This window comes from Oncorhynchus kisutch, linkage group LG6, assembly GCF_002021735.2.
Source record: "Oncorhynchus kisutch isolate 150728-3 linkage group LG6, Okis_V2, whole genome shotgun sequence".
In the NCBI taxonomy this organism is placed as follows: Eukaryota; Metazoa; Chordata; class Actinopteri; order Salmoniformes; family Salmonidae; genus Oncorhynchus; species Oncorhynchus kisutch.
This window is the reverse complement of record NC_034179.2, coordinates 56,531,209-56,675,387: the sequence shown is the minus strand read 5'-3', so window position 1 is coordinate 56,675,387 and position 144,179 is coordinate 56,531,209. Positions and strand designations below refer to the sequence as shown.

At 41.8% G+C, this 144,179-nt stretch overlaps 1 protein-coding gene and 1 pseudogene across 3 annotated transcripts; one reads left to right on the top strand and one right to left on the bottom strand.

Moving 5' to 3' along the window:
- The first annotated feature begins 43,607 nt into the window (after positions 1 to 43,607).
- On the top strand, positions 43,608 to 122,099 carry LOC109893020 (glutamate receptor 1). 3 transcript variants are annotated; one of them, XM_020486007.2, is made up of 16 exons: positions 43,608 to 44,050; positions 44,257 to 44,391; positions 67,252 to 67,491; positions 80,566 to 80,753; positions 88,828 to 88,881; positions 91,186 to 91,344; positions 91,453 to 91,620; positions 92,164 to 92,268; positions 93,104 to 93,214; positions 96,696 to 96,902; positions 100,293 to 100,783; positions 112,220 to 112,418; positions 113,268 to 113,515; positions 116,724 to 116,838; positions 118,252 to 118,386; positions 120,020 to 122,099. In XM_020486007.2, the coding sequence occupies exons 1-16, from the start codon at positions 43,966 to 43,968 to the stop codon at positions 120,182 to 120,184; spliced, it is 2,805 nt and encodes a 934-aa protein (XP_020341596.1). In that variant the 5' UTR covers positions 43,608 to 43,965; the 3' UTR covers positions 120,185 to 122,099. The 3 variants fall into 3 exon arrangements, 2 of the variants coding, with proteins under 2 accessions (XP_020341596.1, XP_020341595.1); XM_020486006.2 differs by lacking the exon at positions 116,724 to 116,838 and adding an exon at positions 116,080 to 116,194; XR_004210338.1 differs by having other exon boundaries at positions 116,080 to 118,386.
- A 16,730-nt stretch (positions 122,100 to 138,829) lies between these two features.
- The window catches only part of LOC109891853 (magnesium transporter NIPA2-like), a 7,660-nt pseudogene continuing 2,310 nt past the window's right edge, over positions 138,830 to 144,179 (bottom strand).

The following is a 144,179-nucleotide window of genomic DNA, read 5'->3' as shown; positions in this document are numbered from 1 at the left end:
CAGCAAACTCTCTCCAGAAGTTCAGTGAGGATCTCTGAATGATCCAATGTTGACCTAAATGACTAATGATGATAAATACAATCCACCTGTGTGTAATCAAGTCTCCGTATAAATGCACCTGCACTGTGATAGTCTCAGAGGTCCGTTAAAAGCGCAGAGAGCATCATGAAGAACAAGGAACACACCAGGCAGGTCCGAGATACTGTTGTGAAGAAGTTTAAAGCCGGATTTGGATACAAAAATATTTCCCAAGCTTTAAACATCCCAAGGAGCACTGTGCAAGCGATAATATTGAAATGGACCACTGCAAATCTACCAAGACCTGGCCGTCCCTCTAAACTTTCAGCTCATACAAGGAGAAGACTGATCAGAGATGCAGCCAAGAGGCCCATGATCACTCTGGATGAACTGCAGAGATCTACAGCTGAGGTGGGAGACTCTGTCCATAGGACAACAATCAGTCGTATATTGCACAAATCTGGCCTTTATGGAAGAGTGGCAAGAAGAAAGCCATTTCTTAAAGATATCCATAAAAAGTGTCGTTTAAAGTTTGCCACAAGCCACCTGGGAGACACACCAAACATATGGAAGAAGGTGCTCTGGTCAGATGAAACCAAAATTGAACTTTTTGGCAACAATGCAAAACATTATGTTTGGCGTAAAAGCAACACAGCTCATCACCCTGAACACACCATCCCCACTGTCAAACATGGTGGTGGCAGCATCATGGTTTGGGCCTGCTTTTCTTCAGCACGGACAGGGAACATGGTTAAAATTGATGGGAAGATGGATGGAGCCAAATACAGGACCATTCTGGAAGAAAACCTGATGGAGTCTGCAAAAGACCTGAGACTGGGATGGAGATTTGTCTTCCAACAAGACAATGATCCAAAACATAAAGAAAAATCTACAATGGAATGGTTAAAAAATAAACATATCCAGGTGTTAGAATGGCCAAGTCAAAGTCCAGACCTGAATCCAATCGAGAATCTGTGGAAAGAACTGAAAACTGCTGTTCACAAATGCTCTCCATCCAACCTCACTGAGCTCGAGCTGTTTTGCAAGGAGGAATGGGAAAAAATGTCAGTCTCTCGATGTGCAAAACTGATAGAGATATACCCCAAGCGACTTACAGCTGTAATCACAGCAAAAGGTGGCGCTACAAAGTATTCACTTAAGGGGGCTGAATAATTTTGCACGCCCAATTTTTCAGTTTTTGATTTGATAAAAAAGTTTGAAATATTCAATAAATGTTGTTCCACTTCATGATTGTGTCCCACTTGTTGTTGATTCTTCACAAAAAAATACAGTTTTATATCTTTATGTTTGAAGCCTGAAATGTGGCAAAAGGTCACAAAGTTCAAGGGGGCCGAATACTTTCGCAAGGCACTGTATATATATGTACACACACTGCTCAAAGAAATAGAGGGAACACTAAAATAACACACCCTAGATCTGAATTAATGAAATATTCTTATTAAATACTTTTTTCTTTACATAGTTGAATGTGCTGACAACAAAATCAAGTCAAAATGAGGCTCAGTAGTGTGTGTGGCCTCCACGGAACCCAGGGCCAACCGCACCAGCATATGGTCTCACAAGGGGTCTGAGGATCTCATCTTGGTACCTAATGGCAGTCAGGCTACCTCTGGCGAGCACATGGAGGGCTGTGCGGCCCCCCAAAGAAATGCCACCCCACACCATGACTGACCCACCGCCAAACCGGTCATGCTGGAGGATGTTGCAGGCAGCAGAACGTTCTCCACGGCGTCTCCAGACTGTCACGTCTGTCACATGTGCTCAGTGTGAACCTGCTTTCATCTGTGAAGAGCACAGGGCGCCAGTGGTGAATTTGCCAATCTTGGTGTTCTCTGGCAAATGCCAAACGTCCTGCACGGTGTTGGGCTGTAAGCACAACCCCCACCTGTGGACGTCGGGCCCTCATACCACCTTCATGGAGTCTGTTTATGCCCGTTTGAGCCGACACATGCACATTTTGGCCTGCTGGAGGTCATTTTGCAGGGCTCTGGCAGTGCTCCTCCTGCTCCTCCTTGCACAAAGGCAGAGGTAGCGGTGCTTCTGCTGGGTTGTTGCCCTCCTACGGCCTCCTCCACGTCTCCTGATGTACTGGCCTGTCTCCTGGTAGCGCCTCCATGCTCTGGACACTACGCTGACAGACACAGCAAACCTTCTTGCCACAGCTCACATTGATGTGCCATCCTGGATGAGCTGCACTACCTGAGCCACTTGTGTGGGTTGTATAGACTCCGTCTCATGCTACCACTAGAGTGAAAGCACCGCCAGCATTCAAAAGTGACCAAAACATCAGCCAGGAAGCATAGGAACTGAGAAGTGGTCTGTGGTTATCACCTGCAGAACCACTCCTTTATTGGGGGTGTCTTGCTAATTGCCTATAATTTCCACCTGTTGTCTATTCCATTTGCACAACAGCATGTGAAATGTATTGTCAATCAGTGTTGCTTCCTAAGTGGACAGTTTGATTTCACAGAAGTGTGATTGACTTGGAGTTACATTGTGTTGTTTAAGTGTTCCATTTATTTTTTGAGCAGTGTATATATATATATATATATATATATATATATATATATATATATATATATATATATATATATGGGAGTCAGGCAAATACCTTTCACTGAGCTTTGTAAAGACAGAGGTGAGCTACTTAATTGTTATTTATCTTACTGTTCTTTTGTTGTTTGTAGGTGCGCTATCCTCCTGACCCTATGCTCTATCCTTCTGTAGAGTCCCCCCATCCACTTAACAAGACTTAGCAAAATATTGGTATATAAAGTGAATATGTGTTGTCGTAACATGATTTTGTGACATACCATAACAATATCATGTGACTGTATCAAGTGTCCACCACATAAATACATGGTGCATGCATCTTAAGGACATTTAGGCAGTTCCATTTACTTTTATAAATCCATGGTGCATGCATCTTAAGGACATTTAGGCAGTTCCATTTACTTTTTTACTTTTTTTTTAACTAATACTTTTAGACTTTCACTCAAGTAGCATTTTACTGGGTGACTTTTACTCTTACTTCAGTCATTTTCTAACCTCTTAGAGCTACCCCCCTACTTTTTTCAATTTCCACCTGAAGACATACCCAAATCTTTTTATTTTTATTGTTGTATCGTCATCTTTAAAATGAACAAGACAAAACAAACATTCAGATAGGATGATGGGGACAATTTCAGTGAAATACACAAGAGGGCAAAAGTACTTCCAAAATGAGTGTGCTACATGACATTTATCATGAAGTCACCCAGGTGTCCCACACAAGTAGCCGAAATGTACCCAAGTGGCCAAATTGGTGAAGTTATACATTTTGAATGGAATAACTATATACAAAATACCAAAATGGTTTTCTAACACACCCCGCCCCCCAAAAATTGAGAAAATACGTGAAACAAAAATATATACATTTACAAAATAACACTTTCTGATGCCAGGTGCCATAGCAGTCTCTTTCTGCTGTAAAGCAGAGGGTCACCAAGCATGTGGTGCAGGTGATGGGGGACTTCATTTTGCAAAGAACACAGTGACGCCTCCATATGCTGTGCCATTTTGGCCCTGAGGCACATCCATGCCTGCAGAAATACATTTGGACAGATGAACACCACTTGTGGCAGGAGCAGAAGCAACAGAGGTAGAGGGGCCAGAACGTGGTGCAGTGGTGCTGTAGCCAGCAAGCTCCTTGATGAGCAGCTCTCTGAAGGCTAGCTGTGAGATGGGGGGCTTTCTACAGCTCTTAGCCATGTCCTTGTGTAGAATGAATGCATTCACCACAGCAATGTCGATGAAATGATAGAAGAAAGTCTTGTACCATTTCATCATCTTATGGAGAACATTGTAATAGTCTATCAGCGCATCAGAGAGGCCCACACCTCCCATGATCTTGTTGTAGTCCTTTATTGCAGTTGGAATGGGGACATTTTTTGCAGTCCATGCCCCAGTAGCGCTGAGACAACAGGTGTCTGGCTGGATGAACCAGCTTCAGTGGGGGATGGACACCTTGGCACTGGGGGATCCCATTCAGAGTCAGTGTCACTGTGAAAGAAAATGTTCAGTTAGAATAGTTTCACATATGAGCCCTGTATCAACAGGTATAATAAACAGATATATATAGAGTACAGGGAACATAAGGTTGAATATATTATTATAGACCTGCTAGATCTACTGTCTCATTTATATTATGACAGACCAGCTAGATCTACTGTCTATTTTATATTATGATATTTCAGTTAGATCTACTGTCTCTATTATATTATGACAGACCAGCTAGATCTACTGTCTCTATTATATTATGACAGACCAGCTAGATCTACTGTCTTTATTATATTACAACAGACCAGCTGTATCTATTGTCGGCAGACACACGCATCTCGGCCATGCTCCCTCTAATCCACAATATGTATATATACACACACAAACATAGGCTATGGGTCATACACATACAGTACATACAAACATACCCCACCCACAATGTATAGCCAACGTGTACTTTACACATTTCATTACATATTTATATATTGCTACTAAAATTTAAAAAAATCTCAAATAATATTTTATATTATTAATTTCAAACAACGGCATTAGCATGAGAAGAACTTACCAGTCCAAAACGATGTCCTCTCCGTTAAAAAAATATTCCTCCATTTGTGAATCGCTAAATGAGTCGTCCTCCAACAATCTCTGTCTCACTTTCCAGATCAATTTCTTCTAAAATTGTGTGTACATCTGTATAGCTAGACTTAGATTTAGCTTTCCCTGACTTAGTCGCCATACTGATTGATATATAAACAGCTGAAGATGCGCTTTACCAAAATAATGCTGTGCATAGCATGCGTGGCTCCTTCCGGTATGAATCTTCAATGGCGAATGACCCTCTTAACGCCGGAGTTTACTACATGGGTTGGTCTTCCAACACATAAACATTACATATTGCCGTTTACCTCAGCTCATTGGCTATCTACCCAGCTAGATTTCAAGTCGATCCGTGGTCATTGGGTTAAAATACAGTCAATCAACGAAACAGCGGTCATATCATTGGTGCACAATGATGTCATTACTTGTTGTCTTCAAATCGGTTTCTTTCAGTCAATACGTCCCGCGAAATGACCCATCATGTTTGGTTGTGTTACAAACAAACAAGTTGATTGCAATGAAACCAAACATGACTGGAAAAGTCACTTTTTGTGTGTGTATTTACCTCGAATGTGGCGTCGAAAATGGAATGATGGAAAATGGAATGTGGCTATAAAAATGGATTTGATCAAACAAAAGACCATTCATTGTGTAACAATGAGCATTGGGATTGCAAACAGAGGAAGATTGTCAAAGGTAAACTATTTATTTTATTGCAATTTGTGATTTTGTTACGCCTGTGCTGGTTGAAATAGTTTTTTTATGGGGCTTTATTCTCAGATAATCGCATCGTATTCTTTCGCAGTAAATCCTTTTTTAAATCTGACAATGCAGTTGGATTAGCAAGATTCTAGGCTTTCGACCCATGTGAGACACTTGTATTTTCATGAATGTTTAATATGACTATATATGTAGCGATCACTGTATGTTGTCGAATTTAATCCCGCTAACGGGTTCGGTGCGCAGAGAGGTTAAGGTATCTTTACTTTTACTCAAGTATGACAATTTAATACATTTTCCATCACTCGATGTGGCTGGGGGTTATAGCATTTTTTTCACATGACCCATCAATTTAGACAAATAATTCTAAAATATTTTTATCTGGACACTTTGTTGACCTGGAATTCTACCTTATTGTAGGCTACTACTTTTAACACTTGTAGTCTTAATCTGTACTACACTACTCACTGTTAATTGGAAGAACCGATTCTGGAGATGATAAGCAGGTACAGAGAGTGAACATTTAATTTACACAGACATGGAACAGGAGAGAAACAGCATCAGAACCAGGTAGTACAGAGACATACGACAATCGATGCTGAAGCAGGGAACAGAGCTGGGGAACAGACAAATATAGGGGAGGAAATAACACAGGTGAGTGAGTCCAGGTGAGTGCAAATTAATCGCTGATGCGCGTGAGCAGGTGTGACAGTATCCCCCCTCTAGGGGCGCCAACCGGTGTCCCACCTGGACGAGCCTGACGGTCCGGCCGAGACATGGGCGCAGGCTGGGGCGTAGAAGCCCAACAAAACGGCAGAGGCGTAGGAGCCTGGCAAACTGGCTGAGGCGTGCGAGACTGATGATACCCCTGAGACGTGGGAGCCTGGTGAGCTGGCTGAGGCTTAAAACCCTGCCGATCCAGCTGAGGCCTGATGTGGGATGGGCGAGCCAACCGGGGCAAGAAAACCCCTTGAGCCAACTAGGATGTGAAAGCCCGACGGGCAAGCTTAGGCACCCCTGGTTCCATCGGCAGCGGTCTCCGGACCCGACATCAACACAAACCGAAACGCCAGCACTCCCCGATGCTTCGTTTGATGGCTTCAGCATTATGCAAGAACCAACGCTGGAGATGAGAAGCAGGTACGGAGATTGAACATTTCATTTACCCAGACATGGAACAGGAGAGGAACAGCGTCAGAACCGGATAATACAGAGTCAGATGTAGGGGAGGAAATAGCACAGGTGATTGAGTTTGAGTTTATTTTTTATTTTTACAGGGACAGTGCACATTAATCAACGTTTCAGTAAAAGTGCCGGTTTTAGCCAGCCGGCTAATTTTCAACCGCAGTCCCTGGGCAGGTTATTAAAAACAATTACAATATAGACAATAGCAACATAGAACAAGCAAGACATAGCAACATAGGACAAGCAAGACAAAGCATACAGACAGAGCAACATAGGACAAGCAAGACGTAGCATACAGACAGAGCAGCATAGAACAAAAAGCAGCAAGTCAAAATTCATAAAAGCAACAAAGTGTTTCCACACCTCACAAGCTACAGACAACAGACAACATGGAGAGCGGCAACACACAGCTAGGGACCATGTTCACAAATCTGATTGACCTTTAGCCATGTCTTCAAGCATTTTGTGAAAGTGTGATATGTGGTGCAGTTATGTGTGTCTGATGGCAGTGTATTCCAGACATGGGAAGCTCTCACAGAAAATGCAGATTTACTAAAGGTGCTTTTCCTTAGGGGAACTATACAGTCACCTCTCATGGCAGACCTTGTGGATCTGCTGCCATATGTCTGGGTTTTCTGTTTAACAAAAATATTGAGTGGAGGGAGTGCAAATGAATCGCTGATGCGCGTGACGAGAAAAGCAGGTGTGCGTAATGATGTTGGCAGGAGTGCGTAATGCAGGGCAGCCCGGTGCCCTTGAGTGCCAGGGGGGGAGAGCGGGAGCAGGCGTGACAGTTAATATTCCTTGAACATTGATCTGATGTCCAAAAGATTTTTAGGGCAACATTTCAATCCAAAAGTTTTTGGACATCAGCTCAAATTTGAAGGAATTTTATTTGAGTCAAAAACAGATACTCATATGATAGGTAAGTGTCACGACTTCTGCCGAAGTTGGTCCCTCTCCTTCTTCGGGCGGTGTTCAGCGGTCGACGTCACCGGCTTTCTAGACATCACCGATCTATGTTTCATTTTCGTTTTGTTTTGTCTTGATCATACGCACCTGGTTTCTATTCCATTAATTATGTTCCTTATTTAACCCTCTGATTTCCCTCTCTGTTTTGTGCGTTATTGTTTGTCATGTGGGTTCTCGTTGTTCGTGATTGGGATTATTGTATTTGTTCCTTGTTGGAATCTTACTTATTTTAGAGTAAATTTTGGATGATTACTCAGAACTGTGTCCTGCGCCTGACTGCATTTTTTCATGTTACCAACGTCCTCACAGTAAGACATACAAAACCCTTACAGAGAGTCCATCCAACTGACAATCTCTTAGAAAAAAATATAAACTATTGGACTATTGGAACCAAGACTTAAAAATAACTGATATTGGCGGGAATGTTGGAACATAATGGAAAAAATTACAGTTAACAAAAATGTACGCTTAATCCAGTATAAACTAATGTGTAGAATATATTATACAAGAGACACAATTCACAAATTCTACTACAGAGTCATGTCCTATGTGTAAAACTAACAATGATTAAATAATGAATGATTTCCGGGAATGCAATAAAGTCCAAAAGTTATGGGCAGAGTTAGAAAGCTGGCTGTCAGAAGTTTTACAATGTAAGTTTACTTTTAATCCATCTACCTGCATATTTCAAGACATATGAAGGGCCGGTGAGATACCTAATGGGTTGGATAATTTTATTTTTGTTACTAATATTTAAGAACTTATTAAATAAATACTGGAAGCCAAATCATACCCCAACATTAAGACAATCAAAGAATCAAATACCTTATTATTTAAGTATTGAAAAAAATCTGTCTAGGGAAAGAAACATCAAAACACAATTTGAAGTCATGTGGGGCAGGACTTCAGCTGAATCTGGTAATTAATGATGTGGCTGTTGAGCAAGTTGAGGAGACTAAACCTCTTGCTGTCACCTTAGACTGTAACTTGTCATGGTAAAGACATATTGATTCAAAAGTTGTAAAGATGGGGAGAGGTCTGTCTGTGATATAAAGATGCTCAGCAGTTTTATAAAATCTTGACTATTGCCTGCAAATAAGGACCAAGAAAAGCTGCAGCTGACCCAGAACAAACAGCACGTCTTGCTCTTCAATGTACACCAGTGGAGGCTCCTCAGAGGAGGAAGGGGAGGACCGTCCTCTGTGAATTGAATCAAAAAAAGTTTTTATAACATTTAAAAAGCATAATTTTTAGATACAACTATACTAAATATAATCACTTCACCAAATAATTGATAAAAAAACACTATTTTGCAAAAAAGGTCTACAGTAGCCTCAACAGCACTCTGTAGGGTAGCACATGGTGTAGCCAGAGGACAACTAGCTCCTGTCCTCCTCTGGGTACACTGACTTCAATACAAAACCTAGGAGGCTCTTGGTTCTCACCCCCTTCCATAGACTTACACAGTAATTTTGACAACTTCCGGAGGACATCCAACCTATCAGAGCTCTTGCAGCATGAACTGACATGTTGTCCACCCAATCAAAGGATCAGATAATTATTCTAGTACTGAAAGCATAAGCTACAGCTAGCTAGGACTTCAGTGAGTAGTTGACTCAAAGCGAGAGAAAGAAAATAGTTTTGAACAACTTAATTTCTTCCTAATTAAAGAAGAGAGAAAGAAAGAGAGAGAGAGAGAGAGATTTTTATCATTTGTTTCAGTTTCAGTTTCACTTACTTAGCCGCAAATGCAGCTAGCTAGTTTAGCCTACTGAACCACCCTGCTCAAACAGAGGGATGTTATGTTAGCCTGCTGGCTATGACTATCCAACACAGCACTTGGAACTCTTCCAAGTCAAGGTAAGCTTTTGGTTTTACTATTGCCACCGGGGCCCGCCGGTGAACCTGCTTACTGCTTTCACTGTAACGTTACTGCATGATTCTAGCGGGTTTGCTAACACGTTCGTTCTATTAGCTATGCTGACTATGACGTTACTTTAGCTACGGTGACAACGATGTAGGTTACGTGTAGCGGTTTGGCTTGGAAAGGTTTTTTCGCCTGGTCACATGCAACTGATGTGTTGTGCATTGGAGTCCACACACGAAAGGAAGAGGTGAAAGGAGGAGAGCGCATAATGTAGACACGAGAAGGAATACAATGTGACTGCTATGAAACTGAACTGTGTCATGTAGAGTATTAGAGTATCATGTAGTAGCCTAAACCTATCGCTGTTATATTAACTGGGTGAATGGGATATAAATGGCCGTCATTGTAAAGAATAATAATGTTATTAATTAATTGACTTGCCTAGTTAAATAAAGGTAAAAGAATACAAATAAAATCCAATATGCTATAATAGAAATAAGGCCATGCTCATGAAAAAGAAATCCTCTTCCCTCATCTGAAACGGCACTGATCTACTGCACACAGAGGGCTAATGTCAACAGTATGCATGCCAGCCTCTCTCTCTCAAAGTAGAGGAGGGATTGACCTCATAAATTACATTTTTTTGTGAGAAATATTGTGTTAAATTCCAAATTGTCTGTATAATCATAACATTCTGGAGTATATGCAAATTGCCAGCATACAAACGGAGGCAGCAGATTTTGTGAAAATGTATATTTGTGTCATTCTCAAAACTTTTGGCCACGACTTTATATAGAAACACTGTCAGCTTTACAAAAACAATAACCCAAGGCATCTCGCGTTCAACAGTGTTCAACAACAAACATACGTCGCACTCAGATGACATCCCTAGTTTGAATTTCTGAGTTTAGATGAGAAGGTATCTGCGACAAGCGGACCCCTGCTCCCGCTATCGGCTCGGGTAGAGGGTATGGCTGTCCTCTAGACTGCCCCTCCAGGTGGAGTCCCGTGAACTTTCCCCCAGTTTCATCGGCCCTTTCCCCATCTCTAAAATCCTTAGCCCTTCTGCTGTTCGTCTTCTGTTGCATCACGTGTCCAAGATAACCTGTGTCTCACTGTCCTTTGTCATCGATGGCGAGATTGAGATTGATTTTGAGTGTGGATTTGGTGCCTTTTCTGCAGAAAGAAATGAACAGAGATGAGATGCAACACATCTAAATCACTTTTATATCCATACCATAATTTGCAAGACAACTTTTACATATCTTCTGCCCTCTTACACAACACCCTTTGACTTGTAGAATGACATAAAAACATTTTTTTGTCAAATAGAAAATGATGGAGAAATGAGCCAACAAGATGTGGGTGTTCAGGAGGGTGGGGTAGCCCCTCAAGTTTTTGCACTGAATCTAATTAATCTCATCCAGTGATAAATGACCAGAACTGGCAGCAGTGTGTCCCATGTCCAGTCCATCTACATGCACCACAACACAACATAGAACGTAGCTAGAGCGCAGTAGCCAGCACATTCACACAAGGCCCAGACTGGCTACACCAACAATCAATAAAGTTCCATTAAGGAACATAGTAGCTTAATTACTTGTGATTGTGTTAGGGCTCTATTCAATCCGTCTCGCAGAAGTTCAAGTTACAGCGTGATTTAAATTTGAAGGCAGTGTTCACTTGTTAGTGGAGTCTGCATTCACGGTAAACGCTGCATACATCGGCTCAATCGGAAATTACCTTTACATTTCTATTGCACAATATGTAAAGCTTCAGCAATACAGATTAAATAGAGCCCTTAATCTGTCAGGGGAGAAATGGCATGAAATTAAGTCAGATATACATTACCAGTCAAAAGTTTGGACACACCTACTCATTCAAGGGGTTTTCTTTATTTTTACTATTTTCTACATTTGAGAGTATTAGCGAAGACATCAAAACTATAAAATAACACATATGGAATCATATATTAAACAAATAAACAAATAAAAATATATATTTTTATTTGAAATTCTTCAAATTAGCCACCCTTTGCCTTGACGACAGCTTTGCACACTTTTGGCATTCTCTCAACCAGCTACACCTGGAATGCTTTCCCAACAGTCTTGAAGGAGTTCCCACATATGTTGAGCACTTGTTGGCTGATTTTCCTTCACTCTGCAGTCCAACTCATCTCAAAAAATCACAATTAGGTTGAGGTCGGCTGACTGTGGAGGCCAGGTCATCTGATGCAGCACTCCATCATTCTCCTTCTTGGTCAAATAGCCCTTACACAGCCTGGAAGTGTGTTTTTGGGTCGTTGTACTGTTAAAAAACAAATTATAGTCCCAGCCAAGGGAAAACTGAATAAGGTGGCGTATTTCTGTAGAATTCTGTGGAAGTCATGCTGGTTAAGTGTGCCTTGAATTCTAAATAAATCACCGACAGTGTCACCAGAAAAGCACCCCACACCATCACACCTCCTCCTCCGGGCTTCACGGTGGGAACCACACATGCCGATATCATCCATTCACCTACTCTGCATCTCACAAAGACACAGGGGTTGGAATCCAAAATCTCAAATTTGGACTCATCAAATCAAATCAATTTGTATTTCTCACATGTGACATGCTTACTTACAAGCCCTTAACCAACAATGCAGTTTTAAGAAAAATAAGTGTTAAGTAAAAAATAGTAAAATAAAAAGTAACATATAATTAAAGAGCACCTCTGCTGTTTTCAATCAAGATCTCAGCGATCACTACCTCCTTGCCTGCATCCGTAATGGGCCTGTGATCAAACGACCACCCCTCATCACTGTCAAATGCTCCCTAAAACACTTCTGCGAGCAGGCCTTTCTAATCGACCTGGCCGGGGTATCCTGGACTGACATTGACCTCATCCCGTCAGTAGGGGATGCCTGGTTATTCTATAAAAGTGCCTTCCTCACCATCTTCAATAAGCACGCTCAAAAAATGTTGAACTAGGAATAGATATAGTCCTTGGTTCACTCCAGACCTGTCTGCCCTTGACCAGCACAAATATACACAGGCAGTTAGGAAAGCTAAGGCTAGCTTTTTCAAACAGAGATTTGCATCCTGTAGCACAAACTCCAAAAGTTCTGGGACACTGTAAAGTCCATGGAGAATAAGAGCACCCCCTCCCAGCTGCCCACTGCTCTAAGGCTAGGAAACACTGTTACCACCGATAAATCCACTGTAATTGAGAATTTCAAGAAGCATTTCTCTATGGCTGGCCATGCTTTCCACCTGGCTACCCCGGTCAACTACACGGCAGCCTCCACAGCAACCCGCCCAAGCCCCCACCATTTCTCCTTCACCCAAATCTAGATAGCTGATGTTCTGAAAGAGCTGCAAAATCTGAACCCCTACAAATCAGCCGGGCTAGACAATCTGGACCCTCTCTTTCTAAAATTATCTGCCGAAAATGTTGCAACCCCTATTACTAGCCTGTTCAACCTCTCTTTCATATCGTCTGAGATTCCCAAAGATTGGAAAGCTACCGCGGTCATCCCCCTTTTCAAAAGGGGTGACACTCTAGACCCAAACTGTTACAGACCTATATCTATCCTACCCTATCTTTCTAAGGTCTTCAAAAGCCAAGTTAGCAAACAGATTACCTACCATTTCGAATCCCACCGTACCTTCTCCGCTACGCAATCTGGTTTCAGAGCTGTTCATGGGTGCACCTCAGCCACTCTCAAGGTCCCAAACGATATCATAACCGCCACCGGACATTACTGTGCAGCCGTATTCATCAACCTGGCTAAGGCTTTTGACTCTGTCAATCACTACATTCTTATTGGCAGACTCGACAGCCTTGGTTTCTCAAATGATTGCCTCACCTGGTTTACCAACTACTTCTCTTTCAGTTCAGTGTGTCGAAACGGAGGGCCTGTTGTCCGGACCTCTGGCAGTCTCTATGGGGGTGCCACAGGGTTCAATTCTCGGGCCGACTCTTTTCTCTGTATACATCAATGATGTCGCTCTTGCTGCTGGTGATTCTCTGATCCACCTCTACGCAGACGACACCATTCTGTATACTTCTGGCCCCTCTTTGGACACTGTGTTAACTAACCTCCAGACGAGCTTCAATGCCATACAACTCTCCTTCCGTTGCCTCCAACTGCTCTTAAATGCAAGTAAAACTAAACGCATGCTATTCAATCGATCACTGCCCGCACCTGCCTGCCCGTCCAGCATCACTACTCTGGACGGCTTTGACTTAAAGTACGTGGACAACTACAAATACCTCGGTGTCTGGTTAGACTGTAAACTCTCCTTCCAGACTCACATTAAGCATCTCCAATCCAAAATGAAATCTAGAATCGGCTTCCTGTATGGCAACAAAACATCCTTAACTCATGCTGCCAAACATACCCTCGAAAACTGACCATCCTACCGATCCTCGACTTTGGCGATGTCATCTATAAAATAGCCTCCAACACTCTACTCAACAAATTGGATGTAGTCTATCACAGTGCCATCTATTTTGTCACCAAAGCCCCATATACTACCCACCACTGCGACTTGCACGCTCTCGTTGGCTGGCCCTCGCTTCATACTCATCGCCAAACCCACTGGCTCCAGGTAATCTACAAGTCTCTGCTAGGTAAAGCCCCGCCTTATCTCAGCTCACTGGTCACCATAGCAGCACCCAGCCGTAGCACTCACTCCAGCAGGTATATCTCACTGGTCACCCCCAAAGCCAATTGTTCCTTTGGTCGCCTCTCCTTCCAGTTCTTTGCTGCCAATGACTGGAACGAACTTCAAAAATCACTGAAGCTGGAGACTCATATCTCCCTCACTAACTTTAAGCACCAGCTGTCAGAGCAACTCACAGATTACTGCACCTGTACATAGCCCATCTGTAAACAGCCCATCTACAGTGGGGCAAAAAAGTATTTAGTCAGCCACCAATTGTGCAAGTTCTCCCACTTAAAAAGATGAGAGAGGCCTGTAATTTTCATCATAGGTACACTTCAACTATGACAGACAAAATGAGAAAAAAATCCAGAAAATCACATTGTAGGATTTTTAATGAATGTATTTGCAAATTATGGTGGAAAATAAGTATTTGGTAAATACAAAAGTTTATCTCAATACATTGTTATATACCCTTTGTTGGCAATGACAGAGGTCAAACAATTTCTGTAAGTCTTCACAAGGTTTTCACACACTGTTGCTGGTATTTTGGCCCATTCCTCCATACAGATCTCCTCTAGAGCAGTGATGTTTTGGGGCTGTTGCTAGTTGAGGTGTACCTATGATGAAAATTACAGGCCTCTCTCATCTTTTTAAGTGGGAGAACTTGCACAATTGGTGGCTGACAAAATACTTTTTTTGCCCCACTGTATCTACCTCAACCCCATACTGTATTTATTTATTTATCTTGCTCCTTTGCACCCCAGTATCTCTACTTGCACATTCATCTTCGCACCTTCTTTTTTCTACTGTATTATTGACTGTATGTTTTGTTTATTCAATGTGTAACTCTGTGTTGTTGTATGTGTCGAATTGCTATGCTTTATCTTGGCCAGGTCGCAGTTGCAAATGAAAACTTGTTCTCAACTAGCCTACCTGGTTAAATAAAGGTGAAATATATATATTTTTAAATAACAGTATATACAAGGGGTACCGTTATAGTGTCAATGTGTGGGGGCACCGGTCAGTCGAGGTTATTGAGGTAATATGTACTGTACGTGTAGATAGAGTTATAGTGACTATGCATAGATAATAAACAGAGAGTAGAAGCAGCATAAAAGAGGGAGGGGGGGGCAATGCAAATAGTATGTGTAGTCATTTGATTAGCTGTTAAGGATTCTTATGGCTTGGGGGTAGAAGCTGTTATGAAGCCTTTTGGACATAGACTTGGCGCTCTGGTACTGCTTGCCATGCGGTAGCAGAGAGAATAGTCTGACTATGGTGGCTGGAGTCTTTGACAAATTGTAGGGTTCTTACTCTGACGCCGCCTGGTAAAGAGGTCCTGGATGGTAGGAAGCTTTTTGAGGAACTGAGGACCCATGCCAAATCTTTTCAGTCTCCTGAGGGGGAATAGTCTTGGTGTGTTTGGACCATGATAGTTTGTTGGTGATGTGAACACCAAGGAACTTGAAGCTCTCAACCTGCTCCACTACAGCCCCTTCAATGAGATTAGGGGTGTGCTCGGTCCTCCTTTTCCTGTAGTCCACAATCATCTCATTTGTCTTGATCACGTTGAAGGAGAGGTTGTTATCCTGGCATCACACGTTCAGGTCTCTGACCTCCTCCCTGTAGGCTGTCTCGTCGTTGTCGGTGATCAGGCCTACTACTGTTGTGTCATCGGCAAACTTAATAATAGTGTTAGAGTCGTGCCTGGCCGTGCATGAGTGAACAGGGTGTACAGGAGGGGGCTGAGCACGCACACCTGAGGGGATCCGTGTTGAGGATCAGCATGGCGGATGTGTTGTTACCTATGCTTACCACCTGACGGCGGATCATCAGGAAGTCCAGGATCCAGTTGCAGAGGGAGGTGTTTAGTCCCAGAGTCCTTAGCTTAGTGATGAGCTGTGAGGGCACTATGGTGTTGAACGCTGAGCTGTAGTCAATGAATAGCGTTCTCACATAGGTGTTCCTTTCGTCCAGGTGGGAAAGAGCAGCGTGGAGTGCAAAAGAGAGTGCATCATCTGTAGATCTGTTGGGGCAGTATGCAAATTAGAGTGGGTCTAGTGTTTCTGGGATAATGGTGTTGATGTGAGCCATTATCAGCCTTTCAAAGCCCTTCATGGCTACAGACGTCAGTGCTATGCGTCGTTAGTCATTTAGGCAGGTTACCTTAGTGTTCTTGGGCACAGGTACTATGGTGGTCTGCTTGAAACATGTTGGTATTACAGACTCAGTCAGGGACAGGTTGAAGATGTCAGTGAAGACACTTGCCAGTTGGTTAGTACATGCTCGGAGTACATGTCCTTGTAATCCGCCTGTTTAAAGGTCTTACTCACATCGGCTACGGAGAGCGTGATCACACAGTCGGATGGAACAGCTGATGCTCTCATGCATGTTTCAGTGTTGCTTGTCTTGAAGCGAGCATAGTAATTTAGCTCATCTGGTAGTCTAGTGTCACTGGGCAGCTCGCAGCTGTGCCTCCCTTTGCAGTCTATAATAGTTTGCAAGCCCTGCCACATTCGGAGAGTGTTGGAGCCGGTGTAGTACGATTCGATCTTAGTCCTTTATTGACGCTTTGCCTGTTTGATGGTTTGTCGGAGGGCATAGCGGGATTTATTATAAGCTTTGGTATCCCACTGCTTGAAAACGGCAGCTCTACCCTTTAGTTCAGTTGCCTGTAATCTATGGCTTCTGGTTGGGGTATTATTGATGAAGCCAGTGACTGATGTGGTGTACTCCTCAATGCTATCGGAAGAATCCCGGAACATATTCCAGTCTGTGCTACAGTAGAAATACAGTCCTGTAGCTTAGCATCTGCTTCATCTGACCACTTTTTAATTGACAGAGTCACTGGTGCTTCCTGCTTTAGTTTTTGCTTGTAAGTAGGAATCAGGAGGATAGAATTATGGTCCGATTTGCCAAATGGAGGGCAAAGGAGAGCTTTTACGCCTGACTGTGTGGAGTAAAGGTGGTCTAGAGTTTTTTCGCTCTGGTTGCACATTTAACATGCTGTAATAAATGAGGTTAAACGGATTTAAGTTTCCCTGCATTAAAGTCCCCGCCACTATTAGCGCCGCCTCTGGATGAGTGTTTTCCTGTTTACTTCTGCCTGTATACAGCTCATTGAGTATGGTCTTAGTGCCAGTATCAGTTTGTGGTGGTAAATAGATAGCTACAAAGAATATAGATGAAAACTCCCTTTGTAAATAGTGTGTTATACAGCTTACTCATATACAGCATTTCATGCACCAGCTGTTGTTTACAACTATACATAGACCGACACCCCTTGTCTTACCAGAGGCGGCTGTTCTATCCTGCCGATACAGTGTAAAAACCCACCAGCTGTATGTTATTCATGTCGTCGTTCAGCCACGACTCAGTGATACATAAGATATTGCAGTTTTTAATGTCTCATTTGTAGGACATACATGATCGCAGTTTGTCTATTTTATTATCCAATGATTGTATGTTGGCTAATAGGACCAATGGTAAAGGCAGATTACCCACTCGTCGTCGGATCCTTACAAGGCACCCCGACCTACGTCCCCGATTTCTCCATCTCTTTCTCCTGCGAATGACGGGGATGATGGCCTTGTTGGGTGTCTGAAGTAAAAAATCTTCTTCCAGTATGAGGTGAGTAATCGCTGTCCTGACGGTGGCAGAAACATTATGTACAAAATAAGTTGCAAATAATGCGAAAAACACACACAATAGCACAATTGAATTTAAATGTGACTACATCATGAAGTTGGTTGAGAGAATGACAAGAGTGTGCAAAGCTGTCATCAAGGCAAAGCGTGGCTACACTGAAGAATCTCAAATATGAAATATATTTTCAATTGTTTAACACTTTTTTGTTACTACATGATTCCATATGTGTTATTTCATAGTTTTGATGTATTCACTATTATTCTACAACGTAGAAAATAGTTTAAAAAAAAATTAAATAAAAAATGAGTAGGTGTCCAAACTTTTGACCGGTGCTGTACATGGGAGCACACTGACCATGTGTCTACATACATGTAAGTGAAAGTAACCTGAACAATAACAAGGTTCTTATACTTTGAATGTTTTGTTTAGAAACTATAAAGAACGCAGTAGTAATTAACATGGTAACGGGGGAACAGATCTTTGCATTAAAATACAGTGCCCAAGCACTGTAGGTACACGGAAACTATGGTGAATCTATTAATGGGTTCTACCATGTTCTAACCTTGTCGTTGCCGTCTCATGCCCTGTTGCTTCCTGTTACTTTCGAGTCATGACCCTGTTATTTCAGCACTGTAAACTAAAGTGCTAACCATAAATCTACCCTCTTAATATTGACATTTTCTTTGAAGTGCATAAAATGTGCATATTAAACACGCCACTATGATATGGGAACTCACATCGTTAGTCAAAAGAGCATTTGACAAGTCTATTTTTGGTGCATTTGACACAAAATCGTTTTTTTATTAGTCCATTACTTAATAGACCTGAAACATGGCATCTAAATGTTGGCTTTTTCTGTTCTTTATGGCGCGTATGCTGAAGCACTGCTGACCCCTCCAGGAGAGGCCCAGGGGTGAGCAGAAGCGCCTCCCAGCTGTGAGCCCTCAGGCTGGGCAGCTGAGGGAATGACAAGCCCCCTGCTCATGGAGCTGACTCCCTTTCCCATTCCTTTGCTCAGCTTTCACTCCAAAAAACATGAGTAAAGGTAGTATCTGTGAGAGGTGAGCTAACTATACATGTGATTGTCTGTGTGTTTGTCTTTGTGGGTGTGCATTAGATGGAGGCAGCATTAGCAATGAAGCAAGCATGAATATAGATTGATTGAATGCAGCAGGTTGACTTGGATGTTTGTCTTTCACCCACTATAGGGGGTGTAAGACTGAGTACACACAGAACTCATGATTAGGAGAGAGGAAATGTTCTGTTTTCTATTACATTAGCCCTATTTCACTTGAGGAAATACAGTGCATTCGGAATGTTTTCAGCCTCCGTGACTTTTTCCACATTTTGTTTCATTACAGCCTTTTTCTAAAATTTATTGAATCATTTTTCCCTCATCAATCTACACACAATACCCCATAATGACAAAGCAAAAACAGTTTAAAAAAAATTTGTTTGCAAATTCATTCAACCAAAAAAATGCAAATACCACATTTACAGACCCTTTTTTACTCAGAACTTTGTTGCACATTTAACAGCAATTACACGCCTTGAGTCTTCTTGGGTATGACGCTACAAGCTTGGCACATCTGTATTTGGGGAGTTTCTCCCATTCTTCTCTGCAGATGCTTTCAAGCTCTGTCAGGTTGGATGGGGAGCATCGCTGCATAGTTACTTTCAGGTCTCTACAGGGATGTTCGATCGGGCTCAAGTCCGGGCTCTGGCTGGGCCACTCAAGGATATTCAGAGGTCTGTCCCAAAACCACTCCTGCGTTGTCTTGGCTGTGTGCTTAGGGTCATTGTCCTGTTGGAAGGAGAACATTCCCTCCAGTCTGAAATCCGGAGCGCTCTGGAGCAACATGATGCTGCCACCACCATGCTTCACTGTAGGGATGGTACCAGGTTTCCTCCAAAAGTGAGGCTTGGCATTCAGGCCTAAGAGTTCAATATTGGTTTCATCAGACCAGAGAGTCTTGTTTCGAATGTTCTGAGTCCTCTAGGTGCCTTTTGTCAAACTCCAAGCGAGCTGTCATGTGCCTTTTACTAAGGAGGGTCTTCCGTCTGGCCACTCTACCATAAAGGCATGATTGGTTGGGTGCTGCAGAAATGGTTGTCCTTCTGGAATGTTCTCCCATCTCCACAGAGGAACTCTGGAGCTCTTTCAGAGTGATCGTCAGGTTCTTGATTACCTCCCTGACCAAGTCCCTTCTCCCCTGATTGCTCAGTTTAGGAAGAGTCTTTGTGGTTCCAAACTTGGAGCCCTTCAATGCTGCAGAAATTTGTTGGTACCTTTCCCCAGATCTGTGACTCGACACAATCCTGTCTCGTGGCTCTACAGACAATTCCTTCGACCTCGTTACTTTTTGTTCTGACATGCACTGTCAACTGTGGGACCTTATATAGACAGGTGTGTGTCTATTTGGCTAAGGTGTATGTGAACTTCTGACTTCAACTGTATAATCCAACTGAAATGGTTTCTTACCAATGTGGAGGCACACTCTTAGCCACTCCACTCTCACTCATCAAAGTCAACTTATCTCACAAGAAGCAAACGGAAGACTCCAAGTTCAGTCTTTCTTTTTTAGATTGCCCAACAATGTTTGACATTATGTATTTTTATGCACAGACAAAACAGATGACTAGAAAGTACCCAGGCAATTTATTTCCATTATTCGCTCATCCAATCTGTAATTAGCTGATAAGGGGGATTTTGGCACAAACATGGAAAGTTCCATTGAATTTCCCATGTTGGAATCTAAATGAAACATGCCTTGCTATGAACAGAACATTGGAAATGTATGAGTTTGTTGCCTTAATTTTAATCATCTTCAATGGCAGATTATGTTAATGTCTGTTTTTACTGGAGGGCATTGTGACTAATACTTGTGCAGGGGAATTGAGAAATGATAGGACACCAACTGATGCACAAATTGAGAGGGCATGCCCAGATTTCCATTAAAACCACACCATAGCTCTGTCAGTTGGCACTTTTAGTTCATGGGTGAGAGGGCCACATTTCACATATTTGTCCACTTTGGGGTGGCAAAGTCTAATGATGATTTTCATGTCTGTGGTGTATATTTTGGTATGATAACCACATATTGGAGGTCGCTAAATGTGGTTATCACTGTCATTAAGGTTATGACCCCTATGCGGTTAGTTGGGCCAACAGGTTTGAGGATATGAAATGTAATGTTGTATTAGGGCTTCTTCTTTGTGGAGAAGAAGGACAAAACCCTGCACGTGTGTATCGACTACCAGGGCCTGAATGAAATCACGGATAAAAACCGTTACCCGCTTAACTCATCGCCTCTGCTTTCGAACAGCTCCAGGGGGCTACCATCGGAAAACTGCATTTAATACAGCTAGCGGGCACTATGAATACCTGGTGATAACATTTGGACTGACCAACTGTGTTGCTGAGTTCCAGGCCCTGGTCAACAATGTTCTTTGTGACATGTTGAACCGGTTCATGTTCATCTACCTTGATGACATCCTCATTGTTTTCCTCACTGCGCAAGAACATCCTCCAGCGTCTTCTAGAGAACCAGCTGTTCGTCAAAGCAGAGAAATGTGAAATCCATCGCTCCACCATCTCCTTCCTTGGATACATCATAGCTGCAAGCAACATACAGATGGATCCTGGAAAGGTGAGAGCGGTGGTGGATTGGCCACAACCCACCTCCAGAGTGCAGCTGCAGCGCTTCCTGGGATTTGCCCATTTCTACCGCAGGTTCATCCGGGGTTACAGCATCCTGCCTTCTCCCCTTTCACCTCTCCCAAGGTCCCATTCACGTGGTCTCCAGCTGCAGACCAGGCGTTCTTGGACCTCAATACCAATTCACTACCGCCGCCATCCTAATCCATCTGGCTCAATTCGTGGTGTAGGTTGACGCCTCAGAAGTTGGAGTCGGGTCTGTCCTGTCCCATCGTTCGGCCCAAGACCAAAAGCTATATCCCTGCGCTTTCTTCTCCCATCGTCTTAACACCACGGAAAGGAATTATGATGTGGGTAACCGAGAAGTATTTGCGGTGAAGATGGCGTTGGAGTGGAGGCATTGGTTAGAGGGGGCAGAACACCCATTCATAGTATGGACAGATCACAAGAACCTGGAATATCTCTGCACTGCCTAGGGCCTCAACTACAGGCAAGCTCAATGGGCCCTGCTATTCACTCGATTCAACTTCAACATCTCCTACCTCCCATGGTCCAAGAATGTGAAGCTGGATGCACTGTCATGCCTCTATAGCCCCGCTGCTACACCATAGGACCCAGAGACCATCCTCCATACCTCTTGTCTCACGGATGCACTCATCTGAGGTATAGAGAACCAGGTCTGTGAGGCCTGGTTCTCTATACAGCTGCAACACTTCCTGGGTCAGTACCTGGTTGACTGTGAGGGGTATGGTCCAGAGCAGAGGTGCTGAGTTCCCTGTGATTGTCTCCACCCCCCTCCAGGTGTCACCCCTTTTCCCCATTATTATGAAATACAGAGATATCTCATTTAGATAGGTATTATCACCCCTGATTCAATACATGTTACAATCACCTTTGGCATTGACTGCAGCTGTGAGTCTTTCTGGGTAAGTCTGCAGAGATTTTAACCATTTGGAGTTTATGAAGGGAGCTTGTGTTTACGCCATAAAGTAGTGAGTTTCAGTAATCTAGTTGGGAAGAGATACATTCATTAATGAGGGTTTTAGAGCCAGGACGGGAGAGGGAGGACCTGACTCTGGAGAGGTGGAAGAATGAAGGTTTGACAGTCTGTCGGATGTGGTGGTTGAAAGAGAGGGTGGAATCCAGGATGACGCCAAGTTGCATGCGTGGTGGGAGGGAGAGACAATGGTATCTTTGATGTTAAGGGTGAGTTTGAGTGTGGATTTGTTGACTTGTCTGCAGAAAGAAATGAACAGAGATGAGAAGCAATACATACAATGTACATGTAAAAACACAGGTATTAAAACAAAGATTTCTGAAAATCAACCTGCAATAGAGCATGCTGGGAAATATGATGATATATGTGGTTTTGAGCAAACATGAATTTGTAATTTTACTCAACAAGCTTGTTCAAATTCAGCTCACTTCGATCAGAGTTTGCTGAGTAAACAAACTTGAACACATTAGCTCAAATTCTTGTCCCTTTGAAGTCCATTCATAATAACGTTGATTAAGCAATTGTGTGTGTGTGTGTATATATATATATATATATGTATGTGTGTATATGTTTGTGTGTGTCTGTGTGAGTAAGATGGAGAATGACAGCAAGTGATGGTGAGAGCATTAATACATGGGACTCAACACACACACACAAACACAGTCCCACAATCTTTGAGCGCAGTCTGCATAATAAATGGCACTTCCATTGAGAAAATAAGCCTTTACATGGGGATATGATTAGCCAATATGAATACAGATGGGCCAAATGAAGACGATTTAATGATGATGTTGAAGATGGAGGACAGAAGATATTCTATCCTGCTGCATTAATATCATATTGATATAAGCATGACATTTTCCAGTCTTTGATTGCTCTTTTACTGACGGCAGGGATTCACATGATGTCCCTAATGCCTGATCCCCTGTATCTGCCACATGTGCTGATGTACTATATATGGTATTAGCCTGTACATCAGAAGGCATCATGTATACACCAGCTCCAACTCATGGAGTCGCTCTCTGCAGTTGATTCCAGCCATTTCAAGCAGAAGCCTTATTTATATATATAGAGTTATATAGAGCCTGTCGAATCACACAAAATTCTTCCGGTGCTCTGTCGTTCGCTACATACTTTAGTCTGAGACTGCCAACATTGAAGTTGTTTGTGGTGAAGAAGGGCATGAGAGGTTTTCTACAAAACAAAGTCACCAATGATTGGATCTTCTCTAACCAATCAGAGTGTCAAAGCCAATGACAGATTTTCAAAATGCCGCTTTACCCACGTGTGTTCTGCCTCTGGCCCAACCCATTGCTTTCTGGACCAGTCAGACGGCCCGAATTCCCCGCATTCGGTAAAGGTTTGGGGAGGTACTTAGATCCAGACTCAATGCAGATCAGAAACTAACGTCCGTGGGTGTGGCGTAGTGTTTGGCCTTAGCAGGGAATCTGGGTATCCAGGGAAATTTAAATGAGCCGTGCAACAATACACTTTCCAGCTGCAATATCAAGAGTGGCATATTGTGGATCTTCTAAAATAGCTTCCCAGAAGACAGGAAAAGCATTTGCACAGAGAAATAAGGCCTATACACCTACGCCGCTGCTTTTGCTTTGAAAATTCCACTGCTAAGAGTGATCAATATTTCAGTTAACTAGAAAAAATCCAGAGAGGGGAAACTTTTGCACACAAGAATCAGCAACAAAGAGGTCCATCCTATAAAAATCATTACAAAAAGGTGTTATACAGTGCATTCAGAAAGAATTCCGACCTCTTGACTTTTTCCCCATTTTATTACTTTATAGCCTTATTCTAAAATGGATGAAATATTTTTAAAATCCATCATCAATCTACACACAAGCGAAAAAACAGAAATACCTTATTTACAGTGGCTTGTGAATGTATTCACCCCCTTGGAATTTTTCCTATTTTGTTGCCTTATAACCTTGAATTAAAATAGATTTTTTTGTGGGTTTGCATCATTTGATTTACACAACATGCCTACCACTTTGAAGATGCAAAATATTTTTTACTGTGAAACAAACAAGAAAGAAGACAAAAAAACTGAAAACTTGAGCGTGCATAACTATTCACCCTGGGCTTTGACTAGGCCATTGCAAGACATTTAAATGTTAAATGTTAAACCACTCAAGTGTTGTTGTGTATGATCATTGTCCTGCTGGAAGGTGAACCTCTGCCCCAGTCTCAAATCTCTGGAAGACTAAAATTTCCCTGTATTTAGCGCCATCCATCATTCCTTCATTCCTTCCCTGCCGATGAAAAACATCCCCACAGCATGATGCTGCAATCACCATGCATCACTGTGGGGATGGTGTTCTCAAGATGATGAGAGGTGTTGGATTTGCGCCAGACATAGCGTTTTCCTTGATGGCCAAAAAGCTAAATCTGACCAGAGTACCTTCTTCCATATGTTTGGGGAGTCTTCCACATGCTTTTTGGCGAACACATCAAGCAATGGCTTTTTTTCTGGCCAATCTTCTGTAAAGTGTATAGCTTAAGTGGTCCTATGGACAAATACTCCAATCTCCGCTGTGGAGCTTTGCAGCTCCTTCAAGGTTAACTTTGGTCTCTTTGTTGCCTCTCTGATGAATGCCCTCCTTGCCTGGTCTGTGAGTTTTGGTTGGCGGCCCTCTCTTGGCAGGTTTGCAGTGGTGCCATATTCTTTCCATGTTAAAATAATGGATTTAATGGTGCTCCATGGGATGTTAAAAGTTTCTGATATTTTTATATAACCCAACACTACTTCTCCACAACTTTGTCCCTGACTTGTTTGGAGAGCTCCTTGGTCTTCATCGTGCCGCTTGCTTGCTGGTGCCCCTTGCTTAGTGGTGATGCAGACTCTGGGGCCTTTCAGAATAGGTGTATATATACTGAGATCATGTGACATATCATGTGACACTTAGATTGCACACAGGTGGACTTTATTTAACTAATTTTGTGAACTCCGAAGGTAATTGTTTGCACCAGATCTTATTTAGGGGCTTCATAACAAAGGGGGTGAATACACATGCACACACCACTTTCCTGTTTTAATTTTTTTAAATAAGTAATTTTTTTCATTTCACTTCACCAATTTGGACTAGTTTGTGTATGTCCATTACATGAAATCCAAATAAATATCATTTTAAATTTCAGGTTGTAATGCAGCAAAATGTGAAAAACGCCAAAGGGGATGAATCATTTTGCAAGGCACTATAATAGGCCCTCAAAGAAAGGCCTTATGATATATGTAACATATTGTCATAAAGAATTTAATTTGAATGATAACATTCACTTAGACACTCACTTGGTGAAGACTACAGGACTGAATACAACAACCATGAATCTGTCGCTAACAAATACAGTTATGGGTGGTAACTACAATTTACTTGAAAGGCAAGGCACCGGGAAATATACAAATAAGGTAAAAATCTATTCTCAAGTTGAAATGTATGGTCACTCAAACTAAAATTCAATGCTGAGTGAACTTACAATTCCGCTTCAGAATGTATGTTAGTTCAGCTACACTATATGCCTAAATGTTGAGCAAACTCACAAACCAATTGCAGCTCGTTGCTTTACAATTGTATGTTGAATTATTATCATTTTTTACTGTGCACAAGCACACACACGCACACACACACACACACACACACACACACACACACACACACACACACACACACACACACACACACACACACACACACACACAAAATTGAAATGTACTTTTACCTGGACCCCCCCCCCCCCCCCAAAGATCTTGGTTCAAAGGAATGAGGGGATGAGTTCAGTGGGTCATTGTCACAGAACAGGGCCGAAATGAGTCACACAATCATGCTACTGAGAGAACGTGGTGCTATCTCTCCTGCACAGCATCTCATTCTCAACGGCAAGGATAGACACATCGGGATAAACAACCAACAAGGAGACTGACAGACAGAAACACATGACATGAGGTTCAGACAGAAAAAAATGATTTTGGTCAAAGTTTCCAAAAGCCACGAATGGCAAGAGAAGGACCAATGAATAATGGCTTTAGTTACCTAATGTTAATCACATTCTATTTCACCTTGAGTTAAAAACAGTGGGAGCAGATCAATCAAAAATATCTTTAAGTGAGGACTTCTCATTGTCAGCTTTCGGTATATGTCTGTAACAGAAGTGCAGATGCTACTTACAGTATTCAGACACAAACACAGATGAGACACACTCACAAATACACAAGCAGAACACCTCTGTTGTTGAAAGATCAAAAGCGTGTGTAGTTCACTTGTGGAATTTTGAGGATGAATTGAGGACGAATATTTTAGTCTGTCAGCGGATTAGGGCCATACCTTTCCACTCTGCCTGTTAAATCATAAAGAGTCACAGGCATCCTGCATGGCTGCAACAAGATTATGGCTTTGGGAGGGAGAAATCATGCTTGTATGAAATTACCCGAAGACAAAATATCCCAGGATGCCCCAATATCTAACAGGTACTGTACACATATACACTGAACAAAAATATCAACGCAACATGTTAAATGTTGGTCCCATGTTTCATGAGCTGAAGTAAAAGATCCCAGATATTTTCCATATGCCCAAAAAGCTTATTCCTCACAAATTTGTTGACATTCCTTATGTTAGTGAGCATTTCTCATTTGGAAAGATAATACAACCATCTTACAGGTGGGGCATATCAATAATCTGATTAAACAGCATGAACCTTACACAGGTGCAGCATATGCTGGGGACAATAAAAAAAGACCACTCTAAAATGTGTAGTTTTGTCACACAATACAATGCCACAGATGTTTCAAGTTTTGAGGGAGCGTGCAATTGGCATGCTGACTGCAGGAATGTGCACCAGAGCTGTTGCCAGGAACTGTAATGTTAATTTCTCCACCATAAGCCGCCTCCAACATCATTTTAGAGAATTTGGCAGTGTAACCCAGCCAGCCCAAGACCTCCATATCTGGATTGTTTAACCTGCGGGATCATCTGAGACCAGCCACTTGGACAGCTGATGAAACTGTGGGTTTTGCACAGCTGAATAATTTCTGCACAAACAGTCAAAAACCGTCTCAGGGAAGCTCATCTGCGTGCTCATCGTCCTCACAAATGGTATTGACCTTACTGCAGTTCGGTGTTGTATCTGGCTTCAGTGGGCAAATGCTCACCTTTGATGGCCACTGGCACGCTGGAGAAGTGTGGTCTTCAGGGATGAATCCCGGTTTCATCTGTTCCCGGGCAGGTGGCAGACAGTGTGTATGGTGTCATGTGAGCGAGCGGTTTGCTGATGTCAAGGTTGTGAACAGAATGCGGTGGGGTTATGATATGGGCAAGTATAAGCTATGGACAAAGAACACAATTGCATTTTTTTTATGGCAATTTGAATGTACAAAGATATCTTGACAAAATCCTGAGGTCTGTGCATTATCATGTTTCAGATAATGCACAGCCCCATGTCGCAAGGATCTGTACCTAATTCCTGAAAGCTGAAAATGTTAGTTCTTTCTTGGCCTGCATACTCACCATTCATGTCACCTATTGAGCATGTTTGGAATGCTCTGGATTGACATATACGACAGCGTGTTTCAGTTCCCGCCAATATCCAACAATTTTACATAGCCATTGAAAGGAGGGGGACAACATTCCACAGGCCAAAATTAACAGCCTGATCAACTTTATGCGAAGGAGATGTGTTGCACTGCATGAGGCAAATGGTGGTCACACCAGATACTGACTAGGTTTCTGAACCACGCCCCTATCTTTTTTTTTAAAGGTATCTGTGACCAACAGATGCGTATCTGTATTCCCAGTCATGTGAAATCCATAGATTTGGGCCTAATTCATTCATTTAAATTAACTGATTTCCTTATATGAACTGTAAAATCTTTGAAATTGTTTCATGTTGCATTTATATTTTTGTTCAGTGGATATACACATCAGGACATAGTGAATTCCTATACATTGTCACGCCCTGGTCTTAGTATTTTGTGTTTTCTTTCTTTCTTTGGTCAGGCCAGGGTGTGACATGGGTTTATTTTGTGTTGTGTTTATGTATGGGGGTTTTTCGTAGGTTTTGGGATTGTGGCTTAGTGGGGTTTTCTAGCATAGTCTATGGTTGCCTGAGGCGGTTCTCAATCAGAGGCAGGTGATTCTCGTTGTCTCTGATTGGGAACCATATTTAGGCAGCCATATTCTTTGAGTATTTCGTGGGTGATTGTTCCTGTCTCTGTGTTGGTTTGCACCAGTTTAGGCTGTTTCGGGTTTTCATGTTACGTTTAAAGATGTATCGAATTAACCACGCTGCATTTTGGTCCTAGTTTGGTGCTTTAGGTACGATATTCGTCCGACGGAGCGTGTCGGGGATTTGATGGCACCTGGGTCAGCGCTCCATACTCGTCCTGAGGTGCGTGTTAGTCGGCTGGTGAAGATTGTGCCAGCCTCACGCACTAGGCCTCCTGTGTACCTACCTAGCCTTGCACGTCCTGTGCCAGCCCTGCTCTCAGGCTTTCCAGTACACCTTCACGGTCCGGTCCATCCTGTGCCACCTTCACACACCAGTCCTCCGGTGGCAGCTCCCCGCACCAGGCTTCCTGTGCGTGTCCTCGGCCTAGGACCACCAGTGCCAGCACCACGCACCAGGCCTTCAGTGCGCCTCGCCTGTTCAGTGCTGCCAGAGCCTTTCTCCTCTCCAGCGCTGTCGGAGTCTCCCGCCTGTTTAGCGCTGTCGGAGTCTCCCGCCTGTTTAGCGCTGCCAGAGCCTTCCTCCTCTCCAGCGCTGCCGGAGTCTCCCGCCTGTTTAGCGCTGCCAGAGCCTTCCTCGTCTCCAGCGCTGCCGGAGTCTCCTGCCTGTTCAGCGCAGCCAGAGCTGCCAGTCTGCATGGAGCAGCCAGAGCTGCCAGTCTGCATGGAGCAGCCAGAGCTGCCAGTCTGCATGGAGCTGCCAGTCTGCATGGAGCAGCCAGAGCTGCCAGTCTGCATGGAGCTGCCAGTCTGCATGGAGCAGCCAGTCTGCATGGAGCAGCCAGAGCTGCCAGTCTGCATGGAGCAGCCAGAGGAGCTAGAGCCGGCAGTCAGCCAGGATCCGCCAGTCAGCCAGGATCTTCCAGAACCACCAGCTAGCCAGGATCTGCCAGAGCCAACTACCTGCCTGAGCTTCTACCTCAGTCCCGAGCTTCTACCTCAGTCCCGAGCTTCTACCTCAGTCCCGAACTTCTACCTCAGTCCCGAGCTTCTACCTCAGTCCCGAGCTGCCCCTCAGTCCAGTGGGGTCCTTGGTGAGGGTTTGTGACGGATACAAGTATCCTGTGTGTATCCTGTGTGTGTTTCTTTTCTCTCCTTCTCTCCTCACAGGTGAAAATCCTCAGTCCCCAATCAGTCAACAATCCAATCATCAATCAGAAGACACACCTCCTCCTGTTTCCTACCCTATCACAGTTCATTTCCCTTGGTCTAAAAACCCTGTCAGTTGTTTGCTCTAGAGCTCAATCTCTCTGTAAATGCCATGTCTGTAGGTCTCTGTGTTTCTCTCTCTTTATGTATTGACCTCTCTTTTGTTTGAGCACCTCCATAGCACTTTGTCATCACCTGTGAGTATTGTTTTTGGTTATGGTGTTTGTTTGATTGCTGTTGGGAAAAGGGGAAACCAAGACAAGTCGCCCATGGGCATACACTACCTGTAGGTAGACTTTGTTAAATACACTAGTTAGAACTGGGCGGACCACCCACTGTATTTTTGGTTAGTTAGTGAGCTGTTAAAGTAGGCTAGTCTAGCTTAGGGGTGTTTTTGAATACGTATTGTTTCTTTCCTTGGGTCCAGCTCAGCCCCTTTTCCTGCTCCCCCCATTACCGTGTGTTTACAAATAAACCTTGAGTTTGACGGTAGATTTCAGTTGTCCTGGTTATTTCGTTCACACTTTTACTTTGTCACTATTATAATTTGCATGAGTTGTTACGGGTCTCATTACCATCCCCCCTAGACTGTCGGGCCAAAAGGGATTCGTAACAGGGTTATTAGGCCAAGGTCGGCGGCGAGGGTCGCCAATCAAAGGACGCGTTACAGGGGGACTAAGACTTGGTTGGAGTGGGGTCCACGTCCCGAGCCGGAGCCGCCACCGTGGACAGACGCCCACCCGGACCCTCCCCTATGGGTTAAGGTGTGCGGCCGGGAGTCCGCACCTTGGGGGGGGGGGTTGTGTCACGCCCTGGTCTTAGTATTTTGTGTTTTCTTTATTTATTTGGTCAGGCCAGGGTGTGACATGGGTTTATTTTGTGTTGTGTTTATGTATGGGGTTTTTTCGTAGGTTTTGGGATTGTGGCTTAGTGGGGTTTTCTAGCATAGTCTATGGTTGCCTGAGGCGGTTCTCAGAGGCAGGTGATTCTCGTTGTCTCTAATTGGGAACCATATTTAGGCAGCCATATTCTTTGAGTGTTTCGTGGGTGATTGTTCCTGTCTCTGTGTTAGTTTGCACCAGTTTAGGCTGTTTCGGTTTTCATGTTACGTTTTTTGTTTATGTATTGTTCGTGTTTCATCTTTATTAAAGATGTATCGAATTAACCACGCTGCATTTTGGTCCGACTCTCTTTCGACGGAAGAAAACCATAACACACATTGTAAATATGAAAATAGAATACAGAATGTGACCCACCGCTTGCAGGTCAGTATCAGACTGGAAAGAATTTACATTTGCGATCTCCCGTATCTGCAAGCATGACCAATGGCATAAAACATTATTGAAATCTGACTTGAACCAACCAATTAGAATATATAAACGTCAAATACATATTTATGCAGTGTCAAGTGGAAACATAACCAACCCTGTTACACTGGCAGGGAGAGATTTTAATGTCAAATATTTATATTTCAAAATATTTCGATTTTTTGGGGGGGGGGGAACTAAGCCAAAAGCAACCCTGAAAGTACGTTGTAGAACTTGTGTAACCACATGAATGTGATGAAACAGGTCACAGACAGGCAGGAGAGTTAGGGAAGCTGCTGATGCTTCGTGAGCACACTGATTGATCTTGGTCTCTTCTAATGGGCTGGAGCACCACTGTGAGCAGCCAGGGTTCCATGTTTATTTACGTCACCTACTGGAGTAATCAATGTTTTCCTGTTAGAGAATATAAGAAAATGTGTATCCTGAAAGCTCTGCAGTGATGACCTACACAGTGTTTTAATGAGCAGCATACCATAATCCCTGCAGTAGTGAAACTCATTAACTGGTGTAGTAAAACAGATCAACCTTTGTATAGTCTTTAGTGCATGATGTACATTATTATACATTATGTATTTATCTGGATCTAGATTCAAAGAATAGTAATGACCTGTTCAGGTTTCAGGGGGAGCAACCCTATTTGGATTGTAATAAGATCTTAATAAGTAACCACATACATCACTTCCAGTATTCCAAAAAATGTTTGGTCAGATACTGTATTTGAGTGGTGAGCAAGAAGAAAATCAGAACCACCCCCGGGTTAGGACTGGGGGTCATTTCTTTAGGTTGGGATATGATCCAAATTGATATGAGCCCTAGGTTAGAGCTGGGGTGATCATGGGTGTGCAGGAATCCTAATACTGATGACAACCATGGCAGGGTGATTGAAGGAGAAGGAACTCAGGGAGAACAGGAGAACAGGTCCAACTCCAGTGCCTTTGTCATATTGGATGTCCTCTCCCCTTCTCTCTGAGGTATTCCTTGGCTGACCGCCCCTCTACACAGACTGCACAGCAGAACGGAACTTTGTCTGCCATATGTAGAGGCAAGCAAAGTTAGCTCAACAGACTGATTGTTGGCAGCGAAAGGAAGTTTGCGTTCCAGATTTGTGTAAACATTGCAATTAGTTACCTTCTGAGTTCCACTCCACTGAACAAGTGACTACAGGCAAATTTTCTAAGCAGATGAAAGTGTCAGATATGCATTTCCACCCTCTTATTTGGAGCATGTTTTATGATGTGTTTTGATTGAGGAGTCCAGGAGCAGATGTGCGGGAGGCTATTTTATTTAGGCTATATGTGTTTTCAATCACTTTTCACTCTGTTCATTATCCATATGAGTTGACACAATGACACAATGTAAAAATTCTTACAGTAATAAGCTAAATCTGACAATACGTATTCCAATCATGCTCATAAAAGACAGTATTTTGTGACAACATGAAAAGTGAATGCCCATTGAATGATCAATATTCAATAAAGAGCACAAATAATGTTTATAACAGCAGAGCCTCCACCTTTATTAAATAATTCCTTCCCCAAATATTAATGCTGTGCCATGAACAATTAGATTGGATGGCTGGCACAGAGCATCGTTTAAATATTAATTGAAGGATGTATTTTAATGTTTGATGGTGCTTAAGTGAGACAAAGTGTGCAGGACACCCTTGCTGACAGTACGCACTGCACTGACTACACTTCCTGCTCTGCTCTCTCCACAAGAACCTCCAATATACAGGTAATAGTAAGTAAAAGTAAAGTGAGTAAGTAAAGTAAGCTTTACTTAGTAAAGTTAGTAATTCCAAGCCAGAACGGCCCAATATATAGATTTAGCCAAACATTATAGTTAGTTAACCATCATATTTAAAAGTTAACATGATGATGATGGTAATGATGATACATTTAACGTTTTTAAATGATGGTGTATTGGGCATGCTCCCTGTTTAAGGACAAATGTAACAATATATTATGTTATGAAAATGTATTATGTTATGTGGTTTCATGCATAACACTGTAAACACTTGGGTTTATGGAACCTGAAAAAGTATGTTTTGTTTTTATGTTGAAATATACATGTGAATATGGTGTAATCCAACTCTTTACAGTACAGTTTTCTCTTGTAAGAGAAACTCTAAGAAATTATATTCACCAGTTTGCAGTTCTAAAATGTCTAAATACAGTAGTTTCGAGCTATAAACGTCCATGTTTCAGTTTCTTCAGCACTTTGTAACAATTTGCCTGCAAGTTGATATGAGTCACATTTCTATTTCCCCATAACTTTCTTGTTGATTTTTATTTTCTGCTGCAAGCTCAGCTTTCTAGCTTCCCGAATATAACAACATTTAAAAAAAACATGGATAAAGCATTGACTTCATCTCCAACTTTCAGCAGGAAACCTCCAACACATTAATTGTCATATTATAAATTATTAATCACATTATCTGATGAGTTATTCATCAGCTTGCAACCACAGCAGAAGCCTGGAATGGAACACTGTGAGTGATGTAAGGTTGACTTTAGGTGGGTTTGTTTCCCTGCTTTCCCTCCGCCTCCTACAACAGGTATCTGACAGATGGGTGGGAAACGGCAGGCGAATAAGCAAAACAAAGTTGTTATCCTCAAATGACTGTATCTAGTCATGGCAACTTTGTAAACTATTTTGCTCTATCTTTTGTTTTGCTTTTGCACACTCCGTTTTTATACACTGTTTGTTTTTTTATTGAGTATGCAGTTTTGTAACTGATATTAATCAGTTAAATATATCTGGAAGATTGTTATTTTATCTGGCTTCTATAAGGAACAACACTGTTACTGTTCTGTGCTTGCACTTGAATGAATCATCCGCAAAAAGATAAGGCCCTTTAGATAGATGAGTGATTTACTGATGGAGCAGAAGAAAACAAGAAAATGAGTGTTGCGGAGGAATGTCTGAGAAAATCCAATTGTTCTGAACCACTCCTCTCTCTACTTTCAGGTTCCCCCTCTTTCCATGCCACAACTTAGCTGGAACCCCTACTAACCATTCCCTAAGCTACATATTTTAGCCTCACTTTATTCTCAGCAAAATGGCTGATGGGGGAGGAACATCAGTACTACAGCTATGGGTTATAATAGACAAAGGAAGCACTTAAAAAGCTACCATTACAGAGGCTGTACTAAATATTCCTGTTGGGTGTCTGGTAACACACAAACACACCACACACATATACACTCAAAAAGTTTTCCATCTCAAATCAATTCAAATCAAATATATATATTTGTCACATACACGTGTTTAGCAGATGTTATTTGTGGGTGTAGCGAAATGCTTACAGTGGGGCAAAAAAGTATTTAGTCAGCCACCAATTGTGCAAGTTCTCCCACTTAAAAAGATGAGAGAGGCCTGTAATTTTCATCATAGGTACACTTTAACTATGACAGACAAAATGAGAAAAAAAATCCAGAAAATGTTGAAGCATGTGAGGACAGTAGATTGGGATAGGAAGAAATTGAACATGTCTGTAAACACTCCAGCCAGCGCATGCTCTGAGGACGCGGATAGGGATGCCATCTGCTCCTGTTCTTCTGTGATCCATCACTTAAAACAGCATCTATAGAATTACAGTAATTAATTTTTTTGACAGCCAATATCTTAATTCCAGCATAAAACTACTGACTCCATTACCGTATTAATTAGGCTTCCATGATGTGTGATGAGCTCTGGGGTGCATCAGTTCTGGCTGCCAGATTCACTTAGTGCCGTATGTTTCCTGTTGTCAATAGAAAGCTGAAAGAACACTCTCAAAAAAGTTTTACTATGTGCTGCCTGTTGTGTTTGCAAAGCTGCACGTTCTCGTTTCATTGTATGGGCTTCATTAGCAAGTCCTCACAGCAGGTGTCTGTCATGTCTTTATCTCATTTTTATCCTTCTCCGCCTCCTCTATCTCTACGCGCGTCAGTTTTTCTGTTTCACAAAGCCCAGGGTGCACGATGTTTATGCTCCAACGCTGCACAGTCTATTTGTGGTGCTATAAAGTTGAAAGTCATTACAACCCCCCCCCCAGAAGCAATAAAATGGCTTCAAAGAGTTCCACAGTTGTCATGACAACCAAAATAAAATCAGTTATATATGATTTAAGGAGATAAGGCTGATGAGACAGAATTTCAAAGTAGCCCATGGAGTCACCCACATCTTGGTTTAGAACTCCTCCCCCAACAATGTTTTACCTGCAAATCAGCATGCTTTTACTTAATCAGGTTCCCTTGAACCATGAATCATAGTCTTCCTTCTCATGGACATAGAATCAAAATATGGATTAACAAAGAGGCCAATAGTGGTTTTCCTGGCATGTCGGTTTGAGCTTAAAGTTTGTCTGTGCATGGCACTTTATTTAACTAGGCAAGTTAGTTAAAAACAAATTCTAATTTACAATGATGGCCTTCCCTAGACAAACCCTAATGACACTGGGCCAATTGCGCACTGCCCTATGGGACTCCTAATCACAGGCGGTTGTGATACAGCCTGCAATCGAACGAGGGTCTGTGGCGACGCCTCTAGTACTGAGATGCAGTGCCATAGACCGCAGCGCCACTCTGGAGCCCCGGAAAACATGACATCTATTGAGTAACTTTAATTACTTAGTGTTCTCATTACTGCAATATAATTACTGACTCATATTGCCATCACAATCACTTTCATTGTATGAGGCCTTAACTTTTAATAGCAGCTTGAACGTTTGCAGTTCTTACAGGAATATTCAAGAAGAAAATTCAGAACGTGTTTCACCTGAGAACCTGAGGTCTCCACTCATAGACGGACTCAGTCAAAATTCTCTCATTGTCACTTAGGCAGTCTGCTTTCCCACTATGGGTTGTGGGTAGTTGTTTTCCGTTTCAGTGTTTGCACCATACCGGACTGTTTCGGTTTTCATTTATTCTCTTGTTATTTTGTATTTAGTGTTCAGTTAATTAAAGGAAATATGAACATGTACCACGCTGCGCTTTGGTCTACTCCTTCTTCCTCAGACGAACATCGTTACACTCATGAGGTGACTTGCTGTGCTCATCCACTTCTTCCCTGCCATGACGGTGACAAAGCCATCCCAGTCTTCTTCAATCAGCGGAGTAATTTGACATCTCTACACTTTCATGCTAAGGACACTATCTTCCCCTCTGGCTCTCCAGTAATAACATTTGAGACACAGAGGATAGAGGTCAGAATGTTCTGAGAAGTGTTAGTAGTTCAAGGGAAATGAGAGAAATGAGCTCTCGACAGATCCTCTCTCACGTTGGGCCCCTAAAGGTCTCCGATGAGGGGTAGCATTTGCAGTGTCTTTGATGGTGTTTCTCTGACCTTTAGTGTTAACCTGCTTTAAAGTCTGACTGATCTGATACAATGTGGATAAGCAATGCCCAAAGAGGAGGCATACTGTTATCAAGCACTCTGTGAATGCTGGTTACTATTGCCACTCAGAACTATGTACGTTCTGAGAGTATAGAGCAGTGGTTCCCAACCAGGGGTACTAGGGCCCCTGGGGAGTATTTGGCCTATCCACAGGGGGTGCTTGAGAAGACTCATGAGGCCATACGCCTGCTGATAAAGTGCCCTTGCAACAGGGAATAGAGCTATAACCATGTGTAGCTTATGTCTCTTTATACCAGGCCTTTAGAGGACATTAACAGACATACCTGTCAATCCACTGCTTGTGCAACATATGAGTAAGTATTAGGGAATTCCAGACATGATGCAGTGAAATTTACAGGACAAATTTAAAAGGGCAACACGCTCCATGATCTCTGTTTCCTGCAGTTATGTCAAATGTCTCTATTTTCAGAGGTAGCATTGGAAATGAATTCACCGTACTTCCATTGTTGGGTAACACTTACAGTATGTTGAGTAACACATGTCAGGTAACACTTGTTTACAGATATCCAGGTCTTCAGAGTATGCAGAGTTTCCTGGGTTAAGGTATATCAACACTCTTCATGCACTGGGAGAGTGCTGACTTGATAGTTGAGTTTCTTTTGATTCACACAGTGTTTTTTCTGATTGATTTAATCAAAACTCTCATTCTAGCAGCACACTCAGTAAAAAGCCACAGTTAGATCTATCATCTGTTATTCAATATAGTGTGTATAGAAATGGCTTATAAAGGCTTCGACTTAAAAATCAAAGATGCACAATCAAAGGCTCGCTCTCTTCTTCCCACATCAAAGACTTTGAACAGGAAAAGCTGATGTAGCCAGTCCTTCACAGACAGATTTGACAGTATGATTCTTACCCCTCATCATCCCATCTTGTGAAAAAACTCCTGTGCGCCTCATTTTGAGACAAACACTTGCTTCTCCTCTCTCGCCTCCAGCAATAACAAGATATGACAGTTGAGATGCCAAAGCAAACTTAATATGAAAGGCAGGAGGCTTTTTTTGCACCACAGACTACTTTGTGTAATAATGACGGTATTAGCCCTTCTCCTTCCTCTACGTGGATGAACGCACTGAGACCACCTGTCTCACTGTCTGCTTTTCAAAGGTGAAAGGCTTTAAAAGCTGCAAATGTTACCTCTGAGCACCAGTGAATTAGCCATGCTCTATCAACTTTCTCGCAAGCCCGGGAAAAGAGTCAGGACCTGGAGAGAAGCTAAAATAGCCAGTGTTTTGATTGCGCTGTGAACAAAAATGCACAATCAATGCGACACATAGTTGAAGAATAATGGAAGTCAGCTGGTCGAATGGTTTCGTTCCATTATTCATCTGTTTAATATTTCATCCATTGGCCTCTTTACATAAATGGGTGCCATGTTGAAACGTGTCGTGCCTCAGGACTTGACCAATTACTACACACAATGTACAAAATGGGCCTGCCTGTCTGGGGCTATTTGTCCTGGCGTTCGACGTCTCAGATTCAACCAGTCTTTGAGATTTTAGTGGTCAACTGGTGTAATCAATGCACACACTATACAATTGACAAATTAAAGCCTCCAGTGATTCATGTGGTAATATAAATCCCAAAGAGATACAGTGGGGCAAAAAAGTATTTAGTCAGCCACCAATTGTGCAAGTTCTCCCACTTAAAAAGATGAGAGAGGCCTGTAATTTCCACTTAAAAAGATGAGAGAGGCCTGTAATTTTCATCATAGGTACACTTCAACTATGACAGACAAAATGAGAAGAAAAAAATCCAGAAAATCACATTGTAGGATTTTTAATGAATTTATTTGCAAATTATGGTGGAAAATAAGTATTTGGTCAATAACAAAAGTTTATCTCAATACTTTGTTATATACCCTTTGTTGGCAATGACAGAGGTCAAACGTTTTCTGTAAGTCTTCACAAGGTTTTCACACACTGTTGCTGGTATTTTGGCCCATTCCTCCATGCAGATCTCCTCTAGAGCAGTGATGTTTTGGGGCTGTTGCTGGGCAACACCGACTTTCAACTCCCTCCATAGATTTTCTATGGGGTTGAGATCTAGAGACTGGCTAGGCCACTCCAGGACCTTGAAATGCTTCTTACGAAGCCACTCCTTCGTTGCCCGGGCGGTGTGTTTGGGATCATTGTCATGCTAAAAGACCCAGCCACGTTTCATCTTCAATGCCCTTGCTGATGGAAGGAGGTTTTCACTCAAAATCTCACGATACATGGCCCCATTCATTCTTTCCTTTACACGGATCAGTCGTCCTGGTCCCTTTGCAGAAAAACAGCCCCAAAGCATGATGTTTCCACCCCCATGCTTCACAGTAGGTATGGTGTTCTTTGGATGCAACTCAGCATTCTTTGTCCTCCAAACACGACGAGTTGAGTTTTTACCAAAAAGTTCTATTTTGGTTTCATCTGACCATATGACATTCTCCCAATCTTCTTCTGGATCATCCAAATGCTCTCTAGCAAACTTCAGATGGGCCTGGACATGTACTGGCTTAAGCAGGGGGACACATCTGGCACTGCAGGATTTGAGTCCCTGGTGGCGTAGTGTGTTACTGATGGTAGGCTTTGTTACTTTGGTCCCAGCTCTCTGCAGGTCATTCACTAGGTCCCCCCGTGTGGTTCTGGGATTTTTGCTCACCGTTCTTGTGACCATTTTGACCCCACGGGGTGAGATCTTGCTTGGAGCCCCAGATCGAGGGAGATTATCAGTGGTCTTGTATGTCTTCCATTTCCTAATAATTGCTCCCACAGTTGATTTCTTCAAACCAAGCTGCTTACCTATTGCAGATTCAGTCTTCCCAGCCTGGTGCAGGTCTACAATTTTGTTTCTGGTGTCCTTTGACAGCTCTTTGGTCTTGGCCATAGTGGAGTTTGGAGTGTGACTGTTTGAGGTTGTGGACAGGTGTCTTTTATACGGATAACAAGTTCAAACAGGTGCCATTAACACAGGTAACGAGTGGAGGACAGAGGAGCCTCTTAAAGAAGAAGTTACAGGTCTGTGAGAGCCAGAAATCTTGCTTGTTTGTAGGTGACCAAATACTTATTTTCCACCATAATTTGCAAATAAATTCATTACAAATCCTACAATGTGATTTTCTGGATTTTTCTTCTCATTTTGTCTGTCATAGTTGAAGTGTACCTATGATGAAAATTACAGGCCTCTCTCATCTTTTTAAGTGGGAGAACTTGCACAATTGGTGGCTGACTAAATACTTTTTTGCCCCACTGTATGTGCTTTTGTGGATCTGATTATTTATTGCTGACACAGACAAAGAGGTCAGTGGGACTCACCTAGAGACAATTCAAATCCTAGATCGTTCATTCAGCAACAAACACTAACATATGATGCATCGCCGTCCCATGATCTTTAACATAGTGGGTGAAATGGTGAGGCTTAACTCCTTGCACTTTAATAGCCAGTTTTGAGGGCTGATGTTAAAATCTCTTTCACAAACATACCAGTCCTATTTCCTATGTTATTTACCAAATGGACAATTACTTTGTTTATTTGACTTGCTTAGTATACTGTAGGGGGCAAAATACATGGTTCAAAAAGTTTAGTGCCACACAAGGCTGTGAGACAAGCTGTCCTTTTCCCCTTTTCTGTCACTAGGTCTCTTTCCCCAAAAAGGGCAGTACACACTCTGTAGTCACCTTACATATAGTCACACAAGGATTACATACCCTCAGGCCATACTAAATTATTAAACTTAGAGCATTAATGTATTATTTAGGAATACTCAATTATATATTTGTTTTGTGTTTCAACCGACTCTCAACAACAACAGTAACTAACTCCCATAAGGCATATTCCTGGCACTTGCTTCAGAGGCAAAATCACCATGGGAGAGCTGGGTGAATTCCACAACGTAGAGGCCTTTTGATGCCACCCTGGTGTTACTGCTATGCGTACATTTAATATTTAAACAGCAAAAGCCATAATTGTAAACTAACAAGACACTGTTTAGTAAAATGGCATTCCAAAGCAAAGTTGTTCTTTCCCTATGTAATCTAATGATCTCCCGAGTTGGTGGTGCTCGTGCACACCTCTCTTTTAATTACTTTTAACAACACACTGTAAGAGCTCAGCATTCTATCTGTTGCTTGGATATGAAAGAGAGCGTTCGCATCCAAGTGAATAATGCAGATCTTGAACATTATAGCCTTGTAGGAGTGTTTGTGACATCAGTCATTGTAGTTTCAATTGAACAAATCAAGTGTCCATTGAACACATACATTGTAAAACATCCATTATATTATTTGGGGATTAAAAAAAATCTATTTTCAACTAAGAACATAAAGGGATAATCACTTGTGCGTGTGTTGCTGACAACAGGCAATCAAACCCTTTACCATCTGCACAACTCTAGATGACAGTATAGCCCAGTGAGCTAAAGCCAAGACATTGGCTCTTGGAGCTAACACAAGTCTTCAGGTCTGAGTTAAGGTTATACTCTTCATGAAGGAGTGGTTCAGTGAACCATCTCTGATACATATGAAGTGACAGTGGTACCTTGCATTCCTCCTCCTACTCATCTCATTAGTCATTGTCCAGTACCATGGTGACATTCCTGTTGAGGTGACATCCACACTCACCCTCAACTGTCTCCAAACACATTCACAAGTCAAACCATATTCCTTCTTACCACATCGTGTTTGTGTTCTAACCAATACACTGAAATGTTCATATTTCAGAAATATTCATCTTCTTGTACGCATTGTGAATTTAACAATGGCTGACCCTCTGCTTGTGAAATTCTGTGATTCATTGTGGCGGTGAAAATGCCATCTTTACTCTGCACTACTATATTGCTGTATTTACGATATCTACATTTTCATCTAGAATCCAAGGTGAGGAAATGTGTTTGGATGACACTGCATCTTGCATAATGTGTTATGAATACCACAAAACAACATGCCATGGATGTAAGCGCAATGAATGGGCTTTACTCCCGCCCCCTACTGCAAACTGTGCCCACAGCACATAGCAGAACTGATTTAAACAGCGTTTAATATCTCAGGTTTGTAATGCATTGTCATTCTGCATTTTATAGATGCTGTGTATGCACAATGCATTCATAATTGATTCATTTCCTGGTTTCCCACTGTAGTTTGTGGAAAATAGAGAAGTACGTTAACATGAATCGTTCATGTGCTCTTTGCTGTGAGTTTGCAATGTATAGAATTGCGCAGTAGATGCTCATGACAACAATGTTGTTTTAAAATGTTGCTTTACTGCTAGCATAGAAACATTGTAAACTCTGGGATGTAGATACAGATATGTAAGATATGTAAGAGATGAAAAACTTTTTTTTTTAAATCAGAGGCCTTTCACAAATCCAGTGTGAATGAGAGAGAGACTTCACTTGGACTAGACTATTTTATTTAACCGTTGAAGCAAGTAATGTCTTTATCTTTGTATTTGCCATTCAATTCAAACATTCCATATAGCCTGTGCTGATTGCCACGCACACCCCAATTGCTAATCAGTGGTGGGAAAGGTACCCAATTGTCATGCTTGAGTAAAAGTAAAGATACCCGAATAGAAAATGACTTGAGTAAAAGTCAACCAATAAAATACTACTTTAGTAAAAGTATTTGGTTTTTCAATATACTTCATTATCAAAAATAAATGTAATTGCTGAAATATATCTAAGTATCAAAAGTAAAAGCAAAAGTTTAAATAATTTGAAATTCCCTATGTTATGCAAACCGGGCGACATAATTGTATTGTTTATATTTTTCCAACACTTACAAACGAAGCATGTGTGTTTAGTGAGTCTGCCAGATCAGAGGCAGTAGGGATGACCAGGGATGTTCTCTTGACAAGCGTATAATTGACAATTTTCCTGTCCTGCTAAGCATTCAAAATGTAAGGAATACTTTTGGGTGTCAAGGAAAATGTATGGAGTAAAGAGTACATTATTTTCTTTAGGAATCTAGTGAAGTAAAACAAAAACAAATCCCAAATCTAAATAGTAAAGTACAGATACACCAGAAAACTACTGAAGTAATACTTTAAAATATTTTTTACTTAAGTACTTTACACCACTGCTGATAATTGTCTTGTCAATTGTTACTGTGTTCTCCTTGGTTGTGCAGACTGACGCAGGTGCACATGCTTTTACCTAGTAAAGGAACATGCATTTTTAACCTGTTTCAGACGTGTTTGGAGAGTTGTCCTGCCAAGGGGATGTTTTACTACCTATGGTTGTACTTTTTCTCTGCAGTTTTAAGTAATGTTGAACCTCTTTGTATCCGCTGTATTGTCCCGTGTCGCTTAGTTGGTATAGTATGCTACTTGCAACGTCAGCGGTATGGGTTTGATTTAGTTGGTAGAGCATGGTGCTTTCAATGCCAGGGTTGTGGGTTCGATTCCCACTGGGGGAAAGTATGAACATATATGCACTCATTACTGTAAATTGCTCGGGATAAGAGCGTCTACTAAATTATAAAACAAATAAGCCTTTCAAGTGTTCGAATAGACAGGATCAATTGTTTCTTCCGTTTGCAAAAACCTACAGTATGGCGCCAAATCTGCCGATCTAAACAGAAAAACAAATATTATGCTGTCCAAAAAGAGCAAACACTCTAAAAATAAATTCTCTGTCAATGTCTCTCCCACGATCCAGACAAGAGAACAATCGTGGGTTCAAACAAGGCTGTAATGAGGTTATTATCAGCGCAATCACGCAGCATTCTACGGTGCCCATTATTTTCCGATATCCTTGAATAGTGCGCGCAGAGTTGATCTCGATTGCCAGTGAAGACAATCCGACGTCTTGTTTTCTTATTTCTGCTCCAGCAGCAGAATTTAAACACTTTGTCCTATATGCTATTATGTGACAGAGCAGGTGATTGGGCTACACATTTTATAGTCTGCAATAACCTAATAAAGTGTCAATATTTTTTACTATACTTGTGTACATAAATGTAATTATTAACTAATCAATTTAGGTTACACTTTATTACCAAAAATAGACAGGTGCATGCACAATCATTATGCCATAAACGTCTTGGCAACTCCGTTACTTTAACAGCTACAAAAGTGGTACAGTCTGGGCAAGGGATTTGGGCATTCCCAGTGCTGTGCCAATTCATTTACGCGTCATTTTCCGTGTGTGAATACTGTGCTAGAATGATAAAACCATCGTTCCCTCCCATTTCATACTGATATAATAATTGAAACTCCGCAGACTATATCTAATGTAGGTAGGGCTCTCAGTCGGTTCGTTTATTGGCATGGTTATTCTTCTTAGGTCTGCGTGCACAGCAGAGTCAGCGAAAGAGAGTACCACCATAGGGAGAGAGCGGTTCTGAAGCTGCTATGAGACCAGGCTGCAATACAGTTCTGCAAATTCAGTTTGTCTATTACAACTATGGATGCATTGTGAGTCAGTGAACTGACAGAGCCTAGTGAGAAACAGAAGCAGACCTTTTGGAATTTGTCTCTTTGTTCGTCGCCAATGCAAAAGGAAATATGCAGCGAAGCTTTACCTTGGTCTTTGTCAGTTTTTGTGTTGGGTTTTGCTATGGGTCAAGTTTCCCAAGTAATATCAATATAGGTGAGTATTATCAACACGGAATGCTTATTATATCACTACTGCATCCTGTTAGTTTGATATCTAAACTGCTGCGTATTTTCCAAAGTTGCATGACAGTCTCCAAACGTCAAATTTTGTAATACATTCAAATATTCGTTGTATGATGACAGTTGATGTGAACCTATTTTCAACCTTGTCTTCAATGATTGTCTTTGTCTTGCTAACAGGGGGATTGTTCCCAAAAGGCTCCCATGAAAATGAGGTTTTTCATTTTGCACTCTCCCATCACCAGGATATCCCCAGACTGGTACCACAAGTGGACATGGTCGACACCGCAAGTAGCTTTGCTATGACATATGCATGTAAGTTTAGCCTTTATCCCCCGAATGAAGAGTACATGTGATTGCAGTGTTCCCATTTTGATGACAGTGTTCAAGGTGTTCAAATGCTGTCTGGATTGCATTAACATATGTTGCTTTAATAAATGTCAAAGATCATGTCATTCACCCCTTCTACATTCTGACATTTTGATTTTGGAGGTAGGAAATGATCCTACCTAGGCACACATACCTCCATAAATCTGCAGTTTTCTGATAGATTAAAACAGTTTAATGCACCATATGTTGGCATCATGCAACTACTTTTTTTTGTCTTTCATTTTGTATAAGGAAGCTGCCCAACAGTTGGAGAATAATGGGCATTAAGGGCACCAGAAACTACTAAGAGATGTTCTTTTATTAATCATTTCAGTCATGAAAGGTGTCATCCAACAGGGGGAGTTGAGCTGTATCAGGTGTGCAACAGCACTATCAGGGAACCATAATTTACAAAATATGAGAAGCAAATTATCTGAAAAATGACACAACCTACTCAATTGAGTAGCCTATAATAAAAACATTTCAGGCTGTCTTCCTAAGTTTCCTCAAGCTTCCAAGAATGTTAACCTCAGCCCTGTCTACATAAAAGGCATTAGACTACTAGACAGTGGCTTTTGTGTCCAGGGCTCTTGTTATAAGAGATCAGGGATTCAGTATTGTTCCTATCAATGCCTCCTGATTCTAGACATTAGTGTGAGCTGTTCAGGACATTCAGGAGCTGTTTAGGAAGGGAGAAGCTGTGTTTTTATCAGTTGATTTAAATGGTCAATGTCTATCTAGATGATGTACTGTACATGTAAATAAACGGGGCTATATAGGTTACGTGTATGTATTGTACATTTTAATAGACTGGACTATCTTGATTCTGTACTTTACATTTAAATAGACTGGACCATCTAGATTCTGTATTGTGCGTTTTAAAAAGACGCAGACTATGTAGGTTATGCACTTTAAATGACCTTTTTTCTTCGGATAACACAATTGATCGTAGTCATGATCAACGTCATACTGATACTAGGCTGTATAAGACAGGAGACAACCTATTGATGGATTTCACGGTCGCGCCACTCTATTGTGATGGACGTTCTCAGCCCGACTGACTCCCATTCTGACTGTGCTGCCCCAGGCATTCTCAATGGGGGCCAATGATGATTTTATCTTAAGTACACTATAGTGTCTTGGGAATACAAGGATATTTTTAAAGAAAGCAAACCATTAGTAGGAAACCCTTTTGTCATCATTTATGATACTGTCAGATTTACTTTAGACAGATGACTATGTGGCCATAATCTAGCAACCATCATCATAAAAAACATAATTTAATTGCCCAGGGTGAGTGAGACGAATGACAAGACATGGAGAGTCATAATAACAGTTACAATAATAACTGTATAGTAGAATAATAATAACATCCAATTATTCTATTAGAACCATTAACTAGGCTACCAATAACTCAGAGAAACCACTTGATGCCTACCATGGTGAAGGATTAATGCAGAATGCATTGAGGTTATTCAGGCTAATGTGACTGCATGCATCACAAACACGTTCACACACATCTTCAGCCAGGGTCTCAGGAAGTGCAGACACAGCTGCCTGCTTTTCCGAGGCAGCACAGTATCACTCACCTTGTAGAGAGCTTGGACACACATGGTAAATGGAGTATGTGGACTCTTGACAGTCTCTTGTGCCACACATGACCTAAGGTGTCCCACATAGCTACATATCTTAAAGGGATATTTCAGGATTTTGGCAATTCCCCAGAGTCAGATGAACTTGTGGATAAAAATGTTATGTCTCTGCGTGCAGTTTAAAGGAAGTTGCTAACAAACGTTAGCGCTATTGCTAACTAGCTTCACCACAATACCTGGGACTCTTATGTTAACTGCTAGCATGCTGTCATTGCGCTAACGCTAGTTAGCATTGGCACACAAAACTAGATCTACCTTCCTACTGGATGCAGAGTCATCAAAATGGTATCCATGGGTTCATCTGATTCTGGGGAAGTAGAATTGACCAATATCTAATTAGAAATGCGCATATTTGCAGCACGTTTTTTTTTCTGGAAACATGAATGAAGTCGGCAAAATATTTTGGTTATATTTTGTTAATACACTCCAGGACATGTCCAGAGCAGATTGTGGATAAATACTTTTCATCTTTTTATCTGTAAAATACTAAAGACATAAAATGTACGTAAGACATAACATTTATGTAAAATGCATTTTTCCAAAGAAAAAAATGTACAACATATTAACAATTCCCTCTGGGCAGGTCTGGATAATATAGCTAAGCATAACCACACAAACTGTGAAATGTGGTGAATGCAGATTATTCTGAAGATGAGAAAAATGAATTGCCGTGTGGGAAGAGTCTATCTTTCGGAAAATTGCAGTTAAAGACAAGTACACTGAAATAAGACTACCAAATGCCAAACACTGACTTAGATCAAATCACTGTCTCTTCAAAGTAAGTTAGTAAAGATAGTCCAGTTTGTAACATTCTGTATGAAATGGGCTTTTAAATTATGTGTAATTCAATGTAGAGAGCTTGTACATTTTAAAGTGGTTAAAATTAAAAAATTTGACATTTTTATGTTGCTTTTTTGAAAGTACTAATATGAACGGACCAAAATACCAACAAATCTCAAAATTGATTGTTCGATGCAAAAATGACATTTCAGCCTATAAGGTATTCAAACATTTCTATAAGTACTTGTATTTACTCTCTGACCACCTAAAGCTAACCACCACAAGTGTATAGGTTGAAGCCATAATGTCATGCCCTGTATCCTGACATCAGGCCTATAGAGGGCAATGTCGGGGCATAGACAAAATAAGTGGTGATGGTTACAGTGTATTCTAGTCCAGTAAAACCAAGTGATGTCTATTCAAAAGACTGTTTTCCAGTGAAAAGGTTGAGAAAACCTATTTTAATGACTAGATATACTAGTTCACTAATCAATCGAGTCTAGAATTGTCATTCATTTTGGAGGCACAAACAGATAAAGATGGACAAAGTTGAATGGAATAGGATTTACCAGTCATCCCAAACCGCTATCTGTATGATCTATCAGTGCTGGAGTATTTATTTGTTGAATTATACGTTGTACTAGAAGCTAATCCTCATTGAGTGAAGAAGTTTCCTAAGTAGTCCATGGGTCAGACTAGAAGTTTGCCCACTTTGGGGTGGCAAAGGTCTGATGGTATTAAATTGTTAGAATTGTTAGAAACCAGGTACCACAGGCTAAAATTACATTTTGAGATTTGGGTATTTCGGTGTATTAAAATGAGTTTTTTCAAAAAGTCATATCATACTACCGTCATCAAATTGTGATGAATTGTAATTACTTTTAAAAGGCCATTTCATATAAAATGTTACAAACTGGAATATATGTAGTAACTTACTTCAAAGAGATGGTGATTGGTTCTAAATAGGTGTTTGGGGATTGGTAGTGTACTTGTCTTTAACTGCCCTTTTCCACACACTAACAAATATTTATGCCTCAGAAGCATCTGTATTCACCACATTTTGTGTCGTTATCCTCAGACGCATTCTCCAGATTAATACATAGGGAATTGTTGATATGTTGTCAAACTTTTATTCTAGATAACATTTTCTTGTAAAAAAAATGCCAAAAATGTAATTTTAGGTACCTTGCTGTAGTATTTTACTAAGAAAAATTTAAAAAAGGATTGTTTGCACATTCTGCTATGTTGAAGTACCGTCCTGGACTGTCTTAACAAAATGAAACCAAATATTTAGGCAACTCAATATTAGGATGGTGTCCTTAATGTTTGCTATACTCAGTGTATATATGATTTTTTTTATATATACACACTACCATTCAAAAGTTTGGGGTCACTTAAAAATGTCCTTGTTTCTGAAAGAAAAGCACATTTTTGTCCATTAAAATAACATAACATTTATCAGAAATACAGTGTAGACATCGTTAATGTTTTAAATGACTATTGTAGCTGGAAACGGTAGATTTTTAATGGAATATCTACATAGGTGTACAGAGGCTCATGATCAGCAACCATCACTCCTGTGTTCCAATGGCACATAGTGTTAGCGAATCTAAGTTTATCATTTTAAAAGGCTAATTGATCATTAGAAAACCCTTTTGCAAGCATGTTAGTACAGCTGAAAACTGTTGTTCTGATTAAAGAAGCAATAAAACTGACCTTCTTTAGACTAGTTGGGCATCTGGAGCATCAGCATTTGTGGGTTCAATTACAGGCTCAAAATGGCCAGAAAACAAAGAACCTTCTTCTGAAACTCATCAGTCTATTCTTGTTCTGAGAAATGAAGGCTATTCCAATGCGAGAAATTGCCAAGAAACTGAAGATCTCGTACAACGCGGTGTACTTCTCCCTTCACAGAATAGCGCAAACTGGCTCTAATCAGAATAGGAAGAGGAGTGTGAGGCCCCGGTGCACAACTGAGCAAGAGGACAAGTACATTAGAGTGTCTAGTTTGAGAAAAGACACCTCACAAGTCCTCAACTGGCATAGTAGTACCCGCAAAACACCAGTCTCAACGTCAACAGTGAAGAGGCAACTCCGTGATGCTGGCCTTCTAGGCAGAGTTCCTCTGTCCAGTGTCTGTGTTCTTTTGCCCAATCGTAATATTTTATTTTTATTGGCCAGTCTGAGATATGGCTTTTTCTTTGCAACTCTGCCTAGAAGGCCACCATCACAGAGTCACCTCTTCACTGTTGACATTGAGACTGGTGTTTTGTGGGTACTATTTATTGAAGCTGCCAGTTGATGACTTGTCTGTTTCCGGTGACCGGTTTGATGATTTCAATGTTGTGAATAGAGTGCCCCATGGTGGCGTTGGGGTTATGGTATGGGCAGGCATGAGCTACGGACAACGAACACAATTGCATTTTATCGATGGTGATTTGAATGCACAGAGATACTGTGACAAGATCCTAAAGCCCATTGTCATGCCATTCATCCACCACCTTCACATCATGTTTCAGCATGATAATGCATGACCCCATGGCACAAGGATCTGTACACGATTCCTGGAAGCTTAAAATGTCCCAGTTCTTCCATGGCCTGCATACCCACCAGACATGTGACCCATTGAGCAGGTTTGGGATGCTCTGGATCAACGTGTTTGACAGCATTTTCCAGTTCCCGCCAGCAACTTCCCACCAGTTCCCGCCATATCCAGCAACTTTGCACAGCCATTGAAGAGTGGTACAACATTCCACAGGCCATAATCAACAGCCTGATCAACTCTTTGTGAAGGAGATGTGTAACGCTGCATGAGGCAAATGGTGGTCACACCAGATACTGACAGGCTTTCTTTTTTTAAGGTATCTGTGACCAGATGCATATCTGTATTCCCAATCATAATTAATTCATTTCAATTGACTGATTTCCTTATATGAACTGTAACTCAGAAAAATCTTTGAAATTCTTATTCATATTTTTGTTCAGTATATATGCAGTAAAGTAAAACCTATGTTCCCATTTATAAAGCATTTATAGCTAAGCACTTAATATTAATCAATTGTACAGTTTGCCACTGCTCTATAACACCAACATTAAACATCTATATATGAATTCTATGCAGTCAATGTAATTTAATTAATATTTTCCCATTCATAAAGGATTTAGGAATAATTTTAAAAGAACAGGGACACAACACAGAATTGTAAAGGAAATATAAACATTTTATATCAATTTTCCAAATGTAGCACATAAAACATTTGCTGAGGAGATCGCCGAAAAATTCTACTATTGACATTTTTCAGTTTGACTTTCAACAAATATTCACTGCATTGAAATTAAATTCCCCATTTCAGACTCGTAACTCGAAAAAACAGATTTAGTGAGTAAAACATACTTACACAGGTCTGTAAAGATAGTTAGCATTTTCCCCTTATTCACTAATGTAGCTAGCTGGAAGCTAGCTAAGCCCCTGGAAATGTCAACATGTTTTCCAACTTGGTCAGTAAACATGACAAAATCATCATAAAACTCATAAAACATTTAGTTAACAATGGTATCTATCTTACTATTTGAAGACTTACATTGTACTTTTGCACATTACAAACCTTTAACAACATGACAAATTAAGCAACAGAAACATTATGTTTTTTTACATTTTGTCTGCACAGCCACAGAAGGAAAGTGTGTGAGGTCTTTGAAATGTCACTTCCTGGTGACCTCTCGCTTCTACAAAAATCGTCCATAAAACTAATGAAACATTTAGTTTTAACCGGTTGGTCCTAGGGGGCAGTATTTTCATTTTTGGAAGAAAAAAAACGTTCCCGTTTTAAATGGGATATTTTGTCAGGACAAGATGCTAGAATATGCATATAATTGACAGCAGCTTTGGATAGAAAACACTCAACGTTTCCAAAACTGTAAAGATATTGTCTGTGAGTATAACAGAACTGATGTTGCTGGCGAAAGCCTGAGAAAAATCCAATCCGTGGTTTTGAAAGCGCTGCGTTCTAATGAGTCCCTATTCAGCTGTGAATGTGCCATCAACGAGCTTACACATTCTACATATTCCCCAAGGTGTCTACAGCATTGTGACGTAGTTTTACGCATTTCTGTTGAAGAATAGCCGTAGGCGGCCACATTGCGTAAATGGTCACATGGTGGCTCCAAGAGAGATTCTCGTGTAAAATACAGAGGTATCCATTACTCCAATCGGTCCTACTGAAAAACGAATTGTCCCGACGTATATATTATTGAATAGATATTAGAAAAACACCTTGAGGATTGATTATAAACAACGTTTGCCATGTTTCTGTCGATATTATGGAGCTAATTTGGAATATTTTTCGACGTTGTGGTGACTGCAATTTCCGGGCGATTTCTCAGCCAAACCTGAAGAACAAAAGGTGAAGCTCTGTCCCAGTCTGAAATCTCTGGAAGACTGAAACAGGTTTCCCTCAAGAATTTCCTTGTATTTAGCTCCATCCATCATTCCTTCAATTCTGACCAGTTTCCCAGTCCCTGCCAATGAAAAACATCCCCACAGCTTGATGCTGCCACCACCATGCTTCACTGTAGGGATGTTGTTCTAGGGGTGATACGAGGTGTTGGGGTGGTGCCAGACATCGCAATTTTAGTCTCATCTGACACTTAGATTGCACACAGGTGGACTTTATTTAACTAATTATGTGACTGCTGAAGGTAATTGGTTGCACCAGATCTTACTTAGGATCTTAATAGCAAAGGGGCTGAATACATATGCACGCACCACTTTTAAAAAAGGTTTTTTGAAACAAGTCATTTTTTAAATTTCACTTCACCAATTTGGACTATTTTATGTATGTCCATTACATGAAATCCAAGTAAAACTATGTTTACATTACAGGTTTTAATGCAACAAAATATTAAAAACACCAAGGGGGGTGAATACTTTTGCAAGGCACAGGGTGGCTACTTTGAAGAATCTCACATATAAAATATATTTTGATTTGTTTAACACTTTTTCTGGTTACTACATGATTCCATATGTGTTATTTCAAAGTGTTGATGTCTTCACTATTATTCTATAGTATAGAAAATTGTAAAAATAAAGAAAAAACAATAAATGAGTAGGTGTGTCCAAACTTTTGACTGGTACTGTACATGGTTTAGTGCTACCACTATGTTGAAGCCAATAGTTTTGGCTATAGGGAAAACGTAGCTCTTACCTACAGCATGTGTGTGTGGTGGAAGTGGTGAACAGCACATTTACAGTACACACCCGTTTCCCCTCATGATAGTGGTGAAAAGTCATAGCTGGAAAGACAATCATGTTAAAGGTCCATGTGTAATACAGAACTAATCCTGTGTGATTACTTTGATATAGCAAGAAATTGTAACCTAAGTGACGTTGGTGTCTCCAAGGAGTTTGCGCCTGTTATGTGAATTGTTTAGCAGGCCCCTGCCTCAATGAACCCATTTAACCTTTTCATGTGCGAGTTCCAAACATCTCTAATGGTCGCCCCAGCGTGAGGTTTTTTTATGCACGTGATGTCAGAATGCACTCACTGTTCCAAAATGTGATTGTTATGCAACAAGACAGTTAACCCACACTGCCCTCAAACCAAGGTACGCTGCCTGCTAGTTATCTATAGGCTGTTTCAACTTGTGAATTTCAAATTATTTTCTAACAGATTAGATTTTCTTACAACAGTTTGAATTGAGGTGTGTTCCGCCTCATTACTTCACCTGTGTAGCCCAATTCACTGTTGCGGACAATTTGTTTGAGGCGGATAAACTTCTCTCTTTGACAAGAGCCCAAGCGTTTCCCCAATTAAGTATGAAGTATGAAGACAGTGCGCATCTAGTCAGCACCCCCTGGCACATTGTCTGGCTGGTGGCCGCATTGCTGTCATTGTTTCCCTTACAAATAACGTGTGCATTCCTATCAAAGTAAGTCCCTTATTTTCTGTGTATTGTGTTGTCCTTTCTACTGTTGCATACCGTATGTATGTATGGAGAATGTAGTGTTTTATTCAAATTTCTTCAAGTACTGGTGACAAATCATGCATTCCGATTCTTGCATAGATTGTAATAGACACGTGTGTAAAAAACTTTGAAGGATGGACTGATTATGAGCTTATGCTAAGCTATTGTCCAGCTATGTGTGGTGCCATGTTTGTTGACATCATACAATGCATTCTGGTTGTCACTTTAGGGTCTGTCAGACCAAAGATGTTAGAAAAAAACCAAGGGATAGTTCACTTGACTAACATATGGTGCTGTCAAGACAACTGGGAACTCGGAAAAATTGTGAGGTCAAATCATGACGTCGGTGATCTTCAGGTCGGAAAGCCAGAGCTCTAGAAAAAGACCCAAGTTCCGAAGTTGGAATTCCAGGTTGGATGACCGGTTTCCAAGTCGGCGCTAGTTCCTCCCCCAGAGTTCCCAGTTCTCTTGAATGCACTGAAGTCGGCAATTTCCGAGTTCCCAGTTGTTTTAAACACGGCATCAGATTGTAACTGGTAGCTCAGGGTTGCCAGCTCAGACCCCCCCCTTTCCAAGGGTTTTAATTTTATTTAGTGTATAAACTTCCTGTGTTTGAAACCCCATTTATCGATAAATCCCCCAACCTAGTAATATTTCCTGCATAATTTCCCCCCATGATACCCTTCTCCAGTTCTACCCCCCATAGACTTGAAAACCCAACAAATCTCCCTAAAATGGTTTCATGCCCGGTTTTCGCACCACAGTTAGTATCAGGAATCAAGGTAAGACCCAGGTGCAGACTGTGTGAAGTAGCAATGTTTATTGTAACCACTGGAGCAGGCAAGCGACAGGTCAAGGCAGGCAGGGGGTCAATAATCCAGAGCAGAAGCCAAGGTACAGGACAGCAGGCAGGCTCAGAGACAGGCAGTGGTCAGACAGCAGAGGTAAAAAAAAAACAGAAGGATGACGAAAAGAGACTAGAGAAAAACATGAGCTGACACAAAACGCTTGTAGGCTTGAACAAAAGACGAACTGGCAACAGACAGAAAACACAGGTATAAATGCACAGGGGATAATGGGCGACACCTGGAGGGGGGTGGAGACAAGCGAAACCAGGTACTGGAATCCTCTGCCCCGAGGTCAAACCTTGAGGAGGCATCTCACCATGTAAGCTGGTCAGGCATCGATGATACGAGGGAGAAGAGTGGGCCTGGAAACAGGAGACAAGGGGCAGTCAGACATGGTGAAGAGAACCGGGGCAAATTTCCAAATGTACGATCATTGTCCCCATGTGCAGTTGCTCCAGCCCACAATGGCACCAGTAGCCCAGTCAATAGAGAGATTGTATCGCTGGAGCCAAGAGATTCCCAATACCACAGGACCCTGCGGAGACTCAACCAGCAGGAATTAGATCGTCTCACTGTGGTTCCCCAACACTTGTAGGTTGACGGGGGTGGTCTGGTGGGTGACCCGGCCTATAGAGCACCCGTCTAGCTCTCTAACACCCAGGGGGATGGAGAGGGGTTGATTGGGGATGCCCAGCTTGGATGCCAGGGTAACGTCCATGAGACTCATATTGGCCTCCCGAGTCGATGAGTACCTGAAGAGACTTGGACTGGTCGCCCCACAGCAGGTTGGCATGGAGAGGGCGAGTAGAGGGAAAAGAACAATTCTCTTTGTGCAGACTGTGCAGTAACAACGTTTATTGTAACCACCGGGACAGGCAAACGATAGGTCAAGGCAGGCAGGGGTCAATAATCCAGAGCAGAGGCCAAGGTACAGGAAGGCAGGCAGGTTCAGGTCAGGCAGAGGTCGGTAATCCAGAGGCTACAAAGGGTACAAAGTCAGCACAGGCAAAGGTTAAAGAAAAAAAAAACAGAGGACTCAAAAGAAGAGAGACTTGGGACAACCAGGAGCTGAGACAAACCGCTGGTAGACTAGAACAATCAAGATGAACTTGCAACAGAAACACAGGTATAAATAAACAGGTGATAATGGGAGAGATGGGCGACACCTGGAGGGGGGTGGAGACAAGCACAAGGACAGGTGAAACAGACAGTTAAACTAAGCAGTAGTAGTTTATTTGCCTCTTATAGTGAATTACATTCTGGGATTAAGGCATTTTCGCTTGTCAAATATAAACAGACATGGCTGCCATCATAAAGAATTTAGCTGCCGTTAGCTTAGCTGACAGATATCTCTTTTCTAAACGATATTACATTTCTCCCTTGTGGTCACCAGAGATGTGATACGTTGTAAACAAGTCTAGCTGTCAGGTCGCTAAATTATGTTACATTTTTTTGTCAGCGCAACCTGTTATTTAGACTTGTTTATGGAATACGTTTGGCTGTGGATGTGTTCCATGTGATGTTTGGATGATGAAGTTTGCATTTATCCTTTACATTGAAAGATCAAACTGAGGACTAAAGTTGTGAAGACCTTTATTTCTCATCAGTAGAAAACATTGTTTAGATGCTTTTCAGACAAGAATGCTGTTTACGCATGTTTGTTGCGTCATGTGTTCTGTTGCTACTGTTCCAATCACGTATTTGCGATGGTACGCCGCAGGGACCACTCAACAATGATCACAAATATCTGATCGTATGCGTCAAAGGGTTAATCTATTATTCATTACATCATAGCTAAACTGATTATTTTCTGCAGTTAAGAATTGTGAATATTAACTCTGGGGTAATGCAGAAGGGGAAGTGCAGTTGTTAAAAATCTTTTTAAGTAGGAGGGGATTGAAAGTATTTAGCAGCTGTAGGACAAATGTTCTCCTGTGGTTAGGCTCTGTAATGCTTAGATTACGATATCAAGGGGAGTAGCAGGTATCCAGATGATAGCCATACTCCGTAAACTGTGGCAAGACATTGCTTGTTTGTAGAAAATGACAATGTGATCTTATACAAATGGGGCGCAGGAGCAGCATGCTTGATCAGGAGCCTGTGGGGTTGTGCCGCGGAGGAGGGCAGTGGCCATTAGGCATGGCATGGACCTCAGTGTGGGCAGTTGGACAGAAGAGTATGTGGGAATCAAAGGCAAAGTGTTGTTGTCCTCTCCAGTGCGCATGGGCAATTTCATGGTAACGGAATTACGCTGAGACTCGGATTTTCACTTTAAAATGTATACCAAACAAAAAAACTTTGATTCAAAACGTTAACAAACCATGCACTTTATGCACAAGGACTACTTTTAACTATTTCCACAGACAATTTTACAAAAACACATTTATATGAAGAACTGTCCAGATACAAACTGAGGGAGATTTTACCATAATTCTGTTACCAAACTTTTAGATTTGTATTTACTGTGTAAATTGTTCAAAATAGTCATTGTCCAAAGAGTCTCAGTGTAATTCCATTACAGGCAAAGATATTGTGCCATCTTAAGCCCCTGGTCTGCTCCCATTGTTTGGGTATTCTATGCTTGTCAGTCTCAGACTACTGTCTCTCTATTGTGTGGCACACATCCATCAATGTGAGTGCATTGTTTGCCTCCTGCCTAAAGGTGTGGCTAGAATATGGAGGAATGAGTGACGTGACTATCTAATGTATTGTCTGATGCAGCCTCATCAATTTACATTGATTCTGAACAAAGTCACCATATTTCAAAAGAAAATGCAAAGCAATTGATCTGGGTAACTCTTGAGGCCTAAGGGAATTAATGTACAATATGTCTGGATAAAACAATTGGCATGTTGTCAAATTTTGAATGTGTGCGTGTGTTTTGTCACATGAATAGGACATCTGAACTAACAAGTGCAATCCTGTACACAATCAGTCCTTCTCAGTTTGAGCATGACATGGGGCCTTGTATATTTCTAAGTCAAGGTGTTTCCAAAGATGTGTAGGACTATGCATTTCAGCAGTAAGAGAGAGGCACAAATACATTCAGGTCCCCACTGTTCAGTCCTGTCAGGACACCCACACTAGTAGCACGTCATCCTGTCAGGCTGTCCGGTGTGTTCGTTTCATCCGTCAGAGAGTGCTTTTGGTCATCCTCCCAACACGTCAGCTCCTTCAGGGTGGTGACATGCATGCAGCCAGGCCAGACACCCCAGTCATGTCACTCAACCACAGCCCCACAGCAGCCTACATGGTGATAGCAGTGTTTACGTTAAACACGCACAGAGCAGAAAGCCTCTCCCCTCTTCTTCCCCGCAGTCTTTTCAACAAGAAGTCCTTCCTGGCTCTCGTTCTCCACACACTACCGCTGAAGGTTCTGAATCATGCAGCCAACACCTACATTTTGTGAGGAATTGTCTTTGAAACAAGGACGAGCTGCAGGCCCTGTAGCAACTATTAGCAGGGTTCTGGGATCTTTAAAAATAAAGCGCTGTCACACTTGGGCATTGTCTTTTAGCTCGCTGTTGTGGAATAGGTTGGTTTTAGGGGGTTTCTATGTTGATTGTATGTGACATATCTCATTAGCTTGATAGAATTTGCCGACAGGAACAGACCCAAGGTCAAAGAGGACAGCTGGTCTCCTTGTGCAGGGTTGTTCAGATATACTGTCTGTTTTTTCTGTCCACTCATATATGAGCTTTAAGTATTTGGCTGTATGGCCATATTTCAGACCGATTTTATGAAATGGCTTAGAACCCCTAAACGACTTGGTCCGCATTAAGTGACATTATGTCTGTATCCTTCTTACACTGGGTGAATTAGTGTCACAGCAGTTGGGAGTGCCACTAGGGCGCATCACACAATTGACAGAGCTCATGTCGCTATATAGTCTGGTGCAGTCTGGCTCTACAGATAGTGGCTATGGCAGATATCTTTTGGGAATCATAAAGCACCAAATCTCACTCAATAAACTCTGTAACAAGTAAACTTTTTTTGCACCAAAGCCAGCAGAACACGAGGGCAGATTGAAAGCCTTACAATTCACGTTAAGAGCCTGAGTCTAGGCCTAAGAAGTGGATTGTATTGAGCTCTGGCTCTGATTCATGATGAGGCCTGGCTCCAGTTCCAGCATGATGCTCGTAAAAGTCAATATGTGTTATCACTGTTTGTCAACACAAAGTGCCTCAGCAATGATACGGCTGTGTAAGACAGTCCCAACTGGACGGACAGTCTTTATTTGATCCTCTCTGTAGCAAGAGAGCAGGCTGCCAGAACAGAGAGCCCCAGCTGCCATCAGCTGATCTTCACTGGGGAGCCAGAGGATCAGAGAGGATCATTCACTTCTGGAGCGTTCTGCATTTCCCCCAAAACACCCCAGGAGAAACACCTGTTTTTCTCACTGCTTAATGCAGGCTGTGACATGAACTACCTCAATTGAGAACAGTCCAAGGTCATGGTCATGAATAGGAATGTGTTGTATAGTTTGTATGAAATACAATGCAGGGTAAATTATGACGAGATTAAAAGGTACATGGGAAAATGTACTGTGGTAAAAGGAGATAACAGAACGGTGGAGTCTTGTATTGCCTTTGTATCTCCTAAAGATGTGGATCTTGAAAGTAATGAAATATCCTTTGTCAGCTTCTGGTATCTTTGGCATGGGAGGAAAATATGGCCCTGGCTTTTACAAGGACAAATTAATCAGAAGTTGTGATTTAAATAGAAACAACATAACATACACAGTAAAGCTAATCAAATCAGCACAATATAATCAGACAAACTAGCATAATTCATCATAATAATAATAATTCATTCAAATCAGCATTACAAAAGTCATTCCAATTCTGATTCTTTTTTGGGCCAGTCTACCCTAAAGGGGCAATCTGAATTTGAGACAATGACAAAGCGTTCTCGTCGCCACTATTTCGGTAATAAGCTGAGGGATGGGGTTGGATGCATTGACCATTCATGATATAAAAATGATCGTAATTTTTTGGGGGGGAGGCTATACAGTGTTTGTTTACACTTACTTTGTTTACAAACATTGAAAGTAAAACAAGCTTATATTTTGTGTTCTGATGGGCTACGACAGTTTAACTTAGCTAATGAGGCATTTCTAACTTATATTCTTCAAAAATCTATGGGTACCTACCAATAATTTAAGTCCATAAATTGATGTAGCAACTGCAGTTTGCCCATTTAAAAGGTACTGTTTGGTTAGGATTGGTTTTCTTTCTCCAGTGAACAGCCATGTCTACTTGAATGAAGGCAGCTGAGTCGATAGATGATATGCATTCTATACAGGCCATGTGCTGAGTGGCGCAGCAGTCTAAGGCACTGCATCTCAGTGCAAGAGGTGTCACTACAGTCACTGGTTTGAATCCAAGCTGTATCACATCTGGCCGTGATTGGGAGTCCCATAGGACGGCGCACAATTGGCCCAGCGTCGTCCGGGGTAGGCTGTCATTGTTAATAAGAATTTGTTCTTAACTCACTTGCCTAGTTAAATTAAAGGTTAAAATTAAAATAAAATGTAGACATGGTCATGGTCATCATGTTTTCATAAATTTTTTGAAATGTTTGGGAATTACATATACTAAGGCATTTGTGAAAATCCTATAGCAATATAGAGTGGGAAAGCGGCCGTGTGTTTGTACAATTAATAGAAGCTGCAGTAATTAAAAACGAATAAAAACATCCGTCTTGTCCAGGACCGGAGTGTACGCAGACCGGTGAAACATCAAATCAGAGCTACTGTGGACCTTTATGCAAACAAGCCATTGCCACACAGGCCTGCCATCATTCACTTTGAACTGGACTGTGTGTTTACAGGCAGTTGCAACAGTGCGACTTTAAAAATGTTGGACACACCTACTCATTCAAGGGTTTTTCTTTATTTGTACTATTTTCTGCATTGTAGAATAATAATGATGAAATAACACATATGGAATCATGTAGTAACCAAAAGAAAGTGTTAAAACAAATCAAAATATAATGTATATATTTCAGATTCTTCAAAGTAGCCACCCTTTACCTTGATGACAGCTTTGTGGCTGGCTTGCATACCCATTGTTGCCTTTACATGCATGAGTAGCGTCCGCCTGCATGTTGATTTTGTCCATCCACACCAGACACGATCATGACATGCAGGATGAAATATCAAAATGAACTCTGAATCAACTATATTAATTTGGGGACAGGTCAAAAAGCATTAAACATTCATGGCAATTTAGCTAGCTAATTTGCTCTTGCTAGCTCATTTTTCCTGGGATACAAACATTGGGTTGTTATTTTACCTGAAATGCTCTCTCTTTGAAATGGTCCTCTGACAATTAATCCACAGATAGAAGGGTAAACCGAGTTCATTTCTAGTAATCTCTTCTTCTTCTTCTTCTTTTTCTTTTTCTTCTTCAAATGGCGGTTGACAACCAACTTTAAGGTGCATTACCACCACCAACTACACTGTAACGTGGACCTCAGTTCATCTTTCAATCACCCGCGTGAGAATATGTTCCTGAAAACCAATGAGGAGATGGGAGAGGCGGGACTTGCAGCACATCAAGAGTCACAAATAGAACCAAGTTCTATTTTTGTGCCTGGCTACGCAGACGTTCGTTGACACGCGCGAGCAGTTTGGATGCAATGATTGAATAACATTATTGTGTACATTTATTTTGCAACGCTCACTCACGTAATGCGAACAGTGTGGTCACTGAAACCTCTATCTTACCTGGGTATATGGGTATACGGCATATATCTGATTATAAACTGGGTGGTTCGAGCCCTGAATACTGATTGGCTGACAGCCGTGGTATATCAGAACGTATACCATAGGTCTGACAAAACATGTAATTTTACTGCTCTAATTAGTTTAGTAACCAATTCATAATAACAATAAGGCACTTCGGGGGGTTGTCGTATAAGGCTAATATACCACGGCTAAACGCTGTATGCGTCGTGCCTAAGAACAACCCTTAGCTGTGGTATATTGGCATATACCACACCCCTTCGTGCCTTATTGCTTAAGTGTAGCCTCCTCTCCACCACTCATCACTTCTTGTATTTGTGAGAAGTTTTGACATGTTGAATGCACTGAGCTGTCTGTAAAAACTACTAGCATAGAGCTCAGACACCCCTGCATACCCCACAAGACATGCCACCAGAGGTCTCTTCACTGTCCCCAAGTCCAGAACAGACTATGGGAGGTGCACAGTACTTCATAGAGCATGGAGCTCTATTCCACATCAGGTACTGTAACTCTTGCAAGCAGAAAAATTCGATTGAAAAAACAGATACAAAATACACCTTATGGAACAGCAGGGACTGTGAGGAGACACACACATACACATGATAACATATGCACTATACACACACTACACATGGATGTTGTGTTGTATATATGATGTAGTAGAGTAGTGTAGATAACAAATACAAATACCCCCAAGCCGTAAGATTGCTAAAATAGTCCGGGTAGCTATTTGGTTAACTATCTGCTTTGACCCTTGCACTAACCCTTTTTGACTCGATGCACCAACACCGAGACTCCAACACATACACACCTACTGTCTAGTATCTATTCTGTTGCCTAGTCACTACCTCTCCTATGTACACATTTACATGTTGTATTTAAACCTTATTTTACCAGGTAAGTTGACTGAGAACACATTCTCATTTACGGCAACAACCTGGGGAATAGTTACAGTGGAGAGGAATGAGCCAATTTGGAAGCTGGGGATGATTAGGTGGAAATGATGGTATGAGAGCCAGATTGGGAATTTAGCCAGGACACTGGGGTTAACACCCCTACTCTTACGATAAGTGCCATGGCATTTTTAGTGACCACAGAGTCAGGACACCCATTTAACGTCCTATCCAAAAGACAGCACTCTATACAGGATAATGTCCCCAATCACTGCCCAGGGGAATTGAGATATATATGTGTTTAGACCAGAGGAAAGAGTGCCTCGTACTGGCCCTCCAACACCACTTCCAGCAGCATCTGGTCTCCCATCCAGGACTAACCTTGCTTAGCTTCAGAGGTAAACAGGCAGTGGGATGCAGGGTGGTATGCTGCTGTAACCCTGCACACAAACTCGGTACTGGAACGAACTACAAAAATCTCTGAAACTGGAAACACTTATCTCCCTCACTAGCTTTAAGCACCAACTGTCAGAGCAGCTCACAGATTACTGCACCTGTACATAGCCCACCTATAATTTAGCCCAAACAACTACCTCTTTCCCTACTGTATTTTATTTATTTATTTATTTATTTTGCTCCTTTGCACCCCATTATTTTTATTTCTACTTTGCACATTCTTCCACTGCAAATCTACCATACCAGTGTTTTACTTGCTATATTGTATTTACTTTTGTGTAACTCTGTGTCGTTGTATGTGTCGCACTGCTTTGCTTTATCTTGGCCAGGTCGCAATTGTAAATGAGAACTTGTTCTCAACTTGCCTACCTGGTTAAATAAAGGTGGAATAAAAAAAATAAAAAAAATGGTACCCCATGTATTTAGCCAAGCTATCATTGCTCATTGTGTATTCATTCCTTGTGATACTATGTTTTTCTGTTATTATTGAATTGTTTTATTGTATTCTGCTTTGTTGGGAAGGACCCATAAGTAAGCATTTCACTGTTAGTTTACACCTGTTGTTTACGAAGCATGTGACAAACATTTGACTTGAAAGAAAATAAGATCCAAAAGACTCTACATGAGAAAGTATATCAATAACATCCATATTTATGGACTTGCAAACAGAAGTCATCATATTGTCCATTACTGTCCGTAACGTTGCAACATTATGTTAGAGCAAGTCATATAGCAAGCTATAGTTTGCTAACTAAGCTAGCTAGCTTATTGTCTTTGAGAAGGCCTGTCACTGCTAGCTAGGAGTACAATTAATGTTCAACTTTTTTTCTTTTTTTCTTATTTTGTTTCACCTTTATTTAACAAGGTAGGCAAGTTCTCATTTACAACTACAACCTGGCCAAGATAAAGCAAAGCAGTGCGACACAAACAACAGAGTTACACATGGGATAAACAATCATACAGTCAATAACACAATAGAAACATCTGTATACAGTGTGTGCAAATTAAGTAAGGAAGTAAGGCGACGAAGTAATTACAATATAGCAATTTACACTGGAGTGATAGATGTGCAAGTAGAAATACTGGCGTGCAAAAGAGCAGAAAAACAAAACCAAATATGGGGATGAGGTAGAAAGTTGGTTGGTTGGATGGGCTATTTACAGATGGGCTGTGTACAGCTGCAGCAATCGGTAAGCTGCTCTGCCAGCTGAGGCTTAAAGTTAGTGAGGGAGATAAGTTAGTGAGGGAGATGTTTAACTGCATGAGTGAAGGGGGCTTTGTTGCGAAATAGGAACCCGATTCTAGATTTATCTTTGGATTGGAGATGCTTAATATGAATCTGGAAGGAGAGTTTACAGTCTAGCCAGACACCTGGGTATTTATAGTTGTCCACATATTCTAAGTTCCGTCCAGAGTAGTGATGCTAGTTGGGCGGGCAGCGATCGGTTGAAGAGCATGCATCTTGTTTTACTAGCATTTAAGAGCAGTTGGAGGTCACGGAAGGAGTGTTGTATGGCGTTGAAGCTTGTTAGGACGGTTTGTTAAAACAGTGTCCAAAGAAGGACCAGATGTATACAGAATGGTGTCGTCTGCATAGAGGTGGATCAAAGAATCACCCGCAGCAAGAGCGACATCATTGATATATACAGAGAATATCAATGATGATATAGAGATATAGAGAATTGAACCCTGTGGCACCTCCATAGAGAATGCCATAGGTCCGGATAGCAGGCCCTACGATTTGACACAGTGAACTCTATCTGAGAAGTAGTTAGTGAACCAGGCGAGGCAGTCATTAGAGAAACCAAGGCTGTTGAGTCTGCCGATAAGAATACAGTGATTGACAGAGTTGAAAGCCTTGGCCAGGTCGATGTAGGCGACTGCACAGTATTGTCTTTTATCAATAGCAAGGACTCGTTTGATATCAAATCATGCAATTATGCAAATTATGCAGCAGGTTCTTGGTTCTGATCAAGAACCTGATGGTCACTCTGACAGAGCTCCTCTGTGGAGAACCTTCCATAAGGACGCCCATCGCTACAGCACTCCACCAATCAGGCCTTTATGGTAGAGTGGCCAGAAAGAAGACACTCATCAGTAAAAGGCACATGACAGCCCTCTTGGAGTTTGCCAAAAGGCACCTAAGGATCTCTCAGACCATGAGAAACAAGATTATCTTGCCTGATGAAACCAATATTGAACTCTTTGGCCTGAATGCCAAGTGTCATGTCTGGAGGAAACCTGGCAAAATCCCTACAGTGAAGCATGGTGGTGGCAGCATCATGCTGTGGGGATGTTTTTCAGCTTGAGGGACAGGGAGACTAGTCAGGATCGTGGGAAAGATGAACAGAGATCCTTGTTGAAAACCTTCTCCAAAGCGCTCAGGACCTCAGACTGGAAGGCGAAGGTTCACCTTCCAACAGGACAATATCCCTAAGCAAACAGACAAGACAATGCAGGAGAGGTTTCGGGACAAGTCTCTGAATGTCCTTGAGTGGCCCGGTCAGAGCCCGGACTTGAACCCGATCGAACATCTCTGGAGAGACTTGAAAAAATAGCTGTGCAGCGACGCTCCCCATCCAACCCAACAGAGCTTGAGGATCTGCAGAGAAGAATGGGAGAAACTCCCCAAATACAAGTGTACCAAGCTTGTAGCATCATACCCAAGATGACTTGAGGCTGTAATATGTACTGAGCAAAGGGTCTGAATACTTATGTAAATGTTATATTTCAGTTTTTATTTTTAATACATATGCCCAAATGTTTAAAAAAAAACAGTTTTTGCTTTGTTATTATGGGGTAGCTAGATTGAGGAGGGAAAAAACAGTTTAATCAATTGTAGAATAAGGCTGTAAAGTAATTGTGGAAAAAGCCAAAGGGTCTGAATACATTCCAAATGCGCTGTATATTTACTATGTGTATGTGATGTGAACATCCATGAGGGCGACCAATGACGACACTCGATCTGCCACATTTTCTTGTCTACCAAACAGAGCTAGCTGGTAAATCAAGCTCTTGACGAACTTCAGTCGGGAGTAGAGCAAATATGTCTTCACTCCTGAGAAAAGCCTTCAATGCTGTTATTTTCTTTTCTTTCAATTAAGTTATGCCCTCCAGTTCTGATATAACTGCTGCTATATCAGCATCAACACAAACCTCCTCAAGAGCAGACAGTTTTGTTATGATTTGACTTCTGCAAACCACAGATGATCAGAGGATGCCGATTGGTCTGGCCATACAGTGGATGGAAGGGAGGGGCTCAAATAGTTTGAATCTGGTCGTGGCCAGACTATATTTGTAGCAAAACAGAATGTAAGCCTGCGAAATCAGGATGATCTATGAGTTCGCGCTCGCCCAGTGCTGGGCGATCTTTTTTACATTTTTAAATGTATATATGGACGTTCTACGACCTTTTCAAATCAATGTCTATTTCTAATGACCAGCTTGGATATTAGTTAGTGCACATAAAGATTCATCTCTATTGTACAAAAAGAAATGAAGACATTATGCAGTCCTATTTTGACAGTAACTATAGTCTAATTGTCAACCCAAAATTAATGATAATCACTGGATTAAAGTTGCCCATAAAAATTGATTGAATCATGCATTCCTGCTTGGAGCTGTTAAATGAAACCATTTATTTATTGAATACCTCAGTAGTCTATGTATCATACTTCTTGATAAAGCACTATGAATGACTTCACAAGATGATTACTCATGATTTTGGGTTCGACAAAATCATGGGCTGGTCCCACAAACTGTAAGTGATACCAGGGGAAAATGTTAGTCGGGAGCCCTGTAATATTAATTCAAACTTATGGTAGGAAAACACATGACAGGCACTAATTAGCAATTTATCTTAAGTCATTAGCTTGGCTTTAATAACATAAAGGCATTAAGACAGACAGTGAACAAGAAGAAGCACATAATGACAGCAGAGAAGATGCTGAGACGGATAGACAGCACAACAGGGAGGCAAACAAAATGGCTAGAGCAGAGGCGCAGGTATAGTATTGAGCTGTATCTCCAGTGGTGTTTTAACACATTGTATTTGTTTTAAACATGAGCTGGTTAAAAAAAGAGGAGCAGGACCATGTTTCAGTCACTTTTGTGTTTTGGAACTCTAGTCATATCCCCACAATGTTCCCAAATCCCAAGGAAACATTCGGAGAACCTTTACATATCAGACAAAATGTGTTATGAGAATGTTCTTGTAACATCAGGTGAATGTTTTTTGCAGACTAAAAGAAACATTGTATAATCATTCACACAACAGGACAGTTTTGGGGTTTTGGGAACCTATCTTTTGTGATGTCCCCACAATGTACCCAACCCAACTGTTCCCACAACCTAATGAAACATTCTGTGAACCTTTAAAGAACAGACAAAATGTGTTCTGGCAAATGTTTCATACAAACATGGTTTAATCAACAGCACAACTGGACAGTTTTTGTGTTATGAAAACATTTGCCACAACCTTGCCGAATGTTCTGGGAACTTTCCAAATCAAATTTTGGTTTGCTGGGAAAACATTACAGGTACATTGTGTTATCACCTGGAAACCTAATGAGAACTTTTTTGGGAATGTTCTATGGTGGTTGGTACATATGTTGTGCACAACATTTTAGTGAATGCTAGGAGAACATTCCAAGGATATTTCATTTAAAATAATTAAATAACATTTTTATTTATCAAAAACATTATCATCCCAATAGATAAAACCCTAAATAGAACTTAATGGGAATCTTCGCTAATGTTCTGGAAATGTTCCCTGTTTGCTGGGATAATACTATGTTGCATTCCTGATATGATGTTCTCATACAAGTAGGACTGTTTCCTCGACAGAGGAGAGAAAAAATGTTATGTTTTATAGTAATTTCCTCCAAGTCTACAAATTTTGGCATGAATAGTAAAGAAAATGTTTGCTTTAAAGCAAGTTTGCTGCAATTCAAAAATGTTGCCATGGGGCAGAGAGAAGATTTAGAAATTTCATAAGTAATTTCATGCAATTCTACTGATCCATAGGGTGGAGAGAAATGTTTGCAGTTTTTAACATGATATCCGAGAGTGGGGGCCACCCGGGTCGGTAATTCAACCATGATCACTACACGCTTAGAAAGCTGGCTAGACTAATTAACCGATCACATTTTTTTTGTTTGCTGACACGGGCTAATTGAGTGACTATCAGTGACTGACATAAGAGAAAAATTGCTGATGCACAAACAAATTTCGAATTTGCACTTTGTGTATACAGTAAGTTGAGACCTCGACTGAGTTCCTTTAAAAAAATTTTTATCCCCGGGCCTACTTAAGGCGGTCCCGTCTCTGTTCTAGGGGAGTTAACATGTATGCCTACACCCATTCTAATGTCTCACCGATTTCCTGTCTGTTCAGTCTTTTGTATGAATAAACATAGCAATCAGATGTGATCACCTTTCCCATTCTTTCTTTTCTCCTCTCCATAGTTTGTTCACAGTTTTCCAAAGGAGTCTACGCCATCATCGGACTGTATGACAGGAAGACCATGAACATGCTCATGTCATTCTGTGGGGCTCTCCACGTCTGCTTTGTGACACCCAGTTTCCCCATAGAAACCAACAACCAGTTTGTGATCCAGCTGAGACCGGAACTCCAGGAGCCCCTCATTGCCCTAATCCAGCACTACAAGTGGACCAAGTTCGTTTACATGTACAGCTCACATTCAGGTACTGTTCATCATTCGGTCATTTTTGTTTTGTGGAACCTCTTGAGAAAGTCAAACTGTACACTAGGCTACTTGGCAAAAAGAGATGCATACGTTCACAATACACAGATAAAGCACAGTTGATCAATGTTAAGCTCAGGCGTCTCTGCAATTGTTGTTGTGGATACATTTGAAGTAACCAAGCTATTATTCTGGATACGTTCTATTATTGAAGTATTTGTGGATATATTGTTGATATTTGTTAGGTGTATTCTCTCTCAGTTCAGAGTGGCATTAATTGAAATGGTTTGGAACGTTGTACAGTCAGACTCGTCCAATTAAAGTTTGCTGTACTGTTTCCTCTCTGACTACGAGTGTTGCCATGCTGTATATGGTATGTGATATTGTTTTACAACATCTGTGGATGTATTTGTGTTTGTTAAATGCGTTGTTTGGTTTTCTGCCAGAAGCTCCTCTAGATGTGTAAGCTGTACTCTGTAAACTGTACGTCCTCAATGCACATTTTGTGCTTGGATGGGCATATTTAACTGCCATGGTCTCCTATGGGAAATGAGCCCCTGGTGCGTGTTCCTCTTCAATTTGCAGCCACTCAACTGTAACCTTCACTCAACTTCAGTGCCATCAGAAACAGATGCAGCTAGTAGGAGATGTGAACTGCTTAATGATGCAGAGTCTTGTTGATGCAGTGGATGTGCCCAGGACATGTAGACCTAAGTGTCTGAACCGTAGATGAACAAATATAATTACATAATGTGTACTTGCTTGCTTATTTTTTAACATGTACAGTCTGTGATCTGCACATAAGTGGTTCTTCTACAATGGATCGTTTTTTGTTGTTGTATATTTCCGGTGAGATCCATGCAGCGGGACAAATGCTCCATCGATTTGTTTATCTAGCCGTAGCGCTTTAGTCTTGGACAAGGAACTCAAGGTTGTCGACTTCTTCATGACACATCCGAGTGTGTGTGTGTGTGTGTGTGTGTGTGTGTGTGTGTGTGTGTGTGTGTGTGTGTGTGTGTGTGTGTGTGTGTGTGTGTGTGTGTGTGTGTGTGTGTGTGTGTGTGTGTGTGTGTGTGTGTGTGTGTGTGTGTGTGTGTGTGTGCATGCGCTGAGGCTTACATTACATATGTACTCTTCAGGATATAACCAGAGATTAATCACTCCTGCATTACTCTAACTCTAAAGCCAGAGCTCAGGTCTCGAGATACCACACTGCCCTGCTCTGTAGTGTGATGCCTCAAGGCTAGACTCCAGAGAACAGTTTTGTAACCATACGGCAAGACATGATTCCCCGTAGTCTGGTGGGTAGGACCATTGGGCCAGTAACTGAAAGGTTGCTGGATAAAATCCTTGAGCTGACAAGGTAAACATCTGTAGTTCAGCCCCTGAGCAAAGCAGTTAAACCCCAACAACTGCTCTCCGGATGCAGATGATGTAAGTGTAAGGCAGCTCTGATTCAGAGGGGTTAGATGTGGAAGATGCATTCCGTTGTACAACTGACTAGGTATCCCACTTTCCCTTAAGTGTTACATTACAGTATGATTGCTAGGGCTGGAACGATAGCAGTTTCACAATATTTTTTTCCCCCCATGACTAAACGTCAAACATGAAGCAGACCTAACATCTTTGGTCCTTTAAAAACCTTCTGAATGTAAAATATTGTGTGTTATAGATTGGAAAATAAATACATGTGACTCTGGATGACAACAACGTCCTGATGTTTGTTTACAACATTAGGGCTGCATTTCTAAAGAAGTTAAATTCCTTGCCTAGATACTAACTAGTATCACGATACTGGTATCGTCCTGGCCCTAAAGATTGCCCTCACAGACTACAAGAGGACTGTAAAAGGTTTAACTTGTTTTTTACTTTTTGTGTTGTATGGTATCTTTTGATTTCCGTGACTCTTTATAATTGTAATCCAATTTTCTGGCTCCTCCTTGCTAGTTTACACATATGTTTGCAATAGTGAAAAGGAAGACAACGCCATTGTTTCGCAACAAAGGCTCAGCCTCTTAAAACCTAGACAGGGTTTATAATATAAAGACCAAAATCAGCACTGTATATCGGGGTTAGAAAATCTACACCACACAAATAGAGACAGTGCAGAAATTGAATTTGGGTTTGTGCGACATTTTAGAGGAGCTGTGATGGGCAGGTCAGTGAAAGCAGCAGAGAAAGGGACCGATAGGAGCCCAGGCTGCTTTCTTTGCCAATCCCAACACTGATCTCTTCTGTTTCACTGCTGCAGTGGTGTGACGCGTTGCTAGCGCTAGACAGATAGAGGGAGCACAGCGTTTGTCTCCCTAGTTTATCTGCAGGTTAGTGCTGCTCAGTGGACGATAAAGCTGGTTTGCTCTCCGGTGTGAGACAATTTCACAGCTGCTGAGACGAGCTCTATGTGCCTGTACAGAGACGACAGGAAGTGTATTGCAAGGCGAGCAGAGGCAGTTAAAAAATTTGATTCGACAGTGTTTTAATTCACATTAAATGCATTTAAACCTCACTGTTACTTCTGACAACCTACTTTTGTCATCAGTTGCGTAATCCATGTCGCAACTCAAATTTGAAAAACGTTACTTTCTGTTTCTATATATGACAGAAAATAACAGACTTAGATAACCATTCAATCTCTCTCAGAGCATGACATATTTTGTTTTTACTGCTAATGAATGCAAAGGCAAAATTATTATACATAGCACACATCACTAGGAGATTTTTCTTGTCAGATCACATGGTCAGGAAAAGTCTTAGCCCTGTGCATCACGAATGCATGATGTAATTGCTCTATCTGCATACAAATTAAAAGCTGTGACTAATTTTATGAGTGCATTACTACATAGACTGCATGGCTCCAGTGATAGCTTGATATAGAAAGGCAGCAGCTTGCTGTGGTTCCAAATGTATGATCTCCATTTGGGTGTACTTGGGTATTTTTGGTAAATGATATGCATTGTTAATGTTTATGCAAATCATATGCGGTGTAGAAAGAGATCTATATTTATAATTTCTTCTCTACCCAGACCTACATGTCATCTTATGCTCTTCCTTCTGAACAAAGCTGTTGTTTTAGAGAGAATTCTGAGGACTTTGGTACTGAGGTCGCCCACTGGTTGATTCAGACAACATGTACTACTATAAACAGAGGGCCAGAGAAAAACAACAGCAATATCTCCCACATCACAACTAAAGAAATCATCTCCCACTTTGTTCATGCCAAGGAGGTTTTGGGGGGCTACCTTAATCAACATCATCTGCACCCAGGGAGCAATTGTTAGGGGTTAACGGCCTTGCTCAAGGCAGTTATGTTCTGAGGGAATACGGAATGGAGGATTGCACAGAACTTTTGGAAGAGTTAGAGAAGGAAAGTGAACGTGAAGAGATTGAGGACAAATGAATTGTGGGGGCAGTACAGTGATGACTGCTGAGAAGGAGCTGAGTGTAGAGGGAAGCGGTGTGGTGAGGAAGGTTGGTGCCAAGTGCAAAAAGAGGCATACAGGTTCTAGTTTCTCAGAGATGGAACCTGCCGAAAGTATGGATGTAGTACGTGCGGTGAGGACCGCCGAGGTCGGGCCTCGTCCCGAGGATGAAAATGATCATTCTGGCTCAGTGGCAGTGAGATTTGTGGTGAGAGTCGATCCTTGCATTTTGGCTGATCCATATGTGGTGTAAGGTTGGGTGGAGAAGAGGTTGGGGACTTTTGAGTTGGTGAGAGTAACTCGTAGCGGAATAGTGATGATTTATTGTGTTTCTTCGGTCCAGAGGGAGAGGGCGCTACGGATCACGTGATTAGGGACAAGAAATGTGACTTTCTTTGCTCTCCGGAGCAGGGTGCCTTTGAAAGAAGTGATAACGGAGGTGGCATTGTGTGTTGAGGAGGATCAGAAATGTAATATTGCCAGTGTCTGTGATGCCCGCCATTTGGTGCGATGCAGACCCCCGGTGGAGAGCGTGGGGAACCAGAGAAGTGATTGTCTGTCCTGCTGTGTTTTGGTGTAGAGTCTTTGCCTGACAAGGACAAGTTAGGAAGTGTAAGTTATCCCTTGAGAGCTTTTGTTTTGAAATACTACAATGTTTAAGATGTCAAGTTTATGTGCATGTTGCAGCAGTGTGTAGAAGGGAGATTCCTAGATATGAAAGTGTGCAGGAGGGCATGAGACGAAGGAATGTGTAGTATCGGTGAAGAAAGTTGTGGGGGTGCCAATGGGGCTGGAGTTTCGAGGTGTCCAATGAGAGAAAGGCAGGTTGAGGTTGCCAGGGTTAGAGTAGTAGAGAAAGTGTTGTATGCCGAAGCAGTGAAGAGTGTGGTAGAGGAAGATGGTTGAAAGGTGAGGGATACTGAAAGGATTCCTGTGAGTAGACAGAGAGCGATGGGAAGAGTATGTGCTTCAGTAAGGTGGGCTTTTTAGCATTCATAGCCATGCTTGTCAATTGTACTGCATAAATGGATCAGAAGTCACAGAAAATAGAGGTTGTGGTGGCACCAGCTGAGAAGTACTTAGGATTACGAGGATTTACTACAAAACAGTTGCAGGGGGTGTTGAGTGGTAAAAGGAAATGGGCATACCTAGTCAGTTGTACAACTGAATGCATTCAACTGAAATGTGTCTTCTGCATTTAACCAAACCCCTCGGAATCGACATCCACGTCATCGGCACCCGGGTTAACTGCCTTTCTCAGGGGCAGAAAGACAGAGTTCGGGAGTGTTCTGTCCTCTCAGACCGTTGGTCTGGAGGAGGATTAGATAGGGTTAAATAGTGGAATGGGGTGGTGATTTTTTGTTGTTGAGAGGGCTAATAATTTTCTATTACCATATGAAGAATTTAATGTTGGTAGGTCACACAACAGTACAGTAGGTGGAGGTGAAGGCACCTAAAAGTTGAATGCGACCCGCCAACCAAATCCTAAAGGTGGCGGCTTGCCTTTTTAACAATGCCTGGAATTGCCTCTATACTATAACATATGAAAATGCTAAGTAGCCTACTTACCTGATGAATTATAAAGTAATTTCTCAGGTTGGTCATTTTCAGGTCAGAGCTGAAGTTGGTGTGTTTAAATTACATCTGATACTTTTGTTTTAGCTCTATTGTTAATTGTTGCCTTAACAAGATTGCCTAACAGTGGTACTTTGTAGGAGGCTGTCTGTTTTGATAAAACATTTGATTTGAAGACAGACACTCTGGCCCTGAGATAAAGGTGAATTTGAAGAGTATTTGGAAATTCAGGCATTTGGAAATTGCTTCCAAGGATGAACCAGACTTTGAGGTCGGCAATTTTTTTTCTGAGGTCTTGGCTGATTTATTTTGATTTTCCCATGATGTCAAGCAAACAGGCACTGAGTTTGAAGGTAGGCCTTGAAGTACATCCACAGGTACACCTCCAATTTAATCAAATCATGTCAATTAGCCTCTCTGAAGCTTCTAAAGCCTTGACATAATTTTCTGGAATTTTACAAGCTGTTTAAAGGCACAGTCAACTTTGTGTATGTAAACTTCTATCCCACTGGAATTGTGATACAGTGAATTATAAGTGAAATAATCAGTCTGTTAACAATTGTTGGAAAAAATACTTGTATCATGCAAAAAGTAGATGTCCTAACCGACTTGCCAAATCTATAGTTTGTTAACAAGGAATTTGTGGAGTGGTTGAAAAACTAGTTTTAATGACTCCAACCTCAGTGTACGTAAACTTCGACTTCAACTGTACATAAAGTGCTTTCATTTCTAAGTGGTAAAAAATATGTATGAAAATAACATCAAATAAAAGGTGACATTCTGCACTGTCACCTCATATGACACATTTTATCAAGACAAATGCCGGAATATAGAGCCAAATTAAACATTTTAGCTTCACTGTCCAAGTACATTAAATGTGTAGGGGAGTGTACGATATGTCAGAAACAATGTCTCAGAACAGACAATCCTTATTTCCATGCTAAAACTTCTGCTTCAAAGCGGATTTACATAAACAGAAGGGCACACGAGAAAGAAAACCCAAGCCTCACTTCCTCCACCACATCATTAAACATATGGGTGAACATAAATCGGAGGGAATTTATATGGGGGGGAATATTGATGTGCCGGTGTTATTGATACAGGGAAGGAAAGGCATTGATACAGGGAAGGAAAGGCATTGATACAGGCAAGGAAAGGCATTGATACAGGGAAGGAAAGGCATTGATACAGGGAAGGAAAGGCATTGATACAGGGAAGGAAAGGCATTGATACAGGGAAGGAAAGGCATTGATACAGGGAAGGACAGGCATTGATACAGGGAAGGAATGGCATTGATACAGGGAAGGAAAGGCATTGATACAGGGAAGGAAAGGCATTGATACAGGGAAGGAAAGGCATTGATACAGGGAAGGAAAGGCATTGATACAGGGAAGGAAAGGCATTGATACAGGGAAGGAATGGCATTAATTCAAATGGTTCAGCTGCAGTCGCACGTCACCCATCTAAGTTCCAAGTCGAGTTCCTCAAGGAGAGAAGAGACGTGAATGGGGGAAGGAAAGGGAGAGGGGGGCCACTGAAGTAGTTCCCTCCACTTCATAGGCTCTTTTTACTATGATCACCCCCTACTGCATAATGTCTTCAGATTAGCTGTCTTCAAACATACTTCCTCCTTGTCTTCCTCATTGCAAAATACTCTAGCCTTTCCATTTCCAGTATTAAACGGGGGGGAAGCCATTTGAAATGCTAAATTTGTCCCTTTTTAAACTTTGGTCCTTTGGGAAAGCAGATACGAAGCAGCACATATAATTTGGCTGAGGAGAATAAATAGGCATGCAGACAGCAGCATGGTGCCTCAGCTTGGCTGTCAATTTTAGGTGTGGTGACAGTGATTTCAGGTGACTGGTGTGAAAACAACCTGCGCAGTCTGCTGTTTAGCTCGGCGATATCCTCTGTTCCCTCTATACAGTGGCACTGTGCTAAACAAACCACTCCTGATCAAAAAGCATTCTGAATTTATAATACCCGTTTATTTACCAAGGTGGATTTAAAGGCAAGAGTACACATAGTATGTACAGTGCCTTCAGAAAGTATTTACACCCCTTGACTTACACATTTTGCTACAGCCTGAATTCCAAATTGATTCAATTGTTTGTTTTTTCTCACCCATCTACACACACACACACACACACACACACACACACACACACACACACACACACACACACACACACACACACACACACACACACACACAATACCCCATAAAGTGAAAACAACATGTTTTTAAAATGTTTTTTTTTACAAATGTATTGAAAAATAAACGTTAGAAACACATTTGGCAGTGATTACAGCTGCAAGTCTTTCCGGGTAAGTCTGTAAGAGCTTTGCACACCGGGATTGTACAAAATTCTTCAAGCTCTGTCAAGTTGATTGTTGATCATTGCTCGACAGCCAAGTCTTGCCATAGATTTTCAAGCCGATTCAAGTCAAAACTGTAACTAGGCCACTCAATGACATTCAATGACATCTTGGTAATCAGCTGCAGTGTACATTTGGCCCTGTGTTATGGGTTATTGTCCTGCTGAAAGGTGAATTTGGCTCCCAGTGTCTGTTGGAAAGCAAACTGAACCAGGTTTTCCTGTGGGATTTTGCCTGTGCTGAGCTCTAGTTTCAAGTTTTAATGTCACATGCACGTGTACAGAGAAATGCCTTTGTTGCAAGCTCTAAATCCAACAATGCAGTAACAATAACAATGTAAAACTAAAAATAACAAGTTAAAACCAAACCACAGGAGAAATAAGAATAACAACATGATAAAGTAAGCAAGTATACTATACAGGGTCAGTACCAGTACCATATTTAAAATGTGAAGGGATACTGGATTGACATACATACATACATACATACATACAGACATACATACATACATACATACATACATACATACATACATACATACATACATACATACATACATACATACATACATACATACATACATACATACATACATACGTACATACAACCGTTCAAAGTTTGGGGTTACTTAGAAATGTCCTTGTTTTTGAAAGAAAAGCAACAACAACAAAAAATCTTAATTAAAATACATCAAATGAGTCAGAAATACATTGTCTACACTGTTAATGTTGTAAATGACTATTTTAGCTGGAAACGTCTGACTTTTAATGGAATATCTACATAGCCATTCAAAGGCCCATTATCAGCAACCACCTCCTGTGTTCTCCTGTGTTCTCCTGTGTTCCTGTGTTCCAATGGCAGGTTGTGTTAGCTAACCCAAGTTTATTATTTTAAAGGGCTAATTGATCATTATAAATCACTTTTGTTATTATGTTAGCACAGCTGAAAACTGTTGTCCTGATTAAAGAAGCAATAACACTGGCCTTTTTTTTAGACTGTATGCCTATGTAGTTATTCATAATATCTTTTGAAAAGCAGTTTCCAGCCACAATAGTCATTTACAAGATTAATAATGTCTACACTGTATTTTTAATGAACTTGGTGTTATTTTAATGTGCTTTTCTTTCAAAAACAAGGACATTTCTAAGTGACCCCAAACTTTCGAACGGTGGTAGTATACAGTTAAAGTTGGAAGTTTACATACACTTAGGTTGGAGACATTAAAACTTGTTTTTCATAATTTCCACAAACTATAGTTTTGGTAAATCGATTAGGAGATCTACTTTGTGCATGGTACAGGTAATTTTTCCAACAATTGTTTACAGAGATTATTTCACTTACAATTCACTGTATCCCACTGTATCCAGTGGGTCAGAAGCTTACATACACTAAGTTGACTGTGCCTTTAAACAGCTTGGAAAATTCCAGAAAATGATGTCATGGCTTTAGAAGCTTCTGATAGGCTAATTGACATCATTTGATTCAATTGGAGGTGTACCTGTGGATGTATTTCAAGGCCTATCTTCAAACTCAGTGCCTTATTGCTTGACATCATGGGAAAATCTAAAGAAATCAGCCAAGACCTCAGAAAAGAAGTGTAGATCTCCACAAGTCTGGTTCATCCTTGGGAGCAATTTCCAAACGCCTGAAGGTACCACGTTCAACTGTACAAACAATAGTACGCAACTATAAACACCATGGGACCACGCAGCCGTCATACCGCTCAGGAAGGAGACGCGTTCTGTCTCCTAGAGATGAACGTACTGTGGTGCGAAAAGTGCAAATCAATCCCAGAACAACAGCAAAGGACCTTGTGAAGATGCTGGAGGAAACAGGTGCAAAAGTATCTATATCCACAGTAAAATGAGTTCTATATTGACATAACCTGAAAGGCAGCTCAGCAAGGAAGAAGCCACTGCGCCAAAGCTGCCATTAAAAAAGCCAGACTACCGTTTGCAACTGCACATGGGGACAATGATCGTACATTTGGAGAAATATCCTCTGGTCTGATGAAACAAAAATATAACTGTTTGGCCATAATGACCATCATTATGTTTGGAGGAAAAAGGGGGAGGCTTGCAAGCCGAAGAACACCATCCTAACCGTGAAGCACGGGGGTGGCAACATCATGTTGTGGGGGTGCTTTGCTGCAGGAGGGACTGGTGCACTTCACAAAAATAGATGGCATCATGAGTCAGGACAATTATGTGGATATATTGAAGCAACATCTCAAGACATCAGTCAGGAAGTTAAAGCTTGGTCGCAAATGGGTCTTCCAAATGGACAATGACCCCAAGCATACTTCCAAAGTTGTGGCAAAATGGCTTAACAAACCTAACTCAGTTACACCAGCTCTGTCAGGAGGAATGGGCCAAAGTTCACCCAACTTATTGTGGGAAGCTTGTGGAAGGCTTCCCGTAACGTTTGACCCAAGTTAAACAATTTAAAGGCAATGCTACCAAATACTAATTGAGTGTATGTAAACTTCTGACCCACTGGGAATGTGATGAAAGAAATAAAAGCTGAAATAAGTCACTCTACTATTATTCTGACATTTCACTTTCTTAACATAAAGTGGTGATCCTAACTGACCTCGAAGACATGGCATTTTTACTAGGATTAAATGTCAGGAATTGTGAAAAACTGAGTTTAAATGTATTTGGCTAAGGTGTCTAGGCATCAGGATATATGATGAACAGTAGCAGCAGCGTATATGATGATTGTATGGGAGTGGATCTGTGTAGAGTCACTAAAAAAATCAAAATCAAATGTATTTATATAGCCCTTCGTACATCAGCTGATATCTCAAAAGTGCTGTACAGAAACCCAGCCTAAAACCCCAAACAGCAAGCAATGCAGGTGTAGAAGCACGGTGGCTAGGAAAAACTCCCTAGAAGAGCCAAAACCTAGAGAGGAACCAGGCTAGTCAGTCCTCTTCTGGCTGTGCCGTGTGGAGATTATAACAGAACATGGCCAAGATGTTCAAATGTTCATAAATGACCAGCATGGTCAAATAATAATAATCACAATAGTTGTCGAGGGTGCAGCAAGTCAGCACCTCAGGAATAAATGTCAGTTGGCTTTTCATAGCCAATCTCTACCACTCCTGCTGTCTCTAGAGAGTTGAAAACAACTATACATGCATGTGCATGTTATGTGTGTGAGAGCAAATGATGGAGTGAGTGTTTGTATGTGTGTTGGAGTATCAATGTGATTAGTGTGTAGGGCCCTGTGAATAGACAGTGAAAAAAATTGGAATAAAATAGAAAATGTCAACTCAGCTGTTAGCTATTTAGCAGTTATATGGTATGGGGTTATAACCTGTTCAGGAGCCTGTTGATGTCAGACTTGATGCACGCTTGTCGTGCGGAAGCAGAGAGAACAGTCTATGGCTTGGGTGGTTGAAGTTGTCAACAATTTTCCAGGCCTTCCTTTCACACTGCCTGTTATAGAGGTTCTGGTTGGCAGGAAGCTCGGCGCCAGTGACGTAATGGGCTGTCCGCACCACCTTCTGTAGCGCCATGCCATTGAGGGTGGTGCTATTTTCATACCAAGCAGTGATGCAGCCAGCTAAGATGCTCTCAATGGTGCAACTGTATATATTTTTTAGGGTCTGACGGCCCATGCCAAACCTTTTCAACGCGCCTTTTTCACGACTGCGCGTATGTGTGCGGACCATTTTAAGTTCTTAGTGATTTCGACATGAGGGACTTGAAGCTCTTGACACCGCTTCACTGCAGCCCCGTCAATGTGGATGAGGGCGTGCTCATGCCTAAATTTGCTGTAGTTCTTCCAGCCCCACACTGCCAGGTCACTGACCACCTCCCTGTAGGCTCTGATCGTCGCCAGTCATCAGGCCTACCAAGTCGTATCGTCAGCAAACTTGTGATGGTGGGTCAACATGGTGTACAGGATGGGACTAAGCATACACCCCTGTAGGGTCCCCGTGTTGAGGGTCAGCTTAGCGAGGCAATGATGCCTACCCTCTCCACCTGGGGTCGGCCCATCAGGAAGTCCAAGATCCAGTTTGCAGATGGAGGTATTCAGTCTCACTCCATCAGCTTCCTAAGCTTGGTGACGAGCTTGGAGGGGACAATGGTGTTGAACAGTGAGCTGTAAACAATGAACAGCATTTTTCACATAGGTATTCCTCTTATCTAGGTTGGGTGAGGACAGTGTGGTGTGCAATTGAGATTGCGTTGTCTATGGCGGTATGCAAATTGGAGTGGATCTAGTTGATGTGTCTCATAACCAGCCTCACCAAAGCACTTCGTGATTACAGATATGAGTGCTAAAGCCGGGTACTCATTGTGGCATGAAGCCTTTGAGTTCTTGGGAACAGGAAGGATGATGTCCATCTTAAAACGTGTGGGGATTACAGACTGGGACAAGGAGAGGTTGAAAATGACCTTGAGTATATCGGTTAGCTGTTCTGCGAATGCTCTGAGAATGCACCCTGAAATACCATCGGGCCCCGCGGCCTTGTGGGTATTGACCTGATTAAAGACTTTACTCAAGTGGCCCCGGAGAGCGAGATCACCCAATCTTCTGGGTTGGTGGCGCCCCTCACTTTATTGTCCCCCCAAAAAACTCCCTTGTTATTGCCGATGACAAGCATACCCATAACATGATGCATCCACCACCATGCTTGAAAATATGGAGAGCAGTCCTCAGTGATGTGTTGGATTTGCCCGAAACATAATGCGTTGTATTCAGGACATAAAGTACATTTATTTGACACATTTTTTGCAGTTTTACTTTAGTGCCTTGCAAATAGGATGCATGTTATGGAATATTTGGGTTCTGTGCAGGCTTCCTTTTCACTCTGTCATTTAGGTTAGTAATTGTGGAGCAACTACAATGTTGTTCCATCCTCAGTTTTCTCCTATCACAGCTATTAAACTCTGTATTTGTTTTAAAGTCACCATTGAAATCCCTAAGCAGTTTCCTTCCTCTTCGGCAACTGAGTTAGGAAGGACGCCTGTATCTTTGTAGTGACTGCGTGTATTGAGACACCATCCAAAGTGTAATTAATATGCTCAAAGGGATATTCATTGTTTGTTTTTTACCCATCTACCAATAGGTGCCCTTCTTTGAGAGGCATTGGAAAACCTCCCTGGTCTTTGTGGTTGAATCTGTGTTTGAAATTCACTGCTCGACTGAAGGACATTACAGATTATTGTATGTGTGAGGTACATCGATGAAGTAGTCATTCTAAAATCATGTTCAATACTATCATTGTCCACAGAGTGAGCCCATGCAACTTATTATTTGACTTGTTAAGCACATTTTTACTCCTGAACTTATTTAGGCTTGCCATAACAAATGGGTTGAATACATTTTTGAAAAATATATTTCCACTTTGACATTTTGGGGTATTGTGTGTAGGCCAGTTACACAAAATCTTAAAGTAATAATTTTTAAATTCATGCTGTAAAAGTCAAAGGGTGTGAGTACTTTATGAAGGCACTCTACTATAGAAGCTGATTAGAGAAAATCAACTCTGTTAATTCAATAGGTTTTGTAGGTTGTTGTGACTTGCTCCATACAGTAGGTGAAGTCAAGTAAGCAGGTGTAAATGCAATTTAAGTGGCTACAAAGGGATGAAAATAAATTACATATATAGACCTAAGTTTGGTTTACTTACTTAAATATGCCCAGACTAATTAGTATTTTACTTTGGTGTTTGTCTTGTCATTTAGGCCTGACAGTACTCCAGAAGATTTTGGACACTGCAGCAGAGAAGACATGGCAGGTGACATCAGTGAACCTGGACAGTGGTATGGATCAGACGGCTTTCTTGAAGGTGGTTCAGGACCTAGAGAAGAAGAAGGAGTACAACATCATCCTGGACTGTGAGCTGGAGAGACTCAACATGATCCTCAACCTGGTAAATAACATTGGATTGACATACTGTCCAGTAATGAAAAGGGAGATAGATGTAAACTAGACACATTACTTCAATGGTGGGATGGGTTCACTCCAACAAGAGGACCACTCAGCTAGAGTGACAAAATAAACCTTTCTCCTCTTACTTAAGTGTCACGTCTACTCCTGCTCCTCCCCTCCGGCGTGCGACGGTGCTAGCCCCCGGTCCTGGGAATCATCATTGCGTACACCTGGCACTCATCATTACGCGCACCTGGCACTCATCATTATGACTCACACCTGAATCTCATTACCTCCCCTTTATAGGTCCCTTTTGTTCATTCCTCAGTTGGTACTGCACCTGTGTTCATGTTACCTCGCCTCTGTCACGCTGTCTTGTTTCACGTTTGTTGTGTTCATTAAAGGTTTGACCTGCGTCTTTCTTCATGGTGTCATTGTTACCAACAAAAAAAATGGAAGCAGCAGGAAAATTGGATATCTCTCAGATGGTCGACGAACAGGGTTACCTTCTGCTTCAGCACCATGACCAGCTGGCACAATTGGGGATGACCATGGATGAGGTCCTTCGCAGTTTGTAGGATCTCAAACATTTCCAGGAGGTGGAGAATACTCTAGAACCAGCCTACCCAGTGAGCCAGCCCAACAGCCCATTCAGCAAACTGCTCAGGGCAGCGATGCCCATTTATCCCTCCCAGAGAAATATGACAGTACCCAATCCAAATGCTGTGGCTTCTTACTTCAGTGCACACTTTATTTTACACACCAGATGGAAACCCCTACCACCGAGAGGTGTAAGGTTGCCACGGTTATTTCTCTGCTGACAGGGCGGGCATTGGAATGGCCTACAGCGTTCGAGGAGAGGAGCTAAATTCATGAGGGGTTCATGGCTCTGTTTAAATGGATCTTTGATCATCTCCCGGAGGGTAGAGAGGGAGGTGAGCATCTACTTCAATCACGGCAGGGAGATCAGGTGGCTGCTGAGTACGCGCTCACCTTCCAGCCCTTCGCACGCTATTTAGAAGAGGTTTACGCGACGAGATCCAGACGGAATCTTACCCTGGACACGCTCATAACCTTTTCCGGGAGTGTCGGCATTCTCATCGCTTCTTTCCCTCCTTCAGCGAACACTCGGAATCAGAGCCTGAATCCATGGAGGTAGGGGTCACACACTTCCCCGCGGCAAAGCGCTGCAAACTGATACAACAGGAGCTCTGTATGTACTGTGGTCAAGGAGGGCACAGTCTCCAGCGGTGTCCGGCACATCCAAATCCTGGATCTACTAGAATAGCGGGACGGTCACGTGATCTGCCATCCCCTGGGCCAGGAGCTAATATTCCATCTTCATCACTTCCTGCTAGGCTATTTTTTGGTGTCCATCTCGTTGGTTGACTTTTTAAATGTATTTTATTTCACCTTTATTTAACCAGGTAGGCTAGTTAAGAACAAGTTCTCATTTACAACTGCGACCTGGCTAAGATAAAGCAAAGCAGTGTGACACTGACAACAACACAGAGTTACACATGGAGTAAAAAATAAACAAGCTAATAACACAAACTATCCCTCATGTCCTGTGTCAACAGTTTTAGTGGATTCCGGTGCCGCAGGGAATTTTCTGGATCAGACCTTTGCCACCTCTCTCAATATTACTTCATACGCGCCCTCCTCTCCTTTTCCGGTGCAAGGCCCTGATTGTCGGCTATTAGGATCCGAAACCATTACACACATCACTCAACCGCTTACCCTCACTGTGGAGTCCAATCATCAGGAGAATATCCCCTTCATCATCAGTTCACAAGATCATCCTCGGCCTCCCTTGACTTCAACGCCATAATCACACCATTTCATGGTCGAGGATGAGAATCACAGACTGATCACCTGAATGTCAGAGGACCTGTTTCCCTGTTCCCTGTGGTTCCATGTCGGTTGAGAGCCCTTTGGTTGCCTTTCAGCCCAACATCCCGGAGGTATACCAGGATCTGAGGGAGGTATTCTCCAAGACCCGGGCCACCTATCTCCCTCATTGCCCCTGGGACTGTGCCATCAACCTGCTTGCTGATGCAACACCTCCATGCAGATGCATCTGCCCTCTGTCTGTGGCTGAGACCCAGGCCATGGAGGATTACATTCAGGAGGCGCTCCAACAGTGGTTCATCAGCACCTCTACATCTCCTGCGTCAGCTGGGTTCTTCTTCGTGGCCAAGAAGGGTGGAGGATTACACCCTTGCACTGGTTACAGAGGACTCAAAGAAGTATTGGTGCCGTCTGCCGTCGAGCAGCTCCATGGGGCCTGCTTCTTCACCAAATTGGACCTGCGGAGTGCCTACAATCTCATCCGCATCCGGGAGGAGGATGAGTGGAAGACTGCATTCGGCACAATGTCTGTTCACTACGAGTACTTGGTGATGCCCTTTGGCTTAGCCAATGCTCCTTCAATGTTCCTGGCATTCGTCAACGAGGTGTTCAGGGACATGCTCAGACGCCAGGTGATCGTATACATTGATGACATCTTCATCTACTTGGTTAATCTGGAGGATCACATCACACATGTTTGATCAGTCCTGGAACGCCTCCCGTCCCATCAACTGTTCGTCAAGGCTGAGAAGTGTCAATTCCATCAGAGGGCGGTCTCCTTCTTGGGTTACCAAATCAGCCAGCAGGGGGTGAAGATGGATGACAAGAAAGTAGATGCAGTCAGGTCATGGCCAGTCCCAACCACACTTAAAGGGTTACAACGGTTTTAGAAGTTTGCCAACTTCTACCGTCGATCATCAGGAATTTCAGCTCTCTCCTTAAAGGGAGGGTCCAGCAGCCGATGAGGCCTTTTGTCTTCTCAAGGGACGTTTCACCACCACCCCAGTGCTGAAACATCCAGCTCCCACTGTATCCTTTGTGTTGGAGGTGGACGCTTCCGAGGTAGGCGTGGGGCAGTTTTGTCTCAATGACAGGGGAACCATTCATCATTCTCACTGACCATCGGAGCCTGGAGTACATACGGACAGCGAGGAGACTGAATCCGCGCCAAGCCAGTCGGGCCCTTTTCTTCACCAGGTTTAACTTCACACTAATCTGTCGCCCAGGCTCAAAGAACACCAGGGCCGATTCCTTGTCCCACCTCTACGATTCAGGAGAGGGCCCTGTCCTGAGTGAGCCTATAATCCTATCCTCCCGAGTAGTAGCTCCTGTGATCTTGGACTTAGTAGCTCCTATGGTCTGGGACGTATATGTGGAGAGCCACCAGGGAGCCCGCACACCTGAACTGTCCTGTCGGGAACACCTACAAGGATAAGGGATCGGCTGCTGACCTGGGCACACCCCACAATTTTTTGTTTTTGTCAGAGTAAGGGAAATCCTGTAAATTACGAGGACTCGATGTATTTTGAAAGATGAGACATTAAAGATGATAAATTCTGCTTTAATGTCACAAACAAGCCAAGCATCAGTGAGTCAAAGTGCACTTCACATTTCCATAAAACTCATGTGATATACACGGTTTTGTAACGGTTTTCTAGGTGTGAAGGAGAGTCGGACCAAAATGCGGCGTGTAGATTGCGATCCATGTTTATTAAACTGAAGCAACACGAATCTAAATACAAACACTACAAAACAATAAACGTAACGAAAACCGAAACAGCCTAATACTGGTGCACATAAACACAGAACAAGGACATCAGGACACTCAATCACCCACGAAACACTCAAAGAATATGGCTGCCTAAATATGGTTCCCAATCAGAGACAACGATAAACACCTGCCTCTGATTGAGAACCACTTCAGACAGCCATAGACTTAACTAGAACACCCCACTAAGCTACAATCCCAATACCAACACACCACATACAAAAACCCATGCCACACCCTGGCCTGACCAAATAAATGAAGATAAACACAAAATACTTCGACCAGGGCGTGACAGAACCCCCCCCCCCCCCCTAAGGTGCGGACTCCCGGACGCACATCAAAACAATAGGGAGGGTCCGGGTGGGTGTCTGTCCATGGTGGCGGCTCCGGCGCGGGACGTGGACCCCACTCTATCAATGTCTTAGTCCCTCCTCCTCGCGTCCTAGGATAGTCCACCCTCGCCGCCGACCATGGCCTAGTAGTCCTCACCCAGAATCCCACTGGACTGAGGGGCAGCTCGGGACTGAGGGGCAGCTCGGGACTGAGGGGTAGCTCGGGACTGAGGGGTAGCTCAGCATTGAGGGGAAGCTCAGCACTGAGGGGAAGCTCAGCACTGAGAGGAAGCCCAGCACTGAGAGGAAGCTCAGGCAGGTAGTTGGATCCGGCAGATCCTGGCTGGCTGGTGGTTCTGGCAGATCCTGGCTGACTGGCGGATCTGGAAGATCCTGGCTGACTGGCAGATCTGGAAGAGTCTGCTTGACTGGCAGATCTGGAAGAGTCTGGCTGACTGGCATATCTGGAAGAGTCTGGCTGACTGGCAGATCTGGAAGAGTCTGGCTGACTGGCAGATCTGGAAGAGTCTGGCTGACTGGCAGATCTGGAAGAGTCTGGCTGACTGGCAGATCTGGAAGAGTCTGGCTGACTGGCAGATCTGGAAGAGCCTGGCTGACTGGCAGATCTGGAAGAGTCTGGCTGACTGGCAGATCTGGAAGAGTCTGGCTGACTGGCGGATCCTGGCAGACTGACGGATCTGGCTGCTCCATGCTGACTGGCGGCTCTGGCTGCTCCACGCTGACTGGCGGCTCTGGCTGCTCCATGTAGACTGACAGCTCTGGCGGCTTCTTACAGACTGGCAGCTCTGGCGGCTCCGTGCAGACTGGCAGCTCCTTGCAGACTGGCAGCTCCTTGCAGACTGGCAGCTCCTTGCAGACTGACAGCTCTGGCTGCTCCATGCAGACTGGCAGCTCTGTCTGCTCCATGCAGACTGACAGCTCTGGCTGCTCCATGCAGACTGGCAGCTCTGGCTGCTCCATGTAGACTGGCAGCTCTGGCTGCTCCATGCAGGCTGGCAGCTCTGGCTGCGCTGAACAGGCAGGAGACTCCAGCAGCGCTGTAGAGGAGGAAGGCTCTGGCAGCGCTGAATAGGCGGGAGACTCCAGCAGCGCTGGAGAGGAGGAAGGCTCTGGCAGCGCTGAACAGGCGAGGAGCACTGTAGGCCTGATGCGTGGTGCTGGCACTGGTGGTACTGGGCCGAGGACACGCACAGGAAGCCTGGTGCGGGGAGCTGCTACCGGAGGGCTGGGGTGTGGAGGTGGTACTGGATAGACCGGACCGTGCAGGCGCACTGGAGCTCTTGAGCACCGAGCCTGCCCAACCTTACCCGGTTGAATGGTCCCGGTCGCCCTGCCAGTGCGGCGAGGTGGAATAGCCCGCACTGGGCTATGCAGGCGAACCGGAGACACTGTGCGCAAGGCTGGTGCCATGTAAGCCGGCCCAAGGAGACACACTGGGGACCAGATGCGTAGAGCCGGCTTCATGGCACTTGGCTCGACGCTCACTCTAGCCCGGCCGATACGCGGAGCTGGAATGTACCGCACCGGGCTATGCACCCGCACTGGGGACACCGTGCGCTCCAAAGCATAACACGGTGCCTGCCCGGTCTCTCTATCCCCCCGGTAACCACAGGACATGGCGTAGGTCTCCTACCTAGCGTCGCCATACTCCCTGTGAGCCCCCCCCAATACATTTTTGAGGCTGACTCCCGGGCTTCCTTGCCAACCGTGTTCCCTCATAACGCCGGCTCCTCTCTCCGGCTGCCTCTGCTCTCCTAAGTGCCTCCACCTGTTCCCATGGGAGGCGATCTCTTGCAGCCAGTATTTCCTCCCATGTGTAGCAACCCTTGCCATCCAAAACATCCTCCCATGTCCATTCCTCATTTTGTTGCTCCTGCTGCCGCTGTTGCTTCTCCTGCGGCTCCTGCCTGTTGACACGCTGCTTGGTCCTGTTGTGGTGGGTGATTCTGTAACGGTTTTCTAGGTGTGAAGGAGAGTCGGACCAAAATGCGGCATGTAGATTGCGATCCATGTTTATTAAATTGAAGCAACTCGAATCTAAATACAAACACTACAAAACAATAAATGTAACGAAAACCGAAACAGCCTAATACTGGTGCACATAAACACAGAACAAGGACATCAGGACACTAAGGACAATCACCCACGAAACACTCAAAGAATATGGCTGCCTAAATATGGTTCCCAATCAGAGACAACGATAAACACCTGCCTCTGATTGAGAACCACTTCAGACAGCCATATACTTAACTAGAACACCCCACTAAGTTACAATCCCAATACCAACACACCACATACAAAAACCCATGCCACACCCTGGCCTGACCAAATAAATGAAGATAAACACAAAATACTTTGACCAGGGCGTGACAGGTTTGATGTACAGTTACAAGAATGCCTATGTTCGTATTTGTAAGAAATTTTGAGATGAACCGCACATAATGACAACCCGCTTTTCTGAATTGCCTTGTGAAAGCCTAACACTAAGATTGTATTTTATAATTTAACTAGTCATGTTGGCAATAGAACACGCTTACAAATGTTTCCCCCTGACCCAGATTGAGATTTATAATGGGCCGTTTTTGGATTGTGTAAACAACAGTAATTGTGTAAAGGCGGGGATGCTGGCCAAAACTAAGTGTGCTTGTTTTAGTTCCTCAACGACACAGCTAGGAGAACTCAAAAACAACTTGTGGTTGAAGACTCTTTGAGTCACCAAAGTGCATTGAAATTACTTAGGAACTGTACACACTTTGGACAGTTCCTACCCCAAATTTTCCAAGAATATCTGAGTGTATTTTCAGATTTAGTTATCAACAAATGCAGCAAAAAGTACAGTGAAGATCAAATGCACATAAAATCAAGTAATGTTTGTATTCCCTCTTGTGTCAAGTGAACAGTTGTGTCCTGATGTTTAGTCTAATGTTCCCATAATCTCAACAGTTCTGTATTTAAAATTGGAACCATGGTTAAGCATTTCCATATTTCTTCTGCATTGAAACACTTCATTTTAGCCCTGTCCATATAGTCCAATTCCCCTGGGTTAAAAGGATTCAGTTTGAACATGTAATGTTGATGGTGTCTCTGTGCTATACATTACCAGTCTCTGGACAGGGGATAGTGGAGAGAGGTCTGTAGTGAAGAGAAAGATATGTATGATTTTAGATCATAACATCAGTCTGTTCTCCGGGAACAACAACAGTTCCCTGGTAAAAGTTATTTACTGTACTGGAAATGTCATCCCCACAGTGAGTATATTTAAAAATATATACAGTATATATATTTTTTTATCTTTCAAAACCATCCAAAATCTTTTTATAAATGTTGTGTATCTTGTTTGAGAGAGAGAACAGTTCCCTTGAGCTATTTTGAATATGTAAGATCTCTTTAGTACTGTCTTTTTCCAATGGACAGAAGCTGTATGCTGATGTTAGTATTTGACATCAACATGATATTGAGCAGAACAGGCCCTGTAGTCATACAAGTTCCTCTGTGTCCACTTTGCCAACAGGTCACCCGATTCTGATCCTTTGCCAATTATTGGAAAATACCAATTAGTAGAAAAAGATACGAGATTGGCTGCCTGTGTAAACGCAGCCATGGTGTCTGAATAGCAGAGAGCTAGTGAAATTAGTATGTTCACAAACATGTAGGTTTCAGATGAGCCTTTGGAAATCAGTGGTCAGGCTCAATTAACCCTGACGGCTGCTTCATTTTGTGTCCCCCAGCCAGAGGCTGTCCCGGGCCTGTCAATCACAGGTGTACTAGTGATTTTGATGCAGATTGTGCACATGTATTCATTAAAGATCTAATTGGGCTTCCCACAGTGACATATGCCAGATCCTTCCCAGCCCTCCACGGTGAGTTGTTCCAGCTGCCCATTTTCTACTGAGCCCTGATATTTTACTCAGACATCCAGGCAGAGATGGGTGATGAACAATTAATTCCTCAAATATGGGACCAATTAGCTCCTATTTTGGGATGACCACGATTAATGGGACGCTTCAATCCACATCTGTAATGAAATAGCCTCATCTTCATTAGACGTGATGCAAAATGCTTGATCCAAATGACATCATTTTCCTTTCTATTATCCTTTCCAGATCGCTGCTCAGAAGAAAAACCTAAAAAAGTATCACTACATATTGGCAAACCTGGTAAGTCTGGCCCTCTCTGAAACGATGGAAGCTTCAATGCAATATGCAAGCTCCATTGCATAATACAATTTCATGATTTATTTTCAATCTATTTCAAATGTCATCGTATATATGACTGAAACTCCCAGTTAGGAAACACTACTGTGAAAGTTGTATGAATTTGTTTTGTTCACAACACTACAGATGCCACAGTGAGAAGTAAAATAATAACTCCATCCCCACTGACGGATCAAACACTTTGAAGCACAACTGTAGCTTAAATTTATGCAGCATTGATAGAAACTGATTGTTTAGATTAATCGATGGTGGCGTTGCTCCATGTATTGGTGCCTCTTCATCTTCTCTGTATCTGACTGACTGTAGCGCTTCTGCTTGTCTATGCAGAACACAATGTAGACAGATGGCTGATTACCTGCTGAGCAAGGGAATGATCCTCCTGCAAGGAATTGCAAGGCTCTGAGCTTTTTATGTGTAGGAAAATGTATGTGTGTGTGTGTGCGTGCGTGGGTGTGTAAATGTGTGTGCGTGTGTAAGAGTAAGGGTGTGCATGTTTACACTATACTTGTGCTTATGTATTTGGTATTGGAATGTGTGTGTGTGTGTGTGTGTGTTTCCTTTGCATAACTAAACAGAAGTTATTCCTCCATTATTAATGGAATCAATTCATTGCTTGATGTTTATATTCATTGGCCACCATCCCTTTATTATTGTTAGTAGGCTAAAATGATAAGCACTGTGATGGTAAATCAAATTCAGCAGGGACCTTATGAGCTTATAGTAGATACAATAAATATGAGGCAGAAGGCACTCTGTTAGAATGCTTCTGCATTTACACTTACTGTATCCAGGTGTACTGTAAGCATAGACATTTCCATAGAAATAGAACTGTAGTGTCTAGTAAGTTATTGTATTGCTATGGTTGACTCTCACGTTAGCATAGCTTCATACAGAGATCTGAAGTTAACTGTCGCCCTAGAGGCAACAAGCTAGCATCTTGCTTTAGTGGTATGTTGGGTTAACTTTTAGGTGTGTTATACGGAGTACTTCTTTAGGAGAGGATGCAGTACGTTTGGATTGAGGTTGCATGTCAAGAGCATGGTTTAAAAGTGCACTCTAGAGGGCTCAACTCAGAGATCTGGAAACATTTGTGGTAGACCTCATAATTGGACTGTGAAACAGAGAGAAAAAAAAACAGTGACTTCACAGGCAGGATTGTTAAATTCATAATTGGATTGTGCTATGGGAAAAAGAAACACCCCAAAACTGCAATTGTACAAGTAGGATTTCTTAGTTTATAATTGGGTCCAGTAAACGGGGGAGCTGTCAACTCTAGAATAATGATGATCATAAAGGCAGCAAGATGCAACACTCTGTGTGAATAGGATCCCTGCGGTTCATTACCATGGGAGCTATTTTCTGGAGGGGGGCACACACACACACAAACATAAACTCACAAACACATTCACACTACCTCTCTTTATTGATTAAGCATGGCCTATGTAACAAGACTTGATCTTAGTTATCAACCGGTGAAGATCCCCTATACTTCCAGCGTTCTTCTGATTAATTGTAGCCTCGGGGTAAGAATGAAATATGTGAATATGGGACTTTTTATCATTCAAAGAAAGCATTAAAATAGTGTCTGCTGAAGCCTGTTTCCGAGGCAAGCTGCAGTATGACTCCAGATGGGAGGTTTAATGTAGTTTGTTGCATTTAGACTCAGGAGATGCAGGTAATTAAATGCAAATACGGTGAGGGGAGTCTCTCCCACATGGTTGCCCACCATATCCCTACGTCAATCAAAGAAAGCACTAGGAACAATTCAATTTTGAAGTACCAATTTGAAGTCCTCAGGCAATTTTCTTGATGTGTGTCTGCTGTATGTTTTAGTATGCACACTTACCCGCGTGCTTGAAGACTGTGAGAGTGCCGTCCTGTGTTTGACTTGAAACAACTGTGTTATTCTATCTTTGCATGAATATAAGTAGTCATATTTGTAAATCAATATAACAAAAGTGGGCAGATGAAGTTGAAAAGACAGCTGCGGAGATTGCTCGTCGAACTGTAGAAAAGTGTTTTTTTTGTCCTGCGCTTCATAGATTTGTAATGATTGCGTGGACTTTTAATCTCTGGCTTCTCAAGTGGGGTTGAACAGCTGAATAGCAGCTCTGAGAAATCAAAACTTTCAATACCAGCACTCTGAAAAGAGACTGTCATACAATTATCTGCACCATCATTACAGCTGGGACATTTTTGGCTCTGTTTTGTTTACTTAGCTCAAGTTTGCTTTGGTTTCTTTCCTAGGGCTTTTTGGACATGAACTTCACCGAGTTTCAGAAGAGTGGTGCCAATATCACCGGGTTCCAGCTAATGAACTACTCTGACGAAAATGTCAGCAAGGCCATAGAGGAGTGGGTGGACTTTGACAGCAAAGACCTCAAACTACCCAAGGGAAGACTGAAGGTATGATCGAACTGTCTCATTGTTCAGAGATCTCCCTATTCAAGTGTTCAAGGTTACAATAAACGCATGTTAGCCTCTTATGTTGCCCCCTCGGATTTGCACTCTCAGTACACAGGAGCCCTCACATACGACGGAGTGAGCGTCATGGCAACTGCGTTTCAGAACCTTCGGAAGCAGCGTATTGACATTTCCCGGCGAGGTAATGCTGGCGAGTGTCTGGCCAACCCACCAGCTCCCTGGGGCCAGGGTATCGACATCCAGAGAGCCCTACAGCAGGTAGGCAGTTAGCATCACACACTCCACAGCCACAGCTGGATGACAATGACTTGGATTCAAACTCAATACTAGCCGCACAGGTAATGAATCATGTATGACAATGAGAAATACTGTACAATACAATAAAATACAATGCAATAAAATACAATATCATCTTAATTAAGTACTATTGCATTAAAACCTTCAGTTTCAGGCCCACCAACATTTTGAGAAACAGCAATTGCAAGCCTATGAGCAATATGTAATTCTTAGATAGTTATCTTGTGACCTGGAGACTTATATTATGTTAGACATCATGCAATGTCAACCCAACCAACTGGTAATATTATAATCCTGAGATAGCAATCTTGTGTTCTTGAGATAAGAAAAATGATGTCATGCTATTTTTGCTTGTAGCTATGATGATGTATACAGTATTGTGTGAAATGTAGCAGATGTTGATTTATTTGTGTACTGTACTTAAAAAGCCTTGAGCGTTATTCAGATTCCGAGAGTTAGCAGTTCTTCATACCAATCCTGGTCTATATCTGGTTTATCCCACAGGTTCGGATTGAGGGATTGACTGGACATGTCCAGTTTAACGAGAAAGGCCATCGGACCAACTTCACAGTCAGCATAATGGAGCTGAGCCCAAGTGGACCACTGAAGGTGAATCTGGACTTGTCTATAATCTCTAGAATTATCAATCAACCTCTTTATCATCCTCAGGGGAAATCTATTGTGTACAGTTACTGTATGATATTTGACCTAAACACAGTAGACACAGTAGAATGAATCCATCAGATTTGTTTTAAATGTTTGATTTAATGATTGATTTAATGTTAATGACAAATTATTTTTCAATAGAAATGGACTGGTCATTTACTATCAATATGCCCAGCATCAAGAACAGCTGGAGCCAAGCAAAACATAACAGTAAAATGAACAAAATGGCATTGTCTATAATGAGTGTCTCCAATGTTCACGTCATGTCAGAATGTGACATACTGTATTTGCTTTCATAGCGTAGTTGTTTTATTTTCATATTATGTTATTCATATGCAAATAATTTCTTTACATTGAATCAGAAAATGAGTTACCCTAGTTCTTTGAGTTTATAATATACCCATTTATATTTCACATGACAACCAGAGGCACATTAGCTATAGAACTTAGTGATCTTGCATATGTGGAGCAAATTCCTCTTATCGTTTAGTATGCAGGGAGTTTGTGCATTAAGATGGCTGTATATTTCTCTTTAATGTTATCACCAATACAGTCTTACAACCTGAGAGTAGGACAGGCTGGCCAAGAAGTACAGTAGGAGGCGTTGGTTATCACGGAGTATGGCTTAAGGACTAGCTAGGGGATTAACCATATGAGTTAAGGGAAGTGCTTATCCCCACAATACACTACAGTATATTCATACGAATTACACTATAAATAGAAATGTAGGATTTCCTCTGCTATGTGTGTTGACATACTGTACCTCTTCCGACTGCAGGTGGGCTACTGGAATGAGAATGAGAACTATGTGAACACAGCCGTATACACGCCGGTGGTTGAAGAATTCTTCGGACTGCAAAACAGGACATACGTTGTGACCACTATCCTTGTGAGTCTCACTAGCTTCACTGAAAGCCTCTGTGTTTGTATGGTGATAATGTTCCATGGACCAAAAGACGACAGTTGTTTAAAGCTGCGTTTGGTACGGAAACACAGAACAGTAGAGTCGCTTTTATCAACCCATGTGGCAGTATGGCAGTGCAGTATGATGTTACAAAGTCCTGAGAACTGTCGGTATTTTTTGGCCCTAGTGATATCTGCACAGCTTTGTAAACAGAAGGTAGCTGCAGCAAAAGAACAGATACACAAATTCTCTCATGTTGTCATATGACAATGCCCTGGCAGCAGAAGCCGTGGTATTAGTGTGTCTTTGAGGGCTGTCCCAGAAGCGACTCTCCTGTCTGGCTATGAAGTCCGAGCGGTCAGAGTTGGCAAGCCTGCTGATTATGCTCTTTCCCTTTCTGCATGGTGACTGCATTCAGCTTCTCCGTTGTAGCTCTGCCATATCAACACATCAGAGAGGTTCAGGTCACCTCTGATCAGTCCCGTCGGCTGTGCTGAATAACACTGCCAGTCGAACGAACTGGCATGAGAATGACGGCCAGGTGGAAAGGCTATACTGAAAAATAGGGATTTTTTTGGTTAGATTCACAAAGGGATAGAAATGATTGGCAACTATCCCAGAGAAATTGGAGACTGTATTTATTTAAACTTTTCATATCCTAATTGCAGGGTTTCTATTTTGTACAGCACATTCATCCATGTAAGCCATCCCTGTTGAAATGGTCTATCAATTCCAGTGGGTCAAGTTATCTACATGAGGTAGGAAGGGATCAGGGAGGGAGAGCCCTTACCTGTTTCAAAATGCTTCAGGCCTAATCTAAACTCTTAATTCTGTCCTTTTGACACCACCATCTCGACCACACTATGGTCTATTTCCAGATTGTACGCTATGCTGTGTCCACCTGTAGCCTTGCCATGAGGGCTGTTTTCACAGCAGCTCTGTTCTGCTTTATCTGGAGGGCAGAGCTCCACACAGCCCCTTTACAGTCACCCCGGCCTGGCCAGCCAGAAATAGCAGGAGTGCTGCTCGCCCATCAGATCTGCGTCAACCCACACTAAGGAGAAGGTGCGAGAGGGTGGCCATGAATAATGCCATTTGAAGGCCCCTTCCTGTAGGCTACACAAAGAAATGTACATACATTGGTGTGAAGCCCCATGGCCAGGGATGTAGTGCTGCTGTAGCACGCCTGGTAAAAATATTTAAGTACATTTTATTCTGATTTAATTACCACAAAAATTCCATGAAAACGATAGAACGAGTAACTACATAAATATGTAGGCTATTGCAGCCTATAGGTAGGTAAATGGTGGTTTCCTCCCTGTCTTCTCTCTCTCTCTCTGGCAGTGGCGTGAATTATGAATAACTGTAGTCGTGTGTGTGTGTGCGTAGGCCCGTCGGTCAGATGCTTGACCACTTTGAGCGTGCCAAATCCAACATAGCAAGATAGACAGAATACTCTACCAGGGGTTTCTAAAACGGCTGTCCTCAAAACAGTTTGTTATGGACTTGGGGCTAACGTATGACGCACTTGAATCGCCCTACTGTCCGAGAGCTTAAATTACAGAAAAGTACTACCTCTGTTGTGTATTCAGACAAACTGATCCACCGCATGAACCTCATGATCACACCAACGAGATCAAGGATCCAAATTTACAGCCTGTCTGCCTTGACGTTCATAAAGCTCCATGGGACTCCTCTTGCGCAGAGGAACCCAGAACGATATGCGAGCACTTGGTTACGGTACTGTTCTTTCACCACCATGATTCAAAGCGTGTTCAAATCGCTTAAAATAACCCTCATCAAGATCTGTTGCCTATTAGTTCTACTCATCACTTAATAATAATAATAATAATAATAATATTACAAATAGAAACTTCTCACTTCTCACAATGATGCTCGATTAGTAAAGGTACACCAAAGCTAAATCAATGTCTTGCAAGATCACATAATGATTCATTAGTATTTTACATAACAGAACCAAATATACACTGAACAAAATATAAAGTCTTGGTCCCATGATTCATGAGCTAAAATGTCAAATCACAGACATTTTCCATACTCAAAAACATTTTTCTCTCAAATTGATTTACCATCCCTGTTTGTGAGCATTTCTCCATTGCCAAGATAATCCATCCACCTGACAGGTGTGGCATGTCAAGAAGCTGATTAAATAGCATGATCATTACACAGGTGCACCTTGTGCTTGGTACAATAAAAGGCCAATCTCAAATGTGCAGTTTTGTCACACAACACAACGCCACAGATGTCTCAAGTTTTGAGGGGGAGTGCAATTGGCATGCTGTCTGCAGGAATGTCCACCAGAGCTGTTGCCAGAGAATTTAATGTTCATTTCTCTACCATAAGCTGCCTCCAATGTCATTTTAGAGAATTTGGCAGTCCGTCCAACAGGCCTCACAACCGCAGACCACGTGTCTGGCGTCGTGTGGGCAAGCGGTTTGCTGATGTCAACGTTGTGAACAGAGTGCCCCATGGTGGCGGTGGGGTTATGTTATGGGCAGGCATAAGCTACGGACCACAAACTTATCGATGTCATGCCATTCATCCACGCCATCATCTCATGTTTTAGCATGATAATGCACAGCCCCATGTCACAAAGATCCGTACACAATTCCTGGAAGCTGAAAACATCCCAGTTCTCTAAGACATGTCACCCATTTATGCATGTTTGGGATGCTCTGGATCGACATGTACGACAGTGTGTTCCAGTTCCCGTCAATATCCAGCAAATTCACACAGCCATTGAAGAAGAGTGGGACAATTCCACAGACCACAATCAACAGCCTGATCAACTGTATGCGAAGGAGATGAGGCAGGCAAATGGAGGTCACACCAGATAGACTGGTTTTCTGACCCACACCCCTACCTTTTTTTAAGGTGTCTGTGACCAACAGATGCATATCTGTATTCCCATTAGGCCCTAATTGACAGATTGTTGCATGTTGCGTTTATATTTTGGTTCGGTATAATAGCATATACTGTAGCATAGTATTTCTATAATATGTTACACCAAAAACACCTCAGTCATTTCTTATCTGAAGCTGAATAGACAAAAAAAATATCAACTGCACGCGCCACTTGTTGTTTGAGGACATTAAAAATATAATATTTTCTTCATGCTTTATGTGGTCATAGGCAGATGTTGCAATTGGAGGATGCATTTTATGCATAGGCCTATTCTACAATGATATTCAATAGGCTACATCTGTCAGTACAAACTTTGATTGAGAAATTATGACATAATCAAAAAGAATTGCACTATACCACTGCCCAATGTTTGCATAGAAGGTGATATAGTATACCGTATCGTGTACATTATCCCAAAGAAAGGTAGACAAGGAAAGCTTTATAATAAATGCCCCTGAAAGAGTCATGGTGAATGCATGCAATATGTGATGAAAATTTGTAAAAGAACCAGACAATCAATGTTGTCCTTCATGTTTCCAAGGAATCTCCATATGTGATGCTAAAGAAGAACCACGAGCAGCTGGTGGGGAACGATAAGTATGAGGGCTATTGTGTGGAGCTGGCCGCCGAGATCGCCAAGCACGTGGGCTACACCTATAAGCTAGAGGTCGTGAGCGATGGCAAGTATGGAGCCAGAGACGCTGAGTCCAAGATGTGGAACGGGATGGTGGGCGAGCTGGTTTATGGGGTTAGTAACCATCTCATGAACATACCAGGCACCTCACTAGGCTCTAAGAGGACAAATGTGTTTATCATACACTCTCCGACAACACAGCAGTCCATGGAACTCATCCAATGGCAAGGACAATAATAGCTTTTTAAGTTGACACAGTCATTTTTAATGTAACCGCTCATTCGGTTTATAAAGTTGGCAGTAACTAAAATAGAATGCTGCAAATGTGGTACAATGTTTGCAACAGTACACACGATTGTACCATCCCTATTCCCAAACTTGTTATCGTCCTGTACCCCTTCAAACATTCAACCTCCAGCTGCGTACCCCCTCTAGCAACAGGGTCAGCACACTCTCAAATGTTGTTTTTTGCCATCATTATAAGCCTGCCACACACACAGAACTGCTTGTTGCAATTTCAATGAGGCTCTCTTGTTCAGATATCGGTAAGTGGACTAGAGGCAGGGCATGAAAGGAATAAGGAATCCAGTTGTTTGTGTCATCCGTTTCGGGAAAGTACCTGAGTAATTGCGCACCCAACTCGCTCAGGTGCTTCGCTATATCACGTTTAACATTGTCCGTAAGCTTGAGTTCATTTTCACACAAAAAAATCATACAGTGATGAAAAGAACTGTGTGTTGTCCTTGTTAATGCAGAAAGAGAAGAGCCCCAACTTCTTAATCATAGCCTCAATTTTGTCCCGCACATTGAATATAGATACAGAGAGTCCCTGTAATCCAAGATTCAGATCATTCAGGCGAGAAAAAACATAATCCAGTTGGCCAGTTGTGAGAAACTCGTCATCATGCAAGGGGTCTGACAAGTGAAAATTATGGTCAGTAAAGAAAACTTTAAGCTCGTCTCTCAATAAAAAATAAAAAAAAGTCTCAATACTTTGCCCCTTGATAACCAGCGCACTTCTGTATGTTGTAAAAGCGTTACATGGTCGCTGCCCATATCATTGCATAATGCAGAAAATACACGAGAGTTCAGGGGCCTTGCTTTAACAAAGTTAACCATTTTCACTGTAGTGTCCAGAACATCTTTCAAGCCTCCAGGCATTCCCTTGGCAGCAAGAGCCTCTTCGTGGATGTTGCAGTGTACCCAAGTGGCGTCGGGAACAACTACTTGCATGCGCGTTACCACTCCACTATGTCTCCCTGTCATGGCTTTTGCGCCATCAGTATAGATACCAACATGAGCCGCAGCTACATTTGGCTACATACGGACTGTTAGTGGAATTCCCGCGAGAGAGTAACGGTTAATGTGATTGATGTTCATTATTTGACTGTATTTGACATTGTGTTGTTATTTCGCTGAAAACTAGATGGTTTAATTTGATTTTTGGCAGTGAAACAAGGCTACTCAGGTGAGGGGAAAAAACTCATCCAAATGTATAGCCCCGTTAGAAAATATAAATGGACTGTTTGAAAATGTGAAAAAAAATGTGAATCACATTTTTATTTGGCGTACCTCCAACGGCATTGCGTGTACTACACTTTATATAATGTTTACATACCCTACATTACTCATCTCATATGTATACAGTACTCCATACCATCTACTGCATCTTATCTATGCCGTTCGACCATCACTCTGTCACGACTTCCGCCGGAGTCGGCCCCTCTTCTTGTTCGAGTGGCGTTCGGCGGTCAACGCCACTAGTCTTCTAGCCATCGACGATACACTTTTCATTTTCCATTTGTTTTGTCTTTGTTTTCTACACACCTGGTTTCAATTCCCCATTACATGTTCATTATTTAACCCTCTGGTTTCCCCCATGTTTCTGTGTGTTTTATTGTAAGGCTGTATCTGACGGCTGGAATTTTGTTGCCAGGTTTTGTTAATACGCCCGTTTATTTCCTGGTACCGGTATTTTTCCCGCACCATAGTATTGTGTTTATACTGGTGTTTTCTTGTATTAAATACCTTGTCCACGCATCTCAGCTCTCTTGCGCCTGACTCCTTTCACCAGTTACCGACAGCCTTGATACACTCATTCATATATTTTTATGAACATATTCTTATTCATTCCTTTACACTTGTCTGTATAAGGTAGTTGTTGTGAAATTGTTAGGTTAGATTACTTGTTAGATATTACTGCATGGTTGGAACTAGAAGCACAAGCATTTCGCTACACCCGGATTAACATCTGCTAACCATGTGTATGTGACAAATAAAATTTGATTTGATTTGGGCATACCTCAGTTTGGGAATACCTGCATCACAACCTTCACTATAGCTCTTCCCCAGTGATATGCTTCAATATTCAACCAGACACTACTTTAAACCTATTTTTAACCTAACAAATGTCTACAAAAGACAATGATCTCATTAGTGGATGTTTGTCACATACTAAATACACAAAACAAATTCAATGTGGCTTTTCGTATAAATACTGTTCTGTTCTCTGGAACACGTACAGATCTACATTGTACGTGATGTTGCTGCTGTAGCCAAAGGACATACTGTGGTGCAGTTTATTTATTTCCAATACTATGTAGGGTTAACATAAACATCTTTGAGAAGAATAACAATGTGTCGGAGAAGTGTGTCACAGCTTGGCTTCAGCCAGGACACAATGTGTCCCTATGAGCTCTAAGATATGTTCTGACAAAGGTATACTATACCTCTCAATTTACATGTCCAGCAGCTCCCTCCATGTCAAAACATAACTACAAAATGCAGATGGGCCCAGACAGGCTGTCAATGTTGAAGTGGTAAGGTACCAAATAGTCGGAAGCTGTTGCCCGTTACCCCCCAAAAAGTTGAGTAACAGGCAACAGAATGAGCACAATACAGTAGCTGAATGTGTATTCCAGGAAGTCTGTTATTGAAAATGTCCCTTACCAAACTGTCACTTCCCATATCTTACATTTTTTCATGGGAATCATGTCAAACCCTATTTCTCTGCCCTCAGGAACTTGAGATGAAAGATACGCTCTAACAGTGTGGTCTAGGGTAATGTAGAATATGTTCTGTCCATACAATGACAGAGGTGCTGGGTGGACTCAACCAAATCAAGTCTCGCTTGGAGGGTTTTTGTTTTTTCTCTCAGAGTAGTAAGCCTAATATTTCTTGAAAGCGATTCATTATTATTCAGCTTGAAAAGACTGAGTGTTTATGTAAGCTGGAGCTCTCTAGAGAGAGATATCTCAGAAAGTCCTCTCTTATGAAAAGAGAGTTTACTATTACTGTTGTGTATGCTAATCACTGCCCATGGGAATAGTTATTTGCATTCCTTCACCTCACCTTAGGAAATACTTTTGTCATCTCCACTTGAAGACTTTATGGGTGGAAGGACGAGTACAGAGATGGGATTTCTGAGTGTAGGGATACTGTTGGTGAATTGATTTGAATTGATGGATACATAGATAAACACGTAATTATCTCCTTGCCTCCTAGAAAGCGGATGTGGCAGTAGCCCCGTTGACCATCACCCTGGTAAGAGAGGAGGTGATCGACTTCTCCAAGCCCTTCATGTCCCTGGGCATCTCCATCATGATCAAGAAGCCTACCAAGTCCAAACCTGGAGTCTTTTCCTTCCTGGATCCTCTGGCCTACGAGATCTGGATGTGCATTGTGTTTGCTTACATCGGCGTGAGCGTGGTTCTCTTCCTGGTCAGTCGCTTCAGCCCGTACGAGTGGCAGGGGGACGACTCCGATGGGGAGGAGGGTCAAGAGCAGCAGCAGAGACAGCAGCACAACCAGCCATCGTCCTCCAGTCCCAGGAGAGAGCCAGGTCAGTCCCAGTCCCAACAGGGCCAAAACCAGGGCCAAGGACAGGGACAGGGCCAGGGGCAGAACGAGGGGCACACCAATGAGTTTGGGATATTCAACAGCTTGTGGTTCTCTCTGGGCGCCTTCATGCAGCAGGGCTGTGACATCTCGCCAAGGTAGGTGATCTGTTTTCTACCCCTGCTGTTAACTGTAGTGTTTCTATTAACAACGTTAACGTCCTTCCTCATTCATCAGTATTACTATGTGTCATCATCAGACATAATCTTGAATTGTGTTTTTTTTTTTATTGTTGTACTTGAGTAATACAGTATTTGTTAACGGTGAGATCCTCCATACAATGTCTTACAACAAAATAAATTATTATGATTAATTCCAAGTTAATGAAAATACAATTAACCCAGGTAATGCGTGAAAACATTTGAACTGATAAAGGCAGGTGACCATTGTCAATCTACTGCAACTGCACTCTGCTAAAGATAAATCCTCCAGTGTGATGAAATGCATTGTCCACCCCATAACCCCTTCCACATGGTGATGAACTAGGTCAAGAATACAATAATTACCCCACAGTGAAGACAGCGGAGATGAGTCATCAGCAGACAGGATACAGAGGCATCCTGCAGAACAGGACAGAAGCAGAGCAGAGTGACAGACTGACTGGCAGACACTATGGCTGGACTGGGCCTTGAGGAGGTTTTGTTCTATTGACAACCCACGGCAGTAGTAATGAGGTCCAGGCCAGACCCAGGCCATGGGTACCCTAGCCCAGGTCAAGCCCCAGGGCCCAGTGCATAGAGTCCAGTGCACAGAGTCCAGTCCGGGCCAGGAGGCTGCTTTTGGAGGGGCTTGTTGTGCTCTTAGCAGGGCAGACAGGGACATCAACAGACGCTTCTCAGAGAGGAGATCCAAAGGTTTCCTTAAGATAGTGTTATTTTAGAGGACACAAAAAGGGTTTCTTTTTCATGCTGATTCTCTGTGAGTAGATATGTCAATTTCAAAAGAAGAATTGGAGTAACTAAATAGATTCGGTTATGGTGCTTACCTGATGCATTCCTTCCAGTGAGTTAACAATAAAGCAACCCTTTTTTGACATTGTGCCACCTGTGTATCTCACAGAAAGGAAATGACAGACACATATTGGATTGCAATTGCTTTGGTCGTATGTATGTGTCTCCTTACGTACTGCTCTCTTGGCATAGGGCAGGAGTTCCATTCTCATTATCACAATTCCCTGCCCTGCGCCTTTGTTTTCAACTGACCATACTGTCCTGCGTCCCTGCCTGCCTGCCTGCAGGTAAAGACACTCTGATCCTCGCCTTTGTTCTTTCATATTCCACTGTCACCTCAGCTCAGTTAACATGTGTGTATTATACGTTTATCCTCTCATAAAGTCATATGGGGATTCTTTACAAGATCAATAGTGCCGGTCGGTTTGGTGAAGTTCCTGCTGATGGCTCACTGCCTCCCCCTCCTCTGGGCGCTTGGCTTGTGCTAACTGCTGGCTCCTCAGCCACCGTCTGACATTTAGGTAGGACATGTGTATCCTTTTACTTTGGGGGAACTAATGGGCTCAAATTAGATTACATTTGCAGAAAGCTGCCTGTGACAGATGTTGTTTTCCCTGTCATAGATGCGTCCATTTAGCTCTGCCAGAATGGTTAAGCTTCAGGAGAAGAACCTCCCAAGCACTCCGTCTTAGTTTGTACTGTACATGTTTATTTTCCTCTCCCCTATTCCTCTGTCTCTTTATACTCTCCGACCAGGCATGGTGGTGTACTGCAGATGGGTGATTGCTCTAAATCAGATCTTTACAAAGGCATTGATCTTCTCTTATCTGCTATTTTGCCCAACAGTTAAGTGCCTTCTCCTCAGTTGACTTGCTTGGGAGCGCTCTCCCACTCTCTCTCCCTCTTTCTATGTCTGTCTCTCGGGTTTCATAGTCTAAGCCTCTGGGCGGACGGGTGATTTGACTTTGTCTCCTAGGCTGTCAGAGGAGAGGAGGTCTGCCTGACACAGTGGTGATTCACCTCCCTGCTACCTCAGGGGGTCAGACAGTGATGAAAGAATTCAGTGGGATGAGGAGCTCTTTACCCATGGGGCCAGAGCACAGATAAGCTACATTCATGTCTCTCACACATAGTGGGTCTCTTAATCAGTAACACATCACAATGGAGGTACTACTTATATAAGAACACATCTCCCATTAGTTTGAAGACTCTTATGCTTCGCTCTTTCTCATTCTGAGATTGTTTACGGCAAGAATCTGCACTGAGTATACCAAACATTAGGAACACCTTCCTAGTATTGAGTTGGACCCCCCCCCAACCTCATTGCCCTAAGAACAGCCTCAGTTTGTTGGGGCATGTACTCTACAAGAAGGAATTCCACAGGGATGTTGGCCCACAGTTGTGTCCAGTTGGCTGGATGTCCTTTGGGTGGTGGACCATTTTTGATACACATGGGAAACCTTTGAGCGTGAAAAACCCAGCAGCATTGCAGTTCTTGATACAAAACTGCGTGCCTGACACCTACTACCATACCCTGTTCAAAGGCATTTCAATCTTTTGGCTTGCCCACTTGCCCTCTGAATGGCACACAAACAATCCATGTGTTAATTGTCTCAAGGCTTTAACCTATCTCCTCCTCTTCATTTACACTGATTGAAGTGAATTTAACAGGTGACATCAATAAGGGATCATAGCTTTCACCTGAATTTACCTGGTCAGTCTGTCATGGAAAAAGCAGGTGTTCTAAGTGTTTTGTATACACATGTAGGTTCTTCAGTATTGCATACATTTCACGGTGTGCAATGTGAGGCTGAGCGAGTATGTACACTACAGTGATGGTACTGTATCTCTGAGGGGGTCTAATTTGCTGCTGAGATGTGGGGGATTGTGAAAGGTCACCTGAAGGTCAGTATAAATAGAAAGGTCAACTAGCTACCCATGCTGGGGAGTTCAGTGAGAAGGCCTGCAGTGCAACAACTCAAATGTTATATATAGACAACAGCTCTGAGGGAGCAGTTTAAAGACTGGTCGGCCAGCTGCGTTTGGCAGGATGTTATTTGTCAGAGAATGCGGTAACTAGCAGACCTGCCATGTTGTGCATAATGATGATAATCTCCAAACAGCCAGATCGAAACGTGACTTTGAAGAACAACATCTTTACAAGAGCAATGGGAGACGGAAGGAGCAGCTTTGTGGGCAAACCCCAGCTATTTATTCATGGTAAAAATGTGTTTGTTCTCTGTAAATGTCAGCACTGCCACTTGGAGAGGGCTCGTCACATTGCAACCCACAGGAGCCGCTTAACGCCTAGTTTAACTTCTGAGGTAAATGTCTGTGTGTGACATCTTAATGCATGCTGATTACAGATTACTGATTAATTTAACAGACATAAAGCTGCATTAATCCATCCATCATTAATGAATTAATTCAGTATGTACACTGAGTATATCATACATTAACAACACCTGCTCTTTCCATGACATACTGACCAGGTGAATCCAGATGAAAACTATGATCCCTTATTGATGTCACTTGTTTTAATCCACTTCAGTCAGTGTAGATGAATGGGAGGACACAAGTTAAAATCTTGTTAATCTACCCATCGTGTCCGATTTCAAAAAGGCTTTACAGCGAAAGCACACCATATGATTATGTTAGGTCAGAGCCTAGTCACAAAAAAACATACAGCCAATTTCCAGACAAAGAGAGGAGTCACAAAAAGCATAAATAGAGAGAAAATGTATCACTAACCTTTGATGATCTTCATCAGATGGTACTCATAGGACTTCATGTTACACAATACATGTATGTTTTGTTCGATAAAGTTCATATTTATATCCAAAAGACTCGCGTTGGCGCGTTATGTTCAGTAATATTGTGCCTCGAAAACATCAGGTGAATTTGCAGAGCCACATCAATTTACAGAAATACTTATCATAAACTTTGATAAAAGATACAAGTGTTATGCACAGAATTAAAGATATACTTCTCTTTAACCTCTAGTGACACACCATCCGGTGAACGGGACCGTTGTCATCATCTGACATTAATTAGCATAACGCAACGGACATAAATATTACTAGAAAATATTCCTATTCATGAAAATCAAAGTGAAATATATTGAGACACAGTTTAGCCTTTTGTTAATCACCCTGTCGTCTCAGATTTTAAAAATATGCTTTACAGCCAAAGCTAGACAAGCATTTGTGTAAGTTTATCGATAGCCTAGTATAGCATTTTGTCCAGCTAGCAGCAGGTAACTTGGTCACGGAAATCAGAAAAGCAATCAAATTAAATTGTTTACCTTTGATGAGCTTCGGATGTTTTCACTCACGAGACTCCCAGTTAGATAGCAAATGTTCCTTTTTTCCCAAAATATTATTTTTGTAGGCGAAATTGCTCCGTTTGTTCTTCACGTTTGGCTGAGAAATCGCCCGGAAAAACGGTGAAAAATATTCCAAATTAGCTCCATAATATCGACAGAAACATGGCAAACGTTGTTTATAATCAATCCTCAAGGTGTTTTTCTAATATCTATTCGATAATATATCCATCGGGACAATTCGTTTTTCAGTAGGACCGAATGGAGTAATGGCTACATCTGTATTTTACGTGAGAATCTCTCTGGGAGCATCAGGTGACCACTTGCGCAATGTAGCCGCCTACGGGTATTCTTCAACGTAAATGCGTAAAACAATGTCACAATGCTGTAGACACCTTCGGGAATACGGAGAAAGAGTAATCTGGTTGATAGCCCATTCACTGCTCAACACATTGGAGCACTTTCAAAACATGAGGTACTTCCGGATTGGATTTTTCTCAGTCTTCCGCCTGCAACATCAGTTCTGTTATACTCACCGACAATATTTTTACAGTTTCGGAAACTTTAGAGTGTTTTCTATCCTAAGCTGTCAATTATATGCATATTCTAGCATCTTGTCCTGACAAAATATCCCGTTTACTACAGGAATGTTTTTTTTTCTCCAAAAATGAAAATACTGCCCCATAGTCACAAAAGGTTAATGCAACCGCTGTGTCAGATTTTAAAAAAGCTTTACGAAAAAAGCACACCATGCAATAATCTGGATACGGCGCTCAGACACAAAAACAAGCCATGACAAACATTTATTGTGGAACTGGGATTCCTGGGAGTGCATTCTGATGATGATCATCAAAGGTAAGTGAATATTTATGATGCTATTTCTGACTTCTGTTGACTCCACAACATGCCCGCCATGTTTACTCCATACACCAAGGAATTGAGGCTATTCCGAGGACAAAAGGGGGAGGTGCAACTCAATATTAGGAAGGTATTCGTTATGTTTGGTATACTCAATGTATATATGACAGCTAGAATTAGAGCAAACACTAACCTTTTTGTTCTCCCCTGTGTAAAGCTGATGGGATTCTCTCCCATTCAATGAGGCAATCTAATAGTTTGAGTTTTACTGAGGGATTGAGTGAGGCAGTGAAGAAGTGACCGTGTTGATTATGAACACCTTCGCCAGCCCTCGCCCCTCTCACTCTGTCTCATACACTCCTCTTCTATTGCTGGAGGAATGTGTGCTGCACCTCTAACATTACGGTAACGTTTCACACCATATTAATGTAATTTACTGGACAAGTATTGCATACTTACCTATGTCATAAGAGGGTTCTGTAGATAGGTGAGTTGTGAAAGGGTTAAGATGGGTTTTAATATAATTAAATATAATTTGTCTTCTTCTGACAGCACATCTTTTGCCACTAGCCAGGGTGATATCAACTTATTGAAATAAATGTGTATGTGTGTGCACACCAGTAGTGGTCGGTGCCATTTAAGATGAGAGGACACTTTTTTCTTTCTTTTTTTCAATGAGCATGGCCTCGTTTCTTTTACCACATATTGGATGACTGTCATTCATATTCCATTCACCCAGTTCAATGTAACAGTGATAGGTTTAAGCTACAACATGATACTCAAGTTTTTCCTATACACATCATGAGGTTGCTACAACCTAGCCTATGAATGAAAGTTTATAACGTAGGTGCACACAAGTCAATCATTTTTTGGGAGGTGACACTTGGACAGTCACACATTCAATACCGCCTTGCACACTCTTGCTTGCATCTAGCTGATTTAGGGTGTAATTATTAGTCCAGCAGTTGCAAATGAGAATGTTCTATTAGACAAATTCAGTTATGTTTATCCCCGTTTTGTTCCATTTGCTTCCGTTTAATAAGCGTTTTTTCCCAACAGAATCGGCAGAATGAATACACCCCTCATCACTTGTAAAAACAGTTCACTTTCATAGCAGCCACGTTTTATTCCTTCTCGCATCTACACACTCTCCTCCTCTCACCTTTCCCCTTGGCTTGTGGACTTAAATGCACAACACATCAGCTGTATGTGACCAGGCGACAAAACCTTTCCAAGCCAAACCGTATCATAACTTCTACACAGAGCCTACATCGTTGTCACCTTATTAGAGAAAGTAATGTCATAGACAACATAGCTAATGGAACTGAAGCATTAGTAAACCCACTACAATCATGCAGTAATGTTATATTGTACAGTCAGTAAGCAGTTTAGCACTTACACCTGCTGGCCCCAGTGGCAATAAATGAGTAAAACCAAAAATGTACCTTGCCTGGGAAGAGTTCCAGTGTTGTGTTGGATAGTCATAGCCATCTAGCTAACATAGTATCCCTTGGTTTGAGCTGGTGTTTGAGTAGGCTGAACTAGCTTGCTGAATTTGCTAGCTAAGAAAGTTCAATTGAAAAAAATCTTTATTTATCTCTCTCTTGCTTCTCCTTAATTTTGGAATAAATTGATTTGTTAAACTGTTAAACTATTGTCTTTCTCTTTGAGTCAGCTACTCACCACATGTTATGCACTGCAGTGCTAGCTAGCTGTAGCTAATGCTTTCAGTACTAGATTCATTCTCTAATCCTTTGATTGGGTGGACAAAATGTCAGTTCATGCTGCAAGAGCTCTGATAGGTTGGATGTCCTCTGGAAGAAGTCATAATTACTGTGTGAGTATATGGAAGGGGGTGAGAACCATGGGCCTCCTAGATGTTGTATTGGTCAATGTACCCAGAGGAGGACGGAAGCTAGGTGTCTAAACCATGGTGCTTCCCTACAGAGTGATGTTGAAGCTACTGTAGACCTTCATTGCAAAACAGTGTTTTAGTCAATTATTTGGTGACATTAAAATATTTAGTATAGTTTTATCTTAAAAGGATAACTTTTTACATTTGTAAAAAAATAAAAAATAATCGCTGAAGAGGATGGTCCTCCCATTCCTCTTCTGAGGAGCCTCCGCTGGTGTACACAGTGGAGAAGGATCACTGTGTAATCATTGGCTAGTCCGCCTGTCCTCCTGTCTGTGTCTGCAGTGAGCCATGGTCTTGAAAGGGTCAGATCTCCAGGCCCCAGGCAGATGTGATCATCAGCGTGACCAGATGCCCAGACGCTCCTCTTCCTCCCCCAGGCACAGCCTGTCATTTCAGCTCTGCAGTTACACACACCCCAACACCCAGCCATCCCATAGCTACAAACTTTTACACTCACACATTCTCCTCCTTTTACAGTACACACTGTTTCTCCGACCCACACACGCACACAGTCATGCACGTACACACACACACACACACACACACAAACTCAACCCTGCGTGCCTCACAGCCCTTTCACAGTGCAGAGGTGACCCAGTCACCCTGAGTGTTATGACATTCTCAACATTGTTTAGCAGAACAATAGTTCTGTCAAAAACAGAGATGACCGTCCCATCTGAGCTGTGTACTGCTATCATTGCACTGTCCTGTTCAGATAATACAGACCTCTGGAGACTCGTTACCTGCTCAGACTTGGCTGAAAGACCTACTGACTTAACACTGCCTCCCTCTGATGAGCTCAAATGTTTGGAGAGGACAGTTCACCGCGACGGAGAACTTAGTGTGTGTGTGTGTATGCGTGTAGCACACACTTGGGAAATTATGTAATTTTCATTTTACTGTTTCCATTGGCAATTTTGTGTATCGTTATTGTACCTCATTACCTCTTATATTGAATTGATGGCAGTGTTATAGCTATCCACATTAATATCAACCCTGCTGACCAGTTAGTTGCATTTTCATGAAAATGTAAGTAAACAAATGTCAATTTTAGAAGAGTTCCCCGCTGCTAACATGCTGGAAGTGTAACTGGACGACCATGCTGAGGTTTTTCCCATCTTGGGGCTGGACCTGGAGCATTCCCCTGTGTCCAGTTCTTGTGCCTGTTAGCTGCCATGAATTGAAGTTGAAAAGAAGAAATGGCTTATTAGTGTGCCTGCTGAAGGCAAGAACACTCTAGATTTCTTACATACTTACGTTATTATTATTATTATTATTCCGCTCTATCTAGCGCTTAAACTGCTTATGTTATTAACACCAAATCAACGTTAGAATGTGCTGACAGACCACTTCAGGTTCCTTAAGAACGTCTTTTTGAAACCTCATACTTTTTGTACTAACAACCATATTTGCATAAAACTCAATGCAAGTCAACAGCTATCGACTTGAATGGTGAAACATTTGAAAATGATACGCATCTCCTCTTTCACCGTTTAAACCAACGATAAGATGTTGAGAACGACCCTGCTTAGATTTCATATCAAAGGCTTTTTGATACAATTTATACTTTTTGCTATGTATATAAAACGTACAATATTTACATTCGAGTAAATGGTGACAATAAGAGGTAGATTTTCACAGTGCCACTACTTTCTAACCGTTCAAGATAGAAACTCTAAATGAACTTCATTATTTAATTTCTCTGTCTTAAATTTCTCTGTCTTAAATTAGCTACCAATGCATTTCAATTGCAAAAAGGGGTGAGACTTGAATGGGGCGAGACTTGAATGATAAAAATAAATACAAATTCTAGACCCATCTCCTCTTTCACCGTTTAAGCTATCAACACCAAACCAACGTTGAGATATTCAGACTGACCCAACTTATATTGTTTGCATTCAGATTTTTCAACAATAACAATTACAAATATGATTTGCATAAAATAACATGGGTTTGAATAAGAACCATAGGATTACAATGGTAGCTATTCCAAATGGTCCTGCTCCTTGGCCAATTACAAGACCAACTTTCAAATCTTTATGAACTACAAAGCAATTTAAGTTGCCTAAATTAGCATATAACTTAATGGGTTCAATGCCAACTATAAAAACACAGTGGTAAACATGTTAAATGCTACTGCTCTTTAACAATATAATCTACAAACACTTAAACAACGTTAACATCTATATTTACATAAATTAGCATAAAATAACCCACCAACTCTTGAATCGTTTAAGAGAGAGACACCAAAACAACTTTCACATGTTCAAGCTATCATATCCTATGAATAATTCAATCAATTAATCAATCTATCAATTCTCCCATCTACCTACTTTTTCAACTATAACAAGTCACTACCATTACTACTGAAGTTACTTCCAGTACTATAAGTTATTTCACAACCACAAGCTAGCAGACACACATTTTCTTCTGGAAATGTACTTCTCTAGTTGTTTTTGCTTTCCTTTGTTGGTATTATCAGTGGCATTCTCACATGCCACCCCCCCCACCCCTATTCCTGGGCTCCCTCTGTTGTTGCTGTTTTTAAATTCTCTTTTAGTGTGTGAGCTGCATTGTGCAGCAGGGATTCGGGGCAATAAAACAAGCTTTTGTTCAGCAAATCTTCCAGAGAAACGGTTGCAGTGATTTCTGGATTTGGAAACAGGTCTGTGGGTGAGGATGTTCTTCTCTCCCCGAATATGCAGGGTGAATCCAAATACTGGAGTCAGCTTATCCTCTGCTTTGATTAAGACAACAGAGAACAACACTTTGCTATTTTTATTTTCACACAATTACTGCTTTGGTTAGCTGCCTTGCTGCTTCCAAGAGAGAAGTGTCAAATCTGCATTTACCCTCAGTGCTCCTGTAAGGCTGAACGCCATTTGCTACAGATCTATCAGCTTTCCCCATCTTCCCCTCGGCCCACACAACTTTCATGTTTGTTTACGCCTGATCTGCCTGAATTTGAGAAGATTGTTTCATACAATGCATAATAATTGGATGGGTGCAGCCTACAAAAGACAATCCAACAATACATGTTTCTGTTTACATAAATGTGATCACTGTTTCGCAGCGACGCTGTGATCTTTGGGGCAGACATGCTGCAGCAGCTCTCTGTCCCTGCTGTGGTTTAGAACACATTTGTAGCAGAACGTAAGAAGGCTCTCAGATTTAGACCTAGGATGGGTTCAGGGTCCTCATTTATCAAAGGTTTGCGTGCGCCAGTTTTCCCGCAAAGGTTGGTGTTGATCCCTTTTGAACTTGACGAGAAAGTATGCGTATCTACATGCAAATCTCAGACCATGCGCACGCACAATTTCTAGCGGTTGATAAACTTTATTACAAGCAAATATAGTCATTTTGGGGAAAAAAGTGTTGTTTGACGCACAGGAATTCCAATAATGGTAGTCTAATAAAAACATAAATGTAGGCCTAATGATAAAACAGATGCATTTGCCATTGGAGGAGATCAAATAGCACCATCCCACCTAATATATTTTACTTTTATTATATAGGCCTAAATCAATCATACTACAGGGCATGTTTCTCCTTTTCTGACATGACTGGTTTATTCCCGCTACACAACAAATATCAGGCTACCATTTATCCATCGCTCATTTGATAGTCGACCACGCTCAAAAGTAAATAGACCAATAGCCTATTTAAAATATTTGACAGTATCGGTAGGCTACAGCATTTCTGTGTGTAAGCAGTGCAACATCATAGCCTGTTTAATCTCAGAGCCTATACCGAGGCAGGAGATAGAAACACAATCATTCGTCTTTTGCATAGACGTGTGGGCTGTAGGCAACATTTACATGGAAATTGTTTGAATATACAATCGATCTTGCAGATTGTGCGGCCAGTGTTTGGCACTTATAAGCGGGTTGCTTTTTCAGTTTGAAAGTCACTGCAAAAGATTAGCCATTGTGCTTTCTTTTATAAACTGACATGGCCCAGTTCCAACATTTCCAAATCATAGAGCAAATTAGGGTTTTTGTTACCATAAAAGTTGAATGGAAGTGTTATAGGTGCCTCCTAAGAAGAGGTAGGTGCAGGAGTCAGGTGAGCAAGGAAATTCCAGTTTGCACAGTCGTTTATTATAAGTCCCAACCCACCAAAGAAATCTCTACTCCTAAATAAAGGACCAACGGTACAACGACAGTGAGGAAAAAACCCTGTGGCGCAAACACGCCCCCCCACCCCCTCTCTATTTTAAGAGCATATATTTTGCTCATATTGTGTATGTTAGAAATCTCACTAAACCTGTGGCATTGTGAGAAACTGTGATTATCCAATTGATTGAGTGGTTATCCGTAGTGTCAACAGAATGCAATGCAGTGTCATTGTGTGCCAAGAAACGATTCGTTTTACTCTTGAAAAATGGATTTGTCACTCATCTCACGCAGCACTTTCCCTTTTCATTTGCTTCTATCGTAGATTGGCAATGTTTTGATAATTATAGATACCTCTCTCTTCTCTCTAGGTCCCTCTCTGGTCGCATCGTGGGGGGCGTGTGGTGGTTCTTCACCCTCATCATCATCTCCTCCTACACGGCCAACCTGGCTGCTTTCCTCACAGTAGAGAGGATGGTGTCACCCATAGAGAGTGCTGAGGACCTGGCCAAGCAGACAGAGATCGCCTATGGTACCCTAGACGGAGGCTCCACCAAAGAGTTCTTTAGGGTGAGCTGCTGCTCTAATCAAGTCAACTCAAATTGTATTTGTCACATGTGCCGAATGCAACAGGTGTAGACTTTACCGTGAATTGCTTACTTACTAGTCTTTAACAGTTCAAGACAAACTAAAGTAAAAAATGAAATAAAAAGTCACAAAAGAACAATAATGAGGTTATATACAGGGGGTACCGGTACCGAGTCAATGTGCGGGGGTACAGGTTAGTTGAGGTAATTTGTAAATGTAGATAGGGGTAAAGTGACTATGCATAGATAATAAACAGCAAGTAGCAGCAGTGTAACAACAAAGAGGGTGCGGGGGGGGGGGGGGGGGGGGGGTCAATGTAAAGACTCTAGGTGGCCATTTTATTAATTGTTCAGCAGTCTTATAGCTTGGGGGTAGAAGCTGTTAAGGAGCCTTTTGGACATAGACTTGGCGCTCCAGTACCGTTTGCCGTGCGGTAGCAGTCTATGACTTGGGTGACTGGAGTCATTGATAATTTTTTGGGCCTCTAGATGTTATCACTGAAAAAGAATAGTCATTTAAAAAATATATATATTTAACCTTTATTTAACTAGGCAAGTCAGTTAAGAACAAATTCTTATTTACAATTATGGCCTACCCCGGCTAAACCCTCCCCTTACCCGGATGACGCTGAGCCAATTGTGCGCTACCCTATGGGACTCCCGAACACACCCGGGATCGAACCAGGGTCTGTAGTGATGCCTTAGACCGCTGCGCCACTCTGGAGGAAGTCATGATGTGGCTATATAGTTTCTGATGTGACGGTTACATTCTCAAAGAGCAAATCTGTAGCCTCTATAGTTCACTCAAGTCATTCATGTTTTTGCACCCCAGAGATCGAAGATCGCCGTGTTTGAGAAGATGTGGTCCTACATGAAGTCTGCCGACCCGTCAGTGTTTGTGAAGACCACAGACGAGGGCGTGGTGCGGGTCAGGAAGTCCAAAGGGAGGTATGCTTACCTGCTGGAGTCCACCATGAACGAGTACATCGAGCAGAGGAAACCATGTGACACTATGAAGGTGGGCGGGAACCTGGACTCTAAAGGATACGGCATTGCCACGCCCAAGGGATCAGCACTAAGGTAATTACAGGCTGGTCACATCACCATGACGATCGACCACATGTTGTGTTTTACATGTGAATGCCAAAGACACAATGAGGTGAGTGAGCTTACATAAATTATAAATTATTTTCCAGATGTAATTCTAATGTAGATAATAATGAGTGAAGAGATAATTGCTTCAATACATTTAGTTAAATGTTATATTAATTTCACAATTCATGGGTAAATTATGCAAATTTTGTCTGTTTCAGTAATAATGCATAATACTTACATAATAGTTAATGTAGTGGTATAGTGAGATCTCATTCAGCCATAGATAACTCTACTGTTCTTATGGTTTGTAACCACTCTCACCAGAATTCTAGAATGCTTGTGTCCCCACTGTCTCAACTCAGTTAATAAAGTATCATCAACACCTACTTATGTTGGAAGCATGACTGTTCAGTCCTTTCACTTATTCATACAATATCATGTTACAATGTCTTTCTCCATTAAATAACTAGGCAAACGGGACGACAACGGTTATGACAATATAAATTCAGTCTTGACATATAGTACATGAAAGCCAATTAAAAGGAACTTTAAATGAAGCCCTGATGTTACTACCTGCAGCTTTTTATCTTCGAGCTCTGTGGTGCTGTTACACGGATGAATTTGAAAACACAGTAGACAATGGAGACACTACAAGAGATGAGTACTTTGGTAGTAAATATCAAATCAGAATTTTTGCAAGAAACAGCCCGAGAAATAGAATCGTACATTTTAGTTGTTACCTTTCCTGCACCATCTTTCATGATTTAATTACCATTTTATTTTAGTACCAAAAACCAATTATTACCCAGTATTTGCCTAGTTATTTCAGGGCAAAGGCACTGTAACCCAGTTTTATTTATGTCAAATTTAGGAAGTCATGAGTTTCACCACTTTCCATGCATCTGTGTTCAATCCGATTTTATTTTCCTCATATTAACATGTCTTTCATGAACCAATCGCAAAGCCCATAGGCTTTGGCAACCACACCTAGCAGCCTTTTTGATTGATCACTCATGTCATTTACCTAGTTTATAGTCTACCAATTCCACATTACCTGCATCACATATGTTTGATACACATATACTATCTTTATCAATGTGACTGAAGAGAGTGGTGTTTCACAAAGGCTTTCATAGTTACACTCACTGATGTGATGGCTGGTACAGACTGGGCTGGACTGCCTCATACATGCTCTGAGATTAACTGTCTTGTATCACACTGTGGCTGGGAATTCAAATTCGCCAATTATGTGAATTGATCTTTATTTGGAGTTACGTACTGTATATGGGATTGATGTTTTCCTATTCTATATTCTTGAAGTTGCAAAAATCTTGCTCTTGAGAACGAACCATCTAAAACTAGCTCTAACCAATCAATGATCACCATGCCACAGTGTACTATATTTGCACTTTAATGATTGTCTGTGTATGTTGGAAGTAGAAAATACTGTTGAAATAACTACTGTATGAACTGTAACAACTGTGCCACAACAGATGCACAGTATTCTATATGAGCTTTGTTTTTGATCATTTGTAAAATCTCTTCACCATGAGCTCTAAATACGACCAATGTTGCTCTGTCAGATTTGGACAACACCCTTATCCACCATCATAAAGTTGTAAACTGTAATCAGTTCTCCATAATATCCATGAAACACAACTGGACCAAGAGTCATTCACTGCTATGCTTCTGATGTGGCCCACCATTCCATCTCACCCTTGCCTAATCTTGCCTTACCTGTTGAAAACGTAATGTTCTTCCTTCCTGTTTTTCCCCACATCAACGTCACTCACATCCCTTTATTTTGTCAGCTGCATCACAAGAAAACCGATGCTCTCAAAGATAAATGCTACTAATCCTAATACAGGATGTGGATTTCTTTTACTCATCCAAAAGGCAGACTGACCTCTTTCTTTCCAATTCTCTCTGGATAAGAAAGAATTCAGGGGTTTTACTGAGAAAGACTCTAGCTTGCTGAGGTTCATGCTGCTATATGTTTCCATTAGTCTTCTTTTCAGCAGCACCTTCTGCCATGTTAGTAATGAGAGGGTTGTCCACAGTGGATCAGCAATAGCAAAGGGTGAAGGCTTTGGATGGTGCTCCTTGACCACAACAATAACATAATGAATGAATGATGACTGACGGAAACTGAATATTGCAAAGTGAATCAGCAAGTTGGCTATTTACGTCTTTTCCTTATCCAGGGAACTACTTATTTCAGGAAATGTTCATAGAACAATATAATCACACACCAAAAAGACATCACTGACATGTATAGCTCTCCTACCTACAATCCTTGTCTTGCTTGGTAAAATCTGTCATGGTTTAGCCATATTATATCATTTGTACATACTAGAAACAAATGTTTTTCTTAATTGTACAGTGTCAGCCACATTATTAGTTACTTTTTTTTTTTATACATTCCTCATTGTTCTGACGACAATACCTACTTTCTAGTATTTAGACCTTATTTCTGAACCACCTCTGCCACACACCACATATCACATCTCCATAAATGCTGACCAGTATTATTCTATTATCATTTCAAGAAACCCAGTAAACTTGGCAGTGTTAAAACTGAACGAGCAGGGCCTGTTGGACAAATTGAAAAACAAATGGTGGTACGACAAGGGCGAATGCGGCAGCGGGGGAGGTGATTCCAAGGTCAGCCCCAGTATGAGAAACCTAGCGGGTAACCACGACGATGGGGGTAACCGGCAATGTACCTTGAAAAACACACTGGCTGCAATACCACAAATCCCCCTTCGTCCTTGGTGACGTTAGTTTGTGTAACCGTAGAACTATACTGTATTATAAATTCTTCAAAAATGTGCCGTTTACTTTCAAAGTAGTTGTATTAGCAATCCCCGAAAGAACACAGTTTTGAGTATGTTTTGACTACTGTCTTTATAGAGCAACAATAATTGACAGGTTTGCATATCTGAGTGTTTACATTTTGCCGGTTACCCAAAGTGATATAGTAATACACATCTTGCAGTAGGGAGAAAGGACACAAAAGCTAGATGGAGTATTAATGCATATCACTTTGGCAGTGACAGTTTCAAGTTGTGATTGTGTTTTTTTTGTTTATCTATCTAGATATCTATACATAATAATGGGTGTATGTTTACTATGTGCTGAATAACATAAGATAACATGGGTAATGTTATTTATGTTATTTCCCTGGTTGAAGAATCCCCGTAAACCTAGCGGTGTTGAAACTCAATGAGCAAGCCGTCTTAGACAAACTAAAGAACAAATGGTGGTACGATAAGGGAGAGTGTGGAAGCAAGGACTCCGGAAGAAAGGTCAGTCCATGTGTTGGTCCTATACTTAACACCAAGATTGAGCATTAGCACTTCTGTAAGGTCCCTCGTCCCCTCCCTAGCACTCAGCACTTTTTCTCTTTGTCTCCAATCTGCCATTTACCCAAACTGGTGTCCTTATAACTGCGATTCATGTCAGCGTGGAACTCAGACACCTTAGTGATTAGTGTTAATTGCTGTGTCCTCACGTCCTATGGATAAGTCAACGGCCCGTAATTAGATCTTGGCAAATGCTTGTTTCATCTAACCAAAACGTATACCTAGTGTTGGATTCTCTTCTCCAAAATCCGAGTAGCTAATGCTGATGCAGCCAATTGTGATGATAACAAATAGAAGTTGTATTGTGTATGAAAAACATGGCTAAAAACCATAAAGTTACTGTCAGCTTTTCCCATGTCTGGGATATTCTTGAGTCATCAACGGACAAAGTATTCACTGTTTGCTGACTGAATTTAATTTTGATTGATTTGTGATCTTAACTTTCAAAATCGAATAAAGAGACACAAGTGTAAATGACGGTGCGGAGAGAAAGCCCTTGATACGAGACCAACTCCATATCTCGATCTTCTCTCCCAGAATCGGCCCCTCTAGTGCTGTTTTCCTCGTCTCTGTCTTTTATTTAGACAGTGTGCATGCTATTGTATAAGACCCAAGGCACGGCCTGTTGGCCACCAAACCCAGACCATGCATGTCATGGATGTGCACAACCCTCTTGTGGTGTCATGACTACTATGGTTTGTCGGAACCAATTGCCCTCCCTTATTTGGTGCATTTATTTGAAAATGTAATGATATCTTATAGAGGTACCCCTACCTATGAAGTAAACCTAAAACAATGTTGACCTTTTTTCCTCTTGCATGGTTCCACTCTATTTAGAATACACAACACCAACTACATATAATTCTGGGACTTCCTGGTTTAAGTAAAGGATAAATAAATAAGCGAGGAGATGTAGAATGGAATTCATGGTTTTTTTCATGCATATGTGATTTTGACTGAGTGGAAATTATGTCACGTAAAAGATACAGTATACCATAAATGCACATGAATTCGCTACTTTATGAGGATATGTTCACCCCAAGCTTGTTAGATATGCATGACTCTGCATGTTTCCGTCAGTCTTAGACACATACTGTATCAAGTTTGTTGTTGATAGGAGTCACTTAAATTAGAAAGGCATGCCAGCACCTTTATAGGTGATAAACAATAACCTGTTGATTAATCATGAAGGCACGCTTAATGGTATGCGCCGTATAAGGTCACTATGACAGTGTAGTAGCCTTAGAGAGCAGTTGTATGTTTATCCTACCTTTTATACTTGTGTATTATGATGTGCTGTGGTGTGTCTCTTGGGCGTGATTTGGTGCAGCTCACCCTGTGTCTCTGTGTCTGTAGGACAAGACCAGTGCTCTGAGCCTCAGCAATGTGGCTGGGGTGTTCTACATCTTGATTGGTGGGCTGGGGCTGGCTATGCTCGTGGCCTTGGTCGAGTTCTGTTACAAGTCCAGGATTGAGTCCAGGAGGATGAAGGTAAGTGCAGGACTACAGGCAGCGCTTGCCATAACCTTTATGCAATGACGAAGGCTCTGTAATGTAATAAGAGCCAATATTCATGACTCTACCTTGGCACCCATTATTGTCTACTTATGCCGCCCCCTATGACTCATACAGAGATACTGTACATCCCACTCAACTACAGGACTGAAGACTAACGCACTTTGTGGGGCACAGAGCTGCTTTAATGAAGGGTTCTATGCAGTCCTACAGCTACTAGATGACTATGATTTGAGTAATTGTGCTGAAGAGTTTGTGTGTAGGTGGAGAATATGTCACACCACTTCTTAGTTGTACAGTACTTATTCTCCCCTTGTGGTGTATTGTATCTTCTGGAAATAGAGACGTCTGTGTTAATGTTTGTGATCTCCATCTCTGGTGACCCTTGAAAACAATCACATTTTAAACTGGCAGATGCATTTGATCATGCTAGAATAGAAGTTCCTATTTAGATCAAAGATGTGGGTATCTTTTCATCTTATCAGAGAGTTAGTTCAGACTTGTATATAACTTTCATTTGCCACTTCTCATTAACCTCAGGAACGTAATGCTTAATATTAGAATGTATCATTTAAAAAAAAAACATTGTATTCATTTAGCAGAGCCTCTTATCCAGAGCTACTTACAGCCAGTGCAGGGTTTCCCAAACAACGTTTCGGTTTTGAATGTATTTATATATATTAAAAAAAACGAACATCCAATTACATCAGTTAAGAAGATGTGAAACTAGGGACTTTTTTGTTGTTGTTGCATATGAGCAGCAGAAGTGATTTAATGACGGGATTATATTTGAATGTATGTATGATTACATGCCTGCTTTACAGTACACGTTCAACTCTCCAGCATGAACAGCCGTTCTGTTGAAAATGTTTCCTTGTCATGTCGTGTAGACAGCAGAATCACATAACTGCTGTGTTTAAAGTATCACAGCCACAAATCGCTGCTGCGAATATACCAATTAGTCTGCATCATCCGAAGAGCATAATCCTCTGAATCCATTGAAGTGTGCTGGATTTAAATCATTTATACACAGAGGATGTAGCAGCCCACATCTAGATCATTAGCTCCAGTTTCAAGCCTACAGGGTTTCATTATGTTAAACTAATGCAAAAGAGAGTAGGCTGGGAGCTAGCGCCGCGCGGTTCTGCTTGCATTATTGTTATGTGTTCGGCCTCGTATTTTGCATGCTACAATTATTGCACATGGCTCTCCACTGTGTGAAATAAACAGAGAGAAATAAGCAGAGAGAATGAGTTCATGCTCTCATCTTTCACAATAGTTTACGAGGGAATAAAAGCAACTGAGTGACTCAGAGTACAGAAGTCAGGATTGTCTGTTTGCAAATCCCTGCTTTATACAAAGTCACTGAATCGATAATGATGACTTAGTGGCTGTTTCTAGTAATTTTGTATTGTTTTTACGCATAACCGAAGGATTGAACTCAGAAAAGGAAAATGAACCTAGTAGAGTTCAGTAGATTAACTCAGTAGAGTTCAATAGTTCAACAGATTACCTTAGTGGAGTTCAGTAGAGTTCATGCGTAACTATCATGTCTTTCTCTGTGTTGTTGTTATGTAACACAGTAGTCTAATGAAACTCTCCCATGCAGCAAATCATTGATGCGGCCATGCTGAGCTCCACCCTGAGCAGAATGACCAGGACAGGGAGCGGGGGAGAGAACGGACGGCTGGTCGCACATGACTTCCCCAAAGCTGCCCAGACTCTCCCCTGCATGAGCCAGGCGGGCATGGGCCTGAGCACCACGGGCATGTGATCGGGCAGCCTTTCCCCAAACCCCACAAAAATGAGGAAAGGAAAAAGAGAAGGTGGGAAAGTGTTGCACTGCGGCATTTCGCTCAACCGCCACTGAACTACTGCCAAGAGGATTCACTGACTGCTCACGTTGGACTCCTGAAGATAGAAAATACGAACAAAATGACTTGTCTAAAGAGATTTATCCGGATCTCTTCTGCTGCAATAAAGAGGCTGTCTTGGACTTTGATCGAGGGCATAATTTCGAGGTGTATCTAAAAAGAGAAGCTCTTCCCCCAACCCAAGAATAGTGACACTTATTGCACTATGCCAATTCAGTTTGTCCTGTTTACTTTGATATATCAATAACAGTCATGAACAGCTATGTCGTCTGCCTTATACTGAACAGTGGTTTTGTTCCTTGAGACGCAAAGATCCAAGCATTTCCAAATCCAAACATTTGGCTCACATCCACTTAGTACACTATCTATAGATGCATACAGTATACTGAATAAAAGTATTGTTGTATGTTTGCACTGGAAGGACACATCACAGGACTGGATGATTTTGTTTTGTCATTCTGTTAATGTCACTCCATTGAAATGGAATGCCTCCTACTTACAGATGTCCTCTCTAATTTGCTCAACACCTGACATGGTGAAAAATGTGACATTTTGAAATGACTATTTAGAGCAAAGTTTTTGTGCAGACATGACATATTTCCCAACCATTTTCTCTGTTGTTCATAAATGTTTTAAACCACCAGTCTGTAGGCAATCTATTACCTGTCATTTGATACCACAGTGATATCCTTTAAGTGCAGTGACGTTTGGCAAGAATCCAACTAGATTTCAAACTGAGGTGAAAGGATTAAACGGAGTACAGATAGAAGAGATGATAATTTCTACCTGCTATTTCATGATGCATTTTGCCATTAATACTTCAGGGTTGAAGTATAAGCCATTGACAAAGAGATGGAAATGTTCCACTACCAATTAGCTGGTAAGTAGATGGCAGTACAACATCTAGTGGTTTAACATCTTTGACATTAATGAGATGATTAATAGAGTGGCTTTAGAGCTGCAAATGAGGGGATGTGAGAGGATGGCAGAATTAGCCCACAAATTAAGGTGTGCCTTTTTATTTAACTCTACGAATCCACTAACATTTCATTCTTTTAAACCTACTAAATTAAAATAAGGCATATGATTGAAGACAGTTTCCCACAGCTGATCCATAGTACATCTAAGGTGAGTACCAGTACATGAATGGATTTGTGATAAACATTCCCATTTAAGAACACTCTTAAAATGGACTCAAAATACACACTGTATATTATACATGGTATTCTACTGTTAAGGGAAAGCATCTCATAGTCCACTGAGCAGCCATCCATCGTATCTGTTACTATCCATCACCTAATATGTTACTGTATGACTTGAGAGTAATTGTATTCTATACATTTTCTCCCTATTTGTCATCATCTTTGGCATAGCACAATAAAAGGGAGTGTCACATAACAGAAAATGTTTTTGTACCTTAATCAATTTGTTAAAAAAATTAATAATATCCACATTTGTATGATATGAACTATATGTGCAGACACCCTGATGATATTGAAATGGTGTTCCATTCAGTTGACTATTGGTTCAGACAGTTTTGTTTTAATCTGTTTTCAGTCCAATTCATTTTGTGCATTTATAGTGAGATTCAATGTATGTTGTCCTTTAAATACTATTTTTTGGTCTGCCACTACTTTGTTTAATTTACTTCTAAAAATGCAAGAAACAGCTACCTTATGTCTTTGTGTTCACATTTGTCTCAAGAGATAACTTTTAGAAAAGACTAATCCAAGATGTGACTTGGATTTCAATAGGTGGGGACATAAAACTTTGTTTAGTCACAGTGCTCTCAATAAAATAACTTTTGTAACCACATGACTGGGATTGTCTGGATTCTCTTTTCCTTTACTCAGCGCTCTATGGAGGATGGATGATGAGGCTAAGAGTGAAAATAGTCTGGGGAGAGAGAAAGAGACTCTCCCCTTGGGTGCCTCTCTATAGTCTATAGTGTCATTAAATCAGTGAACTGAAGATGGGTAATTGTTTTAAGAGTGCCTTTTAGAATCCTCACAAAAGGCCTGATGAAGTATCTGAAACTGGAGGTATCAAGTGGATCCCACCTCATTACTTGCGTAGGAGTAAAACTTTTTCTCCTATTTACCCTCCCCTGATTTTCCTACAGGTGAGTACCAGTACATGAATGTGTGTTTGGTGTTGAGTACATCGATCATTGTCTCAATGGTCTTCTTTTCACATGGCCTGCTGTGCTGTGAGACTCTTCCTGTTGGCCCAAAGTGGGGTATTGATCATAATAAATGCCACATTTGTTCTCACTTTAATTTCCCCCACGGAGCTGACCTTTCCAGGCAAGGCGCTGACGGAGAATCCCCAGCCCATTTTCACTCGATATCAAACACAGGAAACATCCTGAGGCATTTTTGGGGGTTTTAAAAGAAAGACAAAAAGGTTCAGACTTGATCCAATTTCAGGGCTAGCTGAAACCTACTGGGCCTCAAATGGCAGTGTTTTAGATTTTATCTGTCCGTTTCCCTCTGTTCCTTTCTGTTCCTTTCTTTCTGTTATTTTCTCTGAGTGAAAGAGTTTTTACTCTTCAAAGAGACAAAATGTCCAATGCATCAAACATATAGGACGGGGTTCCTCAACTGGCTACTGATCATTTATTGTTTATTGTTGTACATAATGGACTGTAAAAACACCAGCATATCCAAGTGATTATAATTTTGGAAATCTGTTCCAAAGTATCCCCACACATAACAGAGAGATATACACTGAGTATGACACTGACACTGACCAGGTGAATCCAGGTGAAAGCTATGATCCCTTATTGATGTCACTTGTTAAATCTCTTTGTCAGTGTAGACATGTTAAAGAAGGATTTTTAAACTTGGAGACAACTGAGACATGGATTGTGTATGTGTGCCATTCAGAAGGTGAATTGGCAAGACAAAATATTTAAGCGCCTTTGAACAGGGTATGGTAGTAGTTGCCTGGTGCATCAGTTTGAGTCAGGCTGCTGGGTTTTTCACACTCAACAGTTTCCTGTGTGTATCAAGAATGGTCCACCACCCAAAGGACATCCAGTGAACTTGACAAAAACTGTGGGAAGCATTGGAGTCAACATGAGCCAGCATCCCTGGGGAACGCTTTCAACACCTTGAAGATTCCATGCCCTGACGAATTGAGGCTGTTCTGAGGGCAAAAAGGGGGCTTGTTTGGGCTTCTTGCTGTGAATTTGCAATCTACAAATGATCCGCTCAAGCTGAATCTAGTTGATTATCCCTGGTCCAGGACCTTTTGTTCTTTCTGTTGTGAACTGGAGGCACCAGACAGCATAACACAACACTAATGACTGCACTGGCATCAGGAGGGGAGACACACGCTAAAAAAGAGCTGGCAATTAGTTGAGAAGCCCATAATTGTGAGTTAATGGGTCATTACGTTATATTGTTCCCTCATTAAAACTTTCTGGGGAAGTCTTGTAGTGTCACAGGGCTAAGTCACTAGTTCAATCTGATCTTGGTACTTCTTGGTCATTTTCTGCTGATTTAGATTGTATTATTAGTATTATTAACTTGTTCTCTATATAGAGACAGTCTGATGATGTTGCTCCACTAGTCGGTTCATAAGTGAATCATCAACATTGATCCAGTATCTAACCTGATCAAATGCAACCTCTAATGTTTTATATATTGCAGTTTCCTGCATGTCAATGTTCCATAGGCCTACATACAGTACCAGTACAATTCGTACAGTATCTGCACATGCCTACGGTACAAGAATGGTTTAGTAGATCTACCCCACACTGTAAAAAATGTTATTCAGATGAATATCTAATTCAGTGAGCCTACTATATCTCTGCACACAGATAACAGACACATCATCTGCACAGCATTGCAGCACTACAGGATGAAATGGATTCTAAGGGAACTTTATCACAATGTCTGAGAGCGAAATATAGAAATGGAAGAGTTTCAAGTAAAACCATAGGAGATATTGACCCTCCCGGATGTTCCAGCAGCTGTCCACTGATAAGGCACTCCAGCATCCCGAGTGGGCTCCTGAGTGGCGCAGCTGTCTAAGGCACTGCACCTCAGTGCAAGAGGCATCACAACAGTCCCTGGTTTGAATCCAGGCTGTATCACATCCGACCGTGATTGAGAGTCCCATAGGCAGTGTACAATTTGCCTAGCGTCGTTCAGGTGACACAAGTCACCTCAATACACATTGTAGGGATATGGAGTTGTTTAACCACATACAGTTGAAGTCGGAAGTTTACATACACTTAGGTTGGAGTTTTTAAAACTTGTTTTTCAACCACTCAACCAGTCATTAACAAACTATAGATTTGGCAAGTCAGTCATCTACAGTGTGCATGGCACAAGTCATTTTTTCCCAACAATTGCTTACAGACAGATTATTTCACTTATTATTCACTATCACAATTCCAGTGGGTCAGAAGTTTACATACAGGTAAACTAAGTTGACTGTGCCTTTAAACAGCTTGGAAAATTCCAGAAAATTATGTCATGACTTCTGATTGCTAATTGCCAACATTTGAGTCAATTGGAGGTGTACTTGTGGATGTATTTCAAAGCCTACCTTCAAACTCAGTGCCTATTTGCTTGACATAATGGGAAAATCCAAAGAAATCAGCCAAGACCTCAGCAAAAAAAAGTTTGACCTCCACAAGTCCGGTTCATCCTTGGGAGCATTTTCCAAATGCCTGAAGGTACCACGTTCATCTGTACAAACGACAGTACACAAGTATAAACACCATGGGACCACGCAACCGTCATACCGCTCATGAAGGAGCGAAAAGTGCAAATCAATTCCAGAACAACAGCAAAGATGCTGTGAAGATGCTGGAGGAAACAGGTACAAAGGTTTATGCATCCACAGTAAAATGAGTCATATATCGACATAACCTGAAAGGCCGCTCAGCAAGGAAGAAGTCATTGGTCCAACCTGCTATAAAAAAGCCAGACTAACGTTTGCAAATGCACGTGGGACAAAGATCATACTTTTTGGAGAAATGTCCTCTGGTCTGATGAAACAAAAATTGAACTGCATGCCCATAATGACCATTGTTATGTTTGGAGGAAAAAGGGGGATGCTTGCAAGCTGAAGAACACCATCCCAACTGTGAATCACGGGGGTGGCAGCATGTTGTGGGGGTGCTTTGCTGCAGGAGGCACTTCACAAAATATATGGCATCATGAGGAAGGACAATTATGTGAATATATTGAAGCAACATCTCAATACATCAGTCAGGAAGTTAAAGCTTAGTCGCAAATGGGTCTTCCAAATGGACAATAACCCCATGTATACTTCCAAAGTTGTGGCAAAATGGCTTAAGGAAACAAAGTCAAGGTATTGGAGTGGTAATCACAAAGCCCTGACCTCAATCCTACAGAAGATTTGTGGGCAGAACTGAAAAAGCGTGTGCGAGCAAGGAGGCCTACAAACCTGACTCAGTTACACCAGCTCTGTCAGGGGGAATGGGCCAAAATTCACCCAAATTATTGTGGGATGCTTGTGGATGGCTACCTGAAATGTTTGACCCAGGTTAAACAATTTAAAGGCAATGCTACCAAATACTAATTGAGTGTATGTAAACGTCTGACCCACTGGGAATGTAATGAAATAAGTAAAAGCTGGAATAAATAATTTTCTCAATTTATTCTGACATTTCACATTCTTAAAATAAAGTGATGATCCTAACTGACCTAAGACAGAGAATTTTTATTAGGATTAAATGTCAAGAATTGTGAAAAACTGAGTTGAAATGTATATGGCTGAGGTGAATGTAAACTTCCGACTTCAACTGTCGTTCTTTATATTTTAGCATATGCTCTCATCCAGAGCAACTTACAGGAGCAATTGAGGTTAAGTGCCTTGCTCAAGGGCACATCAACAAATGTTATGTTTCATCTTGTCGACTGAAGGATTCAAACTAGCGACCTTTTGGTTACTGGCCCAACGCTCTTAACTTCCAGGCTACCTGCTGCCACCTTCATATAGCTGTTACCCACAAGGTTCCATGGTTCCTTGAGTGTGTATAGTCTCTGGGCTCCACCCCGGTCACCCTCTAGCCACACCGGATCCATGGGACGTCTCTATCCTAAACCCTAATCTTAACCTTAACCTTAACCTTAACCCTTACATTAACCCTTCAATGGGGTGACGTCCGAGTTGGACATCCCAAGGATCCCACTTTTCCTTCCTGTTTTGAGTTGATATAGCAAGTGAGTGTGTTAGGAAGAGAGGAACTAATCCAACAATGTGTACATGGGTACACATTGTTGGATTAGTTCATGGAGCAAAACATGAATTTAATAATGGAGCATTTTCTAAATTCAAATGAACCCCCTGCAACTAGACATGGAAGTTTAGAAGTCTTCCAAGTCGGGAATTAAGTATTGCCAAGTAAAGGTTGGTCGAATGTTCTCTCTGCTATGCGTTACCCTACCTACTGTGTACTGGCTGTATGGAAGCATTCACATCTCGAATCTGTTTTACCGATCTAAAACAGATAGTTTATTTGCATTTTAATTTGGCTGAGCCTATACATTTGAGTTTTTTTTATAATTTTTTTTTTATTCTGTTATGCCATCTGATTTATTTGTGAATAAACATAATTCTTTATATGATGTTTATGCCCTCCCTTGTATTTCTATTAGCAGCGTTGGGTCCAGTGATAACTGACCGTTGTATGGTTGCAAAATTTCTACGCCCACTTGGTTGTCTCTTGAAGCTAATGTTGTTGTTTTATTATTTCATGACTGTTTGATAGTGAGACCATTTATACATTTTTGTTGTTGTTCAGTATCGAATTTTGCTTAGTTGACAGTATTCTCCAAGTTTCAAGCATTAGAGGTCTTCTAAAGCAGTTCATTTTTTAGCTTTAGAGAGCCAAATGGATCTCCATCATCCACCAAAGAAAACCTTCCTTATCTGCAGTCACACTTACTGCCAACCTCTGAATTTGAATGAACTGGCTTTTTGACATGGACTGACAGGCTATTGAGAGTTATCCATCTTCATACAGGTAGTAAAGTGACTTATTTTCCTTTGTGAGTAAAATAAGTTTGTGCACTACAGTATGGGGCTCTTAAATATAATAATTTTGTCCCACTCTTATCTCTTCCACCCACCTTTGCATCTTAAAAGGTTTGTAGCTGAAATCCCAAACTCACTATGTACAGAGTGAGCTCGCTGATTCTTGACATCACATAGATGCCATAAGCTCATATGAAAAGGTGCCTTTTCATCAGGAATATTCAGGAATATTTGCAAGTATTTATCAAATAAAAAAGACACCATTCCTGATATACCACGCAATAATGACAGCACTTTATTATCCCTCTCTTGCTCGCTCCATCTCCCTCCTTCACACTTCCAGTTGAATAAGTCCCTGAGTGGGGAGCATTATAGGAGCATTGTTACAGCTGATAAGAGAAATTTGGAGCTGAAAGATTTCTGTTGTTGTTGACTTTACTTTTTCATTTTCTCTCGTGTGCCTTATGCAATGCTTGCAGTACGCACTGTATAAACCACAGCATCTTCATCTAAGACCTCTCCAGGATAGATGAGCGCTGGCTCAATCACTCTGTACATCACGTGATCTAATGTGTTGTCAACCTCTGGCCATCGTTCCATGTGGCGACAACAAATGAACAATAGCTCGTCCCTCCAGAATGGACTGACCCGTATTGCCTGCCTGGGCTAATGAAGCAGATCTCCCCAGAGCCCAGGGTGGAGAAGAATGAACCCGTCTTGTATCAAGTCAACTGTCTGTGTCTGGTCTTAGACTAGTGGGCTAGGGAGCCCAGGCAGCACAGCAGTATCATTACACACTCAAGGAGAACTTCATTGTTCAAGGTGTTAACACTCTACCTCTCCATTTTCAGTCCCCCAAAAATGTTGCCATGCCAACCTTGCAATTCTACCGACATGACTTGAGTCCTTGAATGAGCCTGGTTGCTGCAGAGTCAGAAGCGTTTCTGTTTCATTACATCTCTTATTGTTACACGGTGGTTAACTTCAAATCAAATCAAATCCAATCACATTTATTTGTCACATACACATGGTTAGCAGATGTTAATGCGAGTGTAGCGAAATGATTGTGCTTCTAGTTCCGACAATGCAGTGATAACCAACGAGTAATCTAACCTAACAAGTCCAAAACTACTACCTTATACTCACAAGTGTAAAGGGATAAAGAATATGTACATAAAGATATATGAATGAGTGATGGTACAGAACGGCATAGGCAAGATGCAGTAGATGGTATTGAGTACAGTATATACATATGAGATGAGTAATGTAGGGTATGTAAACAAAGTGACATAGTTTAACGTGGCTAGTGATACATGTATTACATAAAGATGCAGTAGATGATATAGAGTACAGTATATCAAATTTTTTTGTTCACCTTTATTTAACCAGGTAGGCTAGTTGAGAACAAGTTCTCATTTGCAACTGCGACCTGGCCAAGATAAAGCGTAGCAATTTGACACACAACAACACAGAGTTACACATGGAATAAACAAAACATCCAGTCAATAATACAGTTGTCACACCCTGACCATAGTTTGCTTGGTATGTTTCTATGTTTTGGTTGGTCAGGGTGTGATCTGAGTGGGCGTTCTATGTTGGATGTCTTGTTTGTCTATTTCTATGTCTGGCCTGATATGGTTCTCAATCAGAGGCAGGTGTTAGTCATTGTCTCTGATTGGGAACCATATTTAGGTAGCCTGGGTTTCACTGTGCGTTTGTGGGTGATTGTTCCTGTCTCTGTGTTTTGCACCAGATAGGGCTGTTTTTGGTTTTCCACGTTTATTGTTTTGTAGTGTTCATGTTTATCTTTGTTTATTAAACATGAATCAATATAATCACGCTGCGTTTTGGTCCGCTTCTACTTCACCTAAAGAAAATCGTTACAACAGTAGAACAAAAGAAAACAAAAAGTCTATATACAGTGAGTGCAAATGAGGTAAGTTAAGGAAATAAATAGGCCATGGTGGCGAAGTAATTACAATATAGCAATTAACACTGGAATGGTAGATCGGCAGAAGATGAATGTGCAGGTAGAGATACTGGGGTGCAAAGGAGCTAAATACATAAATACCCGTATGGGGATGAGGTAGGTAGATAGAGGGGCTGTTTACAGATGGGCTATGTACAGGTGCAGTGATCTGTAAGCTGCTCTGACAGCTGGTGCTTAAAGCTAGTGAGGGAGATGTGAGTCTCCAGTTTCAGAGATTTTTACAATTCGTTCCAGTCATGTGCAGCAGAGAACTGGAAGGAAAGATGACCAAAGGAGGAATTGGCTTTGGGGGTGACCAGTGAGATACACCTGCTGGAGCCCGTGCTACGAGTGGGTGCTGCTATGGTGACCAGTGAGCTGAGATAAGGCGGGGCTTTACCAGCAGAGACTTGTAGATTACCTGGAGCCAGTGGATTTGGTGACGAGTATGAAGCGAGGGCCAACCAACGAGAGCATACAGGTCGCAATGGTGGGTAGTGTATGGGGCTTTGGTGACAAAACGGATGGCACTGTGATAGACTGCATCCAGTTTGTTGAGTAGAGTATTGGAGGCTATTTTATAGATTACATCACCGAAGTCGAGGATCGGTAGGATGGTCAGTTTTATGAGGGTATGTTTGGCAGCATGAGTGAAGGATGCTTTGTTGCGATATAGGAAGCCGATTCTAGATTTAATTTTGGATTGGAGATGCTTAATGTGAGTCTGGAAGGAGAGTTTACAGTCTAACCAGACACCCAGGTATTTGTAGTTGTCCACGTATTCTAAGTCAGAGCTGTCCAGCATCACTAGTAGTGATGCCGGACAGGCGAGCAGGTGCGGGCAGTGATCGATTGAATAGCATGCATTTAGTTTTACTTGAGTTTAAGAGCAGTTGGAGGCCACGGAAGGAGAGTTGTATGGCATTGAAGCTCGTCTGGAGGTTAGTTAACAGTGTCCAAGGAGGGGCCAGAAGTATACAGAATGGTGTCGTCTGGTGGATCAGAGAATCACCAGCAGCAAGAGCAACATCATTGATGTATACAGAAAAGAGAGTCGGCCCGAGAATTGAACCCTGTGGCACACCCATAGAGACTGTAAGAGGTCTGGACAACAGGCCCTCCGATTTGACACACTGAACTATATCAGAGAAGTAGTTGGTAAACCAGGCGAGGCAATCATTTTAGAAACCAAGGCTGTCGAGTCTGCCAATAAGAATACCTATACATATGAGATGAGTAATGTAGGGTATGTAAACGTTATATTAAGTAGCATTGTTTAATGTGGCTAGTGATATATTTTACATCAATTTCCATCAATTCCCATTATTAATGTGGCTGGAGTTGAGCCAGTGTGTTGGCAGCAGCCACTCAATGTTAGTGGTGGCTGTTTAATAGTCTGATGGCCTTGAGATAGAAGCTGTTTTTCAGTCTCTCGGCCCCTGCTTTGATGCACCTGTGCAGCCCAATGTGCTGAGAATGTGATATTATGAAATGTGTTCAAACTGAGTGTTAAACTGTACAATATCAAGTGTGTGCCATAAGGCATGAGATCGAATCCGTGCACAAAGATGATTGGACATTATTTCACAGACACAGAGATTTCTCTAATAGCAGGTAGCCTAAAGTTGGTCCATTGGACAGGTTGTGTTGTCCATAAAGTTTGCATAAAGAAACTCCTTTCAAACTGTTCCCTCTGGTTGGCAGCCTAGACATCCAGATGTTTAACACATGGACACGTGCACTTTGACCTTATCACACATCAAAAAATATGGAGTCTTTATAATGCCTCTTCCTTATGTAATTAGGATGACAGCTCCACAATGTCTAATGCATCTTCTATGTATTAGGAGAGGGAAATGCCTGATTGAAGTTAATCAGATTATGGTGGCATTGGAGGTCCACTTGCATCTGGAGAGGCTTTGAATGTCTATAGGCAACAACTAATTGAGTTGTGAGTGCAGAATCTTGACGAGCATTTCTAACATATTAGAAATGCTCGTCAAGCTTCTGAAACATCCACAAAGGATTTATATGACAGGCGTTACAACTATCCGTGCTGCCTATATCATGTAGTAGCAGTGCCTTCAGAAAGTACTCACACCCTCTTTTAATGTTTTTTATTTATTTTTAACTTTCTATATTTTGTTTTGTTACAGCCTGAATTTAAAAGGGATCAAATTGAGATTGTGTCACTGGCCTACACACAATACCACATAATATCAAAGTGGCATTATGTAATAATTTCAACAAATGTATTGAAAATGAAAAGCTGAAATGGCTTGAGTCAGTAAGTATTGAACCTCTTTGTTATGGCAAGCCTAAATAAATGTAGGAGTAAAAATGTGCTTAACAAGTCACATAATAAGTTGCTTGGACTTTTTAATAAGTACCTCATCTCTGTACCCCACATATACAATTAACTGTAAGGTCCCTCAATCTAGCAGTGAATTTCAAACACAGATTCAGCCCCAAAGATCGCTGCAGCTGTACATAGTCCATCTGTAAATAGCCCACCCAATCGACCTACCTCATCCCCATACTGTTTTTATTTTATTTACTTTGCTGCTCTTTTACACATCATCATCTGCTCATTTATCACTCCAGTGTTAATCTGCTAAATTGTAATTAATCGCACGTATGGTCTATTTATTGCCTACCTCCTCATGCCTTTTGCACACACTGTATATAGACTTTATTTTTTCTACTGTGTCATTGACTTGTTTGTTTACTCCATGTGTAACTCTGACTTGTTGTCTGTGTCACACTGCTTTGCTTTTTCTTGGCAAGGTCGCAGTTACTAATGAGAACTTGTTCTCAACTAGCCTACCTGGTTAAATAAAGGTGAAATAAAAAATAAATAAAAAGATCAATGGAGATTTCGTTGAAAAACCTTTGGCAGCGATTACAGGCTCGAGTCTTCTTGGGTATGACGCTACACGCTTGGCACACCTGTATTTGGAGGGTTTCTCCCATTCTTCTCTGCAGATCCTCTCAAGCTCTGTCAGGTTGGATGTAGAGCGTTGCTGCACAACTATTTTCAGGTCTCTCCAGAGATTGGGTTTCATTCCTGGCTATGGCTGGGCCACTCAAGGACATTCAGAAACTTGTTCCGAAGCCACTCCTGCATTGTCCTGTTGGAAGGTCTTAGGTCCTGGAAGGTCTTTGCCCCAGTATGTGGTCCTGAGTGTTTTGGAGCAGGTTTTCCTCAAGGTTCCCTCTGTACTTTTCTCCATTCATCTTTCACTCGATCCTAACTAGTCTCCTAGTCCCTGCCTCTGAAAAACATCTCCACAGAATGATGCTGCCGCCACCATTTTCACTGTAGGGATGGTGTCAGGTTTCCTCCAGATGTGACACTTGGCATTCAGGCCAAAAAGTTCAATCTTGGTTTCATCAGACCAGAGAATCTTGTTTCTCATGGTCTGAGAGGTCTCTTTATGTGCTTTTTGGCAAACTCCAAGTGGGCTGTCATGTGCCTTTTACTGAGGAGTGTCTTCAGTCTGGCCACTCTACAACAAAGGCCTGATTGGATGGAGTGCTGCAGAGATGGTTATCCTTCTGTAACTTTCTCCTCCACAGAGGAACTCTGGATCTCTGTTAGAGTGACCATCTGGTTCTTGGTCACCTCCTTGACCAAGGCTCTTCTCCCCAGATTGCTCAGTTTAGCTGAGCGGCCAGCTCTCGGAAGAGTCTTGGTGGTTACAAACTTCTTCCACTTAAGAATGATGAGGCCATTGTGTTTTTGGGGACCTTCAATGCTGCAGATTTTTTTTGGTACCCTTAACCAGATCCGTGCCTCGACACTATCCTGTCTTTTTTCAACTGTGGGACCTTATATGAACAGGTGTGTGCCTTTCCAAATCATGTCCAACCAATTGAATTTACCACAAGTGGACTCCAGTCAAGTTGTAGAAACATTTCAAGAATGATCAATGGAAACAGGATGCAACTGAGCTCAATTCGAGTCTCATAGCGAAGGGTCTGAAAACTTAAAGTTTGTAAATAAGTTATTTCCGTTTGGTAATTTTTATACATTTGCAAACATTTAAAAAAATCTGTTTTCGCTTTGTCATTATGAGTTATGTGTAGATTGACGAGGAATTGTTTCATTTAATCAATTTTAGAATTGTGCTGTAACCTAACAAAATGTGGATAAAGTCAAGAGATCTGAGTACTTTCCGAATGCACTGTAGTTACTACACGTAAAGGTTAGCTACATGTAAGCTTTATGAGTAATATTACAAAGATCTCTCCACTTGGTACAATCTAGCCAGGGGTAGACAATTTATAGTGGTTTAGTTGATCATTTAGTTTCTGTGCATCCTTCATTTGAGTGGGAGGCAGCTGAAACCCCTAGCGGGACTCAATGGTGAGTGATCGCAGTAATTAACACAACACACAATGAGGGTGAACAAAAGGCATTTTACAAAAAAAGAAAATATGCGCAGACTTATGAAGTCTGCATTTAATCCCTTGCCACTTTCAGTTAATAACATGTTTTTTGTCACTATACACAACTAGAACGATTGAAGGAGGGAAGCACAACATAACATGTTACTGTGACCAAAATGTTGTTTCAAGTTGAGTGGCAGCGAGACAAATCCCTGTGAGAAGATTAGGGATTTAAATGACCATCAAAGGCAGAAACCAACTGGTTGATAAACATGAGGAACAGGGTGAGCTCACTGACGCACGGGCTGATGAATGACTGAGACTAAATCACTTCATCAACACTACATTATGGTCAATGAAGCAAACAACAGCGATATCTTCCATATTTTCTATTACAGAACAGAATGAGTCCTTCTCCTCCTCAGCCACCGACATAATCAGCCCTTCTTCATAATCATAATGCCGATGATTGGAGTAGAAAAACACAAGATCATCTCTTAGCTATACTGATTGCAAATTGATGGAAAGTTTAGAAAAGTCATATTTCCATATTGCTTGTGCTTCTGGGACATTTATCAGACAAGGATAAACTCTCTTCACAGTCAAAGAGCTGATTAACTAAATCGGGCAGTTAAACTACTTTGTTCAAAGCCACAACCCTGACCTTTGACTGATGCTGACTGGTTCATACTGTCTGTCACTAATGTAGGCTGCTAATGCGTCTATATCAAGATAGTACAATAGTCCCTAATACACCCTAAGTAGACAATTCTGTTAAGAGTCCAAGCTGTTTTTGTATAATATGTACGAACTTAAGCTATCTGTTATTCTGCATGCTGGTATTGTGTTCTTGTCGTCTATGGTAGTATGGGTGATAAGTAGCCTAAACTAGAAGAATGGTTAGACTTGTCTATAACTGGGTGCGTATCTCCATCTACTGGACATCTTGTGTATTGCTTGTGACATCATTATGTCTTGGTGCTTTTATTTGATCTATTAAGTTGATTTTCTACTGTATGCTTATTATTAAATGCACAATGTGAAACGTGAACCACTAATGTTCTAAAACTCCAAACGCAGTCCTTAGATTATAATTTAAAAGTCATACAATTTAACGTAAAGAATTGTATGTGACCACAAGCATTTTAACAAATTATTGCTGGTATTATTTTGAATTACGTTCAGATAATTGGATATGATGAGGATTTTCATAAGGGAACAGGGATTGAAGTGTGAGGATGGGGGAAACGTGCTCTCCTCTCCACAGTACACCTCGCTGAGACTGGGATAGTGATACACAAGGAACCAGAGCAGGCTTCGTTTACCATATGATAGAATCAATGTCTTAGTAACACTAGGCTACCCATTAACCCTTACATGACCTGTGGCTTTTAGATACTTCAGTGATGGTGTTGTCACACTGAAACCCTCATTTGTGTATTTGCGTCCCAAATGTAAAAATATACTGTAATATTAATGATATGTTTTTAGTTTTTGGGGCTTTCTCCTTAATGGACAAACTCTAAAAGTACAAATTATCCATAACCTGTAGGTCAGTCAGATTGCAGTTCAGCACTTCTGCTTTTTTTTTCCTGTAACATGTAAGGAACACAGTATATGATCTATACTTGGCCAGTAGATTTTTCAGTCATGGGTGGCACAATTTGGATTAAGGGGGAGGGAAAGGGGCGGGGCATATGCAAACCTAATATTAGCATATCAATACAGTGTGTGGTATAGTATTCTACAGTATACTACAGTATTATATACTAAAAACTACATGATCGAGGGATATGACGTAGTATATTATTCTATAGTAAACAGTAGGTTGCAAGTTTAAACACCCAAGCTGACAAGGTCCTGCCCCTGAACAGGCAGTTAACCCACTGTTCCTAGGCCGTCATTGAAAATAAGAATTTGTTCTTGACTGACTTGCCTAGTTAAATAAAGGTAAAAAAATAAATATTATGTTAGTCTGTTACCTTTCTGAGGGCTCTATAGCAACCTGCCCCTGGGCTCTGTCTGAGAGAGTATGGTCCCGCTCTCAGCTAAGCCGTTAATAACAAACCCACATCATTAGTCTGCTCTGCTCCTGACAAAGCTCAGTGCTGCAGACACCTGACACTTCTTTGTTGACTGGGACCAGTTCACACTTCCTCCTGGAAAGAAAGCAGGGAAAAATGTTTGTCTCATAGTGGAATATATTTAAGAGTCCAAAACAAGTACACTGAATAACTTACTGAATATTAATTCAATGTTCAACTGCACTGTTACAGTTTAAGGGGTTCTGTGTTGGCATTCAATCAATTGACCTGTAATAAGGAACATTGTTGAAAAAGGATAATGACTTCACATTACAGTAATTATGTCAATTTTAAGTGGTACTGAATCCTGTTTACAAAGAGGAATATCATAGTGTTCATATTGTAGCAAAATTATTAGATCCTACATACTGTGGATTTAATTATTAGACTCCAATTCCAAAAACAAACACACACACGCATGTACAGGCACACACACGTGTGCGCACAGACACAGTCACACAAACACACACACACAAGGAAGTGACTCAGACAAAACAATGCCCCTACAAAAGATATGAAATGTAGCTAAAAATCAAATCAAATTGTATTTGTCACATGCGCTGAATACAACAGTGAAATGCTTACTTACAAGCCCTTAACCAACAACGCAGTTTTAAGAAAAATACCTACAAAAATAAGAAATAAAGTCACAAATAATTAAAGAGCAGCAGTAAAATAACAATAGAGAGGCTATATACAGGGGGTACCGGTACGGTACACAGTCAATGTGTGGGGGCACTGGTTAGCGGGGGCACTGGTTAGTCGAGGTAATATATACATGTGCGTAGATTTATTAAAGTGACTTATGCATAGATAATAACAGAAAGCAGCAGCAGCTGGGGGGGGGGGGGGGTAATGCAAGTAGTCTGGGTAGCCATTTGATTAGATGTTCAGTAGTCTTATGGCTTGGGGGGTAGAAGCTGTTTAGAAGCCTCTTGGACCTAGACTTGGCGTGCAGTAGCAGAGAGAACAGTCTATGGCTAGGGTGGCTGGAGCCTTTGACAATTTTGCTGTAGTAGTAAGTAGTTGCTAATTAGCTCAAGTTGTCCACGATGAGATTCGAACAAATTTGCATTATACAACCACTCATCCTCCCCAACAACTTCCCTCCTATTGTTTCTGTCTGAAGTAACTTACTGTCTTTATCTGTGATTGTAATGCACTGTATGCAAAATCATGTACTGCACACAAAGAAAGTATACTTTTTCGTGTGCCTGTACACGTTTTCAAATTGTGTCTATTTCGTAATAATCTGTGATACTGGGTTTGAAATAACCATATCCTTTTAAAATACCTTGATGCATCATGAACAGGGGCTGTCTACATGGCCTGCAGGATCATAGCCCAGTGTCATCAGCAACGACTATTATTATTACTATATCTGTAATTGAGGTTTAAAAAAAGAAGACCCACAACTATAATCAACTGTATAAAATACATATATTCTCTAGTGCCTTGGAGCATCATAGACAGAGATCCCCAGCATGCAGCATCATAGACCACAGTCACCAGCAGCTTTGGTCTCAAATCTACATAAAACAAACATTAAAAAAACAAATACATATATACATACATACATACATACATACAGTACCAGTCAAAAGTTTGGACACGCATACTCATTCCAGGGTTTTAAAAATATGTTTTACTATTTCCTACATTGTATTTTATACATCAAAACTATGAAATAACACACACGGAATCATGTAGTAACCAAAAAAGTGTTAAATGATGCCAGCTTTGCACACTCTTGGCCTTCTCTCAACAAGCTTCATGAGGTAATCACCTGGAATGCATTTCAATTAACAGGTGTCCCAAGTTCAAAAGTTCATTTGTGGAATTTATTTATTTCCTTAATGCATTTGAGCCAATCAGTTGTGTTGTGACAAGGTAGGGTTAGTATACAGAAGATAGCCCTATTTGATAAAATACCAACTCCTTATTATGGCATGAACAGCTCAAATAAGTAAAGAGAAACAACATGTAGGTCAGTCAAAAACTTTGAAAGTTTCTTCAAGTGCAGTCGCAAAAACCATCAAGCACTATCATGAGGACCATCACAGGAAAGCAAGACCCAGAGTTACCTCTGCTGCAGGGGATAGAGCTACCAGACTCAAATATTGTAGCCCAAATACAGTTCAAGTAACACACATCTCAACATCAACTGTTCAGAGGAGACCGTGTGAATCAGGCCTTCATGGTCAAATTGCTGCAAAGAAACCCATACACCAATTATAAGAAGAGACTTGCTTGGGCCAAGAAACACGAGCAATGGACATTAGACTGGTGGAAATATGTCCATTGGTCTGAGTCAAAATGTTAGATTTTTGGTTCCAACCGCCGTGTCTTTGTGAGACGCAGAATAGGTGAACGGTTGATCTCCGCATGTGTGATTCCCACCGTGAAGCATGGAGGAGGTGGAGGTGCGATGGTGTGGGGGTGCTTTGCTGGTGACACTGTCAGTGATATATTTAGAATTCAAGAAAGACCTAACCAGCATGGCTACCACAGCATTCTGCAGCGATATGCCATCCCATCTGGTTTGCGCTTAGTGGGACTATCATTTATTTTTCAACAAGACAATGACCTAAAAACACACCTCCAGGCTGTGTAAGGGCTATTTGACCAAGAAGGAGAGTGATGGAGTGCTGCATCAGATGACCTGGCTTCCACAATCACCCAACCTCAACCCAATTGAGATGGTTTGGGATGAGTTGGACCGCAGAGTGAAGAAAAAGCAGCCAACAAATGCTCAGCATATGTGGGAACTCATTCAAGACTGTTGGAAAAGCATTCCAGGTGAAGCTGGTTGAGAGAATGCCAAGAGTGTGCAAAACTGTCATCAAGGCAAAGGGTGGCTACTTTGAAGATTCTATAATCAAAAATATATTTTGATTTGTTTAACACCTTTTTGGTTACTACATGATTCCATGTGTTATTTCATAGTTTTGATGTCTTCACTATTTTTCTACAATGTTGAAAATAGTAAAATAAAGTAAACCCTTGAATGAGTAGGTATATTCAAACTTTTGATAGGTACTGTAAGTTAAGTGCTAAGAGTCCTCTATGGTGCCAGCCTCTCAGCTGATGAAGACCCTGGGTGCATCTTCTCTCATGGGAGGCAGGCTCTCCATTTCCTCAATGAGGATGTGTTTGTCTTCCTGTTTCTTCTCCAGCAGCTGACACATGCTGCTGGTCAGGCCCTCCAGAGTGACGTGGATGTCTTTGAACAGGTGCAGCATGGTCATCCCCAGGACGATGACCAAGAAGCCACCCATGGTGCATACCACGTCTACCCCAGACATTGTGAGCACGATGGTGGGAAAGCACACGTAGTAGATGGGGTAGACCAGCAGTGTGTTGAAGGTGTCCAGGGATTTGTTCAGATGGATGACGATGGAACTCACCAGGGAGGCCAGTAGGATCCAGGTGAGCGGGTGGCGCACCACGGCTGGGCCAGAGAGCACTGTGCGGTTGGCGATGCCCAGGCCCTCAACGGAGGAGACGGTGAAGGCCCCCAGCAGGCAACAGATGCCGATGTAGACCAGCATGCTGGTCTGGCCCACACAGGGGGAGAAGTAGAAGATAAGCAGCAGGCAGGCCACCAGCAGGATACTGGCAAACACAAGGGAGCCTAGAGATACAGAGCAGATACACAGGAGCCATAAAAGTGAGGCTTGGCACAGAGGAGAGAGAGAAGTGTTGCTCTATGATGTGGTGGATGGTGGTTAGGGAACAGACCGGTGTTATTTCCTGGTGCAGAAGTATCGTCCGTCATTATGTCTACATATTTGCTCAACAACGACGTTAGCATTTTGTTATCTTTTAAGTTCTCTCCTCTTGATTACATGCTCATTACCTCAATATACTTTAATGAATATAAATAATGTACCTGGGTCAAGTAGTTTGTCAGTCAACTGATGCAGGGTTGTCACTTCCTCTTCTTCGGGTGCGTGGATCACCATGAGGATGCTGCCCAGTACGCTGAGCACACAGCCCAGCTTCCCAAACAGATTTAAAGTCTCCCCCAACAGGTAGGAGGAAAGCACTGCACTGTGTCGAGAGAGAAGCCACAACTACAGTCATTTCAATATCAAAGCAAACCACAACACAGCAGATTGCTGTAAAACAATGACTTACACAGAACAGCTCCTGACAATTAAATAGTTTTTTAGCTAAGTTGTGGCCGGAAATATTCTCAAAACTTTTGAATTTCTGAGTCCATGTTAGGTTTTTAAGCAACTAATTGACCAACCATTTCATTCCGTTTTTTTCTGTGAGCTCAATACACAGTTTCTCTAGAGATAAATCAGATGAAGCCCGAACTGTGTGATGTAGTAGGGAGTTGTAGTTTCCATCAGGCTGATATTCTCCATAGTTTAGCTCAGAAAACAGAATTAACTACAATGACCACAATCCATTGCGGTCTGTATGGGGCAGACACGGAGAAGAAAGAAGAACGTGTGATTGAGAGGCGTAAAGAGCAGTTGCTTCGCAAGGTATCTCTACCTGAAAATACATGATCTTAGTGATTGATAGTTGGTATTTAGCAGCCATAAAAGTATGCCTTATTTATCAAAATCAAATCAAATGTTATTTGTCACATGCGCCGAAAACAACATGGGTAGACCTTACCGTGAAATGCTTACTTTACAAGCCCTCTTACGGCTCGGTGTCCCGCTAGCGTTCCACTACGACAACATCCGGTGAAATTGCAGAGCACGAAATACATTTAAAAGCTTAACTTCTTGTTAATCCAACCGCATTGTCAGATTTCAAAAAGGCCTTACGGCGAAAGCATACCATGCGATTATCTGAGGACAGTGCGCCACATCAAAATACTTTTTCAAACCAGCACAGGTGTCACAAAATCACAAATATAGATAAAATAAATCACTTACCTTTGAAGATCTTCCTCTCTTTGCAATCCCAAGGGTCCCAGCTACACAATGAATGGTTGTTTTGTTTCTTCAACTGTAGGTATTACAGACTCTGCCAGGGACAGGTTGAAAATGTCAGTGAAGACACTTGCCAGTTGGTCAGCGCCTGCTCGGCGTACACATCCTGGTAATCTGTCTGGCCCTGCTGCCTTGTGAATATTTACCTGTTTAAAGGTCCTGATCCTTGAAAGCGGCAGCTCTACCCTTTAGCTCAGTGAGGAAGTTGCATGTAATCCATGGCTTCTGTGTGGGGTATGTACGCACGGTCACTCTGGGGACAATGTCATCGATGCACTTATTGATGAACCCGGTGACTGAGGTGGTATACTCCTCGATGCCATCAGATGAGTCCCGGAACGTATTTCAGTCTGTGCTAGCAAACCAGTCCTGTATCTTAGCATCTGCGTCATCCAGTGGTGTGCCGTGGGCCTGGGGCCTGGGCCTTCAGTGAAGTCCTACACAGTCCCACCCGAATTAATCCACCTCTTATTACCATCATTATGGTGCCATGGCTCTAGACACTATACATTTAGACAGAAATGCAGTATAACCAGGCGTTGCGTCACCTTGAAATTGACATTTTTATTCAGAGAATTGCAGGGGAAGAGTACAATACCTTTTCATTGTGCAGCTTCGTTGCCCTGCGCGCTTGTTCGTTGAGCTGTAGATCCACTCGGGTGTCCCCAAAAGTTTTCAAAAGCACCATTGCTTGTAAGTGCCCAGCCGTACTTTGGTGTCTCGTTGCTGCCTTGGTTAGACAACTCAAGTTTGCAAAGCCAGTGTGGCTCCAAACACCAAATCGATCACTTGCAAATAATAGGCATTCCCAGCAGTATAGTTTGCAGTGCTTCTCGGAGCCTGTGAGCCATTGATAGCGCTCGTAGTTGGAACTTTGAAAGTGGCGAACAAACCGCTTTCCCGCCTGTGACAGGCTTTGTAGCATCGGGCAACCTCTCCTGACAATGTCTAGCTTTTCTTGAAAAGTTTGTCTTGAGAATGGCGTTATAATTATATCCTCGACCAAATCGATATCTTCTCCTTCCGCCATTGTGGGTTGAAAAAACTACTTAGTAGTACGCGAATTAATTCGTTTATCCAATTCAGTTTCCTAGTTCTGAGATTCTGCATAGACCTGCCCATATAGGACCTGCCTCTCAATATTGGTAATCCAATCAAAAGACGTGCACGCACTACGCCTGCTAGCTGGCTCCTGTGTAACACTGGAGCCAGCCAGCAGGCGTACAATAGCCAACTCTAAAGCTGATTGGTTGACACCAATTTTTTATTTCCATTCACTTTAAGCTACAAGCGCCCGCACTGTTGATTCTGAAGGCCTGAGGGCAGATTTTAGACCCCTGGCAAAACACATGATGGCTGAATATGATTGGATAAAGGAGCTAACATAAAGACCAGCCCTCCAAATCTCAACCTGGGGCTGGAAGCAGTGCAACCAAGAGGAAAGTTATGAAATGAAGAGTATAACTCTTACTCTGGGGAATAATTTAATACATATTTGTGGGAAAATATATTTAAAAAAAAAAAGTATATTCTGATGATGTTTAGGCCAGCAGAGAAGGCCTTGCTGGCCCTGACGGCCCACCACTGGCGTCATCTGACCACTTTCGTATTGAGCAAATAAAGGTGGACTAGAGTTAATTTTTTTTCTCTTACTGCACATGTAACATGGTGGTAGAAATGAGGTAAAACAGATTTAAGTTGATTTACTTTGAAGAACTCCTAAAATAATGTTTTTTTTTGTTGTCAGACAGCAGAGGCAGCAGCTCTATAGAGATGAGATGATGACTTGGAATGAAATAATGAAGTCATCAAATAAAACAAATGTTCATAAATGATGGTTAATAAGCGATAAGCAGTATCGGACAGTCACTACCATCATGAGACTTGTATTAATTGTTTTATTCTGTGTTACAGCATTGAACCCACATAATGCATAGCGCATTTAATGTAAAAAAAAAAATGAACAGCACGAATCACTCAGCACTCGTTCACATATACCAACATAAGGGTACAACATGATAACACTAGCTAGGTTTTCATCTAATTGGCAACAGATTTTCATGCAAATATTCTAAAATCTGCATATAAACAGCATGTGCATTTTCCCACCAGAGATATGTTTCCATCAAATTGACTTGTGGCAGATAAAAGGCTGTGAGTGATGAGGTATTGCACATAAATTACCTTTAGCCGTTAAATTCACATGTACCGAATAAAAAATATTCTATGGCATTTTCAACTCGGCTCTCACAAAAAAATGGTGCATTTCTCACAAAACATTAGGAACACCTCCTCAGAACAGCCTCAATTCATCGGGGCATAGACTCTATAAGGTGTCGAAAGGGTTCCACAGGGATACTGGCCCATGGTGACTCCAATGTTTCCCACAGTTGTGTCAAGTTGGCTGGATGTCCTTTGGGTGGTGGACCATTCTTGATACATACGGGAAACTGTTGAGCATGAAAAACCCAGCAGCGTTGCAGTTCTTGACACACTGAAACCATTTCACCTGGCACCTACTATCATACCATGTTCAAAGGCACTTAAATATTTTGTCTTGCTAATTCACCCTCTGAATGACACACATACACCATCCATGTCTCAATTGTTTTAAGGCTTAAAAATCCTTTAACTTGTCTCCTCCACTTTATCTACACTGATTGAAGTGGATTTAACAAGTGACATCAATAAGAGATCATATCTTTCACCTGGATTCACCTGGTCAATCTATGTCATGGAAAGAGCAGGTGTTCCTAATGTTTTGTACACTCAGTGTATCGCGACTGTGCACATTTTGGTATTGGCACAGACTCTCTCGCCAACAGCTCGCAGATGCAGTGAGGGTATAGCCTACATGATGAAATTACTACGGACAAAATATAATTTTTATTTGTCAGATGGCAGCCAAGCATAGATGATCAATGTCACTAGAATAAGACCCTCAATATTAATTGGAAAGGAGCATCAAGCTCCTCACCTTGCACTTTCACCATTCTGTCATGTTCATTATAATTTATTTACTCTATAGCCTAATAAAATGCATGCTTTCCCGACGAGCCGTAGTGGGAGGACCACACAACATGTCATCGCGTGACTCCAAGTACACTTCGATATAATAGTTATTATATCAATATTTGCACATAAAAGCATTCCACCGACATTTCTCGCATAGTTAATTTTAGCGACACAAAAAGATCACATCTTGTCTAGCGTATTTTGTTTTGTCGACATTTGGAAAGTTTACAGACAAATTGTAATGCCCGGGGTGTAGTGGAGGAAGAAGTCAGGCGCCTGAAACAGAGAGTTCAGGGTAGCGATACTTTTTAATTCACCACACCGGTGAAAACGACGTCACTCAAAACAAATGCCCCAAAACACGGGGAACTAAACAGTCCAGAAAAACACACAAACACGGACAACCGTGACTTACAGGCACAATAGTACACAGAAAACAATCCTGTACACCCAGCAG

Bases quoted from the DNA above. Each gene is read 5' to 3' on its own strand.
- LOC109893020 (XM_020486007.2), top strand. From the start codon at position 43,966: ATGCAGCGAAGCTTTACCTTGGTCTTTGTCAGTTTTTGTGTTGGGTTT. The intron at 93,215-96,695 runs GTGAGTCTCACT...CATGTTTCCAAG, and splicing joins ACGTTGTGACCACTATCCTT to GAATCTCCATATGTGATGCT. The intron at 112,419-113,267 runs GTGAGCTGCTGC...TTTGCACCCCAG, and splicing joins CCACCAAAGAGTTCTTTAGG to AGATCGAAGATCGCCGTGTT.